Source organism: Crotalus tigris, unplaced genomic scaffold (assembly GCF_016545835.1).
Source record: "Crotalus tigris isolate CLP2741 ecotype Arizona unplaced genomic scaffold, ASM1654583v1 scf7180000024291.2576520, whole genome shotgun sequence".
In the NCBI taxonomy this organism is placed as follows: domain Eukaryota; kingdom Metazoa; phylum Chordata; class Lepidosauria; order Squamata; family Viperidae; genus Crotalus; species Crotalus tigris.
The window spans coordinates 46119-150115 of record NW_024100464.1 but is presented as its reverse complement, the minus strand read 5'-3'; the positions used below and the strand labels follow the sequence as shown (position 1 = coordinate 150115).

The following is a 103997-nucleotide window of genomic DNA, read 5'->3' as shown; positions in this document are numbered from 1 at the left end:
GAAACTGGACAGCCATTTGTCAGAAATGGTATAGGGTTTCCTGCCTGAGCAGGGGGTTGGACTAGATGACCTTCAAGGTCCCTTCCAACTTTATTATTATTATTATTAGGGGTACCCAAGCCCCTGGCCATACAAGTGCCAGGTGAATATGTGCGCGCGCAGCCACTCACATGGAACCATCCCATCTCCTCCCCTGCCACCGGTCTGCCAAGCTGGTAAAAGGTGGAGACTGCTGGAATAAATGATACAGACCAGACAGTTATAAGTATCTTTTTAAAATAAATAAATAAATAAATAAATAAACATAGCCTTTCAGATAATTATTTATATTTATTTCTTTATATTTGATTTCTATAACTGCCCATCACAACAAGTGACTCTGAGTGTTGTACATCTTTACTTATTAGCAGGGGTAGTCAACCTTGGCTCTTTTATGACTCGTGGACTTCAACTCCCAGAATTCCTGAGCCAGCTGGCTCAGGAATTCTGGGAGTTGAAGTCCACGAATCATAAAAGAGCCAAGGTTGACTACCCCTGCTTATTAGAACTCATCATTATTAGTTTCAGAAGAAAAGCCAAAGGATGGATATATCACCTAAAGGTTTTGTGTGGCATATTATTGCTTTTCATACCGCAGGATAAACACTAGTGTGTGTTTGTGTGTGTATGTGTAATGTGCGTGTCAAAAAAAAATTGAATATCATGTATTTTGTCCTGGCCCTGTAAGAAATTTGGGAGCTCTTTAACTTTAAATGGTTCTTATCAGATTAGTTTGGGTTTCATGTTATATTCAGTTAATATAAGTTTGAAAAGAACAGTAATAGTTAAAGATGTAAATGTGATGTTAAACAATATTCCTAAAATATGGATTTTTGTTTAACGTGGCTATGCAACTCAAACAAAATGACTATGGATGCTAGGTAGGAAAAGAGGAAAATTAACAAGGAATAAAGAAGGTCTTGAAAAGCCTCAATATTGTAAATCTTTACACTTTCACTGTCCTGCATAGCTTCACAAAGCAGATGGCAAAATAAGAGAATAGAAATAATCTGGATGCTCTGTTTATAAGTCTCTCTGGGGGAGGTTACATCAGCTAGGATGATTAATTTAGTAATCATTTTACATTCTGCCAGCATCAATGCCATGCAGAGGGAGGGGGGAACAGTTGATAAAACATGGTACATAACACTAAAATAGGCATTAAATGGTCCTAAACTCAAAGAAGCAAAGGAAGCCAATAAAAAACAAAACAAAAATATAATATCCATTTAGTTTCAATGTGAAATCACCATCAACCCAACCTAGGCCCCAAAAAAAATCCATTAAAAGACAACTAATAGAGTAAACCAGTGGTGGCGAACCTGTGGCACGTGTGCCAGAGGCAGCACTCAGAGCCCTCTCTGTGGGCACGCGTGCTGCCATCCCAGCCCCGCCTCCTCCCGCAGCCCCCTCCTCACCAGCAGCCCCCCCAGAGGAGAGTTGCCCCGGGTGCGGCCCATCTGGAACAGCACAGCCAAGGACATGGCAGCCAGGCAAGACTCCGCCCTCGCACCCTGTCATGCACAGATGATGCTGTAGGGCGCGGGCGGAGGACATGGCAGCCATGGTGCTGCTGGGCCGCCTGGGTGATCTCCAGTGGGCCGTGGAGGTGATGGGTGGCCCTGAGGGCAGGTGGCAGGGCGGCGGGCAGAACAGGGGCAGGATGCAGGGTGGGGGTAGGATGTGTTTTAGGCACTCAGTCTCTAAAAGGTTCGCCATCACTGGAGTAAGCTGTAACATAGTGACCAGATTAAAATATACTGCTGCTCAACCATCTGTGACTTCACTCATCCAGACCCCACACCTGGGAAAAGAGCCAGGTCTTGACTGCCTTTCTAAAGACTGCAGGTTCAAGGGCAACCATATGGGGGTGGGGGATGGGGGGTGGAGGTCCGATTGTCCCAAAAGTAAAATATCAAACACACATATGAGTTTTAGTTGTGGGCAGATGAAAAAGCACATAAGGGAAGTCCACAAATTCTTTCCATGGATGCAGAGTTGTGAATGAAATCTTGCCTACCTGTAACAGAATTTCTTCTATAAAATAATGCTTTTTTTGTAGCATGGTGCCCTCTGGGTATGTTAGACTTCAGCTCTCACAATTCTCAACTATTGTGTGTTTCTCATACCGCCTAGGTATTTTGGAAAATGAGGTCAAAGTATCTGGAGAAGAGGAGGTTGAAATAGAAACCTCTACAATAGTCTGACTTCAAGTGCCCCACCAGATTTTATTTATACTGTACATGCATCCCCATGAACTTGCAATATTCTGACCAGCTAGAATGTTCATGCTCTAAGAAACACTTCCCTTTTTAATATAAGGCTTATCTTGGTCTTTAATGGCATACTTAAGGACCCTCTTCAATTAAATGTAAATTTGACTTAACATTTAAATTGAATTAAATCAAATTTAATTAAAGTTATGTTAGTCAATGTAGTTTACATCAGAGATCCCCAACCTTTTGGGCACCAGGGACCGGTTCCATGGAGAAAGATTGTATGGTTTTGTGTGCTGCCTGCATCCCACGAATGGGGCTTTGCTTATTTGTGCGGCCCAGTTGCTGGCATGCAGGGGCCCAGTACCAGTCCACAGACTGGGGGTTTACATGATTCGTTTCTGATTGCTTAATAATTTGTTCCTGCATCAGAGTGCAGTTTTCAGCAGGTAATATACACTTTGGGTCCAAGTTTAGGAATTTAAAACCAGTAAACCTTATCCATTATGGCTCATTGACCAGTCAGCCAGATATTTAGACTGGATTTGGAATTTTGATCCATCTAACGAGTCCTTCCCAATTACCTGAAATAAGCAAATGTTGTTTGATGGTGTTCAAGATATTGTCACGGGATATAAGCTACTCCAGGTAAATCTGCCTTTTGCCATCATTAATATTTTGAATGCACTCAGAAAAATTGCAAATTTAAACAATCAAATTTTGTGTGAATACTGTCCAATGCCATATCATGACGATCATACCCTTTAAGCAACACAATAAAAATATTTCAAAGATACCATTCAAGAAGCCTTTTTTAATAAAAGGTGTATCTGGCATATAAAGTTTCACGGTATAGCCTCATGACCCAGAAAATTCCATTTGCTTAGAAGGGGATAGAGGTTTTTGATACATCTGACAACTTTTAAAGGAATTTTGCTTGCAACATTATCCGTTTCATAATAGCCATTTTTAATACCATACTAGGATGCTTATCTTTAAATCCAGGACAAGATCGTTTTATCCTCCCATATCCATATACAGACGACAATGGGACTGGCAAGTGGAGATTACTTTCACACTGACAGCAGGAAAGCAGCACCTTGCTTCCAGATAACCAATCAGCCCTGCTTTCCAATACTTCAGTGCTGGTTCATTCTCACCTCGCTTCCAGCATCTGATGCCTAAATCATTGCCTTATTTAAAAATGGGGCCTGCCCTGGAGCTTTTAAAGCAAACATCTTCTGAACCCATTCCCCACCATCCAGTCAGAGCTGAAGAAGCTTCTTGGATGAGAAGTGAAACATCTTCAAAGAAAAACAAGAAAGTCCAGTTGCCTTGTGAAAAAAGGGCATCTTTGGGATAACTATGTCCTGGATGACTTGAGAATCTCCATAAACATCTTCTGAACCACAGACTTACAAGATACCATTTGCATAATGAGATGTTCTGACTTTAACAGCTAAGCAGAGAATAAATGTGATTTATTTCTGCATAGAAGAGTTCTCATAGGGTTAGACATCATTAAGAATATTCCACAAGTAATAAATTGTACTTGCCTGTTGAGCAGGAATACTACAAAACATACCAATTCCAAGACATGTTACTATATTTTGTTATTAGCACCAATTGAGACATCCTTGACATACAGGTGCAATCAATTATACAGTGTTGAGCTGATGAATGTATATTATTAATCTACAGGATTTTCATAGACCTTTCCCTGCAGTGTTATACTTATTTTCTATCCAAAAATGAGTGTCCTTTTATTATCCAAGTACACTATACTTGGAGCACATTTGTATGCAACAAGATGTTTTCAAGTTGACCCAGTAACTTTGGGATAATTATTCACATACATCACTACTGATAATTATACAAGGCTTATTCTTTCCATTGTGAATCTTGTGAAATGTAGACCATGAAGACCTGGGTCTTCCCCCAGCTATTGAAGCCAGGATGTTAATTATGGAGCTCAGGCATTGGTCTGTGTGATTGATTATGGAAATTTAATTGGACCTTCACTTATTTTGTTTTCATTTGGTTTTAATGGAAAACCTTGGTTTTTTCCCCTTTGTTACCCAGAGTTTCTTTGGAGATGGACAGCTATATTAAATGGATTAATACATAAATAAATAATAGTTAATGAAAGGGACTGTATAAATGACACTTTCTACACATTTGCAATTTTATTGGAACAAGTTTTTCCACATGCTTTCATGTTGTGAATCAGAATTTCAGTTTTGTTATTAAAAAGTTACAAGGCCTAGAGTTTCCAACCAGAAGGATAAATAAAGTGCACCAGATAAACTCTTTTTCAAATATGGACATATATAAGAGACCAAAAGTTCCGCTGCAGAGTGACATTCAAATTAAGACTCAGATATATCAATATGATAATACTTCATTAGAATTTGAGGGAACTGAAATGGCCCTTGAGGAGGGGAAAGAATTCTTATATAAAATGTACCTATCTTGATTTTATTCCATGGAAACAGTATTTTATTCAACAGAGGAAGGGATACATATTTTCTCTGTATAGATGGTTGCATTATTTTGAATACGTATAACAAGAGCATTTGAAAAAGGTCTATGAAGCATATGGCCAAGTTTTTGTGCTCCATAAAATAATAAAGTGTTTTTAAAAAAAAAAAAAAAAAAATCTCCCAGTTCTGACAATAGGCAGCAAAACAGAAATCCCCACTGAATCCCAAATAAAAAAAAGACAATTCATTTTTTAACGAGGCTGGCTTGCAGTTCTGCCTCAAAGGCCATCTTGTCAAAGGTACGGATGTTCATCTCTTCCCGGACTTTTTCCCTCACGTGAAATGAGGCCCGAGCCACAGACCTTGCATTTTCCAAGACATTTTTTTTCTCCCTACAAATCTGTTCACTTCGCTCCAGCTTTTTCTCAATAGACATCAGGATCTCCCTCCGGCGGATATCTTCATACTCCTCGACTTTCCTCTTGTTTACTTTCTGCACCTTCTCCTTCTCCAGCCGGTTCTGCACCACCTTTCGAGCTTTCTGCTGGACAACTTCCTCGGCCACCTGAGCAGCATGTTGGAGCTTCCTCTCTGAAGCTTGAGCTAAGGCTCTTATGTGCTCCTTCTGTTCCCGGTCTTTGCGCTCTGCTGCCAGCTTGGCCCTCTGGAACTGCAGGTCTTCCCGTTTGGCTCTCTCTCTCAATTCCTGGTTCCTTTTCTCAATGAGCTGCTCATAGTTCTCTTGAGCTTTGCTTAGGCTCCCTTCCATGGCGGCCCTCAGCACTGCCCTCTCTTGGGTCTCCTGCTTAGCCAGTCCCTTGAGAATGGCCTTGTGTTTCTGCCTGTCAGCTTGATTGAGCAGCTTCTTCTCCTTCTGAATCAGCTGTTCTTTCATAAGCTTCTTCTGGGCTGCCAAGGTGAGCTTTTCTTGCAGCAGCTGCACCTCTCGCACCTGGGCTTCTTTCTTGCTTTCTTCCTGAGCTTTCAGGTTGTGCTCTTGGTGGCGTTTCCTCTTCTTGTCCTCCAGAGCAGCCTTTTCCAGCCTCTCCCTCCTCACACGCTCCTGCTTCTCCACGTGTTCCCGCCACTTCTCGTCCTCCATCAAGGTCTGTCTTTGCTTCACCTGGACAGCCTCTTCCCAAGTATGGGTCAGGTGGCCACGTCTCTTCTCCAGCCGGGATTCCCACATCCGGTGGCCCTGCAGCAGAGCCAGCTGCTTTTCCTGCTCCTCCTGCCTCCTCCTCTGCTCTGCCACCCTCCTCTGCACATCCCACTGGAGGTGGGCGCTGTACTGCTGCTCCTTCCACAGGCTCTCCTCTTGGTGCTTGGCTATCATCAGGGCAGCAATTTTTCGGTCCCTCTCAGATACCTCCTTGAAGCCCTTCTTCTGCTTCACTTCCCTGACAATCCTCTCCACTTTCTGGGTGGTTTGTGGGGAGTGGCTCAGGTCACTCAGGCTGAAACTGCGACCCACCAGGGAGGTCATGGTGGCCACGTTCTTAGTCCTAGGCAGACCCTGGGACCATTTGTCCCTGCTGCTGTCTCCGCTGTAGGAAGATGAGGCCCCTGAGTCAGAGGAGGTCTTGGTGGAGAAGCCCTCTCTCCTCTTTTGCAGGGAATCCAGGGAGTGGCTCTTCTTGGTTTTGGGGCCACTCAGGGGAGGAGGTGGGGGCCCTGCAGCCGCTTTGGGCTTGCCTGCCGAAGGGCAGCTCCCATCGGGCACAGTGCTTTTGAAGGCCGTCCTGGAAGCCGGGGAGGAAGGGAGGCTTCCGGTCAGGACAGGCGTGAAAAGCCTCCGCTTCTCCTCTCGGATTATCCTCTCCCTTTCCTCCCGGCACTGCTGCAGCTTCCTCTGCCGATCCATCTCGTAGGCCTCATAGAGGCCGGCGGCGACGCGCATAGACCTGCCGGGAGCCTCCTTGATCAGCTCGTTGAGCGGCCGGGTCAGCAGCTCCACCGGCTTGACGGCACATCGAGCGCAGGCTTCAAGGGAGCGGGGACTGGTGAGCACGTAGCGGCTGCCTTGGGCTTCCGGGCAGTCGAAGTTGTACAGATCCAGGTGCAGCATCGGCGACTCTTCGCGAGTTTTCTCCGGGTCTCTGACTGGAGGAGGCACCGCTGCCGGAAGGGGTGCGGGCGGCTGAACTGCAGCCTCGGCCGTCGCGGAGGTAGCGGCTGCCGCAGCCTCTTCTCCCCCCGCGGCACTCCCAGGATCGGGGCATGCGTCCTTGCCAGGATCCGCTACCGGATCCACCATTGTCTGGCTCCCTCCAGAATCTGCAATAAAAGTAGACAGTTACGAAGGACAGGCAAAAGAATCAAGTGGGGTTTTCGGCAAAATAAATAAATAAATCCCCGTTGTGCTCTGCCTCTCCATGCCCGCCAAAGGCGAGAGAAGCGTCGCCGCAAAGGAAATCGGGTCTGCCGGGATGGTTGCTGCAGCGGTGGCGAAAAGTGGAAGCTCTTAATAAGTCCCAAGGGGCGTCAAGCGGAGGCTGAGCAGGTTGCAAATTTCAGCCTCCCCCTCTCCCCCCCTTTGCCATTCACTGTCCTGGGCGTCATGATTGGCTGCGTCGGAAGTTCTAAGCCCTCCTCCCCATCCTGGGCACCCGAGTTGGGGGCGGGGAAAGAACCCCACCTTTCTTTTCTCTCCCCCCTCCCCTAATAATTGTTGTCGTACAGATTGAAGATTTAAGTTCTAGCAGGGCGGCTGGGCGGAAACGGCATCAGGCACCCCGAACACCTTCCCGAAAGGCAAAGAGAGATTTCGTCGTGGGGTTTCTGTTGCCATCTTTTCCCCTAATTCCGGGTCCACCCAGAGCCACTCGCTACAGCTCCCCCCCCCCCTCGGGGAGCCACAGCCTCTCCCTGGCATCGGCGATGGGGGAAATCCGTGGCCCCCAGAAACGCCCCAATCCGATGAAGGCAACCCTTGGCTGTTTCGTTTGACAGAGCTTCCCCGAGGTTTTCCTCCCCTACCCACCCCTGCGGTCCCGGGAAGCCTGCTTCAAACAGGAGTTCTCCCCGGAGTGTAGTTCGCTCACCTCTTCTGTCGCGGGGGTTTATTGCCTTCGGCCTCCCGGGGCGGGGGCCGAGAGTTGTTGGAGGAAGCCAGCAGATCGGTCAGGGAGCAGGCTGCGATTTTGGAGGGTCAGTTCAGGTCTCCTGTGGCAACAGCAGCGGTGGCCGCGGCGGCAGCGGCTTCTGCATGGCGTCCGGCAAAGCCCGCGCAGTGTCTCTCCCGCAGCCCCATCGCCGTTTGCTGGTGGCTTGGGTCCTCGGTCCCGAGCATTTCAACGAGCCCACCCCCGGGCTGAAATTGGCGGAGGTCAGCGCCGTCTCATCTCAGCCCGGGAGACCCACCTCCGTCTCGCGGCTTACCTCGCAGCTCCTCCTGCTGACAATGTGAAGACGAGCGGTTGGTCTTCCAGGGGAGGAGAAAAGGCGTGGAGGGGGGGGGGACCGAACAGCAACAGGCCCCCTGATCTGCTGCTTCCCGCAACATCGTGGGGCCAGGGAGGAGAAGGTGCGGGAGGAAGGAAGGAAAGGAGGGTGTGGATACAGAAACGCTGAGCTCGGAGAGGGTTGGTGTTTTTAGCTGAGCGGAGGGGATGGATGGCATCGCCGGCAAATGATAGGTCTTCCCAAGGTTCACCCATCCTTGGTTTTGCTGGTGCATCCCTTCCTCAAAATACAGAAATGAAAATTGGTTTCTGGCACTTTTTTCTTCTTCTTCTCCATAATCCTTAGGACAAATCAATGGCATTTCTCTGTACTGCAGATGGGAACAAATAGGCTGCCTAAGGCCCCTTCAGATGAATGGGATTTAAAGGGGGTTTTGTAGGTCATAAACTTGCCATTGTGCTTCCCTCATATTTCAAGCACAGATCAAGAGATTAAGTTCTGATTGTGTCTGCATTAGCAGATTGACTGTGGTTTACTGAATAAGCAAGAATTGAGTGGGGTTCCCACAAACTGTTAGAAATTATGAACTACAGATTACAGTGAGTGAGTGTTCATATAACACTGGTAATTCAAAATGAAGGAAACTTAGTGAGATATATAAACTTAATGGAGGAGGGGAGACTTAGCCAATCTGTGGCCAACAAGCAGATAGTACACTAGAGGCCCCCCTTCTTTGATATAAAGTGGTACTTTCCAATTCTGCTTGTGTAATCAATGCTTATATTCCAGCATGCAGCTCAGTTGTTCAGAAAAGGATGGAGGGGTAATATCCTAGAGAGACCATAGAAAGCGCTAGAAGTCATGGGAAGAAAGAACCTCCACTGTAGACTATGTATAAAATACATACATAAATACCAGTGGTGGGATTCAGCCAGTTCGCACCACTTCGGCAGAACCAGTAGCTAATTTTTTGTTGCCCAGGCCTAGAATGGACTTCCGGAAGTGGCATCCACACAGAGAACCAGTTGTTCCCATATTTGAATCCCACCACTGATACATACATACATACATACATACATACATACATACATGGTGTTGTTGTTAATTGCAAAGTCGTGTCCGACCCATCGCGACCCCATGGGCAACGTTCCTCCAGGTCTTTCTGTCCTCTACCATCTTCTGGAGTCCATTTAAGTTCACACCTACTGCTTCAGTGACTCCATCCAGCCATCTCATTCTCTGTCGTCCCCTTCTTCTATTGCCCTCAATCTTTCCCATTAGGCCCTTCTCCAGTGAGTCCTTTTCTTCTCATTAGGTGGCCAAAGTATTTGAGTTTCAACTTCAGGATCTGGCCTTCTAAAGAGCAGTCGGGGTTGATCTCTTCTAGGACTGACCAGTTTGAACGCCTTGCAGTCCAAGGGACTCGCCTGAGTCTTCTCCAGCACCATAGTTCAAAGGCCTCAATTCTTTTCCGCTCAGCCTTTCTTATGGTCCAACTTTCATAGCCATACATTGCAACTGGGAAAACCATGGCCTGGACTATACGCACTTTTGTTGGCAGGGTGATGTCTCTGCTTTTTAGTATGCTGTCTAGATTTGCCATAGCTTTCCTCCCCAGGAGCAAGCGTCTTTTAATTTCTTGGCTGCAGTCCCCATCTGAGGTGATCTTTGAGCCCAGAAAAATAAAATCTGTCACTACCTCCATTTCTTCCCCATCTATTTGCCAGGAATTGAGAGGGCCGGATGCCATGATTTTGGTTTTCTTAATGTTGAGTTTCAAGCCAACTTTTGCACTCTCCTTCTTCACCCGCATCAAGAGGCTCTTTAGTTCCTCTTCACTTTCTGCCCTTAGAGTGGTATCATCTGCATATCTTAGGTTGTTGATATTTCTCCCGGCAATCTTAATTCCAACTTTTGATTCATCTAGCCCTGCCTTTCTCATGATGTGCTCTGCATATAAGTTAAATAGGCAGGGCGACAGTATACAGCCTTGCCGGACTCCTTTTCCAATTTTGAACCAATCAGTGGTTCCGTGTCCAGTTCTCACTGTTGCTTCTTGACCCGCATATAGGTTTCTCAAGAGACAAATGAGATGGTCTGGTACTCCCATCTCTTTAAGAACTTGCCACAATTTGTTGTGATCCACACAATCAAAGGCTTTTGCATAGTCAATGAAGCAGAAGTAGATGTTTTTCTGGAACTCCCTAGCTTTCTCCATGATCCAGCGTATGTTGGCAATTTGATCTCTAGTTCCTCTGCCTCTTCGAAATCCTGCCTGTACTTCTGGTAGTTCTCGATCTACATACTGCTGGAGTCTAGCTTGTAGGATTTTAAGCATAACTTTACTAGCATGTGAAATGAGTGCAATGGTGCGATAGTTTGAACATTCTTTGGCGTTGCCTTTTTTGGAATTGGAATGTAAACTGACCTTTTCCAATCCTGTGGCCACTGTTGAGTTTTCCAAATTTGCTGGCAAATTGAGTGTAGCACTTTTACTGCATCGTCTTTTAAGATTTTGAATAGCTCAGCTGGAATACTGTCACCTCCACTAGCTTTGTTGTTGCTCAGATTTTCTAAGGCCCATTTCACTTCACATTCTAGGATGTCTGGTTCAAGGTCAGTGACCATCTCATTGTGGTTATCTGGGATGTTAAGCTCATTCTTGTATAGTTCTTCTGTGTAGTTTTGCCATCTCTTCTTAATCTCTTCTGCCTCTGTTAGGTCTCTGCCATTTTGGTCCTTTATCATGCCCATCTTTGCATGAAACGTTCCCTTCATATCTCCAATTTTCTTGAAGAGATCTCTGGTCCTCCCTATTCTGTTGTTTTCTTCTATTTCTTTGCACTGTTCATTTAAGAAGGCATTCTTATCTCTTCTAGCTACTCTCTGGAATTCTGCATTCAATTGGGTGTATCTTTTTCTTTCTCCCTTGCCTTTCGCTTCCCTTCTTTCCTCAGCTATTTGCAAAGCTTCCTCAGACAGCCATTTTGCTTTCTTGCATTTCTTTTTCTTTGGGATGGTTTTAGTTGCTACCTCTTGTACAATGTTGCGAACTTCCATCCATAGTTCTTCAGGCACTCTGTCTATCAGATCTAATTCCTTAAATCTATTTGTCACCTCTACTGTATATTCATCAGGAATATGATTTAGTTCATACCTGAGTGGCCTAGTGCTTTTCCCTACTTTTTTCAATTTAAGCCTAAATTTTGCAATGAGAAGCTCATGATCTGAGCCACAGTCAGTTCCTGGTCTTGTTTTTACTGACTGTATACAGCTTCTCCATCTTTGGCTGCAGAGCACATAGTCAATTTGATTTCTATGTTGACCGTTTGGTGATGTCCATGTATAGAGCCGTCTCTTGGGTTGTTGGAAAAGAGTGTTTGTTATGACCATCGTATTCTCTTGACAAAATTCTATTAGCCTGTGCCCTGCTTCATTTTGTACTCCAAAGCCAAACTTGCCTGTTATTCCGGTTATCTTTTGGCTTCCTACCTTAGCATTCCAATCCCCCATGATGATAAGAGCATCATTTTTTGGTGTTAATTCTATAAGGTGCTTTAGGGCTTCATAAAACTGGTCATTTTGGGTCCAGGCTCCATGCATATTTATAGCGTGACCTTCACACCACACAAGAAGTTTAAGCTGGCTCTTGAACCTCCATGAAAGGAATATGTTGATCTAGGGGAGATGATGCATCTGAAATCTGGGGTGCTCTTGAGGCCCTACTGGGATTTGTTCCTTGGCAGATGCCTAGCCATTTTAGTTCACGGGTGTGACTTTAATCAAAGAGAATACCATGTGAAAAGGAAGTTGTCCTTGCAAAACTAGAAGATCAAAAATTAACCTCCTTTTTCTGGAACGTGTATGGGAAATCAGTGGAGTGTAACTGAGAGGCTTCTGCCAGCAGATCCAGTGGTGAGGGATGCTGGGAAGTGAAAGGCAGCCGCATCAGAGGACCACGCATTGCCTGTCCCTAATCCAGAGGGTTTAAGATAAAACAAAGCTTTTAAAGAATCCTCTGGGGCTGGGCCATCCCCTACACCCTCTGAGTACACTTCTATACAGCCACTAGGCTTGCTTTTTTTCTGCAGTGGATTGACACTGCCATATTAATATCCCTATTTGCTGCCCTTTGGGGCTTGGGAGAATGAAATAAGTGGAGCACAGAAAGGTCACCCAGCTGCCTAACAAAGGAATGGGGGGGGGGGGAAATAGCTCTTTTGTAACAAGGAGGGGGGGAAAGCCCCACTGATGAGGCAGAACAGAACAGCAGTAAAGCCACATCACCTTTCCAATTGTTCCTAAAGAATGAAGGACCTCTGATAAAATACTAAGTGCCTTACCTTCAGAAAGGAGGGGGGAAATCCCTGTGGGAAGATGGAAATCTAAGAACTTTTAGCCAATGGGAACCCGCCTGTCCTTCAGCTCCATTCTTTTTATACATGAATTTTATTAAAAGCTACAATTAAAAAGATCAAAACTAATACAAATTAAAAGAATAAAAAAAAGAAAAATAGTGAAAAAAATATAGGAAGAAAAATAGAAAGAAAAATAAGAACGTAGTAAAGAAAAAAAATGCACAAATGACTTCCTGTTCCTCACAAGTATAAACTGTTTTAATATTACTTTCTTTTAAAAATACAACAAATGATCTCTTCTTTCTATATCCCAACCCTTATAGATATACAAATCCTTAAAGCCATGTCACTTCATCCTGATCAGCAAAAGTCTATTAATGGACTTTTATTAAAATAATATTATTTATATGAATAGATTCACATTCATTAATTTCACTAGTAAAACTGATCTTTATTCCCTTCAAATAATGCCCCAGACCTTGATCTTTTTTAATTACAAAATTCTTCAAACCTTTAACAATCTTCTTTTGTAAATTCAACAGAGGAGAATTATCCAAGCCACTCTCCTGGATTGTTATTTGTATCTTCCCTTTAATTATTAAGATATCAGCCAGTTTGACTTGTACTGAATTTTCCAGCTACATCTCTTTCTGTATTATTCTTATAGTCTGACACTTTTAAATCCACTTTCAGATCAGTCTCAGTCTTTTCTGGTAAAATGGTAAAAATAAAAGATGTTATTCCTCTTCTATAACATCTTTTAAACTTAGTGTATCAGTAGAAGCAGACACTCTTAAAATTTACTTCTGAGTCCATTTTTAAAAATATCCTTCAGTATGTCTAATGTTAAAATGTTTTACTTCATTCTGCGTTAAAAGTCAAATGTAAATGTTCTTTTCCTTAACTGCAATCTTTAATTCATTTTGGTTCCTCTTAATGTCCTTTAAAAAAAAAAGAATTCGAAACAAAGCATCTTCCCACAGGAAATATTCTTACAGTTAGTTTCAAGATCTTCTTTCAAATCCTTCTGGACACTTAGCCCATTTGTAACTTTTCAAAAGTAAAGTTCAAATCACCCTTTGTTGTTTATTCCAAAATATTTTTTAAAAGTTTTTAAACTTGTATTTAAAATTTCTTTCATGAAGGATTGCAGGAAATTCACCCAGAGCTATAAAGATTCCTAATAGGTGAAAAACAGTTAACTAGCAAATGTCTAGAGCACTTATGGGTGATCTCAAGTCCTCTCCTTGTCCAAATAGGAATTATGAAGAAATGGTCTACTTGCTGTCTTTTCATTCCACCACCAAAATTGGCTTAGCATGTAACAGAGTCATCCTCAGTTCACCAATTTTTCCCCAGAAATCAGCATGAACTCCTGTCCTTTCGCTTCTGACAAAATATTATAAACTTTCTTAAAGCGTTTCCTTTGGAGCAGTAGTTGAATCAAAAGTTAATGGTGAAAACAAGCATACCATCAATCCTAAGTGGGGCAATTTTTCTGTGAGAAAGATACTGGTGTGGCATGAACAGAGAAGTTTATGAAGCCTACCAGGGCTGAATGCATAGCTGCTGTTCTTAACAAAATAATAAAGAGTCAAATAAAAACATATTTTCTTTTTTAGTATGAATGGTAGATTTATTACATTTTAATTTACATCAATACAAACATAGCTATGTGGATGACACAATTCTCTTTCAGGGAAAAAAATTATACAAAGGACAGAAAAAATAAAAGCATGAATTAAAAGGGGGTAAAAAAATGAAAACTGGAATTCACTTTTCTTTTTTTGAGGATCTCATCAGGTCCTGCTAACAGTCTTCCCCATTTTCTTGATTCCCTCACTCATTCTTCATGGATCTATTTTGCAATTCAATCAGGACAGGAGTTCATGCTGAATCATTTAAAATGAAGTTTTATTATTTATGTTTATCTCTATATCAAAAAGGTACACTAAGTCTGGTCTTTTTTAAGATAATGAATATAACATACATACATTTATTGCATATTTCTAAGCTGCCATATTTCTTTTAGTGCATTTTTAATTGTTTTTAGAGAGCCCTCAGTAAAGGAGTATTTCCAAAATATTTAGGCCAATTAACAGTCCAGGCCACCATTTTGCCTGACACCTGGAAATCTCCTTTAGTTGGATCACTGTGTCTGGCCTCCATTAACTTCCTAACAAACATAATGCAGCCTTTCCTAGATCAGGTTTCAGTGAACTCAGTCACTTGGACTACTGCAATGTGCTCCACATGGGGCTACCCTTGAAGAGCATTTGGAGGTTTCAGTTTTTGGAAGTGTGGTGATGTGGCCAGTTTTTGGGGCCCCTAAAATGACCCATGTTACACTATTGTTCCACAAGCTTTAAAGCCCTCCATAGCATGGGTCCAGGTTACTTGAGAATGGGACCTCACCTCAATGGGACATGATGACCCCACCCTTGCTGGCTGTGGATCCCATCAGTCAAGGAATTCTGGTTGGGGTGGGATGGACTTCTCTGCCATAGCACCAGCCCTTTGGCCCTAGGGCAGTGTTTCCCAAACTTGACAATTTTAAGGCATGTGGACTTCAACTCCCAGAATTCCACAGCCAGCAGCTGGCTGTGGAATTCTGGGAGTTGAAGTCCACATGCCTTAAAATTGTCAAGTTTGGGAAACACTGCCCTAGGGTGAGATCTTCCCCCATCTTCCTAATCTTTTGTAAGAGCCTGTTCACACACACAGGCATACACACATATATTTATACACTCTGTGTGTGTGTGTGTGTGTGTGTGTGTGTGTGTGTGTGTGTCCATGCATGCATGCATGCATGTATGGTTTCACCATTGTCGCGCCCTGCGAGGCCTGTTCACCCAGATCGGTCGGAGACGACGCCGTTTTGCCGCTCTGCCATCCGGCAAGGCCCTTGATACCTGGCCACCGCTGTGCAGCCACCATCGCCGCCGCCAGTCTCCCATAGCTGATGACATCATCGGGAAGCATATTGCTACGCTGACATCATCAGGAAGTGCCTCACTGGGCCGACAGTCACTGATGTCATTAGGAAGTGCCTCGCCGGGCCGACAGTCGGACAGGAGCACCGCACTGCTCCTGCAAAGAAGAATGGTGTTCTTGGGTGTGCTTCTGATGGACGCAGACCGTACCCAAACTGATTGGTGACTGGGCTGCAGCATGGGGGTTGTTAGCAATCCCTGGGGAGAGGAGCTAGAGATTGGAAGGTTGGATCTCCTCTGTTCCACCTGGATGGTGTTTTATGGAACAGGGTGGGGCCAGGTGCAGGTGGGGCGTCTAAGGGTGGGGCCATCTAAGGGTGGGGCCGTCTAAGGGCAGGGCGCGCGTACAGTATGTAAGGCACTGGGAGCAAGCCACTCCCAGTGCTAACTTTATTTCCAATTTGGCAATAAAGCTGTTGGAGGTCTAAGCGTTCCTGTTTTCTGGCTTGTCTGTGGAGCTCAAATAGGACATCTTGACAGTAAGTTAGCACTCCTAAGAATCCTTTACTACTTTGTAGTCTTCATCCCTTGGTTCCTGGTGGTGGAGAGAAATGGCAGAGGGAATCCAGGGCATCCCATCGGCGGAGGAGACAAAGGAACTAACAGGTCAGCCTGCATTAACACCTGCAGCCAAGGAAGGGGAGGTCCAGCCGGTGGTGAGGCCTAAGGAAAAGGCCCAGTTACCTGTGGACATAAGGGGGGAGCCCCAGCAGCCGGTTTCTACATCCTCATCCAAGGAATGGTGGCTAAGTCCTGCTCTGCACCAACCAGAGGCTAGCAGGCAACATATTGCAGGAGCAGGCCCCCCTTTGACTGGTTGGAAGGAGAGATGCATAACCGGAGATGAGGAAGAGGAGTGGAGTTATTCCACGGCCCCAGGCCAATACACCCTGGACCTTCTCAGGGACCAGTTTGGGGAAACAGGATACCTTGCACCGCCATCCCGTTCCAGGGTTAGTCCTGGGTTAAGGGCACCAGCGGAGACCTCCAGGGTCCATTTAGCCAGCCCGAAACTCAGGCTAGACCCAGGCAGTCAACCTCCCCAAACGGGGCCTTCTGGGGGACCCGTTTCAATTGAACAGCTTCAATACCACTGTGAGAATCGTTTGGCTAGGGTTCCGGCTGCAGTCCCTTCCAGGCAGCCAGGGTCCTCAGGTTCATGGGGGTCGGGTCCTGACACCCGCCATGCTGGGGGCCCAGATGGGGGTCAGTATACAGCACAGGTGATGGCCCCCTGGCCTCCAGCCGTGATGTGGAATCCACCTCCTATAGCAGGGCCCAGCGGACACCAGACGAGCAGCCAGCCCCTCGAAGGGCTGTTGAGCGGCCAAAAGATCTCAGTTGGCAAACCCCGACTCCCAGTTCCACTTCCAGGGCTATATTTAGATGTTTTAGGTGTAATCGGCCTGGCCATCGGATAGCTGAATGTCCAATTCCAGCAACCACCAGTACTCCCACAGCTGTAGGTAACCCGGGAGTGACAACCACTTTTAATGTTATAAGTTGCCTGATGGCAAGATGGGCTGCAAACAGATTTAATTACTAAAATAAATAAGTATCGTGCCATATTATTGATATATGATGTGCATTAGCCATTCCAGAAGCCTTTTCTGGATAACCAATAGGATGAAAATGCTGCCATGAGCAGCTTTCCAGGCATGAACTGTGTTGGTGATAACTCCATTGAAAGGGACAATAGTATCACATGCAGTAAAACACCACAATGTTCACAACTCACATGGTTTATAGCTTCCTGTGTCAATCCAGCTCAGGGGAATAGCTTGGGGTGATGTATACATTAGGGCTATTGTTTGAGTAGAGCTACCAGCACTGACTGTGCTATTCAGAGTCCTCAGGCTCAACTATAGGAGGATGTATCAGCCCCTTAAACTCCTCACAAGCATCAGTCTATTTGAATAGATGCATTGTTGTTTATTCTGAGGAAGCAAAACCAGAATTTGTTTATACCACTATAAGTCCAAAAATGCTGTTTCTGAAAAGTGATTAAAAAAAAAAATACAGCATAAAGTTACTAAGGGTTTCTTTTTGAAGTTTATAAGGCTGGTTTTAATTATTTGGCATCACTAGAGGGCACTCACTGATCAGAAACCTCGATCCTATTTAAACTTGGTATTTTGTGTGTCTTTTTTTAAACATAGAATTGGAGGGAATGACATAGAAGCCTCTTCATTCTCCTCCACAACCACCACCTTGTGAGACATCTTCCTCTTAAAATAAGAGCAAGGGCAGCAAATTCCAATGAATGAAATTACACGCAAATGTATTTTAATAGCAGTGTAGGCAATTAAAAGAGAGGGCAATGAATCCATATGTGGGCTGAAACAATATAGTTCTGCTACAGTCCTTTAGGCAATGTGAATGAAATCTCTTTCTTATAAGTCCAGTTTTTTGGACTCTGGTCATTGTGGTAGTTCTCAGCAGGGTAAGCAGAACTGTTCCTGTATTGGGAGCAACACCTCTGGGAGGAAAGGGAAGAGACAAAGGTGTTCCATCAAATCCTAGCATTCCCCAAGGATCTGAGGTGATTCCACAAGAGTCTATGGGCAAAAAGGGAAGGAAACCCCTTTTTTTTAATCATTAGAACCACGATTTGATTACCATGATGTAAAAGAAATGTTGAGACTCTAGAAAGAGTACAGACAAGAGCAACAAAGATGATTAGGGGACTGGAGGCTAAAACATAAAAGGAACGGTTGTTGGAATTGGGTATGTCTAGTTTAATGAAGAGAGGAACGAGGGAGTGCATGACAGCAGTGTTCCAATATCTCAGGGGCTGCCACAAAGAAGAGGGAGTCAAGCTATTCTCCAAAGCACCTGAAGGCAGGACAAGAAGCAACGGATGGAAACTAATCAAGGAGAGAAGCAACCTAGAACTGCATTCACCGCCTCCAGAAGAGGTGAATGCTCCAACACTGGAAGTTTTTAAGAAGAGACTGGACAGCCATTTGTCCGAAATGGTATAGGGTTTTCTACCTGAGCAGGGGGTTCGACTAGATGACCTCCAAGGTCCCTTCCAACTTTTATTATTATTATTATTATTACCATCATCATCATCATCTAAAGAAAAACTTCCAGACAGTTAGAACAATTAATCAGTGGAACAATCTGCCTCCAGAAGTTGTGAATGCTCCAACACTGGAAGTTTTTAAGAAGAGACTGGACAGCCAGTTGTCTGAAATGGTATAGGGTTTCCTGCCTGAGCAGGGGGTTGGACTAGATGACCTCCAAAGTCCCTTCCAACTTTATTATGGATCATCGCACAGTCAGCCAGATGCTCAGATTGGATTTGGCATTTTGTCTACCTATCGAGCCCTTACCCAGGACCTGGGATAGGCAGATGTGGATGTTTGATGGTATTACAGATATCGTTGCAGGATGGAAACAGTTCCTAGTAAGGCCGCCTTTTGCAATTGACTAATAACAAATTTGTCAATCCCAATGGTGTTCAAGTGGTGCTCCAGTTGTTTTGGGATTGCACCCAAGGCACCTATTACTATTGGTACTACCCTTGCTTGCTTTTGCCACAGTCTTTCTATTTCTATTTGTAGGTCTTTGTATTTTGTTATCTGGATGACCTCCAAGGTCCCTTCCAACTTTATTATTATTATTATTATTATTATTATTATTATTATTATCATCATCATCATCGAACTTTCCATCTTGGTCAGAGCTTCTAGAATTTCTTTTATAAATAACCCATTCTGTAGCCTGAAAGAATTTGGAAACCTTGCACTAGGAAAATGTGCCTATGCCTTCTATGTTTTCCCTGTTGCCAGAATGTATATAAAGAGACAAGTAAGAGTTTTGGTAGATTACTGGATATCCTTGATTTTATATTTCATATTGCAGCTGGTGAAATTAATGCTGTTCAAAATAATCCTTAGCTTGAACCTGCAGTCTTTATTTTGGTCAACAGTAAATTACATTAAAACATAATTAAAAAGAAAATGCTGCAGTGTTCAGACTTGCATCTGCTGTTGTTTCATTTTCATTGTGCCAACACAATGTTTAGCTATTTTAGAGGTGACAGATAATTTCATCTCTGAGAGGAGATTCAGATAATAATTATTCTTTCTGGGCAAAGCCTGAACATGCAAATATCTAAGATTAAGGCTTGTAGCTATGGAAGACAGGCCCCTTTCCAGAGCCTTATCTAATTATCTCTTCTTAAAACCATGGTACCTGACTCCAGGAAGTCTCCCATGCTTTTTATAGCAGCATCACTATTATTTAAATCATATCATCAATAAAGCTATAATCTCCAAATCACCATTATTCTCCATTGGTTAGACATCACCTCAAGTAGTGGACATCATACTTTAAAAAAAAAAATCAGATAAATTCAAATGCGTATAGAAATGTTCAAAGAATATTACCAAAGGATAGCAATTATTATTTTTGATAAAATCCCTTCCCTTGCTGCCTTTGTGAGGGACAAAGAGCATCAGATCCAGGATTCCCCATGTTCAGTTGTTAGAGAAGAGGACTCTGTGGAAGATAGCAGCATGCATCTTTTCAAATGGTAAATACCCTTGCATTCTCCACTCACTGGCAGTTGACAAAATGTAGTGGGATGTAAGTTAGGATCTAAATGGATTTTTCATGGATTCAGCAAGGCTCAAACAGCAATAGGTATGAGTTTGGAAGAACTCCAATAGTTTAAGCATGAATTAAGGCAAAATGAAGGAGAATGTGATGAAAAGTGGCACCTGAAGGACTGTGTATGGGGGATTTGTTTATTGAATGCAACCAATCTCACTATGAAGAGTCTGTTTGGGATCTTAGAAGAGTACAGCACAGAGAGAAGTCCAAAATCATCGACTGCACATTCCAAACTGGATGGGAGGAAGGGGTTCAGGATAACCAGATCCTAGGACCTAGGTTATATCTATTAGGTTAAGAGGTTATGACAAGATTTTGTCTATTAAGTGTAAACCAATAAACAATTGTGCAGAAGAAGATACAAATAGGGAGGCTCTGTTGCCATACTTATCTTGCCCTGTGCTGGTCAGGTATGGAGATTATGACTACTTCCCCAAGTCATACTACCCAAAATGAACCAGGAAATTGTTCATAGGTAAGCTATTTTCTTTCTCTTTTTTTTTGCAATCCTAGGCATTCTGTAGCGAAACTACTATCTGCTTTTATTGGTCTACTAAAACCACTTTTCACCTTCACAGTAGCAATATTCTGAACTTCTTATCTCTGTATCTCCTCGCAGCATCTGTAGATTTTGCTTAGGTAAATTTTACTGGATTACTTTGGTTCTAGGATAAACTAGAAAAACTATGCTTCTGATCAACAGCTGAGCTCTATGGAAAGCTACATTTTCACCTGGAAAAAAAACCCAAAGCCTTTTTTGCTTCTTGAATATTTTCAGTATAAAGAACACTTCATACAGTCTTAAGAAAAATAATGTAAAATATGCTTCAGACAATAATAGTGATTTATTACAGTACATTGCAATCATAATGTGTAGTTAAAATTGTTTTTCATAGTTATGGAGTGATAAAAATGAAAAAAAGCAGTACTGCATTATAATATGAGCAACATTTTTTTTCTTCACTCCCATAGTGAAGAATGACATAGTATTGATGGCTAATTTGGAGAAGGCAGCTTCTATCTGAAGGTTAGTTGAACTGTATGGAAATTCATGTCTCATCTAAAGAACTAGGAGTTAGTCTCTTCCTCATGAATACATTTACATTTATTTCTTGTTTTGCACTGACACACTAACATATAAAGATTTATGGAGATCTTTGGCTTCCATAGGTGATACATTAACTGGGCACCCTTCATGAGTCAAGATAAAATCAAACAGTTCTTTGATCACCTATTCTCATCTATGAAGACCATTGAGATATTTGGGCAGAATCCTCCCTTTAAAAGCTCTTCAGTGCTTATTCCTTATCTGTTGGGTTATGCATGGTGGCAGCTGATAGCTGTAATAAGGGAAGAATTCTGCTAACCTTACTTTTGACCTCTTCATATTACAGTTGCATTTGCTGGATTTTCACTTACCACACAATTATTAACAGTATAGAATAAAGTGTGACGATAATTTTTCTGCTATAAAAAGAAAGCTTAATGTTGCTTTTTCCCTACACCCACCAACTGGTAGTCAAATTAACTTTCTCCCTGCAGGGATTAAATGTGTTTTTCTTACCTTCCTGTCCATAATTATGTACTGAATTGCTTTACAAATGTTTAAAGGAGTCTCTTATGTGCTAGGATAAAAACAACTAGGATGTTGATAAAATGGAAGTTCTGTGGATTCTGCATGGGCAAGAAAAGAGGCAGGGAGTAATAAGAGCATTTGTCACTTTCAAAACCATTGCACAGATGTGCTTCACAACTTTGTTGTTGTTGTTGTTGTTATTGTTGTTGTTGTTGAAGTCTAAGGATCTTTGCCTTCATTTAGTCTCCAAGCTGTATCTGAGACTGTCTTTTATGATGCCCTTATCTGCCCTGGTGTTTAAAAAATATTTCTTCTTTTATCCAGAGTTATTGGTGTAGATACAATCTGACATGCCTTTACTAGCCATTCTCTTGGCAGTGCAGACAGATATGAAAGGAAGAGGGATTAGCCCAGCAGCTTATTGACTACTTTACTTTAGTTGGGAAGCCACCCTCCCCACTGGCTCCTGTTCTTCAAGACCATCATGCAGTGGGGAGAGTATGGGTCCATCAAACTGGCCATCTTCTTGCACCCATAGACCTGGCTATGAAGAGAGATAACCCCAAATAACAGCTATCCAGTGGTGCAATAGAAACTGGCTATACAGTGAACTAGTAAATTGCTATTCTGGGCAGCTAGGATCAGGTTAAAATGTTTTAAATAAGAAAATAAGCAAACCCTAAATAAAATCTAAATAAAAACGATAGTCATCTGTACATAAATTGTATATAAGCACATAGTTTAGGTGAGGGGATCGTAGCTTGAGCAGGGGGTTGGAACAGAAGACCTCCAAGGTCCCTTCTAATTCTGACTGATTGATTGGGAAGGCCCTAATACATAGATTCTCTGAAAATCCCTGAGTTATTCTCCAAAAGCTGATTTGGACAGAACCATTCGGCCTGCTCCCAACGTAATGAGTCTTTACCCACACCCATTTCTATCAGGATTATCAATGTAAAAGCAGATAATTGTAAAGTGAAAATCATGCATGTTTTTTAATAACTAAACAAACACAGCTTAGTTTACCACATGACAAACCACAGGACTCAAAGTTATGCTCTCTCCCAATCCATTCTTGACAAAAATTAAGAACATGTAAAGATTAGTGACATCTTTTAATATACAATTGTACTGTATAAAGTATAACTGGGTTCTCAAAACAACAGTTGCTGCAATACCCAAATAAATATACTATATTATGACTTCATCAATGAACTAAAAGTCTATGGAGATTCTCAATCATCCAGGTCATAGTTATCCAAAAGATGCTTTTTCATGATGTAAGTGGAATTTCTTGTTTTCCTTTGATGATGTTTTGCTTCTCATCCAAGAAGTTTCTTCAGCTCTGACTGGATGGTGGGGAATGGAACTAGTTCACGTTTTGCTAAAAATGGGGGCATGATTAAATATGACCCTACATACTTGTAGATAAGGTGATTATACACACCAAGAATTGGGTTCAGCTTATCCACAGATGGATTTATACATCTGTATATACAATAGATGAGAGAGAAAGAACAACAATCAGGAACAACAGTATCTATAAGAGCTTTTCTTTATAAATTCAGGGCCTGAAGCCTGTGACCCCCATACTCCCTAATGACGGCACTTGTCAAAAGGTGGAAAGCAGCAGTTGGCAAAAAGTATAATTACAGAGACTATTTTGTTATCAATCTTCCAAGTCTAAAGACACATGTATAAGATTTGCTCAAAATTTGATTCACCACGATCTTGGTGAGAAAAGCTGAGTTTGAAGGATTCCAGTGCTTGAGCATGTATTCTAAACTTAGTTTTCCCACCTCTACCAAATGGTACTATTTTCAAAAGCAACAGTCCTTCCCCAGCTGAGAAGAGCACCCTTCCCCCACTTACTAGCTGGAAATTATAGGAGTTGGCATCCATCTGGAAAACATTGATTTGGTTGACAAAATTAAGAGGATAGGAACTAGGTCTTGGAAGATATTGTCTATTAGAATATACAAGCTCCCATAGGCTGGAAGGATCTCTTTTTCACAGGATTTCCTTGGATCTCTTCAGCTCTGTGAAACATTTCACCAGTATTTTCTCTTGCAAAGAGCTCCGGGCAATGCAAGAGTGCCATGTACATATGCACATCCTTTGGTTTCTGTTGGCTTAGGAAACAGGATTAAGAGTTATTTGTGTTCTGAAACTTAGTCTTTCCCTAAAGTATCCACTCTTGTATGTAGACGACTTCTTTTGCTCTCCCTCTCCCACTGGATCAACCTGGGAACGATGTTTGCTGCAGAAAGAAGATAAAAAGGATCAAAATCCTATGTGGCTCTTTTGTTGTATTTAAACTGTTACTTTCCTGTCCTGATGCATATTGTCTAGCTGATAATACAGCTGTTTCCTGCCTCTGTACAGAATCTGTTTATATAGGGACCATTTTCAATAGGTAACACTTAGGCATATTTAGAATGAAGTCACATCCTTGTGTTAAATGCATCAAGTTTCTTCCATTATTCTATTTATTGATCATCTCCATTCTGCCTTCTGCTAAGTTTGGACATGTAAGACAAAATGTGTCATTTTGTGTATCATGTATATTTATAGAGCATTCAAGAAAAGCAAGCTAACTTAGTTTTCCCTTTAGTTTTAACAAACTGAATTTCAGCAAGTTTCCCCACAATGGTGCTTACTTGCTGGAAGCAGTCTGTAGAAGATCAGTTATTTTGATGTTAAAGATGCAAACTCTGCTAGGAAAATGGTAGCAATTCCAGATTCATAACACTCCATGTGCCCATCTGCCCTGCAGCTGTCAATTGAGCTACAAATTTGTTTGCAGGTGCTGTTTGTGGAACCCAGAAAGCAGCGGGTGTATAAAAGATTGCCAAATACATATGAAGTGCAATTTATTATAATCAAGAGCCTAGAAAACCACCTGCCAGTATTAAAAGTAGGAAAAATCCTCTTTCTTGTAACAGATTTGCCCTTATTTAGACCCAGTGTTCTGAAATTGTAGATATTCAACAACAAAATTGCTAGAGTATATCTTCCTAACTCAAACTGGTGCCTGCGGGCCAGTTTCATCATACCAAAGCCGCGCCCACCCTATTGCCGGCAATGCAAAGAGTCTCTATATGTCATGTTTGACACCTGTATCCTAATTAGAACTACATTTTCTGGACCAGCTAAGGAGATTGGGAGTGGATTCTTCTCTTTTGTTCCAGCTGGGGTTGGTGGGTGGGGAGAGACAAGCTCAGGGTCCTTTCTTTGTGGGGCTTCTACCCTCTCCTTGCTTCAAACATCTATATCACGGGTGTCAAACTCGTCACGTAACGTGATGTGTCATGACGTATCATAACTTTTTTTGCATTGCCAGAGCTGGGGTGGGTGCGGCCTCTGTATGATGCAACCGGCCTGCAGGCTGGCAGTTTGACCCCCCTGATCTATATGAAGTCGCTGGGGGAGATCACCCATCGACAGGAACAGGATATTATCAGTATGTTGATGATACCTAATTACATATTTCTATCTATGCCATTGCAATTCTCTCCCAGTGCCTGGAGGCTCTTGAGGTGTGGATGCGGAAGAACACTGGGTAATTGTTCCCTTGTCCTATGCTAAATCCAACTTCTTGTTAGGCCACCTAGTCTTTTGAGCCAATGCTTCATTATAATTCTTCTATTACTGCTGGAATGAAGAATGCCCATTATATATGCATTATGTGTATATTTACCGTTATAAAAAAAAGTAAATTAGAGAATTAAACAAAATACAGATTGAAACACAAAAAAACCTTTTATGTTCTCAATTGCAGTCAGAAGATGAATACAAAAGTGCATTCTACATAACACTCTATGGCTCTGTTGAGAAAGGTGATAGAGCTTTGCATATAAAATGTCCAAATAATATTTTTAATTACATCCAATAGGAATGTATTAGGGATGGCCACTGCCAATTCTTGGATTAGATAAGATAGATAAGGGATATGTGCCATTTCTTTCTCTCCAAGGCCTTGCTTGGCTTTGGAATAGCATGCTATGGGCTGTATCTCAAACAATAAGTGGAGTCACAAGACAAAGAGGAAGGTTGAATGAGGACAAAAATATTTTATTTCATTTATTTTAATTTACAGAGATTAAATATTAATTTCAATCATTTTCCGTGTATTTTGTATTTTTCCTTCTCCCACATTATTACTAATTTGAGATAGTCTGGGGAATGAAAGAAAAGCTTCTGTAGACACTTACTCCTGCATCCCTGATAAGGATTGAAATATCAACAAACACTATACAAGTAGTCCTCAACTTACAGCCATTCATTTAGTGACTGTTCAAAAGTACAACAGCACTGAAAAAAGTGACTTATGACCATATTGCACACTTCCAACGTTTGCAGCATCCCCATGGTCACATGATCAAAATCTGGATGCTTGGCAACTTGCCTGTATTTATGACAGTTGCAGTGTCCTATGTTCATGTGATCACTTTTTGTGACTTTCTGACAAGCAAAGTCAATGGGGAAGCCAGATTCACTTAATAACTGTGTTACTGCGACAATTCACTTAACAACTGTAACAAGAAAGGTCATAAAATGGGGCAAAATTCATTTAACCATTGTCTTGCTTAACAATGGAAATTTTGGGTTCAATTGTGGTTGTAAGTCGAGGACTACCTGATTAATACAGCAAGTTCTCAACATAATTTGCTCTGGGTACCAATTTTCTTAAGAGTGTTTAGTGTCTCTTTCCCCAAGATCAGAAGTATCAATTTATATACCTAAGCAATTCTTAAGGAGATATGATTGCAAACAGTCACTGAATTGGCTGGATCATTATTTTTTTTTTTGCTCCTGAATAAATATACATGTCTCACAGTCCCGTCTATTTCGCTTACTCTTTGGTCAAAGGAATGGAGTATTGAAAGGAAGCTGTAGCTACCACAGTTCTGTATTAATATATAATCCCCCTTTTAGAAACGTTTTTTGACCTTGAAAGTTATAATTGGCTTGTAATGCCACACGTCTCATTTGTACTGTTCTAACAATACTTCCCCATTTCTTCAGAACTGTGTTTTGTGCTGGATTTCTGGCTCATAATAACTATAATTGAGGAAAGAGAGAAAAACCAAGCATCAAAAATGTTGAAAAACAAATCTGCCATATTATCATTCAGATGTGGCTTTCTTAATGAATGCCCTTGTTTTCTTGGTAGGACACTCCCTTAATTTAAGCAATTAAAGTCATTTAAAGATACTATCTTAAGCAAATATACATAGGTAAGAAATATTTGCATCTTTTCACCACACTGCTAAAAATAAACGTGTTTGGTGGCTGTGGTTGCAGAAAGAACTTGATTACCAACCGATTCTTTCATACAGTAGGTTTTCACTCAATTTTTGACAAAACAAAAATTGTATAATAAAGCAGAGATCCCCAACCTTTTGGGCACCAGGAAGTGCATGGTTTTGTGTGCTGCCTGCATCCCACGGATGGGGCTTCGCTTGTTTGTGCGGACCGGTTGCTGGCATGCCGTGGCCCGGTACCGGTCCACAGACCAGGGATTGGGGACCCTTGTAATAAAGGATACAGTATGGTCATAGCTTCTCTCAATGATGGTTAGTTTAGTTTTCAATTTTTTTAAAATGACCTACAAAAACAAAACTTTATCAGAATATCTGGTAGTTCTGCATTCTAATTTCTAGCACATCTTATAATGCAATTGTCCTTTTTTGAGGAGGCTGAAATCACACCTAATATTTGCATGATTTACTATTTTGTAATCATCACATGCCGAAAGGCTCTGCTCACTGATATTTTGAAGTTTCAGATTTATTCAGGATCTGCAAGCTGAAAAACTTAAGAAGGGGAAGGAATGAGATGAAAGTTGAGATAGGACATCACAACAATTGGTAAAATTCCCATATATGTTGGTGGAACATTCTGTCAATTGAGAGAAGCAACAACAGGGTGCAACTGGGGGCAGAACATGATAGGCCCATGGAGGAACACATTTCAGGCAGTATTTTATATCTCTCTAATCAAAGATCATGCTCTTATGGTAGCATAACTAGAGTCCACGTGACACCAGAAATTGTCTTCCCATTGAGGTCAATGAAAGGAAGCTCATCCTAACTCAAAGAACATAGACACATTTTATGATGACAGAATATAGGACAGGATACAGTGGGGAGCAGAGTCTATCTCTTCAGGAAAAATGCAGGGTAGCCAAAGCAATCAGGCTTGTGGCCAGTATCAGGCAATAGAAGAGTCTTATTGTGATCCTGTGAGCTAGATAGGATAGCATGGCTGGCTATACTAACAAACCAGAAAATGACCTAGGACAGTGGTGGCGAACCTATGGCACACGTGCCAGAGGTGGCACTCAGAGACCTCTCTGTGGGCATGTGCATCACCACTGCTGCCAGCAGCTTGCACAGGTCAGGTGAGAAAGGGGAACAGGCTCCATGCTTGGGCCAAGGGCAAGATCTGTGAGGGGGAGGAGATGACCAGCAGCAACCTGCTCTCCAACCGCAAGCAAAAACAGATGGGACAGGTAAGCGCATCCAGCGGTTTTCATCACATGCCTCCTGCCTCCCTTACTCCGCCTGCTGCTGGAGGGCTGGCCCGATATTGGAAGCGGGCTGCAGAGCCCCAGAGTGTGCTGGTCAACGGGCCAGCAGGCTGTGGCTGCTGATGGACACTGTCGGCCCCTATGCACTCGCTGGCCTCTGTGTGCGGGGGCCAATGGTGTCAGGAAGCAGCCGCCCTGGCCCCTGCCTTGCCTTGCCCTGCGGCAATGGCACCCCCGCCCTCCCCCATGCCTCCCCCTACAGGACGAGCCTCCTGCCCACCACCCCATTCGCCAGACACCCTTTAGATCTCCCCCAACCCTGCCTGGCCCCCACAGGCATCCCCCTCACGAACAGTGGGCCATGCTCCCCGCCTCCCCTGAGGGCACCACAATGTTGATATGATCCTAGCACTTTGCAATACATAAGTGGGTTCTGGGTTGCAGTTTGGGCACTTGGTCTCTACAGATTTCGCCATCACTGGCCTAGAACGTAGGTCATCACCAAAACATTTTTTTTTTCCAATTTAGAGAAGAATTTGGAAAATGTTTCATGACCATCTTCATTGTCTGGAAAAGTGAATAGTAAACAAAACAGGTAATTATTTCTATTGATTTTAAAGAATAGGCTTCCCTCCTCTTCTCATCCATCTGGCTGTTTCTTGGCAGATAAAGACAAGAGGAGGGCTTATGGGCCTCTATTGAGGCAGGAAGGCGGGCAATATGAGGAAATGTGCATATCATCTTGCAATGCAACAACTTACATACCATATATATTTGCATCTCTATCATGACATCATTACACACCACCTGGTTTTCCTAATTACTTGCATTGGATGCCACTGGGAGGGGCTCTAACACTATTTTGATCAGGCAAAATCTGAAACAGGCTGTACTTCTGCCAATCTGAAATAGAAATGGAACTTCTTGCAATGGTTTTGTTCCAGGTTTGGAGCAAAACACGAATTTCTGTTTTATACTCACTTCTATTTGAAAACAATTCAACGTGAGATAGGCTGAATGACAAATAAGTAGATTTCTGGCAGATGAAAGACTAACAAACTAAAGTGCCCCAATCCAATTTTACTGCTCTAGAAAGTCCTGTACCCCAAAGAAAGTTGTCTATCTCGCAAAAGGGATTTTTCCTCGAGGAATGGAAGTGATAGCAAAAAACAGGGCTCGGATTAAAAGGATAGGAGAAACCCTCAGGAAGACTTCGAAATAAAGTTTCGACTGTCAAGAGTTTGTTCTTACGTACCACGCTTTTTTGCACTGAAAAGCGCCTCTTCTGAGTCGATGCAGACCCACGTTGAGGGCATCTTCAAGTTTTGCTTAAGTTGAACAAGAAGAGGGAGGGGGAATGTTTTGTGAGAACATTCCAAAGTAAAAGGAATGCAAAACGGGGCATATCGCACCGAGTAGAAATCGCCGCTTTGTTTGGTTTATCTCGACACCGCCGTCCTCGATACTCGTGAAGGAAACCTGCGGTCTCCCCCGCCTACCTCGGCCGCGGGGAGGGGGGGGCGCGAGAAGGGGCAGCGTGCAGCAACGCTGGCAGTCCACGTGCAGCTAGGCGCGGCTGCTTAGCCGGCGAGGTCCCGCCTCCTCCCCTTTCCAGCTCCTCTCACTCCGGCCTTGGCTCGCCATTCAACCGGCCCTTTAAACCCGCGCGCTTAAGGGCCGCCTCCTTCCCCCCCCCCTCGGCAGGCCCGGCGCGTGAGGCCCGCTCGCGCTTACAGAGTGGGTGGAGCCAGCTCGGAGCGGCTGTTGCTTCTGGCAGCGGCGAAGCCGGAGAAGCAAAGTTGAAGGGAGTAGGAGGGCGAAGCGGGCGGCGGCGACAGCAGCAGCGCAGACGACCGGCGTAGGAAGCGGCGCCTTCTCGCGCGCGGGGCTTCGGAAGAACACGGGACGTTCCCTGCCCGGCCTCTTCCCGTTGCGCGCGGGACTCTGCTCGCCGTGAATGTGGTTTGCAGCGGCCGCGAGCCCTGCGGCAGGAGGAGACGGCTCCGTTCCCCTCCCCCGCCGTTCCCAGCGCCAGGCAACCAAGGGCACGCAGGCCTTGCAATAACCCGAGCTCCCGGTTCCGTGGAGCGGAATTGGGGAAGTAGCTGCCCAGTTCTGAACCAGCCCGAATTGCCCGGGCCGCTGGGTGAGTAGCTTGGTGGCGACCAGCTTAGAAGGAGGAGTGTCTCGGCGGCGGGGGTGGAAGGGTCTGAAAGCGCCTCCCTCTCTCCCCCCCCCCTTCGGTTCCTGGCTCTTTGTTACCCAAACGGGTAAAGACAGTGCGGAAGACGGCTGTTCGGGCGCCTCCGCCAGCAGGGCTCGGTCAGAGTTGCTCGGCTATTGCCTTGCCAGGCGCTCGCACCTGCTTTCCAGAGCCTGGGAAGGGCGAGACTGCTGGAGGCTTCCCCCTTTCAGCGGATGCAACGGAGGATGGCTTGCAAAGGTCAAGGGTGGATTTGAGAGTCGAGGTGAAGGTCAGCATCTGTGAATCTCTGCGTGCTTTGGCGGGAGGGGGAGGGAGGGGTTGGCCGCCGTGGAAACGGGCCGCAGTTCCCTTTCCCTTTTCTTAAAGGGAGGCCGAGGTGGTGGACATCCCCTTGCCTGGGAAACTTGAAAACTTGTCTGGACGAAGCTCCAGTGTGGAAAAGCCAGATTTGGAGCACTTCCTGGAGGACGGTCTACGTCAGACATGGATTCTGAAACAGAGATGAATTAACGCTCTTGTAGCTTCTTCTGGGCTATGTAAGGCTAAAGCGAAACCTTAGGCTGGCTGACTTAACAAAACAAGTATTATATGAAATATACTCGTAGAGGGTGGAGTGGGAAATGGAATGCTTTTCGGTTTCTTTGTGTCTCAATCTGCAGCTTGCTAAGGAGATACTTTAGTAAATGTGGGCTTTCTGAAAGAAAGCTGGGCTTTCTGTGGCTTCATTTGTTATTTTTAAAAGAGACAATTTCTGGATAAAATCGTTGTTTTACTAGGCTGCAAAAATATTTGGGCTTTTAAAAATGAAATTCTAAATGTAATTCATATACAGTTTTAGTTTTGTAATAAGCCGGGAAAGGTAAAAGAAGGTGTAAGTGGAAAAAAGTAAGTCTGTTATTGGGTTAAAAACCTAGGAAGAAATCAGTTTCCATAACAGCTTTTTCTGAGAAGCTTTCTGTAAGAGTTGCCGATTGTATCAGATAGTTGGTTACTGGAATAGAAACAGTAGATATGATACTGATGTCAACCTGTAGAGATAGAATTTACTCTAATTTGCTTAAATTGCAATTCTGAGTCAAGATGCAGTGGGACTTTATGTACTGCTTATTCAGACTTCACATTGAAAAGCCCATTTTTAATATTTTCAAAACACGTAAGTGAAAACCTGATGCTATCAAATGGTGATATCTCTTGAATACTTTTGAACATTTAATTGTAAACTATTATACTTTTTGTTCTAAACAGTACTATTATCATTTATAGTGTTATATTGATCATTAATCTTACAGTATTACTCTACATCTCATTGCTTTAATTTATTCCTTGTAGTTATTTGACTTTAATACATGGGAAAGAAGTAAGATTAAGGCCTAGAATTTGATGTTTATTTCCCAACGGTCTTATAATAGTTGTAGTATGTTGATGGTTTCTTTCATAGTGGTTTACATTCTCACTTGATTTTTTAAAAATATATTTCTATATTGTGTTCTATCAAGTCACTTCTAAAAATAGTTTTGGTATTTGTAGGTAAATGTATATGGTATTGCTATAGTATAAATTTAATATATAAAAATATGGATATATTCGTGCTAATTTTTATATTGAATTTGCAATATCTTGTTAAAGTTTCTACATGATTTAGATATTTAACCAAATCAGTTTATGTCAAAGACTAAATGATTGCCTGGGATTTTCTGTATTTGCATGTCTCTGAGGATTTACTTGATTTGAAAGATTAGCTAGCATGTGTGCATCATGTCCTGTTAGCAAGAACATTCAGTTACTTCTTACCTCTTCAGTACAGAAATTAGTGATGAATTTGAAGTTTAAAAAAGGCAATAAATGAATTTGGAACTTGGTCTGTGATTCTTTCAAAATGGTTATTCAATATAGGTTTAGTGCAAATGGGTTTTAAACGTGATTACTGCAGATTTAGGGCATCTAAATTTTAAACTTGATTGTTGAGCAGAGACGGCAAAATGTCTGGATACTGATTTATATTGTATGTTCATAACTAATAGTTATGAAGAACTTATACTGTCAGTTTACCTATTGGTCTTTGCCACATTCTTAATGGTGAAGATGGAAACAAACTGGGGATCTTTCCTCTTATTATGCTCCATGTGCAGCACAACTATATCTCACTGTCAATTCCAGAGTTGAGAGAAAAGTTTTAACTGATCATATGGAATTTAGGAGTGGGAGATCTTCTGCAGAAAGGTTCTTTAATAGGCTTTAAATTTCCTTTTTTTTTGGAAATGTTTATTTGGAGCTTTCTGAATAACATATAATATTGCATCAAGTTGTTTCCTTGTGCTTCTTTATCTTCTGGTAAATCTGCAAATTGTGTAATAAGGCTATGCTTGGCAGGATCCTTTCTATCATTTTAGTTCAAAAATTTAAATTCTTTTAGAGACTGAAGTTTTATAGCACCATTATAAGTTTACAGCATTCCATCATGAAGGGATTTCTCACTAGAGTTCACTGGAGGAATTGAGCAGTGATATTATCTCAATCTATTTCATCTTTCTCTGACTATCCTGTTTGACTCTCATACTAAAGTGTCCCACAGTTTCTTGGGACTGATCCTCAGAAGTAATTGAAGGGGAAATCAACAAAAATTGCCTTTCCCCTCTTCTGTGATGGTTACTTGGATTGGATACTCCAACCCTGTATTTTTAACTAAAGAGGGTCTACTTTTAAAAAAAAAAAAATACAGGTTTTCAGTCTGTACAGTTTAATTATACATGGACAAGATTATTAATGCTGACTTGAGGGTAGTAGCCACATTTTGCTGCTTTAATTTGAAGCAGTGTAGTAATGATACTTTATGTCTACTAATTAAATATACTTGGCTGCACCAGAACTAGAGCAAGAAATAAATGAAAATATGTGTTAAGGCCCAATGAAATATTCAACTAAGCTTCTGAAAAGTTAAAATTCTAATGTTTTTATTAGTTGCCTATTCCTGGTGGATGTATGAGATACATGTTTAATAAAATAGCAATAAGTCATAATATCTGTCTTTGTTTTGTTCTGGCAAAAGCAATTGTTTTTTTCACTTCCTGAACCTTGAAACTCATAAATGGTGAAGTATGTGGAGGGTGTGAATGATTTGAGTCAGGTAATATAGACTAATCAAACATTGTTTAGAGTCTGTTTTCCTTCTGGACTTCCTTTTCCAACTTGAACAAAGGGTAGCTCTCAGATTTCATATTCAGGTGTTAATCTTTGGAACTAATTCCTTGTTATTTTATTCACTACAGTAAACTGGAGCAAAGTATCATAGTTGCTGAGTTATTAGTTCTGTCTTTTAAAAAAGCATAAAAACTGTAATTTAACTATGGGGTATGAGTTATGATTTTTTGATTTAAAAAAACAAGCATAAAGAATTGTAGGCTACTAGTCTTAAGTTAAATGGTTGTGGAGAAAATTGGTATATCAGTTTTGATGGTTTGGACAAAGTCAGATTGGTTTTTAGCTTTGAGTGAATAATAGTTTATATTTATAAGGCAGTACAGAGTTAAGAATTGAAAAGGCAAAAAAAGGGATTTAGGGCACATGTGTTTGACATATGTAGGAATACTTTAAACACATGTTTTTTTCCTTGGGACTGGACATAATTTTTTAAAGTAACAGTTGATGTTGTATTGTAGTTAAATTGCTGAATTATAACTTGGAAGACCCAGGTTCAAGTTCACCCTCTCAGTGAAGCCTTTCCAATAAGGTGGTTGTTGTATGGGCAAAATTGAGGGAAATTTCCGTGTAGTCTCCCTTTGTGAAAGAGATGAGCAGTTTCAAAATTAGATAAATAAAATAAATCTGTCTGTGGAAAAAACAATATATATTTAACAAAATGAATAAAATAGCTTGAACTGCATTTGTATTGTGAGTATAAGCTGGGTCCATGCATTTTAAAAAGGACTTCTTTTAAAATATTTGAAATGACCATGTATTTATCTCTATTTATTAGTATTCTTATTGAGATATTGCTAATATAGAAACAGAATATATGAGACTTCCTTATTGTAATGGAAATCTTGACAGTGCCTCCAATGCACAAAGTGCATCTTTCAAGGTTATCATACTGACTAATATGTTCCTGAGGTTAAAGGCAAAACTATATAGCTCTTCCTGTTTTTTAACATTTCTGTTAAACATTTTAACATTTCAAAAACAGTTTTGACGGTCAGGCACTTAATACATTGAAAATAATTTAGAGTATTCATATTTGTTCTTTTGCTTCTGCTACCCATACATGTTAGATTTGAAATAATTGCGATGAGTTTTTATTGTGTTTTGATTCAGGCTTCCTTGAACACATAATGTATTATAATTGGATAGCGATCTCAAAGACTTTTTACAAAATATTCTTTTGTCAATATTTTTGGAGTTTGGAAAAAATTCCATTTGCCCAACTGTTAAGTAATAGCTTTAATATACTTTAAGTTTTTTGCATCTTTGGTTACTGCTTTTATGTTGAAAAAAGTACAGGGCATTTGAAAATAAACTCTTTGTATACTAATAAGGGAAGGACAGACATTTAAAATAGGTTGTACAAAAAAACCCAGTCATTGCTGCTTCTATAGCTGACTTAGTGTTTAGGAATAATTACTATTCATTACAATTAAATCTGTTGTGTTTGATTTTTTTTTTAAAAAAATAGATTTGATAAAGTTGCCATATGATTGTGCATCATTAGCTAATGTTAATTCTCTCTGGTTCTGTTCTTTTGTGTATAAGGGGAAAAGAGGCATTATTTGCTATTAGGAGTTTTTATTGCCATGAAAAATTTATGCTTTAAACATACATTATATATATCTAATATTGAGTCTAATTTTTACAAAATCACATAGACAAGCATAAGTACAGCTTTTAATGGCACAATGTTGTTTTGTAGGACAGAGAATGAATGAAAACAGGAAACAGTTATGAGTATTTGTTCCATATTCTCAATTTCGCAAACAGGATACTTCTACTGGATTAAAATAGCTCAATGTTGATGGTTACCTCCTTTCATTTAATGTTTTCCTGATACACAAAAACATTGGAAGCACTTTAATATGTTATAAACTGTACTTCTTCATGTGCTTATTTTCTTTCATATTGTATATTCCATGAATGCCATGGGAAGTACGATTAGTATGAGAAAATATGCATCCTGTACCATATGATTGCTATTTACAAGCTTTTGCTGGTTTTGCCATTGAATTTGCTTGTTAGAAGTTGGAAGTAAAGATTGCAAATGGCAATCATGTGACCATGGGACACTGCAACCATCCCAGTTGTGAGATTCTTGTCTCTCATGGTTGATCAAGGTTGCTAGGAAAGGAATGTATGGTTGGAGCCATATGGTGGTAAACGCTTCTCTGAGAGAGGAGGCAGTCCCTCTTACTCTGAAAGAGATGGTGGTGTGCCCTCTTCTCAAGATTCTCCTTGGATAATGTTCATAAAGTCTCCAACCTTCTCATTTTAGAGAAGGTTGAGAAGGTGGTTGGGCTTCAGCTTCAGAGGGCCCAAAAGGAAAAGAACGGGCCCAACTCCAGAAGTACTAGCTCTATCTTTATTGTAAGATTATATTAACAGAATATTGCAAGTCTGAAAGTATGTCCCCCACCCCCTTGGCAGTTCAAGAAATTAAGAAGGGTCCCTTTTGAAATGTTTCCCACGCCCCCATTCCTTATGTGGGCTCATCTGCCTCTTATCTGACCATTTTCTAATCTGTAGCTTTTCTTCCTACCTCTCAGGGTCATTCCTTCATACCATTACAAATACTATTAACTGTGGTATTGTTTTAGATTGCCTATAACAGTGGTTCTCAACCTTTCTAATGCCGTGACCCCATAATACAGTTCCCCAGGTTGTGGTGACCCCCAAGTGGGTGTGGCCACCAATAAGAGGGAGTAGGACAGCTAGGGAAAAGGGAAAAAATGGCGGACAGCGTGGTTTGGCAACCCCCGTGAAATGGTCGTTCGACCCCAAATGGGGTCCCGACCCACAGGTTGAGAACCACTGGCTTATAAGCTTTGGGAGTAGAGGGCATACTTTTGCAATGGTTCCTCTCTTACTTAAGTGTATAATTCCAGCCAGGTGTTAGTGAAGAAAGAGCTTTACTCCATGGAAGTTCCAATAAGGAGTCATACAGGGCTCTTCGTTTTCCCCCATGCTGTTTACTAACTTCATGAAATCAGAAGAGAGAAATTTATTTGCTTAAGAGCAAGCCATTGTAAATATATTGTTAATATTTGATGCTTTACTGTTATGCACTAAACTGAAGATGCTGAACCAGCATCTAGAAGGTTTGGGCATCTGGATAAGGCAAAATACATTCAGGTCCTATCAAGACAGAACAGTTGTAGTAACTATCAATAACATGAATCCTAGTATTATTCTGGATGGAGATGCATTCCCCTGAAGAAGATGACTTAAAAATTTGTTTGCACTTTCATTTTATCCTCAAATAGCAGTTGGAAACCATGGCAGTGTGACTTTCATTGGTTAGTGCTTCAGTAATAATGAAATTGAGCCACAATGTTCTGACCTCAGGAACTCAAAAACTGATCAACATCCAATTAGCTAGCATGTCGTATATGAGGCTGTCTTTGGAGATTACTTGGAAGCTACAGCTGATACATCAATTTCAAAGGGCTGGTGATTATCTTAAAACTGTATATAGCTCTATATCAGAATTTTATCAGGCAACATATTCCCAAGATTGAATTTGCCCACCTGATGCAATCACTGAAAGAGGGCCTTTTGACAATCATTTGCTTTATGAGATATGGACTAGATCAGGGGTTCCCAACCAGGGGTGCGAGACAATATTCCAGGGGGTGCAAAAACTTGGGTTTTCAAAATTATAGTGTATGTGCATAATTCGTTGCCGTTATTTTGAACTTTTGTAAAGGGTGCGAGAATAAATCAGAAGTGTTCTAAGGGTGCAGGGTATAGAAAATATTGGGAGCCGCTGGACTAGATAACAGGCATTCTCTGTGGCAGCCCTCCCCTCATGCAGTGGTATGTGGGAATTACCTTGGTAAACGGGAAAGAGCCAAAGCCAGGACAACATTCGGATAAGAGACAGCTGAGCTCCTACCAGGAATGTGGGCCTAACAATCAGAAAGAACCTCCCTAGTTTCTTGGGCTATAAACGTGACAGAGAGAAAAGTACTTTCAGATTTGCAAGAATTCTTTTAATATATCCTTATAAGAAAGGAGACTTAGTTCATCTGGCTGTGCTTATAAAATGGCAGGGGTTGGACTAAGTGACCTCCAAGTCCCTTCCAGCCCTATGATTCTATGAAAACTCTTCCTGGAGAGGCACATGCAGTCCTACTTATTACTGTTCTATAAGCAATCCAAGACTGTATTTTTTTCCAGCAAGAAGCCCTATATTGTCCAGCATGATGAGTATAGAATCCACTGGATAGGTAATTTCAGCCTTCCTGCTCAGAAAAGACTAGGTTAGAACTTTGGCCACGCCTCCCTCTGGGTGTGTCTTCCCAGTTTTGACTTAGTCTCATGCTCAGCAAGGCACAAAAATTTTGGCTCCTCAACTAGGCTAAGTTAAGATTGTCACACTGCCATGGTTTCTAACTGCTATTTGAGGATAAAATGAAAGTGCAAACAAATTTTTAAGTCATCTTCTTCAGGGGAATGCATCTCCATCCAGAATAATACTAGGATTCATGTTATTGATAGTTACTACAACTGTTCTGTCTTGATAGGATCTGAATGTATTTTGCCTTATCCAGATGCCCAAACCTTATAGATGCTGGTTCAGCATCTTCAGTTTAGTGCATAACAGTAAGGTATACACAAACAGATTTCCTGTCCACGGGTTTTCCGTACTACAGTGGAGAAACAGTGGTCATCCCTGGCCACTCTGCCTTCTCCTAATAGTACAGAGAAGAAACTATTCAATGTGTCTTCTTCATTTGCTTCCCTCTTGGAGGTACCTTCAGTTGATACTCCTCTGACTTCTTGTTTTCCACATCTGCTATTCCAGGGGATATGGCTGAAGCCCTGAAAGTAGAGCAAAAGAAGTTTGAGCTCTCTCTCCGCCGAGCGCACCAGGCTTCGGCATGGGCAATAAAGGCCGCGACTTCATCCTCTTTCTTCGTCAGGGCATCGATCATGTGGCTTCGCGAACTTCAGCCACTGGTTCCACCGGATCAGGTTCGAACACATCAGACACTAGGGAAATTAGTACGTGGCAGACGCTTCTCTTCATTCGACCAGGTACTCTGCCAGATCCATTGCAGCTACGGTTGCCTCTCGTAGGCTACTATGGCTGAAACAGTGGAGAACGGATTTGAAGTCAAAGTGGCGCTTGTCCACGTCCAAATAAAGCAGTACCCAGTTGTTCAGGCCATTCCTTGAACCGCACATTATTGAGGGCAAGGATAAACGTAAGATTCTGGCACACCCCTCCAAACGGTCTGATAGGCGGCCCCAACAGGAGTTCCGTAGGCAGACCTTCTGTCCCAGTGGTTCCTGGGAGTGGAGACAGCCCTTTCGGGCAGGGCAGTCCTGGGATTGGTCAAGAGGCTCACGATCCTTCCCCCCAGACAGGATCGCCCGCAGGACCACCAGAACATGGGAGCCAAGGGCCAATTTCAATCTAAACGCCCCTTCCGGGGATCAAACGGTCGCCTGTATAGGCGGTCCAAGAGACGCCAAGGAGGACTCTCCCATCGGGGGTCATCTGGCGCTGTTCAGCGACATTTGGGAGGCACCACCACAGACTCTTGGGTCAGGGAAACCGTCAAGTACGGTCTCACCCTAGAGTTCTAATCTCCTCCAGACCGCTTCATTCAGTGTCCGGTGTCAAGAAACGCAACCAAAGTAAAATTGGTAGCCACGGCCATCTCCCATCTGTTAGAAATCAAGGCCATAGAACCTGTACCATGGGATCAGGAAGGAAAGGGGTTTTACTCCATTCTGTTTGTGGTCCCCAAAGCCTCAGGAGGATGGAGGGCGATACTGGACTTAAAGGGTCTGAATTACTTCTTAACCTACAGGAGGTTCAAGATGCAGACCCTAAAGTCCGTTCTTGCCAGTATCAGGAAAGGGGATTTCCTCTCATCCATAGATCTAACAGAGGCATACTTACACATCCCGATACTCACAGAACACCGCAGGTTCCTCCGGTTTTGTTACGCACACCGGCATTACCAATACAGAGCTCTTCCCTTTGGTCTATCTTCAGCTCCATGGGTTTTCACAAAAATCTTGGCAGTCTTGGCAGCTCACCTCAGGCTGAGGCCGGTGCGTATGCAGTGCTATCTAGACGACATTCTAGTTCAGTCCAGTTCCTTCCAGTCGGCCCAGTCAGACCTGGAAGTCATGATACATACTCTTCAGGCTCATGGGTTCTCAGTGAACTTCAAGAAGAGCCACATGATCCCCACAAAGCGCCTCCTACATCTTGGGGCGGTCATAGATTCGGACCTTTGCAAGGTCTATCTTTCACAGGAACGTCGGGTCAGCATCTGCAAGCTAGTACATCAAGTTCGGAGGGACAAAGCAGTGCCCCTGGTACAGCTGTCTCAACTCTTGGGAAAGATGGTTTCTTGCATGGGGATTGTTCCGTGGGCCAGGCTTCACTCAAGAAGCCTTCAATGGTTCCTCCTTCCATTTCAGAAACAGAACCTCAGTTTCTCCAACAGAAGGGTCAGGGTTCCCCACCACACTTTGTTATCCCTTCTATGGTGGGCGTCACCCGCAGTGACCAAGGGGACCATCTTCAAGGAGCCCCTCAGGCTCACCTTGACCACAGACGCCAGTCTGTTCGGTTGGGGTGCCCATCTTCAAACTCATCTGGCCCAGGGACAGTGGTCCCGGGCAGACCTAACTCACAATATAAATTGGCTCGAACTCAGGGCCATACACTTGGCACTCCAACAGTTTTCCTCCTTAGTGACGGGACAGCATGTCCTGATTTTGATGGACAACGTGGCTGCCGAGGCTCACATCAATAAGCAGGGAGGGACCCGGTCATGGTCGCTCATGCAGGAGGCCTTGGATCTAGGACTATGGGCAGAGTCCAACCTGGGGTCCATCAGAGTGGAACACATTTTGGGGGAGGCAAATCGACAAGCAGACTCCCTGAGCAGGATCACAGTGGACCACTCGGAGTGGCAGCTGGACCCAGCACTGTTCAGGGACATCTCGATAAGGTTCGGTCATCCACTTCTGGATTTCTTTGCCTCCCTGTCGAACACTCAACTTCCTAGGCCCTTCTCCATGGGGAGCGGAGGGAACGGTCGCCCACCGCTGCCAGTGACTGGGGGGTCTACTTTATGCCTTTCCTCCCCTTCCGTTGTTACAGGCAACCATCCGCAAGCTGATTCAGGAAAGAATGGAGGTAATCTTGATTGTTCCACATTGGCCAAGGTGTCCATGGTTTGCCGACCTTGTGGATCTATCGCTCTCGCCACCGTGGAGGATTCCCCCGGACTGAGTGGCTCTCAGCCAAGGGAACCTTCAACATCCAGATCCACAGTGGCTCCAGTTGGCCGCCTGGCACTTGAGCAGGAAAGTTTAGCTAGGCAATCCTATTCATCCGAAGTGATCTTGATGATTCAAGCCTTCAGGTGCCCCTTGACTAATAGGATCTATGATGCCACATGGAGAAACCTCTGCATGTGGTGCACTAAACAAAATCTCAGACCGCTCGTGGTTACAATTCCAAATATTTTGGACTATCTGATGGAAGGTATGAACAAGGGTTTATTACCCAGTACCATCCGCAGGCAGGTCACGGCTCTGTCAACGGTCCTTACCTGTGACAACTTGCTTCCTTTGTCGCAACATCCAGCAATTAGTGCCTTCCTAAAAGGGGCAGTTAACACTAGACCGCCCGTGGTACATCGCTATCCATCTTGGGACCTACCTAAGGTGTTGCAGGCTCCGTTTGAACCTCTCAGTTCTTGTTCTCTTCATTTTCTGTCTTTGAAAGTGGCATTCCTAGTAGCCATAACATTGGCTAGAAGGATATCGGAATTGGCCACGCTTTCAGTAAGGAGTGATTTGTGTACATTCTTAGAGGACAGGGTAGTCCTCAGATTGGACCCTTCTTTCATTCCGAAGGTTAATACCTTATTTCACAGGTCCCAAGACTTAGTTCTTCCAAATTTCTGTCCGAATCCTTCACACAGTCTAGAACGACATTGGCATAAATTGGACATACGCAGGGCTCTGTGTCACTAAGTCAAGCGAACCTTGGCCTTTCGCAAGTCGCAGGCCTTGTTCGTGTCCTTTCAACCCTCCGCCATGGGTCAGAAGATTTCATCTTCGACCATAGATAGGTGGATAAGGGCATGCATTGCTCAGGCCTATCTTTCTCACTTTCTTCCAGTTCCTGCACACATTACAGCTCACTCGACGCGCAGTGGAGCTGTGTCTGCTGCTTGGTCCACACAGGCTTCGGTCGAGGAGATTTGTAGGGCAGCGACGTGGTCCTCCCCTTCAGCATTTGTCAGGCATTATAGGATAGATAGGTTTGCAGTGGCGGACGCCGCGTTTGGTAGGCAGGTCCTACAACAGGTTGTTTCTTCTCAGGGGACACATGCCTAGACTTTTCCACCTGTAGGGACATGAGCGACTTTGGTATGTCCCATCCGGTGGATTCTACACTCATCATGCTGGAGAAGGGGCGTTGTCTTACTTGAACGCCTTTTCTCAGCATGATGATGTAGAATCCACACCCTCCCGTTAGGGCAGTCTAGGCAGGTGTCACGATGATTGGAGCCATTGCACTGGACTTCATCAGGGATGCTTCGCCTCATCAAAACTGGGAAGACACACCCAGAGGGAGGCATGGCCAAAGTTCTGACCTAGTCTCATCTGAGCAGGAAGGCTGAAATTACCCATCCAGTGGATTCTACATCATCATGCTGAGAAAAGGCGTTCAGGTAAGACAATGCCCCTTACCTTTTGGGGTTTTATGATTATGAATTTTTATTTTGGGCTGAGCATTTCCACTCTGTGCTGAACAGCCCATCCACCATCAATAATGAGGCGATTGACAGGATACCCCAGGTAGATATGAACTATAGCCTGGATGCCCTACCATCAGAGGCTGAAACCTCACAGGCCATCAATCAATGTTCCAGTGGTAAGGCGGCAGGATCTGATGCAATCCCAGCGGAAGTCTATAAGGCTGGTGGTGATGTGCTTGTTGAAAAACTTACGCAGTTGTTTCGATCTTTCTGGAAACAAGGTTCCATTCCTCAGGAACTGAAAGATGCGTCCATTGTGCACCTCTACAAGAGGAAAGGAAATCGACAAGTCTGCAATAATTATAGAGGAATATCACTTCTCTCTGTTGCAGGCAAGATCTTTGCACGAGTGTTGCTAAATCGCCTGATTGACCATCTGGAACAGGGTATACTACCTGAGACACAGTGTGGTTTCCGCAAAGAGCGTGGCACAGTAGACATGATATTTGCAACTCGACAGCTCCAGGAGATATGTCAGGAGCAGAATCGTGAACTATATACCACCTTCGTGGATCTCACTAAGGCTTTTGACACAGTTAGTCGGGAAGGACTATGGCGCATTATGTCGAAGTTTGGGTGCTCTGACAGGTTTATTCTGATGGTATGACAGTTCCATGATGGCATGGCGGCTCATGTTCTGAGTAACGGTGGAGCCTCAGAGGCCTTCCCTGTTACTAATGGCGTTAAGCAAGGCTGCGTGCTGGCACCAACCCTGTTCAGCATGATGTTCTCAGCCATGCTGTCAGACGTCTTTCAGAACAGCTCAGTGGGAGTTAATTTGAGGTACAGAACCGATGAGAAACTGTTCAACCTGCGAAGACTTCAGGCTGTCACCAAGGTAAAGGAGACTGTGCTACGAGATCTCCTCTTTGCTGATGACTGTGCCCTTAATGCAGGATCGGAGCAGGAAATGCAAGCCAGCATGGACAAATTCGCAGCCGCTTGTGACAACTTTGGCCTCTTCATCAACATGAAGAAAACTGAAGTGATGTACCAGCCAGCTCCAAAAGCCCAATATCAAGAGCCTACCATCACAGTAAAGGGACAAAAACTGCAAGCAGTGGACCAATTTACATATCTTGGTAGTACCCTCTCCCATGCAGTGACAATTGACATCAAGGCAAGTTCTGCATTTGGCAGATTGCGGACTAACGTGTGGGACCGCCGTGGAATAAGTCTTGCTACCAAGCTTAAAGTTTACCAGGCAGCAGTGCTAACTACCCTATTGTATGCTAGTGAGACCTGGACAGTGTACAGGAGGCATGTTAGGCAACTGAACTACTTCCACATGACTTGCCTTCGTAGAATTCTGAGGATCCGGTGGCAGGATAAGATACCAGACACAGATGTCCTCTCCAGAGCAGGTCTATCATCAGTTTACACTCTGTTGATGAAAGCCCAGCTGCGCTGGGTGGGCCATGTTGTAAGGATGCCAGATCATCGCATCCCTAAACAGCTCTTCTATGGTGAGCTGTCTCAAGGAAAGCGATCACACGGGGGACAAAATAAGCGATACAAAGAAACGTTAAAAGCTTCTCTTAAGTCCCTGGATATTAACACCATCTCTTGGGAACTTCTGGTGCATGATCGACCGACATGGCGCACCTTGGTATACCAGGGTTGCCAGACATATGAACACAGAAGGACAATCTTGGCACAAGAAAAGCGAGCACTCCGCAACGCCAGAGTTGCAAATGCTGAATTAACAGTGTCTACATTTCTTTGTTCAGTATGTGGCAGAACATTCCGTGCTAACATCAGTCTTATTAGCCACCTACGGACACATCGTTGATGGCCCATAACCCACAAGATGTCAAGGTCTTCATCGAAATCGATGGACGAACAACAAACAATTTTTATTTTGTATATTACTGAACTGTATACCTCTGGGATTGGTTGCATTGTAAATTGACAAATAATTCCATTTCTTTTATATCTTAACAATTTATTAGGTTTTTCCAATTTTAAATTTTTGTATTGCCTAGAAAGTCATTATTGCTTCTGTCCTTGCAGTTTAATTTGACAGATTGCAATGTTGTTACATCAACACGTCTTAATATTTCAGAGTGTAATATATGTGCTTTTAAAGTAAATTAAATCCTAAATTGTAAATTCATTTAACTTTGCAATTTGCCCAAGAATATCTAGTGAGTTTTGTGGCTTACTGGGAATTTTAAACGTCACTTTTTTTCTACATCAGGCATTATACTTTTTTCTCAGGATGCATGAAATAGAGTTACACCAAAATCCTTACAAGAGAGAAGACTAACTACAGAATTCTGAAATTCTAGTGCATGTTGGCTGATATAGCATGTAAATTTGGATAGTTGATGCAGGGTAATACTGCAAAGCAATAATTTCACTTTTCTCTGTAAGTCTGTCATGTGGCAATTCAGATTTTAATTTTTGGATCTTTCAACAAGTTGCTTCTTTTTGTATATACATATTCTACGCAGAGAAGATTCAAAGGAACAGACTGAATATTTTTCTAATGAAAATATAGGTACACTTTTATTGGGAAAGTGTTAATTATAAACTTGATACGGTAGTTCCTTGAAACAAATTACCTTGGATATTTGTTTCAAGGAATAACTGGACAAATAACTGTATAGATATACATAGTAGAATTTTAAAAAAATAACTTGAATTTGAAATTTCACAAGATTATGAAAATACTTTAGTTTTTCACTGTGGCATTTTTTTAACAGCATGGAATATTAAAAGAGCTGCAATGCTCGTGTTATCAGTATTTGTGTAGACTACATCATTTGAAGAATGAGAAAAGTAGCTATATTTTTATTTGTAAATACATACAAGATTGTTCAGATTCTGTATTTGGGTTCTTATTCTGGAATAATCTGGTGGATCTGTTGTTTCTGTGATGAGTTGGTAAATAAGTTTTGTTCACTACGGAAAGACTTCCTAATATGGTTCTGTCAGCAAAGTTAGCTTATGGTGAGGAGGTGGGAATTCAGGAGCAATGCTAAAAAGAGCATACTAGCTCACTTTTATTTTCAACTTGGCCTCAGATGACACCTGACTGGTTTCTGTTTGTTGGCTTGGTGCTGCTTATGGAAGACATTACATTTAATTTTGATTAAATGATAGTGTATATATTGCAGCTTTCATATCAGATTACCAGTTTGGGCAGTAAATTAAAAAGTGTTGAAGAAATTACTTGAGTTGGTATAAGCATTGTTGTTGATTGCAAGAAATGTGAACATTCTAAGGCAGTGGTGGCGAACCTATGGCATGCGTGCCAGAGGTGGCACTCAAAGCCCTCTCTGTGGGCACACGCACCATGCCCCAGAGATGGCAACCGTCTTTCTTCAACCAGCTGCCCACTAACTCGCCGAGATCCCAATGCCCAGATGCATCCCAGCATGGTTGGTTTCCCTCCCCCGTCCCATACCTCTTGGCCGCGCAAGCTCTCCTTTTCCTGGATACGACCCACTGCATCGCCTCAGCTGTTGGCTGGCCTTCCAGCTCAGAAGTGGCTTCTCTGAACTACTGGCGGTGGGCTGCGGAGCCCCAGTGTGGGGCTGTGGCTGCTGACAGACACTGTCGGCCCCCATACACTCACTGGCCTCTGTGTGTGGGGGCCAATGGTGTCAGGCAGCAGCCATCCCGGCCCCTGCCTCACCTTGCCCTCCGACAATGGCACCCCCACCCTACCTCACCTTGCCTCGTCTTGCCCCGCAGGACAAACCTCCTGCCCACCACCCCACCTGCTAGAGACCCCCTGGATCTCCCCCAACCCTGCCCCCACAGGCGTTCCTCCCTACAAGCAACATCGAGGTGACCACGTCCACCTTGGCCACACCCAGTCTGCCATGACCACAGCTACGCCCACCCAGTGGGCCACGCCCACCTGGCACCCAGAGATAAAATAAGTGGGTTTTGGGCACTTGGTCTCTAAAAGGTTTGCCATCATTGTTCTAAGGTGAAAGGATAAATTACTATCCCTTCACTTGCCAGCTGAAGTGAGTGAGTTGCTGTTTCCAGTGAATTAATGTCCCACAGCCCAGGTATGCAAATGTAAGCGCTTTAATGTTACCTTGCATCTTTATAATTGAAAACTATTCTTTCCCTGCTTAGATTTTTTTGTAGCTAATTATGAGGAATGCTGAAATAAGAAACTGAATAGCTAAGATAATGTGGGAAGTATGATTACCTGCTGTAATTCTCCTTAGTGGGACATTGAGATTAGAAGTACATATGTTATTTCTCAAATGAACCTATTCAGTTTTGAAGACCATGAGGCAGGAGGGAGGTGGTATGTATAGGGAGGCAGTTATAATCAAATATAAAAATAGCATGTGTGTGCATAGTCACATTTGGTGCTTTTCTGTATATGTAATCCCAGATAATTGTATCTTAGAACAGTGTTTCCCAAACTTGACAATTTTAAGGCATGAGGACTTCAACTCCCAGAATTCCACAGCCAGAGTTGAAGTCCTCATGCCTTAAAATTGTCAAGTTTGGGAAACACTGTCTTAGAATATATATTTCATTTTACTCATATCCCGTTATATTGTATAAATACCTAAAGCTTCTGTCTTTTATTTTTAGCTCATATATATTTGAAGATCTATGGAAGTTTAATCAGAAAATGTTTCATTAATCTTTACTTTTGATTGTTTCATGTTCCTTTGATCACATCCATTAAATATTTTAAGTCTGTACTTCAAATTTGGCTCAAACCTACTATGACATATGGAGTATACCTCATCAACCAAATGATTAACAGATTTCCATGCCTAATGATTTAGAGCAGGGGTGTCAAACTGGTGGCCCACGGGCCAGATGCGTCACATGTAGGCCACGCCCACTTGAGCTCCGCAAAGGCAAAAAAGTCATACATCACGATATGTCACATGACATGACCGAGTTTGACACCCGTGATTTAGAGGACCATTATTTTGTTAAAGCTGTAAAGATACTGATGACAAATTGATTTTTCTGATCTGGATGATCATTTGAGATCTACTCAAATGAAATTGTGAGTACCTGCAGTTTCTTTTTGGAAATCTAAATTGGAATACAGATTTGGAATACAGAACTAATGATCCAGTGTCACCAGGATCGTACCTAGCAGGGGAGATATTATTGAAAGGATGGATGTTGCCGCTCCAGTATTCGTTCTTCACACAGTTTGTAAATCTGCTGTGGTAGACTGGGAAGCATGTTGTAATTTAAATCTGATTATTTTAAAGGAAACAGATTATTTTAAAGGAAACTCACCTTAGCCTGAAGACAAGCTCTTTAAGCCATAGTTTTCTTGATTATAGATGAATCAGCTACTTTAAATGAGAACAATGGCTATGTAGCCCAGCACCCTGCTGTCCTTGTTTGAGTTCAGCCAACTAAGCGGGGCTGGGCTGGGTAGTTTTTGGATGGAAGACTACAAAGAAATACTAGGTCTGTAAGCTAAATTGAGAAGTTAAAAAATGTTCTGGAAAGAGGCAGTGGCCAAGCAAGTCTATGTTCTGTTAAGAAAATTTTATGGTTTTATATATAAAATAGAGCATAACTTAAAGATTTTAATTTACAGCAAACCCACCAATCAATCAATTTTTATTTGGTCATAGACCATTACAGCAATCCAACATAGCTAATTTTGTCTTCTTTTCTGGTGTAGATAAACTTGAATTATTGTTCTGAACTCTTATGCTGAAAGTATATGTTTAGATATGCAAAGAAGAGGCTAAAAACAAAGAATTATACAAGATGATTTTTTTCTTAAATAATTTGTAGCATTTAAATACACAAAAGCTTGAATGGAGAGTACGGTAAAACTATAGGTAGACCTCAACTTACAATGGTTCATTTAGTGACCGTTCAGAGTTACAATAGGACTGAAAAATGTGACTTATGACCATTTTTCACATTTCACATGCAGCATCTCTTTGGTCACATGATCAAAATTTGGTTGCTTGGCAACTGGTTCATATTTATGACAGTTGAGGAACCAGGGGTCATGTGACCAGCTTTTGTGATCTCTGACAAGCAAAGTCAATGGGGAAGCCAGATTCACTTAATAACAATATTAACAACTTCAATGATTCACTTAACAGCTATGGCAAAAAAGGTCAAAAAATGGGGCAAAGCTCACTTAACAAATGTTTCACTTAACAACACAAATTTTGGGCTCAATTGTGGTTGTAACTCGAGGACTACCTGTAAAGTTATTCTTGATAAATATAAGATATTATTTAGCATCTTAGTATGTTTCTTTGATTCTAGAGATTATATATTTTCTAGATTAGTGTAAATATCTTATATCTTATTCAGAATCATAACCAGATTTTCAGCTTTCAATCTAGAATGAATACATATTGGAGGCATTATGGAATTGATGGGGAAAGCGTGTGTCCATTTTTGCTGACTTGCTAGTTCTGAGAAAGGTAGAATATGTTTCTGACTCTGACATAGTCTGATAGGGTGGTATCAATCAAAGTTACCTAACTCGGGATTGTGCATTTCTTCCTAATATGTAATACCTAAATATCTTTGGATATATATCAGGGCACAAAGCTTATTTGCCAATTTCCTTGTTCAGCTTAAGGAACAAAAGTTCATATTATCCCACTGTTCCTACATTATCAAAGACAGTTAACTGACTATTGATCCCAGGCATCAGGCTGGCCTTAAAAGCACCAGTACCTGTTATCCTAATAGATGCTTGATCTCTTAAAAGTCTGGTTATTGGGCAGACATATGACTATAATGGAATGAATGAATGAATGAGTGAATGCCTTTTTTGTCATCCAGGAAATAGAAACTAATATTAGTAATGGTTTAAAAATCAATTCCACAAAGCCTTGCAAACATGGAACCAAGAGAAGTTGGGGTTTTAAGAGAGAAATACTGTTGGATGTTGATTTGTTTCTGGTTGGTCTATTTTGAGATGCTGTGATATCACATGGCAGGAGTAGGTGGATGAGGTATCTAAACTGTTCATTTTCTGTCTAAATGATGGGGCAGGATCTCATCTAAACGTCAATTGTCATTGTGTATTTAGTGCAAATCATATAGTATTTTTAGTAAAACCAGCAGATGTTTTTCTTGCTCTGTGCTGATTCCTCTGCTGCTGCCTCCTGGTCCCACATGTCCTGCCAGTATGAGTCTGTGAGTGGCAATGTGGGCAGAAATTGCTAATATGTCTCAAATTATTAATGTGTATTTAAGAATACCAAAATTGTGAACAGAGGAGCTGCTTGCAATGTATTTTGCATTTTCCAAGAGTTCAGTGATTATTAGATCCTGACTTCTAACATATTATTTTTAATTGAAAATCTTCCCTTTTGCATGCTGTCTACCTGCTATTGTACAAAGCCAACTAATTCCTTAGCGGGAAGCTAAATTTCCACTCATTGTTATTTTACAACATTATTGCAGTGGATGTTAAGCTACTGCTGCAGTCATTAAGTGAATACCATAGTTCAGTGGTGGCAAACCTAGGGCACGGGTGCCAGAAGCGGCACTCAGAGCCCTCTCTGTGGTCATGCGTGCCGTCGCCCCAGTTCTAGGCCTTCAGCTGGGTCTTATAAAACCTTTTTGTTTTAGGCCTCCGCTGCTATGTACAAAAAAAAAGGTTCGATCAGTCAATTTCAACTTCTTGTGGAAAAAAAAAGATCTTGCTAAGTTGGAATTGATTGATTTAACTTTTTAGTCCCACCCAGTCTGCTGTTACCACCGCAGCCCTGCCCACCCAATGGGCCACACCCACCCGACACCCGACGATGCATAAGTGGGTTTTGGGTTGCAGTTTGGGCACTCGGTCTCTAAAAGGTTCGCCATCACTGCCATAGTTGTTAAGCAAATGCCATGGATATTAAGCAAAGCAACAAGTGGTTTTCACTGTAAACTGGAAATAAATACTGGTTTCTGGCAAAAAAAGGTAAATTGAGGTGACATGACCAGAGGAAGCTGCAAATGGTCATAAATGTGGGCTTGTTGCCAAGTGCCCAAAATGCAGTCGTATGACGGGGCAGCCATCAGAAATTTGAATGTTTGAATCTGGGTCACAAGTATCTTTTAGGAGTCTGCAATTACTTTGAATACTCACTAAGCAACTAGTTGTAAGTTGAGGAGCACCGGTACTGTAAAATCCACACTGTAATTTAAAATATTGCAAACAAAATGGCTTCTAAAAAATTTGTAGATGTGTGCAACTTTGACTTGCACTTGAAAATATGCACAACCCAAATGCCTGGGAGGGATTCTTTTATTATTATTTTTGAGTTCAGCATGTCTATTTTACATTATAGTTTTTTATTGCTTTTCCTCTTTAAAATGAAGCCTGGAGATAGTAGGTTGCCTTCCTCAGTCTAAAGCAATTGAATACAGCCCATCATATGATTTATGATCCAACCCAGCCTTTGAAATCAGCCAGGTAAAATTTGTCTATGAGCAGCCACTTTAATTTAGGTAGAGGATTACTAAAATGTTTGTTGATCAAATTCCTCCTAGAGGAATTTTTGAATTCTAGATCTTTTCTGACTCCAGCAACATTTTTTGCCCCAAAATAAAATTGTGGGATTTGTATTAATTGAAATACTTTTTATTTCCCCCTTCAAAATGTCAAACATTACCTACACTGACAAACATTCCATAAAGTTCATAATATAGTTTAGTAAATATTTCCTGTACTTTGTTAAATTCATTTTTCCAAAATTATTTGCTATCAAGAAACCACAGTGCATTCTTGAGTACTGAGTAACAGAGAAAGCTGGTGAACTGTACCTTCTTTCTATGACTTTGCCTGTAGAAAGCATTAATGTTTCTAAACAAAAAAGTTTGCTTTTCTCTTGCTACTTAAAAGAAATCCCTGGGATCACTTGGAAGAAGACAACGTTTTCAAAGGGACTCTTACTGGCTGTTATAGCCGTGACTGTGATTTTTGTACTTTGGAACAATAGGAGGCAAATGTTAAAGTGACCCACTGTACTTGGCCATAGGAACTCATGATCTTAAAAGCCTATTTAAGCCCTGTTGCTTGACTTCTATCATTTATTGTGTTGGCCAAGGTCAACATTTTTGATCAGTGCCTACTTTTTATTGCTTGGTTCAGAAAGTATGTCACATTTTCTTCCAAATGAGGAGGGGGGGGGGGGAGTCCTTTTCATCTTAAGGCAGTTGCAGTTGTACTAACCTATGGATGACTAGGTCAGCCTTGCCCAGCCTCATGCCAAACAAATATTTTGAAGTAATAGTCCCAGTATCCTTGTCTGGACTGTATGGCAGATAGTCCAAAATATGTGGATGACATCAAGCTACCAGTTCTGAGCGTAGGATAAGTAATAATGTAAAGCAGGCTTCTTCAACACAACAAACATATTGCCTGACTTGATTCAGCTCATTCATAAGGTCATAATGCCGGGTAGTGAAAACTGCCTTAAAAGTACTTAATTGCAGATTGGAGAAATACTGTTTTCTATTTGAAAAATATCAAGTATCTGATCAGATCTTACCACCTTTGAAACTTAATGCTGATACCTAAACAGTCTATAGTTGTTCTCCACAAATATCAAGTGATATAGGTAGTCCTCGACTTAACAACAGTTAATTTAGTGACCGCTAGAAGTTAGAACAGCACTGAAAAAAACGACTTATGACCATTTTTCACATTTATGACCGTTGCAGCACACCCATGGTCACATGATCAAAATTTGGATGCTTAGCAATTGACTCACATTTATGATAGTTCAGAGGTCCCCAACTTGTGGGCCGCGGTCTGGTACCATCTGTGGTCTGTTGGCCATCAGACTGCAGGAATGGCTGGGGAGTGTGCGCACGTGTGGATGCACCCTCCACATTTATGTTAGTGCCGCCACATGGGTGCTAGCAGGCTTGTTTGCGCATGTGCAGGGGTGCTAGCGGCCAGTTTGCACATGCGTGCGGACACCAGCATAGATTTCCCTGCTCCTTCCTTTCCCTCTGGAATTGCCAACCCGGAAAGGTTGGGGAGCTCTGTGATAGTTGCAGTGTCCCAGGGTCATGTGATCACCTTTTATGACCTTCTGACAAGCAAAGTCAATGGAGAAACCAGATTCATTTAACAATTGTGTTATTAATTTAACAACTGCAGTGGTTCACTTACCAACTGTGGCAAGAAAAGTCGTAAAATGGGGCAAAACTCACTTTAAAAAATTCTCACTTAGCAACATAAATTTTGGGCTCAATTGTGGTCATAAGTTGAGTACTACCTATACTATTTTATATGCCTAACTGCTGACTCAAGCCTAGCCTCCCTATCATCTATTCACCTTTCCCAGCAAGATTTCAAAAAGCTTTTGTACTTAGGTTCTTCCAGTGTAGCAAGTTTCATTTCACCTTCTTCACTAATAGCATCAAGTGAAGTAACACTCATAATTGTGGAACATACTCTCTACTCAGTTATGACTGGTTTTGATTCATGTAAGTTTGGGATGACCTCCAAAGACTCTTTTATTTGGTTCTATTATTTTATTGTGTTTTATATCTAGCTCTGGGTTACTTCTAACAGTGAAAAATGATTGGTACATTTAATAAATAAATTTAACTTTTTAGATGCAGGCTTTCTTTCCCTTTTATTGCTTATTTCTTCTATTACTCTTCCCAAACTAGACATTCTTTGTTGAGGCTTACAAAAGAAGTGCAAGATAAGTCGCCTCAGATTTTATAAAAGATATAAACACATAGAAGTATATCGTACAGGAATAATTAACAGCAGAAGTTCTACATTCCCATTTTTAGGAAACTTTATTTCAGTTGATCAAACTGCTAAAACAAACAACTAGAAAGCAGTCTGGTTTAAACAAGTCTTTCTTTCATTAGCCTACTTCAAGGTTTTTGCCTCTTGAATATGCTAAAATGACTGTAGTTATAATCTTATTTTGTACAAGCAGTTGTTGTGAAGTTTCAGTGCATTTTTGTTAAATATACTTGACATAATTAGTATAATCCAGAATTCTGAACAAACTTGTATTAGAATCTGATTTTTCTCCTATACAAAGAGTTGGTTGATCCATTGATCAGTTGCCTTAGGTCACATTTTACCACCTGATTACCCTCCTCATATGTTATACTACTGTTTATATTATTTATATATTACCAAATTATCTATGATATATATATATATATATATATATATATATATATATATATATATAGAGAGAGAGAGAGAGAGAGAGAGAGAGAGAGAGAGAGAGAGAGAATATATTTTACCTTGAGTGTTTTTTGATGCACCCTGTCGGCCCAAATATGGGAGAAAGAAATCTTCTTTCTTTTTATCTATCTATCTATCTATCTATCTATCTATCTATCTATCTATCTATCTATCTATCTATCTATCTATCTATCTATCTCAGTATAATCAAGGTTATTTTACAGCTTGAACCATCACACTTTCTGCCAGAGTTCAGCAGCAAACTGCAGCTCTTCAGACATTATTCAGTACTTGGCAGAAGATTCTCAGACACAATTTGACTGGATTAAAGAATGAAATTTTAACCCAACACATTTGTTTGTATGTGTGGAGGGGAGAACAAGGGGAGAGAGGCTTTTTCTTCCTGAGATCCAAGTTGACATTTGGCTAGTTTCTTGATAGCTGACATATGTTTATATAGGCTGTAGCCTATGAATCACTGGTTTCCTCTCACTTGTCACAGCTTTTATATGCATGCTAACTTCAAGCTTCAGATAGTTAGTATTTAAATAAATATAATTTATTGAAGGTATACAGTTTGATCTTTTATTATTAAAGATTATAAAACAGAACCTATGAAATAGCTCCATTTTTTTCTTTCTCCTCTTTTAGGTATATTTTCATGTAGAAACATGAAATTTTATGAAGTTCTATTCATCCAAGTTAGGAAACTTGGTTTTAGTGTAATTAGCAAGTTGAAAAGGATCACAAGTCTAATTCAGACTTCTGCAGTGTGCAGACAAAACCAGGATAAGACTATTACTTTGATTTAAGTGACATTAAGAAAGAATAAAAACAGTTGGGAACTTTGGCATAATACAGCCAATAACACTGTACTCATGTTTAGGGGAATGGAACAAAGAAGATTGTGACTATGACCTTGCCTCCAGGACAATATTTTATGAGGTCAGGGATGGATGTCTGAACTCAATTATAGACTCATATTCTTGTATGAATCAGTACAATACGTCTACTTTTTTGGTAACTGTTCATTGATGAAGGGAGTTTAGTAGTTATGATAAACTGGTCACCTTGGCAAATCAAATATCCTTCCTAAAAATCTAGCTGTCAAATATTCTGGTAGGACTTTTGTAGCACATGATTCTATATGCAACTTGATAAGTAGCAAGATGTGATTTTGAAATGGTGCTCTTAATGTTTAACATTTTGTTTCTTCATTTAATCTCTTCTTGGAATGAAGAACAAAATACCACAACCCTGTGAGGTTTGTTATCTAAGACTCCATGATTTGTTTGTAGAGGTTGATTTAGTATGCTTGACGTCAGATTCCAACTGAACAGACTTTTCTGATAAATAACACAAAATGTTCCTCCACAGTAAAAAGTACTCTTGTGAATCCAAAAAGACATATAATTCTCATCATAATTTCTTGACATAAGATTACTTTTATTAACACTTCTGGTAGCGTAATTATATTCAACTTTTCTTCTATGACCTAAACCTTTTTTTATTTTTTTAAAAGTTAGAAATCTAAAATAATGAATAAGGACATTGAACTTCACCAATATTACCGTGTTTCCCTGAAAGTAAGACTCAGCCAAAAAGTAAGCCCTAGCTTGATTTTTGGGGGTTGGCCTAATATAAGTGGTACTCCAAAAATAAGCCCTAGTTTTGGCGCAAGGCGCATGCCTAAAAATCAAGCTAGGGCAGGGTAGGGGGGTGAACCTGCCCCACACGCCCCACACCCACTTATCTTACCGGTAGGACCCTCACAGCCAGGCCTTCCACTCCTCGACACTTGTCAAGCCATGTGGCTCGCAGGAGGTTGCATAGCGCTTCGGGCCATTGCTGCTACTCTCAGCAGGACGCTGCATGGTGCTTTGTGCCATTTCCACTCCTCCCGGCAGGACGCTTTGTGGCTCTTTGGGTCATTTCTACTGCTTGCAGCAAGAAGCTGCATAGTGCTTTGGCCCATGTCTGCTGCTCACGGCAGGATGCCGCATGGCTTTTTGGGCCGTTTCTGCCGGCCAAGTCTTAATTTCGGGAAGCATGGTAGTACTGTATTACTGAACTTCACTTCTATAGCTGTACAAAAAAGAAAATCACTATATATTAGATGCCCGATTGGAAATCACCATCTTACAACGTTACTATCAATGATTTTGATAAATAGCTAGATGCTCATTGTGTGTTTGCTGCTCACTTTGCTAGTTAAGTCAAGATAAAACAAGAGGTGCTTTGATACGGTAATGCTACTGCTTCTTTATCCAGGCACCATGGTAAATTCTGGTTGCAATCTGGTTTTGCATAGGCACACCCAAAGCCCTGTCAGAACATGCTCTGCATATCTATGCAGGATATAAGAAAATTCTGGTAGCAATTCCAAATAAATTTATAACCTTTCTCAAGTTTGCTTGTGATCCCCAATTTATCAACATACTACTTCATATTATTTGTTGTTTAGAACAGTACATGATAATATTTACTTATTTCTGAAAAAGTAGATATGTATACTGTGGCATAAAAATTCTCAAATCAGATTCACATACTCAGAACATAAAAAGAATTCTGTTGAGAAGGATGTGAAACACATAGTTGTGAAACACCCATGAAAACCTTTTTTTTAGAATTGAAACAAACATAATATTACATGGAAAGACTTTCAAAAGTTTTGTTATTATCTATAGTTCCTTTTTTGCTTCTACGTAATTGGTGTTGGGGATTATAAAAAATTTGCTTCTTTTTTTGAAACTGGCCAGCCAAACCCAAAGCATGAAGACAGAGTTCCTCCCCCACTGTGGTTCCCATGGAATTCAGTCTATGAAAATATGTGCCAAATCATGATTTATTAGTATATGTGAAAGGGGAAAACCATACTGAGCAAATTCTGAAATATTGTGCCTTTTTAAAAGAGCTATTTAATTCTTGACCAACATTCACAGTGGAGATGAGAAATCCCATCAGGCAAGAGGCTCTAGGTTTGCTGTAGATTCTTAGCTTTCTTCCTTTTATTGTGGAAAAAAAATCAACTCCCTAAATTCCTATCCTTTTCCCTGTTTTCTTTCCACAGAGACAGAAATTATCTGCCTGTCAATTATATCAGAATTATAATGATTTTTTTGAGGAAAAATATCCCCATTGCCTGGTTTGAATGGATCATTAGCTTTAACTTGTCTTTGATTTTATATTCCTCATTCTTAAAAAAAAGAAAAAATGAATCTAAATTTAATGTTCCACAAGCAAAATAAAATGTCTTTTCTTTTCCTGTTGCCTAGTCTCCCTTGAGTTTAATGTCATCAGTCAAGTCTGACTAGCAGTTGGCATCTCTTGCTCTTACGCTCCAGCAGGTCCTCTCCTCAGAGATTGTCTTTTTACAATATAGCATTTGAAAGAATACCAATATGCATATATAATAATTAAGAAAGTTAATTTCTAATTTGACATACCAATTTTGATTGTCAAAAGATGTGAAGTCATCATAGAATTACTTATGTTGTATGAAATACATGATTGACTACCAGAGGTTCTTTACTCTAGGACAGGGTTTCTCAACTTTTGCAACTTTAAGATAAGTGCACTTCAACTCCCAGAAGTCCTCAGCCAGAAAGTTCCCCAAGTTAAGAAATACTGCTCTAGGACTTTGTTGAATATAGAAGGTGACATATACCTTTGGCTTGTATCTAATTATCATTAGACAAGAAGAAATGATGTCACTTCCTGGAGTTTAAATAGTTTTAGCCTTTTGCAATTCATGTTTGTGATGTTTTGATATTTAAGCTTGATTATTATTCTGGCTAGATTTTGTATATAGTCATTTCAACTGTGTGGCGTATATATGCACATTTCTTTCTCTTGAGTGCTTTGCCATCAGTCTTTTGTCTTTTTTCTAGGTAGTTTATTAAGGATTTTAATGTTTTAATCCTAATTATCTAGTTGAACCTTTTTTAAAAAAAGACGGAAACAAAATTGGTTCAGGAAAGACGAGACAAGGCAGGTTTGTTACAATTATTTGCTTCTTTAAAACAAAAACAGTCTTCCAAGTTCCATTTTGAAAGTGTTTATGTACAATCTATCTGAGTGCTAATACATTCAGACAAGATAGTTATTCTTTTTGTGTGTGTGAATTTCTAGTTGTTTTGTGTTTCTTTGAAATATTACTTATGTCTTGTTGAAGGAATATATCCACTGTCATAGGTTCAAAATACTCAGTTCTTTTTCTTTTCTGTACTATGGATGTTTTATCTAAGCTTTATTTTTCTCTTTTTGTTGAAGGTAAAAATTGGACTCACCATCTGACTTTAAACATTAAAAACTTTTGGTATCTAAAAGATGTGCCATGGAATGGTAGGAGCAAAGAGCACCACAACATCGTTGCTTGCCTTGATCAGTCATGGGATACTTTTTCCATTCTTTATCTTCAGTTCCTGTATGGTGGAAGGATTGGATTCATGTAAGTAAAATTCTTCCTATCTGTTTCATGTATATTTCTACCCTTCTCTGCTATAATTCAGGGCAACTAACAACATCCCTTGAAAAATGGGTTCTTGTAGAAAATTTTTATAAACCAAGCTAAGCTATCATTTAAAGCAGATATATAGTTTTAAGGAGGGTGGTGCAGTTAAGACGCTGGGTTTGTTGGCTAGAAAGTCAGCAGTCCAGATTCAAGATCTGAACTCTACATGATGGGGCAAGCTCCCATTGGTATCCCAGCTCCTGCCAACCTAGCAGTTTGAAAGCATACAAATGCAAATAGATAAATAGGCATCTATTTGGTGGAAAGATAACTGCTTTGTGAAGTCATGTTGGCTACTTGAACCATGGTAATATCTTCAAACAACACTGGCTCAATGGTCTTGAAATGGAGATGAGCACCGTCCCCTATAGTTGGCTACGATTAGCGGAGTAAAATCCGCAGGGACTCCTTTACCTTTTAAAAAATACTTTTAAGGAATGTGTGCAGTCATTTACTTGGTGTGGGGGTGTCCCACTGGATTGCATTCTTGTACCTGAAATGGAGATCTGATTTCTGCTGGTGACAAGGCTAACTACTTTAAGTAGGGGTATGGATATAAGACTGTTGCAATGAATATATGAGGAAGACATATTTTCAAATTCTATAATGTATTTAAACGACATAGAATAATAATTTTATTGTCACTTTGAATGTATACTAATTGGCATACATTAAAATGAAATTTCATTTATATATTTAATTTATATTATATATATAATTTATAATTATATAATTTATAATTTTATATTATATATACCGGGTATATATATTTAAAGGTGGGCTTGTTATTTGTTACATGTGATCAAAATAATCAGCTGTGTAAGTAATACCAATCCATATCATTAAGTTAATCTGTGATCAAGGTGAAAACATTTCCATGCACATCGTCCAAAGGCTAGAGCCAGTAGGCCTGCATGGGGCAAATCCTTCCATACCGTTTCCAAGGTTATTTCTTTATCTTATCCCATATAAATTCATTTACTTCAGAAAAACAATAAAAAAAATGGCAAGTCATTTAAAAAATATTGTAAAAAAAACCCCTGCAGGAATATGTCTATGCAGTCCTCAGGAATTGGATATGATTGAACAGAAGATAGATAGATAGATAGATAGATAGATAGATAGATAGATAGATAGATAGATAGATAGATAGATAGATAGATAGATAGATGTGTGTGTGTGTTTTCTGAGGTTTTTGCGGGTGTTTGTATGTAGGTCTTCGGTTATTCGGGTTTTCTCCTGCGTAAAATTGGAAGTGTCTTGGTGACGTTTCGACGAAGTCCCATTCGTCATCTTCAGGCTGGTGTTTTCGGCTTCGTGCTTCGAGCAGCAATGTGTGGTCTTAGCTGTTTCTTCCTTTTAACTGCTAGTGGGGGTATGAACTGATTGGGTGGGAGCTTGGCTGTGTTCTGATTGGGTGGAGGTGTGTTCTGATTGGTTAGGGGCTTGGCTGTGCTCAGTCAAAAAAGAGGAACCAACAGCTTCCCTGGTCCAACACCTTAAAGCCACAGGACATGAAATTGACTTTAAAAATACCAGAACCATTGCCAAAAGTGAACATTTTAATAACAGAATAATCAGAGAAGCCATCGAGATAGAAAAACGCCCACACAGCATGAACAAGCGAGATGATACCTCCCGCCTGCCAGCCATTTGGAAACTCGCCCTTATTGACAAACGACTCCCTAACACAAAAAATGACACCAGACCCACACTCACAAAAATCATACAGGATGTCACCACCACACATCCACGCAAAAAGCAAACCCAAAGCCACACCGATGATGAGGCATGACTACAAACCAGAAGCCAGACCACAGCTGCATCATTAGCCACTTTAAACCCCTCCAATCCATACATGAAGCAAACTGACACCCACCATGAAGATGAGGCACGACCACGAACATAAAGCCAAAAAATAGCAAGGCAGCCCACCATCTTAAATCCCCCTGCAACTCAGACTAACCTGAGCACAACAAAGCCCCCACCCAAACAGAACACTCCCTCAGCCAATCAGAGCACAGCCAACCCCCCAGCCAATCAGAGCACAGCCAACCCCCCAGCCAATCAGAGCACAACCAAGCCCCTAACCAATCAGAACACACCTCCACCCAATCAGAACACAGCCAAGCTCCCACCCAATCAGTTCATACCCCCACTGGCAGTTAAAAGGAAGAAACAGCTAAGACCACACATTGCTCCTCGAAGCTCGAAGCTGAAAACACCAGCCTGAAGATGACAAATGGGACTTCATTGAAATGTCACCAAGACACTTCCAATTTTATGCGGGAGAAAACCCGAATAACCAAAGACCTACGTGTGTGTGTGTGTATGTATATGTTTACCACATGTAAAATATATTTATAATGGAAATGAAATTTGGATTTTGAAGAAACAGGGTAAAGTATTTTCAACTCTGGTGTTGAAGAAGATTCCTTAGACCAACATAGATAACCAAGAAATAAAGTAAATGGATTATTGAACAAATCAATCTAGAGTTCTCATTTAATATTTTGGACACATAATATGAAGTTCCTGTCTCCTTGGAGAAGTCCATAATGGGAAAGTTGAAAAGAGGACAACCAACAGCAGGGTAGATGGACTTGATTAGAGCATAGGTACAGCACTGGAAGATCTGAACAGTCTCATTGGTGAAAGATCGCCCTGGGAAAATCAGTCTCTGTGGCCAATTAAAATTGTCACAAACTAGTTAGCACATAATGATGTGTTTGAAATACTCCATATTAGTTGCAATATCTACAATCAAGATTATCCCTTCAAAATAGTATTGATAATCACTCCACCTGAGTATAGCTGACTCATTCAAAAGCTCATCAACATAGTTTTCATATTATCCTGTACATAACATAACATAAGAAATGTGAGGATTTTGGCTTACCTCTCCTTGATTTGTGCAAAGTTCCAGCTTTGCACAACATGAACCCTCCCCAACATGAACATTTCAACAGTAGAAGCAGGATGGAAATAATGCTTGGCAAGAGTGTTCTCTCACTAGTTTAACGAAGAGAAGGATGAGGGGGGTTATGATAGCAGTGTTCCAATATCTGAGGGGCTGCCACAAAGAAGAGGGAGTCAAGCTATTCTCCAAGGCGCCTGAAGGCAGGACAAGAAGCAACGGATGGAAACTGATCAAGGAGAGAAGCAACCTAGAACTAAGGAGAAACTTCCTGACAGTTAGAACAATTAACCAATGGAATAACCTGCCTCCAGAAGCAGTAAATGCTCCAACACTGGACGTTTTTAAGAAGAGACTGAACAACCATTTGTCCGAAATGGTGTAGGGTTCCTGCCTGAGCAGGGGTTGGACTCGATGACCTCCAAGGTCCCTTCCAACTACTACTACTACTACTACTACTACTACTACTACTACTTATTATTATTATTACTACTACTACTACTACTACTACTACTACTACTACTACTACTACTATTACTTACATTTATGTAATGGGATATCTGTCCTACTTCCATTCATATAAGCCTATTTATCCATATATTGATGCCCACATACAGTAAAGTAAAATACATTCCTTACATATATTTGTGGTTCCTGAAGTAGTCACTATTGCATGCACAGCATCACAAAGTTTGTACCAGTTATTTCTGTTTCAGTGGCCATGGAAAATAGTTCTTGGCCATCTTCCCTTTATGTACTCCCACCTGACAATCATGTCTTCTCTCAGTTGTCTTTTCTTCAAACTGAACATTCTGCTTTCCTTCAGCAGACTGTATGGGCAGAAGAAATAATCTTGACAGACAGTAGGAAGTGCTGCAACCAAGATAACAGTCAGATAAAAGAAATCTGAGTCTAGGGTAGAAATGTATTTTGAGAAAACCTTATAACAAAACTAACATTAGGATTATAACTTTGATTTCCCAGTTGGGTCTGCCTTGAAGGGCTGACACCGATTCATCTATACCTGCATCTACAACTCTCTTGTCAGAAACTTCTATTTAAGGTTCATGTAGTTTTTCAAAGGCTGCTTAGATATTCTTCAGACAGTGAGTACAAACAAGAACCGTGCCTAGGAACATGTGCTTTAGAGGTCTACTTCCAGCCAAAAAGTCACCAAAAGTTGTAAAAGATTCTGACAGAGTCTGCATAGTCCCATCATCCATATGTTTAATATAAAGATAGTTGCTCAAGTTACAAGCATGTAATGTGTTTTCTGTATGAAGTCAAATAAGACATTAATTATAGAAGTGATATGTAAACAAAACTAATTGGCTGATTGCTTTCTGCATTTTTACCTAACTATTTGGATGTTGCTCAGTTTTCTAACTATTGCAGTTTGTTTGATGGTAACAACAATTCTGTCAAGTCAGCTTAGAAGATATTTTTTATATTCATCTTCCCTGTACTGCTGTGACTTTTGGTAAAATGATCTTTTCTCAGACTTCTTTTCATTGTAGCTAGAATATAGCTGTGGAATGGAAATAACTTTTCAACACTGAAACATCCGTCTACTGAATGCAGTAGCTTAATCCAGCAATTTATCCTGCCAATTAATGTGTTTTTCCACCTGTTCAAATGTTAGCTATTTTCCACTCAAATGAAGGCTCTGTATGTTCTATGTGTGTGGTCTGCACAGAGCTCCTAAAAATTAGAGGTGGGGAAAAGGAGTGTTTAAAAGAAGACAAACATTTCAAGCCTTAATGAGATCATCTTTAATATACAACATTTGGAAATACGAACATTGCATTGACGTTCTATCCATGGAAATGTTGGTTGGAGTGGGGGGGGGTTAGAAAAAGTTCTATACATTGCTATGAAAGGATATAAAGGTACCAATGAAGAAACATGCTTCCTGGTTTTATTGTTTACATGTTTGCTTGATTGATATGTCACTTTTCTTCCAAGAGTTCCTTGCACAGTGGTGGCGAACCTATGGCACGCATGTCAGAGGTGGCACTCAGAGCCCTCTCTGGGGGCACGCCCTGGAGATGGCAACTCTCCCTCTTCAACCAGCCACCTGCTAACTTGCCAAGGTCCCACATGACCGGATGCATCCCGGCACAGCTGGTTTCCCTCCCCCCCATCCCGTCCCTTCTGGCGTCACATGCTCTTTTTTCCCAGGCACGACCCACTGCATTGCCTCCTCAGCTGTTGGCCAGCCATCCAGCTCAGAGGCAACTTCTTTGAACTGCGGGCTGCGGAGCCCCAGAGTTCACCGATCGAGGGGCCAGCTGGCTGTGATTGCTGACGGACACCGCCGGCCCCCATGCTCTCGCTGGTCTCTGTGTGCGGGGGCTGATGGTGTCAGGCAGCAGCTGCCCGGCCCTTGCCTTGCCCCATGGCAATGGCACCCCCGCCCTGCCTCTCCTCACCCCGCAGGACGAGCCTCCTGCCTACCGTCTCACCTGCCAGAGACACCCTGGATCTCCCTCAACCCTGCCCACCCCCACAGGTGTCCCTCCCCAAGAGCAACATTGAGGTGACCACACCCAGCCAATCTGCCATGACCACCACAGCCACACCCACCCAGTGGGCCATGCCCAACTGGCACCTGGCGATAAATAAGTGGGTTTTGGGTTGCAGTTTGGGCACTCAGTCTCTAAAAGGTTCGCCATCACTGACCTAGCAGCTTAGATGAGGATCTCCATTTTATTCCAATAATAATCATCTCTATTCGATAAGTTGGGGCCCAAGTCACCAATTAGGTTCCCATGGATGAGACTGGCCTAGAACCTTTGTCTCTCTATTCCAACATCCTTAATCGTAACACCACACTGTTTTAAAAAAAAGTTTTAAAAAATGTGATAGCTATTGTAACTGGAAAAACATTTAAGATATGGATAAAGTTTGTTTATGAAGTGACCCAGCAATTGTTAGGTGAAACATCCCATGATTACACCACTTAGTGATGGCAGTTCTGGTAGTCCAGATTGCGGTCTCTAGGTGAGAACCACACCATTGTTAGTCAAGGATCTTATACTTCTGCTCTGCAGTTCTTACCTCCACTTCTGCTTCCCCCACCACCTATTCCCCCCCCCGCCAGCTCTGCATTCTGAATAAGCAAATAAATTAAATAATCCCATTTAAAGATGACCTAAACTATCTTTAACAAGAGAACTGCATTTAGATCAATTCATTGTTTGAATGAGAGACTTTTGGATCACTATATAATTAATAGGGAATTACTAATAGTTACATCTTGGAACAACTGAAATCATACAAGAGCAGCTCTGAATGGACTCCTCACAATGCAGTGCATTGACCAAAATCTTAAGACTATCACATGAAGTTATACTCTGGACTGCTAGGGGGGAAAAAAATCACATTCAGAGCAGCCATTTAATGTTTTAAGAAACTTTCTGCAAAATTTTATGCGTCTTTACACAGCCATAAAAATTAGAACCCGTTCTTTCATTAAATAAAATCTCATATTCTTAGGATTACACAATGTCTATCTGAAGTTCATGCTTATACTTTAGGAGGGCCTCACACTTTTCAAATGGGTCAGTCTACAATTCTTGACTCTGTAATCAGTTATATTGTCTGGGAATTGTAAGAGCTATAGGATGAGTCATCTAGGGTGGAAACTTAAGAAATGCCAAAGATTATGAACCACAAATTGTTGTAGCTGATGTCTGTGTCCTACAACAACTGCTTTATCCCAATCTAGGCAGGCATTAGGGAGGTGTTGTACAACCTCACCAAGAGCCAGCAGCTGCCTTGCTGGACACGCCTCTTCAGCAGCTGAAGAAGATGGCAAAAATAAATTGAGGGAAGCAGTGGGCAGTAGGGGCAGTGGAGTGCAGGCAGTGGACTACATAGTTTGGAGAGCCAGTTTGATCTGGTTATTAAAGACCCAGGCTAGAAAGCAAGAGACCGTGAGGTCAGGTCCTGCCTTAGCCATGAAAGCCAGTTGGATGACCTTGTGCCAGTCACACACATTCAGTGCAACTCAACAACTCACTCAAAGAGGAGGAAGGTATATTGGATATGTTCACAACCTTCAGTTATTTGTAAAAATAATAAAGGAGGGAGGGGAATCGTTGCAAATTCGGTTTCTGTTGCTTGCCATATTTCTGTAGATATTCCAACAATTCCTGTAGTTTTCCAACTTGGTAATTAGGATGGTGATCTAACTTCATGTTCAAGAACTAGAGATTCTTGTGAATAGGGATATTGTATATAGAATATCACAATACTCCTGATATCTTTGTTTAATCTCTTTTGAATCAGTTACTCCTATCAATTACTGTCGTTTAGCATACTAATTGGAGTATGGAACTTCTTTCTGAGTTCAGAGATCTTTTGGAAGACTTTTCTCTGTTTCTGTTCACATGTTGATGCTTTTACTGATTTGATTGTTAATACTACATTTTGTCTCCTCTAATAGGTATCTGAAATTCTTTGTTAAATTCCTTCTGGTGATCTTTGTCTTTCTTCACTTTGGCTTCTCTTCTTTGTGGTGTCTGCCATCAGTTCTGACATCCAGTTTATTTTCTTCTGATGCTTGGTCTTTGGCAGTCTTTTTTCATATTCATTCTAAACAACTTCTTTGATTTCATTCCTCAGTTCCTGTTAATGAGGTCCAAGACTTTAAAATGATTCCTGATGTTCTCCTTCAAAATATATGTACATGCTGAAAATCATATCATGAAAACTGATTGGTTTTGTTCTACTTGAGCTTAAATTGGAATTTCCACATGAACAATTTTTGATTTGTTCCACAGTCAGCTCCAGGCACATTTTTGCTCTTTTGTAACAGTTATGTGTTGCAATAATATATAACCAATTCGATTTCTGTGTACTCAAACTGATGTCCACGTATATAAATGCCATTTTAGTTGTTTGGAGATTGTGTTACCAATGAATTGTTAGGAAGTGATAAGTCATTGTTTTTCATTTCTGTATCCTAACTATGTTTTCCACTTATTTTAACTAGGTATCCTTATTAATTATTAGGTTGTAAATCAAAAGTCTGGCAATATCAAATGTTGAGTTTACAGTTAAAGATGTTATGAAGCCATGACAGCAAAATCCATGAATCTATGATAATTTTTACCACTTTTGTTTTTAGTAAAGGTTAATGTTGAGCTCTGCCAATGTTATCTGAGGATTACTAAGGGAACAAAAGAATGAAGGAGGGTTCAGCTCTTAAGTGCAGGTGTGCTTTGGAAATTTAAGTTGAAAGAATCTTTCAGATGTTCATCTACCTCCTTCAGAACTATTCCATATCTTTTGGGGCTTGGTCTCTTTAATCCTGCTCTTCCAGTTCTCTTCACTGAAACACCCATTTTTTTCAAATCCTTACCTTTCCAGTGCCAGTTTCTCCTTCTGTTACTTTGACTTCAGAAACTATATGTCTCTCAGCTCTTAGTTCGTTATACATCTCCAACTTGTTCCCACTGCTGCAGCAGTGTAAATATTCTGTAGACCAGGGGTTCTCAACCTTGGCAACTTTAAGACTTGTGGACTTCAACTCCCAGAATTCCTCAGCCAGACTTTTCCACAAGTCTTAAAGTTGCCAAGGTTGAGAACCCCTGCTGTAGACCATCTATGTCATAACAAGGATTCAATAGAACAACAGAAAATAATCGGTATATTTCAGGCAAACAGTTTGCTGAGAAAAACTCAAAGCCTTCATAAAGATCTCTCTCTTTTCTTGAGTTCACTCATTCTGCTTTGAAATCTTTTCAGTAACATACCAGTAATGATAATCACATCACCTTCTGTAATAGCAGGAGAGGTTTCAATAAATATAATCAATGAATATTTTCTCCATCTTTAATTACATATAACATTATTTCTTCAACCACTCTCATCCTAATGGGAACAGTGGTTAGCATTGCCAGCATTATTCTTCTCTAGTAGCGTTTTATAGAACATGTTATAAGAATGAATTAAATTAAAAGCACTGTAGCTGTTTTCTGCTCATATTACATCAAAATAATTAATTTTTTAAGTTAGTACAGGCATGTACTAGAAGAGCTTATTCACCTACCCGTTTTATTCTGCTACAAATTAAACCAGTTTTTAAAACTGAAATTAGACTATGTATTGTGTTACATGGAAGGATTTACATTAAGTAGAATGCATTCTGTGTTGCAAATAATTACTAAAGAGACAAAATATACACCACTCCTACATTTGCCTATGAGACTCATTTTTGCTGTTCCCTCTTCTTTAGCTTTAAAAGCCTGTTGGCAATTAATGGAAATAAGACTGCTTCATTGTCAGTGAGATCGGGTACAAATAATATTTGGGAGAGGAGGCAGTTATTTTTAAAGGCCTATCTATAATGATCGATTGCTTGCATTTGAGATGAATATTGTGCATTTTTTTTGTCTGAAGGTGGCTTTCTAGCATTGACTTTCTGGGTCTGATCCTACAATTATTGCCAAGTTACTTATCTGAAAGTATTGTTATTGTTGTTACATTCCACAATCATATTAAGATATGAAATGGATATCTTTTCCATTTTGGAAAGGATAGCTCTATTGCTTTTTTAAGATATAGATTTTACTGAGATGGGAGAGCTCTATTGCTGAAACTACAGTATAGTCTTAGCTTGGCAAGGCAGACATGTTACAGAAAAACATTTTAATAGATAGTTCTGTGCATGGCATAATTTTCTCCATGGTTTCTTAGTGGCAGAGGTTTAATGACCACGTGGTAATCCTAGTGTTGCATGTTAATTAAAGTAATTCAACTCTCTGCTTTTTGTGAATCTCCAGCTGATGATTGCATTGATGCAAGACTATAATTAGTCTTTATTTCCCTTTTGATGTCTTTTGTTTAAAAAAGTTTTGAAGAAGCTTGAAATGATTAGGCACATTTTATCCTGTGTATGTAACAGAATCTAATTACCTAAATGTATAGCTTTGATTACATAGACAAACCCTTTTCCTTCAATATGATCTCATTTATTCATTTTAGTATATTAAAAGAGACTTCTTCATAATGCATTCTTGATAGAGAAACAGTAATTTTTCAATCAGCACTGAATATGAAGAAGACCTACAGTGGAGCAAGTAATATTTGGTTCTTTACTGTTAATTCAGTGTTCAGAATAAAGCTACATACACTCAGTAAGGAGGAAACTATTAAAATTTAATATTAATATTAATAGATTAATATTAAAGGCAAATAAAGATATTTGTCTCTAATATTACTCTGTTAAAAACAAATATATATTAAATGGCAAATGGGATTTTTCAAGAATAAAAACACTCCTGTGCTTTCTTACAACTGTGAATACCCTTTTTGACCAGAAGGAGCGGTATCTGATCTGCCAAGTGATGGATTTTATTCATTGTTCAGGATAAAGTTCCTATCTGAAATAGGACGCACTGGATTTTGTCTGTTAAGTTGAGGGCTTACTATCAGCAGAAACTTAATAATAATAACAAAAGAAGAGGAGAAGGAGGAGGAGGAGGAGGAGGAGGAGGAGGAGGAGGAGGAGGAGGAGGAGAAGAAGAAGAAGAAGAAGAAGAAGAAGAAGAAGAAGAAGAAGAAGAAGAAGAAGAAGAAGAAGAAGAAGAAGAAGAAGAAGAAGAAGAAGAAGAAGAAGAAGATGATGATGATGTTGGAAGGGACCTTGGAGGTCATCTAGTCCAACCCCCTGCTCAGGCAGGAAACCCTATACCATTTCAGACAAATGGCTGTCCAGTCTCTTCTTAAAAACTTCCAGTGTTGGAGCATTCACAGCTTCTGGAGGCAGGTTGTTCCACTGATTAATTGTTCTAACTGTCAGAAAATTTCTCCTTAGTTCTAGGTTGCTTCTCTCTTTGGTTAGCTTCCATCTGTTGCTTCTTGTCCTGCCTTCAGGTGCTTTGGAGAATAGCTTGACTCCCTCTTCTCTGTGGCAACCCCTGAGATATTGGAACACTGCTATCATGTCCCCCTCATCCTTCTCTTCATTAAACTAGACATACCCAATTCCAGCAACCGTTCCTTATATGTTTTAGCCTCCAGTCCCCAATCATCTTTGTTGATGATCTTAATGCATTCGAGTATCTCTATTTATATTTATAACAATATTGATGGGTGATAGCTATATATACCTGGTTGTTTATTCCCATTTCTTCAAGGAGGAAATAGCTTGGTTTAGTATGAGACAATTATGGTTTCAGTTTCATCGGTGGGATACGTGTATAGTCAGATTATTTATAGAATGTGATAGCTTAAGAAAGGCTAAAACAAGTATTTTTATAATTAGTGGTCAGTCATCAATGGTAAAATAAGCTAAATATTTCTGTAGAAATAGACCTGCTACTTCCCAACACATGGTTAAATTTTATGTTCCGCTGTGATTTTTTGCTATGTTTCCTGGGATGGGATGGGATGGGATGGTCTAGACTGGGTAGAGTAGGGCAGATTAGACCAACTAATAGGGATAGCTATAATTACATATGTTTTTATCTCTTTATTAATACAATAATTTCCTACTGGACTTTAAATAAGCTTGTGAATAGATATAATCCACTTTGAGCTGCTGCTCTTAAAATAACTTTTTGTGGATTGTCTTCTGAAGAACAAACTGCATTTAATAAATTCCTATTATTGGTTATTGTTTGTTTATTCTGATGAGAAATATCAGTGGAAAAGAGTGGATGAATGGATTTCAGTCTTTTTTATCCACCTATCTTTTCTGTTCAAAATTGCTGCCATGCCAACTGTGTTTTGGCTTGTGGTGATCAGGATAAGTATAATGTTTTAAGCCACATAAAGCGACAAGTTCAAGTTCTTATTTAACTTGGTCTTGGCTAAATCATTGTTTGAGGCTCACCGACTTCATAATCTCACTGACCTTGTTTCCTGAGGGAAGACATGGATAAGCATAATAATGTCCAAAATCTATTGAATGCTCATTCATGGTTCTCAAAAGAGAACATTTGTGTTCTCTTCACTAATTATGTTCCTAGCAATCAGTAGTTGCCTACAAGTTGCAGAATATAAAATAGGCCATCAATGTATGCCCACATTAGTGTATGGAAAGTCAATGTATTACCTTGTCATGTTCTGTTTTTATTCTTTACTCTGTCTTCCTATTCCTACTATCTCTTGAGCATTTCTGGACTTACGACTTTGAATGGACGTATTGAAATTGCAACAAACCTCTGGAATGAGTTGAGATAGTTGTGATGGTCACCAGAAGCATTAGTTGCAAACTAAATCTCAGCAACAACAATCATTTTAGGAAAGATTTCTGGCTTTTCAATTATCAGTCTAAAAAGAAGATACATTTTTTAAAAAAGAACCTGCTACAGGGTATATTAAATGACCATTTTCATAGATGAAGATGGAGATTTGGGCCCACCGTTCATCATTATCTCCTTCAGAGTAGCAAGACAAGAATGCACATTCTTTTTTTTCTTTTTAAACTATTTTTGAAGTACTTTATTTTTCCATTTTTTAAAACAATATTTTATTAGGTTTTACATTCTTGTTACATTTCAGTGTTTGTTGAAATGCAATGGTGCTGCGGTCTTGGGTTACTACATATTTTAATAGGATTTATTGCTTAAAACTGGGGTCACAGTTTCTGTTTTCCTTTGCAGTCTGTCCACAGCCATCCAAACCTGAGAATGGAGGTTACAAATGTCATCCAACGCCTTGCAAAGACCCACTGACATCTGACAGTGTCATAGAGTATTTCTGTGACAAAGGTTATGTTTTGAAAGGAGATTACAAATATTTGACTTGCAAGAATGGCAAGTGGAATCCAGAATTGGAGGTTACCTGTAGACTTAGTCAAGGTCAGTATATCTGAGTGAATTTGCTCACTTTTGCTTTCTGTGCTGTTTATTTTTGTCCATTGTTTTCAGATACTGACATAAAATCCTAGTTACACCTTAGGAAAGTATTGGCAAGGATTCTCTCTAAAAATAAATTTAGCTACCATATTTTTTACTTAGAAATTTTATATAGCCACCTGTTCGCTCACAGCAATTCTAATCTAAGTGGCTTATAAGCAATAAAAATACAGTAAAACAAACAAAAACACCCACCCACCCTGGCAACAACACACAGTGAAATGAGCCATTTGATGGGCTCCACCGTGCAGTATATTCCCCATGTAATTCAGAAAACTATGAAGCTATGGAGACTTGACTCTTCCCCTAAACCCTGGGTTAGTGTGTGGTGACCCCCTTTTGGGAATTTGGGTGAATGAGAGTTATATTTCTACTGCTGTCTTGGGATCTCGTCTGGAGTAGGTGGTGATATTAAACTGAATAAATTAAACTTGTATCTCTTTTTGGTAGGTTATGCTAGGTTTATTATTTTAATATATGCCGTTCATTCTGGAGTTGGATGGCTTCAGACTTCTCAAATTTGACAGATAAATGAAGCAAGTGCATAGCAATTAAATTGTGGAAGTGTTTTAGAGGAAGGGATTTTCGAACCAACTTGATCGTTGCTTGCTGCAAGACATTGTTCTTTGCCCCATCTTGACTCTCTTGAAAAGAATGTTCTCAAAAGCAGCTTGACTATTGTGTCTTGCAAAATTTTCCATCAGTAAGATAAGAATTCCTTTCCCATGATATGAAGCAAAAAAAGGAAGAAAATATTTATCATGTTGCTTTAATTGACCGGGGGCACTGCAGCAGCAGTAGGAGAGGAGTAGATGTCTTTTAATAGAAATTTATGGGGAAAAACAAAATCCCTGAAGGCCAGATGAATGCTGAAGCTGAAATGTTCATGTTCAGTGGAAAAACTAAGCTTGGGACTTTTTTCATCTTCAAAAATAAAACTCTTGACATTATAGGAATAATACCAATCTCCTTATTGTCAAGCTTTGACTTGATAATGGAATGTTCCCACGACATTCTGCCTATAATCATGCAGTCATAGTCAGAATTACCATTCAGCTGCTTATTTTTTCCCCTTAGAATTAAATAAATTTCAAAAATATAAATCTTGAATATATCCATTATAGTTTTGACTTGTATCCAAATGATTTTAATTTCAGTTAACCTAAAACAGGAAGCTTGGGAGTTATCGGACAGCTAAGACAGCCTGAGAGTTCAGTTGAAAGGAACATGACTTGACAGCTAGGTACAATCTAATCTCTCTGAGGATGTCTCTCTCTGAATGTATTTGCAGCAGATTTCACCCCAAACCAGGCTTCTCTGAGAAGAATACTGCCTATGCAAACAGCTTGCTATCAGGACTGAGTTTATTCAGGAATCCTGTCTTACTTATAGGAAACAGCTGCTTCCTAAAGAGAAACCATTGACTGTTTTTGTTTGATTTTGTAGATAAAGGTTCTCCTCCAAGTGTAGGAGTACCCACTTTATCCATAGTGGCTACTACAGCAAGTTCAGTCGCTCTCATCCTTCTCTTAGTTGTATTGTTTGTCTTGCTACAACCAAAACTGAAGTCATTTCATCATAGCAGGTGAGTTTTTCGGAATTTGTGGGGGTCTGTTCAGTTAGAGAGGTGTGGGGGGGTGGAGGTTGTGTTTGATGCTAAATAGACGAGGCTATTATGACTAGTTGGGTATCAAGTGAAGGCTAGCTGCTGGGGTTGATGCTGCTGCTCACTTTAGTAAACTGCTAGGATTAGAGTGGTGTGTATACCAACTCAATGTCCAGAGTAGCCTAAACCATGCAAATTAGTGGCCAAGGTTCTCACACTATATGCTACAGTTGACTTAACTGCAGAATAGCCTGAGAGATAGCACATGAGTTATGCCAACTGTACTGCAAACTGCTAAAAAATTAGAATAGATCCTAATGTTGATCATAGAAGCTACTTGAGAAGATGACATAATCATCAGCTGCTTTTGATGGGCAGATGTTTATGCATGTAAATTGGATGGGGAACCTGTTCCGATGCTGCTAGGTCTTGGCATCTTCTGCTACACCAGTCAAAGATGAAGAATTCTAGAAGTTGTTTGGTAATGTCTACAAAGTTTCAGAATCCCCACTGTTCATATAAATACTTATAAGTGCAGTATGGTGACAAGTGTCTCATTATTTTATTGACCCAAAGCCATGCATTTTTTTCCTGATTGTACCTTACTATTTTCTTTCAAGTTTTTCCTCCAGTCACTTTTTTCTACTTCAAGAACTCATTCTGTTAGGCAAAGAATCCATTTATTTCCTTGGGAAAACTATTTCCATTTTGATCTTGAAGATAGTAATCATGAATTCTATTGTAAAAGAATAACTGGACTTTGTGGTGTAATACATACCTGGACTTTTTTTTTATTTCCATAATGGATAGATTTTTTTCAAAGTACATTGCTCTCAATAGATTCTAATTATCAAGGTCTCTTCTAGTAGAAACTTTACCTAAGGCTTATTGGAGGGATTCAAAATATCCAAACATTGTGTTTTCCAGGCTGCCCATATGATCAGGACAGGCACCATTATCAGTCACCTCCGTTACTCAAAAACCAGAAGAACCCCTAGCCTTCCTTCCATTCTTGGAACTTGAAAAAGATCTGTGCATTGTTTGCTCCCTGCCTGCTTCAAAGTTCCAAGCTGGGAGGAAGCTTGGAATTCCTTGAGCTCACAGACTGTTGTCAGTATGTTTACTCTGGCAAGCACAATGTGGAAACTGCACTTCAGAGGAAGAGGGAGTTTTGTAAACAGGCTTAATTATTTAAAATGAACAGTTATCATCACTGCTAATAGATACTTTTGTAGTCCAGACTATTTGTATATTATTCTCTGAGATAAAGGAAAGAATTATCAAACAGTAGACACATACCTTAGTAGTTTTCCCTCTATTCTTATAATTGAAGCTGAAAAAAATGTGATTCAGGATAGAAATATCTCTTAATGATGAAGATAATGCAACTTCAAGATTGCATGCCCATCATATCCTAACAAAAATTATTCAATGAATAAATTGATCAAAACTTTGTGTTGTTTTCTTTGAGTGGGTGGGTAAGACTATAGTAAGAGCGCTACTTTGTTTCTTCATGGCTAATTCCCTTGGAAGGTATGCCCCATTTGTTCTGCCTTGTATGCTTTCTTAAGATTGTAATCAGAAGAGTAATATTTATGTTTAATCCAGGTAGTCTTTTCTCTCTTCCAGTCTCTTACAATCTTACATAAGAAGCTATGAAATTTAGACTGTTCCAAGATTTTGTGATCCAGTGGAATTGTTCATCCGTAACTGCTTTAAATTCTGATAAGCTCACGCTTGCAATATTAGTGATAGTCTCTAGCCAGCCTGCCTTATTCTGGCCTCTTTTATTTTCAAGTATTTTTTTCAATCAGGATCTTTTCCAACAACTCTTACTTAACATGTTATATGGCAAAAATATTTATTTAGTCCTTCAAGTGTGCTGACTGATTCTGCTTCCATAATGTTGAATAATTTATTTTTCTTGCTGTCCAATGTTAGAGAACCCTGCACCTGTAGGAAAAAATGCTAGGGTGATGATAGTGATCCTCTTGCTGTTTAATGTCCTCTATTTTTCTAGCTCTGCAGTTCAGTGACATTGGTTTTTTCTTCAGCCTTTTTGATCCTCCAGCTTTTTGATCCTCCAGCTGGTTTGACAGCAATTTTGTTGGCAGTGTGTTGTCTCTATACTTTAAAAGTTTGTCTAGATTTGTCATAGCCTACTAGAAGCTGGTGCTCCTTTAATTATGATTACAGTAACCAATCCTGTGGATTTTTGATCCAGGAAGGTAGTATTTGTTTCTGCTGCTTCACCTGATTGCATTAGGTGATCTTGTACACTTGACATATTTTGGTATTTGTATCAGACTGGCTTTTTCATTCTGTTTCTAAAATTTTAGCAAGGAATTCGTTAAGCCTTCCTCACTTCTAATCACCTGGTTGTTTTACTTTGGTCTATTTCTTCCAGCAAATTTAATTCCAACTTATGTTTTCCAATCCAGTGCTTTTCATCTTATGTTCTTCATATTAAATAGGGTGATAGTATACATTCTTAATACACTCATCTGCCAATTTTAAACCCAATGTGGTGTTCTATATTTCATTTTAACTGATGCTTCCTAGATGTCATAAAAATTCTCAAAATATTCAGTTAGACTGGTCCAGCCCTTGTATTTAATGGCTATCTGCAATTTGCTGTAGTTCACATAAAAAATATTAGTATAATCAATAAAACAAAAATCAGTGGCTTTTAGGGGACTGTCTTGTCTTTTCAATTATACATGGAATATGTGTAACACATGCAATTGTTTGGTAGTTGGAACATCTTTTGACACTGTAATTTTTTGTTGTTTTAAATACAGATTCCTATTTACCATTCTCTGGCCATAGCTATGTTTTCCATATGAACTGTCAGCAGTATTTTAACAATATCCTTGCAAGATATGAAACAATTCTACAGGTATTTCATAAATTCCTGCAGCTCTGTTGATAGCAGCATTTTCTAGGGTCCATTTAGCTTTATTTTCAGAAAAACGCCTGACTCTACCCACATTACTTTGTCATAAATCAAATGGCCTTGTCTGAAATAGACTTCTCTAAACTGTATGTACTTTTCAGGTCTTGCCCAGTTTTGTGAAATGTGTTTGGTTATAGGAAATTCAGATCAGTGTCTGGAGATGTTTAGAGTTCTTTTTTTCAGTACAGTTTGGCAAGAAATATAGGCTGCATATAGAAGTAGTGTTGCTAGTCAGCCTAGGTAGGTAGCTGCTTGGTGCATAGAGCTTAGCATAGAGCTAAGTATTTCTAATCATGAAGTCTCTGTAAGCAGAATTAGATCTGTGACTCACAGTTTACCTGGCAGACAATGTCTGTCAAGTTAGCCCATAGTTCCGACTCCAGCAGAGATGGCTAATTTATAGAAATCGAACAGTTTATAAGGATATAAAATAATAGATGCTTCCTTAGTTGACTGTGGGCCCAGGATAGCATGAGGAAATTGATTATCAATAAAGCCATTCTGTTTCTCTTTATTTAATACTAACATAATTTGCCATTGAAATGATATGCCATATCATATCTAGCCTCTCTTCCTTAACTCATATTTTCATCTGCATCCAGTATCTTAGCCATAGTGCAATTATTATGAACTATGAGATAGAAGTCTTGTAATTCTGCCCCAGCTCATTTATGAATTTACTAGTGGTGATAAATACATTTTTACAGGGTCTCTTATTTCCTCTTATTCCTATCTTACATTGTTGGGTTAAACATTACTAAGAAAATAAGAGGTGGTTTTAGGATGAAATGTATTACACATTATATTGTTACATTTCCTCTTTTCTCAAAAAAAGAGAAGCAAGGTGTTCATCTGCCCATTATAAATCTGAAATATCCTAAGAGATTTTTGGCTCCCAGATTGGCCTGGCATTGCTATGGCACTGTAGTTAGTTTGACAAGATGGCAGATTTCCTACAAAATCTAAAGCTGATATGGGACAAATCTCACTATTTGTTGTTGTTAATTGCGAAGTCGTGTCCGACCCATCGCGACCCCATGGACAACGTTCCTCCAGGTCTTCCTGTCCTCTACCATCTTCTGGAGTCCATTTAAGTTCACACCTACTGCTTCAGTGACTCCATCCAGCCATCTCATTCTCTGTCGTCCCATTCTTCTATTGCCCTCAATCTTTCCCAGCATTAGGCCCTTTTCCAGTGAGTCCTTACTTCTCATTAGGTGGCCAAAGTATTTGAGTTTCAACTTCAGGATCTGGCCTTCTAAAGAGCAGTCGGGGTTGATCTCTTCTAGGACTGACTGGTTTGAACGCCTTGCAGTCCAAGGGACTCGCAGGAGTCTTCTCCAGCACCATAGTTCAAAGGCCTCAATTCTTTGGCGCTCAGTCTTTCTTATGGTCCAACTTTCACAGCCATACATTGCAACTGGGAAAACCATGGCCTGGACTATACGCACTTTTGTTGGCAGGGTGATGTCTCTGCTTTTTAGTATGCTGTTTAGATTTGCCATAGCTTTCCTCCCCAGGAGAAAGCGTCTTTTAATTTCTTGGCTGCAGTCCCCATCTGAGGTGATCTTTGAGTCCAGAAAAATAAAATCTGTCACTACCTCCATTTCTTCCCCATCTATTTGCCAGGAATTGAGAGGGCCGGATGCCATGATTTTGGTTTTCTTAATGTTGAGTTTCAAGCCAACTTTTGCACTCTCCTTCTTCACCCGCATCAAGAGGCTCTTTAGTTCCTCTTCACTTTCTGCCATTAGAGTGGTATCATCTGCATATCTTAGGTTGTTGATATTTCTCCCGGCAATCTTAATTCCAACTTTTGATTCATCTAGCCCTGTCTTTCTCATGATGTGCTCTGCATATAAGTTAAATAGGCAGGGCGACAGTATACAGCCTTGCCGGACTCCTTTTCCAATTTTGAACCAATCAGTGGTTTCGTGTCCAGTTCTCACTGTTGCTTCTTGACCCGCATATAGGTTTCTCAAGAGACAAATGAGATGGTCTGGTACTCTCATCTCTTTAAGAACTTGCCACAATTTGTTATGATCCACACAATCAAAGGCTTTTGCATAGTCAATGAAGCAGAAGTAGATGTTTTTCTGGAACTTCCTAGCTTTCTCCATGATCCAGCGTATGTTGGCAATTTGATCTCTAGTTCCTCTGCCTCTTCGAAATCCTGCATGTACTTCTGGTAGTTCTCGATCCACATACTGCTGGAGTCTAGCTTGTAGGATTTTAAGCATAACTTTACTAGCATGTGAAATGAATGCAATGGTGCGATAGTTTGAACATTCTTTGGCATTGCCTTTCTTTGGAATTGGAATGTAAACTGACCTTTTCCAATCCTGTGGCCACTGTTGAGTTTTCCAAATTTGCTGGCAAATTGAGTGTAGCACTTTTACTGCATCATCTTTTAAGATTTTGAATAGCTCAGCTGGAATACTGTCATCTCCACTAGCTTTGTTGTTGCTCAGATTTTTTAAGGCCCATTTCACTTCACATTCTAGGATGTCTGGTTTGAGCTCCATGACCATCTCATTGTGGTTATCTGGGATATTAAGCTCATTCTTGTATAGTTCTTCTGTGTAGTTTTGTCATCTCTTCTTAATCTCTTCTGCCTCTGTTAGGTCCCTGCCATTTTGGTCCTTTATCATGCCCATCTTTGCATGAAACGTTCCCTTAATTGCCTACTGTATGGAAAGCATTTTAATACCTAATACTGTCTGTGAGGGAAAAATTATAATGAAACAATGGAAAGTTCTGAAGTAACACATTCAACGAATTTAACATAATGTTAAATAGAGGGCACATGGAAGCATATATTAGGGATATATCAGTCTTAATTGGAATGAAGAGCCTAGCCCTTCAGTTTTTAACAAGAAGGGTTCATCTCAGCATAATTTTTGTTCAGGAATTTTAATTCCAGTTAACAGCAATTTCATAAGCACTTCCATGTTAAGAGGGACAGTTTGTGTTGCTCATTAAAGAATTGGCTTACCTCATTGAAAATAATCCCAAGATCAACCATATCTTGGTCTAGCTTAGGCTTATTAAAGTGTTCTTCCATTTAATGTCCTATAGATACATTGGGGGTTTTGTGTATGTGTGCTTCAAGTCAGTGCTGACTTTGGTGGCTACCTGGATAAGTGCCTGCAGTTTTCTTGGTGAGGTTTCAGGCATTTGCCTTTCTTTCTTCCTAGGACTAAGAGAGAGTGATTGGCATAAAGTCATCCAGTTTGTGCCTTCATGTGGGACTAGAACTCACCATCTCCCAGTTTCTAGCCTGGTGCCTTAACCACTACAGCAAACTGGCTCTGACATTACAGGTCACTAAATATCTGATGGCTATGCTAATTTGCAGTGAGAATTCTAAAAAATTTCAATCCTAAGACATTTGGAGAAAACCAGAGCGCAGAGATAGTTTATTACTAGTACCTTTAACTCTGAAACAATAGTGAAACAAATAGGATTGCTAATCCTGTACATTTTATTGTTCCATAAAATGCTGTTTATGTCATTGTACCTAAATATTTCTTTGAATTCCAAACACAGGCGTGATCAAGGTGTTTCTGGGGACCAGGTTTCTATTATGGTGGATGGAGTTCAGGTAGCTTTGCCATCTTATGAAGAAGCTGTCTATGGCAGTGCTGGAAACTGCATACCATCCTCAGATACACGAATACAGATCGTCCTTTCAGAAGGAGCTGGACAGAGTGAGGCAAGGGAAATGCAACAGCCGCCACCAGACCAAGTGGGTCCCAGTGGTTTTATTAGGGAGGATGAAACCCCTGGACACTCTGGATTGTGTGAAGCTGGAAGTTCTCACCACTCAGAAACTGTTCTAGTGCATCAGGCGACCACGTCTTCCTGGGTGGCTGGCACATCTAGTAGTAAATCTGGGCACAAAGAGACTTTGGACTCAGAAAATAGTGATGTGCAAAGCCTCTTATCGCTTGCGTCCTCAGAGGAGTACATGGATGGTAAGTAATGTGAAATAAGTATTGAATCTGGATTTCTATAACTGTAATAAAAATGTCTGTAACTCCTACAAGGTCCATTTTAATCAACAAATTGCAAAAAGTAGCATAGTCTTCAGAAAAAAAATAACTGTTCCAGAACCTTTTTGTTATCCATCACCTATCTTTCCAATTTATATAATCACCCATCTCAATACATGACAAACATTTAAAAAGAATATAAAAACACCAAAACAACATAGTAAGTTAAAACAATATATAAACATGTATAAACCATACAAGAAATTTCATACCTGAAGTAGTCACATCTGACCATAACTGCCAATGAAACCATGGCACAGGCTCTACCACAGTCCCAGGTCCTCATGCCCATTGGCAGAACCTTTCAGAACCTTGTGAAAAGCTAGCAGAAGCCATGCAGGTTGTGTTTGGAGTAGTGCAACCCTAGTCAGGACAAGAGGTGGAAAGTCCCCAGAGCCAGGAGGACCTAAGACCCTGGCCCCAAGACCCCAGACCACTCAATTTTGCTTGGATTGAGCTGAAGCCTGTTGTTCCCCATCCAAACCCCCAGAGCTTCCAGACATTGAGACAGGACCCCCCCCCCATATCATTGGATAATCTCATCCATTGGCTTCATGTAGATGTTAAACAGCAGTGGAGAAAGTACCAGGTCCTGTGGTAACCCACACAGCACTCTCCTTTTCTTACATACTTTCCCTAAGAACTCCACAGGATTGCCCATTAATAGATTAAATTGCAATTTTCTGTGCATTTCGCAAAAGTACACAAACCAAACAAAAAAATTCCTAGTCTTGCCTTTAGGATTTACTAATACAGGGTTCCAAAGTTGCATAATTTGTTTCAGCCGTAGTCTTTATTTATTCTGGTATAGAAGTTTGGATTTCATGCATTTTAAACTCATGAATACTTTATTACCTATTGAAAAAGGCAGCTTAGGCCTTCCTCCCTTACTTTCTGCAGCGCTTCTACATTACTGGGTGTCTCCTGACCACTGAGCTGTTTATGCTTGAGCTGGACAGTTTCTCTTCAAGCTGGCCACAAAAACCTGTGGTCACCTGTCACCTCTGTTGTGCCCTTTTTCTTCCCTGGTGCATTTTTTTTTTAAATGAGGAGGGAAACAGGGTTTTTTTTTAAAAAAAAAATCAGCCAGCTGCTACAGTAGGAGAGTGGCAAAGCCACCCCATAGAATGACTGGAGATGTGTGGATGATGGTGGCATTATACTATACCTCCAGGACAGAAGGTATGAGAAGGCATCCCAGGAGGTGACAGAAGGGGGAAGTTCTTCCAGTGGAAATTTGCCTGCTCTACAGTGCCAGATGACATAGTGCATAATTAGTTTACAGTATTTTCTCTAGACCAGGAGTTCAAGTGACACAGGGCAAAGTCAGTCCCTGACTGGTACAGTTCTCACTATTAGAAGGAGCCTTAGTCTGATCCCACGATTAGGAAGAATAAATAAGGTTTGTTCTCTTGTCTGAGTCAATCCAAAGAAGCTCTTATTATTAGACTCTAAGGCCTTTGTAAAGAAAAGGCCTTGCAAAAACACAGCCAGTGAAAGTTTTAAAGAATGCCAAGCTTTTATAGAAACTTGGCTGGTTAAATAAGAACTTTTGTAAATCAAATGGATTTCTTAAGACTCTATCAGAGCTGCGCCCAGTTGGCTTTGAAAGCTGGAACCTAATAGAAAGGTTATCTAACATTCTTTCCTCTCCCCCTCCCCTTTCCAGATATTCCATTGTTGAAAGAAGCATGAGGATTACAACATTCATCAAGTCTACACTCTCTAGTTTTCGGAATGATGAGCACTTCATGCTGGCTTTCCCTTCCCTGAAGTGCTGCACCCTGCATATTTCCAGAAAATATCCCTTAATTGAAGATCCAAAGGATGCCACCAGGACACCACCTTCGGTGAATCAGTGGGGTGCACCAGTGCCAGCTATCTTCTCCATCTCATTCTATAAGCATTAAAGGAGGGCTTTAGAGACTCAAGTTCCTCCAGCCTCTCCTCTTTCCCAGATAGATGATTTTGAGTACAATCTCTGAAGAGTTGCCATTTACTTGTGCCTTGCTCCTTGTCACACTGGCTCGCTGCAATTTCTCATAGGCCTTGCTAGCTTCTGGACATTTCAAAAAGCAGGGTCAAACCACAGCTTGCTTTGTTTGGTGCAGATGGTTTTGTGCTATTTATTAACTACATTGTGAAGGCAAGAAGAATGCCTGGAGATGGCCTGAGTGGGAGGGAGTTTATAAAAGTCACACATACTGGTTATAGATCTCAGGTGTTGAAAACTGTATACTCCATAATGTAACTGCACATCAACATATTAACAAGCAGTGCTGGCTGTGTTAAAGGGAATCGCTACTGGCCACTTTAGAAAAAATAGCTTAGGCTGCTACTTGTGCTTTGTTTTCCTCAAGGGTGAAATAACTCTCATATGTTTGCATTCATTCTTTTCTTTTTTCATTCCACCACACCCACTAGGACATTCTTATCTCTTTGAACACGCTGTGGCATACATTGAGGGCTGCAGAAAGCTTTGGGAAAGTCCCTTATATGTAGCCAGATTTAAGAGCACTTGCATGGCTAAGCCCATGTCCTCATCCTATCAGCAATACTGTGGCCGTATTACAGCTGATCCAAAGCCTTCCATCTTTGAGTAAATGATTGGTTTAGTCTCTTTCAGATATCAATTGAATGTCAGTTTGTTGTGTTTGAGTAGCATTATCACCTGTCACGTGCATTTCTGTGTCACCTCGCCACAGAGTAATTTTGGCATTGTTACTTTATTTTGTTGCTGTGGTTGATTTCTGTCCTTGTGGAGGTATTGCCAGGGCCTGCATTTTGTTCAGCTAGCAACTGTTAATTTAAAGTATTGATCATGGTTAGCAAGTATTTAGCTTTTGAAATTGGTATGTCCAATTGCCTTGAATGAATTAGTGATAGTCTGCCTTAAAAAAGAGCCATGCTGCTGTTTGTCCAGATGCAAGATCCTCCCTTCCTCAACATGCTTTATTTTTTGTGTTGCCTTCTGCATGCTACTTCCACTTGGAAATTTCTTACTATGCAGGGAACATGCTTGTTTACCTCACGTCCTCTCGCACAAGTCTGCTTTTGCTCTTGTTTTTCTAGCTGTCTGTGAACAATGTTTCTTGACATTATGGAAGTATTGATTCCATAGCTTTTCTTCAAGTGAACCTCCCAAATCAAGACTTTTTGTGTGATTTCCCAAAGATTTGTACAACAGAAGTAAGCAGCTTAAGTACCAGTTCTCCATCTTGTCCCAGCCCTGAGGACATGCCAACTATAGGCATAAAGAACTTGGAATGAGAAACAGCTTTTGCCTCTTTGGATGGCTGCCCATAATCCCTGACTTTAGGTGGCCTGCACAAGCTCAGAATTATGAGTATTCCTGTGAATATTCAGTAAAATTTAGTATTGAAACCAAATATTCAGAAAACCACAGCTTGCATTTTATCAAATAATAAAGGCAAAATCTCTGACCTTTGTGAATATATTCCTGCAAATTTGTAGGGTAATGTATATGGCAATCTTAAGGTGTATAATAGAATTTGCTGTGGCAATGTGACACAACTTTAGAACTCTGCATGGTTTTTTTATCCTTCAGGATGTGCAGAATTACTGAGTAAACCAATAATTTGCTTGCTTTTGATAATATGACAGAGGCAAACAATTCTGGATTTTCTTGGGGCCTGATACTGGTATCGTTATATATTGCCTTGGCTTTGATTCTGCTCTCTTGTAAGTGAATGGATACATATCAAATATATATACATCTCATTACATTGAAGATGTTTCAATAACAGTTAGTAAGCAAATGTGCAGGAAGATCTAATAAGGCTGTGCAAATCCATTGAAAGAGATGCTTCCAGATACAAGGCTGTGTATAAAACACCTCTTCTTCAATCAAACAACAATCTTTTTTCAAGTTTGTGCTGCTCCAGTTATCTCTACCTGGTTTTCTCCTATAGCTACTTTAGTGAAAAGAGGAGCTTTGATTGAGATCCCACAAAGCTAGAAGCACCTCTTTCGAAGGAGTTTTACCATCCTAATGATTAGAGACATATAATTTCCTGAACCAAATAACCACAATAATGTTCATCATGCTCTATAGACCTAGCTATTGTGGTTTATAAATGTTGGTGAATGATTTATCATGGTCTGTGAACACAGCCAATTAGCTTATTTGGTAAGATTAAGTAACTGTGACTTAGTGCAGTGGCAAATATTTTGGTTGAGATAGAGATGTCTCAAAGCATAGAGGGACATTTATCTAATACTGGTTTATTTCTGGACTCATATGACTGGATTAGTCTTGAATATGAGCTTCTTTCTCACTCAGCTGTGCAGTTTTTAAACCATTGCATTTTATGTAAGAACTTTGAAATAACATACTTTCATTCCATCAAGCAAAATTTATAATCTTGTGTTTCCATTCAAAAGAAGGGTTTTGGTGGAGCAGATCTTATTGTCAACTTGGATGCCAATGGGAACCATGCAAGCAAGACATGAATGCATAGGCATCCTCCCTTTTTAATATGTAGCCAGCATGTTCTGTGTACTGCATCCGTATGTCTCTGGAAACCTTTAGTATAGATAATCTTTATAAGGGATTTGGGTCTTAATATTTTATCTGAATAATTTATAGCTGGATCTTGTGATTTTTTTTTCAGGGCAAGAAATAGCTTTCCTTTGTAGAAAACTGAATTTTGAAGATCAACAATAAAAATGCCATCTTCAAAATTATAAGTTACTTTTCCCTTTATAAAATCTAATATTCTCAGGTTTTTGATTTGATTGGCAAATTCATATAAAGTAGAGATACCAATAGTTGTTAAAGTATATGCTGCGGTATCTCTTAAGATGTAAATGAATAGAATATTTTTTTAATTGACATTAAAGTTCTGACGCATCAAAGAGCATTAACGTAGGTTGGAAGGGCTGCTTCTCCAATACTGTGTAGTTCTTAGGTGCCTAGTTATTCATTTAACTTTTTGCAGCCTTTTATAGGGAGAGGTAGATGCTGCAAGAGCACACTTTGTGCCTTGCAGGAATAAAATGTTCTGGTTTTTAAAATGTAAGTCTTTTCTGAAACTTGAGTCTCCTGGTTAATCTTGTTCTTCTGATGAATGAATGCTTGCCATTTCATCCCCCATTTTATTACAAATCCTGGTTAATAGAAGAACCCATGAAACTGCCTTAAAGTGACTTAAATTGGCCTGTCTAGTTCAATAGATTTTGTTGTTGTTGTTATTGTTATGAAGGTTGTTTTTTCATTCCAGTAGTTATAATTGGGATGAGACGGTGAACATATGGATCTTATATCAACTGTAGAAATTAACCATAGGACATTTTTTTTCTTCCACTGAGAAAAGTTATTTCCTTATTCTTCCACCTACTACGTGCTAAAAACAAGACATTTAAATTAAAATGCAGTGCTGCTTTTCTGCGGTAAATATGTATCAAGTGGATTGATGCGCACTATAGAAAGCTGCCATTTAACAAGGATGTGAGGCCTGAGAATCCCATTTTTCTCCTGTATTAATGATTAGTATAATATCAGTATCAAAACAGCTACCGCTCTTACTACTACTGCAAGACTAGATCTGGAGAGGACAAATCTTTCTTTTTTTTTGAAGGAAAAGCTGAAGCTTGAGAATCTATGCCTGTTAAAATAAACAGAACTATCAAGTTGCTTGTTTATTTTCTTACCCTTGCTTTTGAAGTATCATAGAAAATAAGAAGTGGGGGAAGAAATTTGATTGAGAATGAATCTGCTTTTGTGTTTTAATATTTTAAAAACTGCACATTTAAGCCATGAATGCAGTAAGACAAAAAACATACAGGTAATCCTTGAATTATGAATCTAATAGAGCCTGCCAATTACATTCATAACCCGAGGATTCATTAATTATATCATGTTAAATGAATGAGCCCTCTTCCTTCTTTCTCCAATGCATTTGTTAAATGAATGTGCAGATCATTAAGTGCACGTGAGGTATCTCAGGGTGGGAAAGACCATTGGGGGGGGGCTAGTGCTGGAACAGGCCACCTGCTTTCATCCATCCAAGGCCTCCCTGTGAGATATCTTATGCTCTGTTTACAACCCCTTGGGGTCCCTATAGTTCCTTGGGCCTTTTCCGCATCAACCCCGCATCACCAATCACTCCCTTTTAGACGATCTCCAGAGTTCCAGAACAGGCTGACTCACGTGACAGAAAAGCAGCCATCTTTTTCTCAGATGCTGGCGAAGCTGTTTTCCTTAGACCTTGCATTCTTACAGACATGTTTTTGCACAGAGGATGGAATCATTTGTAAGAATGCAAGATCTAAGGAAAACAGCTTCGCCAGGGTCTGAGTAAAAGATGACCACTTTTCTGCCATGAGATCAGTGTCGCTGTAAGCCTCATTTGGTCCTGGCCTGGGCGGCACTGCAGGCACCTTCCGCGTGCTGCTGGGTGGCTGGTTTGAATGAGCGGCTTCAGGGATTGTGCAAAAGCAGCGGCAGCCAATCAACAGGCATTTTTCGCGCTGTGTTTTGGCTGGACGAGGAGGTGAGACCAACGGGCCATTGGGCAGCTGGCTAGGGCAGCAGCGAGATAGCTGAGATGAAGTCAGGGACACTCCAGCCCCTCATAGCAAACCACTCATTGCAGTTGCCGGATGCCATGTCTGAGAGTCCTGCACCACCCGTGCTTGCTCACCTGTGGTGAACCCACACGGACTCACCACCATGGTGAGATGGAAAGCTTGATACCCAGGTCACTCTGCTCATGCTGGGTGCACCCCTGAAGAGATCGGATGAGCAGGGAGGCATCTGCCACTGCCAGGTCAGTGCACCTGCTGGCTGCATCTAGGAGTCCTGCGCTGCCCATGCTGTGCCTTGGGTGCTGGAGCCTGAGGCCCACTCCCTGGCAGCAGCAGACAGGCGTACCAAGCTGTCCATTTCTCCATCTCCACAGCAGCAAATGGCGAGGTCCACATGGGGTGGGGAGGAACAAGTGGAATCTGGTGGACTAGCAAAGCAGGCCTGTGGAGACCCGGCAGGGCAGCATGGGTGGGGAGAAATAAGCAGGAGGCATGTTGCAGCCTGTGCAGTTGGTCATAAGGGCGAACAACTGCTATGATGTTGCAACATACATAACTTTGGGACCAAGTCGTAAGTGTGGTTTTGGGGGGGGACATAACTTTGAACAGTCACTAAGTGAACTGTCATAACTCGAGGAATACCTGTATAGAGGAAAGTATAGAAAACAAATTCTAGATGCTTAAGGGCAGGCTACACCTTTTAAGCATTCTTCTGAGTCTTCTTCCCAGAAAACTTTTTAAAACAACACTGGAGCACTTTTAAATGATTCATTTTTTACCTACTTTAAGAAAATGAATTATAATCACTTCCTGCTATTTGTGGCAAATGTGAGGGGTCTGCAAATCTGTTTCCTGATTAAAATGTTACATCAGTGTCAGCAGCCCTCATGCACTGAATGCATGGGCAGCTAGATCTGCAGCTTGAAAAATCTTGCACAATCAATTGTTTCCACTTCCTTGCTTTTTTTAGTCTCCAGGAATGTCAGTACTATTTCAGTTTTCCTCTTTTTTTTTGCTATCTGTAATGTTTACTCATTTCAAGTATATTAACACAAGGATAACCATGATACTAATTAAAATATTTACAAGGGGTATGTGTATGGAAAGTGGTTCCAGAACCAAAGATGTTTTTGTTAATTGTGCTAGGTTGAGTAAATAATGCATACACAATTGTGGTATGTAATCCTATATCCTCATTATTGTGAGATGAGAGTGTCTACAGTGCAAAAAATTAGTACTACTGTGTCCTTGTATTGTTTTCAAATATAATGTACCCATACAATCTTCAGCCATTGCTTAGAAGTGTAGAAACAGGCCATGTGTCACATCTAACTCATACTTTACATGACAGAACATAACTGGATTTGCAATAATTATTGCATTGTATGCCAGTAAATACACAGACACAAACTAATCATCTCTGGTCAACCTCAGGTCCCAGGGCTTGTGTTCTGCAAATCCCTGAGAAGTACATGGCATTTTCTTAACATTTTAATGTTAACTACTGTATACAGCAGATGCAATTGCAATGCTGTGAATCAGGTTTCAGTTTCCATTATTACTCTCGTATGTGTATCACACACACTCCCGAAAGGAGTGACATGTGCTTTTAAGAGGGGCAAGTTGGAAACCATTAATTGGCACACCATGCTACATTTAGTGGTATTTTATGGATTTCAAAACCATGGCTGGTTTGTTTCCTAGATGCTTTTAATTGTTTTGGAACTTGATCACCTCTGTCATGTTATTAAGATTCCAATTTTTACATCAGAGGAAATGCCGTTGGATAATGGAAAACCTCTGTGTTGATGTAAATCTTTTTCCAGCTGGTGAGCTGAGGAGCATAGCAGTCAATTTCTGCTGGAAATTTGACTGTTATGCTTCATTTTTCATGGAAGCTCAGAGAGTTCAGACCAAACATCCTGTTAGAACAAACATTCAGGCACACATTTACACTGTAATGCAGATGACAGGCTGTAGGTAGCTGGATATACAAAAGAGGAAAACCTGGTTGCCTTCAGTGCTTCTTATTTGTAATCTGAACTGCATCACTAAGGAATTTATTGGAATTTATTTACAGAATGGTACTCGTATATATCTATATATATATATATATATGGGATTTCAAAGATTCTATAATTAATGCTGTGCAGGATGGATCTATATAAGCATGTGTGTGTGCGCGCGCGTATGTATGTGTGTGTGTATATATATATATATATATAGATCCATCCTGTACATTGCAGTGGGTGTGATGATAGTATTTTAATATTTGTACAAAATTTAATTTAATTTCAATTCTATGTATATAACTGCATTTCTAAATTAAAATACGTTTTGAAGTGAATTACCCATGTTGTGTGCCTTTTTTCTATTCATATGCAAGCAGTATTTTGAATAGATAACTTTGAAGTGATTTCTTGAAAGAATACCTGGATAATGAACATTTTACTGAGATTCGTAGCCAGAAAACCTATTGCTCCAACAGACACCTGGCATTTTATTTAAGGCCATCATTTAGGTTCAGTGCAACAACTTTTTTTTTATTGATTTGATTTGGAGGCTACCCTATTCCAGAATGATTTTGTATAGTTTACAATAGAAGGAAGAGGAGAAAAAGAACCACAAATGCTTCCGGACATGTCAATAATTTTAACACCTTTTGTGAACTCGGCAATTTGAAATTGCCAATACTCACAAAATCTAAAACCATTTTTGCCGCTTGCAGCCTTTTTTTATTATCATACTTCTCTTAATTCAGACAAGAGTTCCTTTAAATATTCTCTTCTTGGCATTTATTTAGATTGTAGAAAAAGTAAGAGAAAATGTGAGAAAAAATTCAATATCTTTCCTTAGATTTCCCCAATGTTTTAAGCAGTAATTTAGAATTTTCCTTTAATTTGTTCCTGGCAGATTTAGTAGATAAAATTGCTTGGTGATGAATCAGATACCTTGCTTTGGCATTTTAAAAATGTCCTGAAATAATTTTCCTTTACTTTTACATGTTTCTTCTGTCTCTATGGATGTTTTAATCCAAAGATAATGGAATTGGGAAGTTTGATAAAGACACATCAAAAAAGCTGATATTTTGTTATGCCTGTTCTGAAAATTGGAGCTTGAGAAGAAAATGTAGATAAGGCAAGGCTGGAAAAAAAATGAATGGCGTGTAGCATTATTAAATAAAATTATGCAAAGGATAAATGTAAGCATTCAGAAGAGCATTGTCTCTATACATCAAAGTAGAAACTTCAAAAGAAGGAATGACAATACAAAGTCCTAAACAAACAGTATTGCACCTTTCATTTGACTAAAATCCTGTTAACAATTTTCAAACAGAATAAAATCAGAGTTGCACCCATATGAGAAGGTATTAAATAACAAAAATGATTTCTGTTATTCTGAAGAAGACTGTCTAGATGTGTGTTCAGGGTGTAGTGGTTAAAACAATGGACTAACTAGGAAGAGCCAGATTTAAGTGCACCTCAGTCATGAATTACTCAGAACCCAATCTTCTTGGATTTGTGGGCCAAAACTGGAGGAATGCTATGTATATCACCTTGAGTTATTGGCCAAATGACAGTATATAAATTAGTATTTTTAGAAATCTTGAATTGCTTTAGAACAGGAGTGAGCTAATGTTTTTCTACAAATATCTTTCAGAATTCGTGGATGGGGCTGAAACAAGAGGACACCCCTTCCCCATGCCAAAACTCTCTTTGATGCCTTATTTTTTGTCTTTGAAGAGGCAAGTGCTTATCAGAGTTTTAAATGGTCAGATGAAATCCTGGATATGAATCTAAATGGTGTCCAGGACTTACAACAAGTTGTGAACAGTATTAGTTGGTTGGAAATATATCCACAATATAGTCAAATTAATTTATATGTGAGCAGAAAAATTGCCAGAGAAATCCAACAAAATTACATTAGGCTCCAGGTAAGGAGATTTCTTTTTGTAAAGAAAAACAAAACAAAAACTTCATCGAAGAATAAGAAGACAACCCATATTAGAATATTTTGGTTTAATGGAACTGCAACTATCTCTTTCAAAATTGTTAATGAACAAAATTAATTCAAGCAGGGAAACCTAAAAAGGACATAAAAGTTCCTTGTAAACAAAATGCAAGACAAAGAATGGGATAGCCATAACAAAGAATGACCCCAACCCTGCTGGCCTTTTATAATGCCGTGAAGATTTTGTTGTGTGCTCCACCTAGGGCCCTAAGTGTGTTAAGGATTTTGTTTCTTGGTTGCATTAACACGGTGCCATACACGGTGCTATATATATATATAAAATAAAAATGTGAAAGTTCAGATCTATAAAGTTAAAAAAACCTTGGAAAATGGGCAAAACAAAACACTTCTATGTTATGCCAAGAAAACTAATGGCTGATAATATGTTACTCATCAGAAATTGACTTCAGCTTAAAGCTGATTTCACAATAAACAGAATCTGACAAAGTCTTATATCATTCAAACTTCAATATAGAACGGTGTCGCACAGATAAAACCAGGAAGGGGAAAAACAGCACTTGTTCAGCCGTAGCAGGCAAAAATTCTCTGAAGGATCTGGATTCAGAGATGCTGACCCAGCCTTTAAGTTGTCTGTATACAAGCTTTTCCTCTACATTCACCTCTAAACCTTCCACGTGTGTGCTTACCCTACCAACCCACTGATTTCAGCCATGCTGAGCATTCCTTGCGATGCAATGTCTACCCTTAGAGGAGCAAATTAAAAGAGAAATTTGAATGCTTTGTGTGTTTTATAAATACCAGATTGACAGGGTACAATGTCAACATGGTGGTCTAACTTTTGTGAGAATCTAAACATGAGGAAGAATAAATGGCATGCTATATTTGTACAGAACATTACTGGAGGAAGGAGAAATAGGTACTTCAAGAGGTGTCTTCCAGTTCAACTCATTTTTCTGTTGCTGTGCCTCTGCTGTGATTATAGCTGCTATTTGCCCAATGTCAGTGGGGACAAATCATCTTGATTTTGAAAAGATGACTCAGGCATTTCAGTGATGAAATGCTAATGTACCTTTATAAAGCCCAATACTTTATTGGCTAGCATCAGATATTTAGAAAAACCACTGCAAAATAATGATGATTGGGTTCATATTATGTTAACTGCAATATTCAAGGTGCCCTGTTTTTACAACTTAAAGTAAGCTAAACCACCTACCCAAGCAGGTCCTAAAACAGGTGCAACTTGAAAGACAAGACAATAGAACACGAAATCTGGGTAGTTAAGCTTTCACCTTTCCCTCCCCACCTCCCAATCTTCACTTTATATGGCTGGCTCAGGAATTCTGGGAGTTGAAGTCCAGGAGTCATAAAAGAGCCAAGGTTGCCTACCCCTGGTCTAGAGATGAATAGTGGAAGAGCTTTGTCTATTAAAGCAATTCCTTTAAAGAAATGGCGATGGCTGCCACTTTAGTTTTCAATCAGGTTTTCAAGAACTGGGGATGTCCAGGCCCAGTTTTCCTGAAAGAAAAAGAGGCTGGAACAAAATGGCTCACCAGGCCCTCGTCTATGATACTAAAGTTCTAAAGTTTGGGGAAATCAAATTTCTTCCTACCTCAGGGAAGATTAAGAAGAGCCAAAGTCTCTGGGGAGAGCAATGCAGAGCCAGGCAGTTCCAATGGAGAAGACTTATTGCTACATCCTCCCTGATTCAGAAAATAACGTTTGATAGCACAAATCAGCCTTTCCTAACATGGTGTCTTCCAAGTGTACCTCACGTAGCTCATATCATCAAGAGCCAGAATAGGAATTTTGCTCAGTATAACTGGAAGGTCATGCTGGATAAAGCTGATTTATTTATAAAGCTGCTAAGTCATAGTTTAATATGGTAAACAAAATGCCAAAGTTGCTTTGTCAGTTGTATACAGAGTGCAGAACTCAATCTTAGTTATCTTTATTGTTCTTTTGTTGGGTCTCTTCCCTGAAACATCTTAAGGTCCTGTGACATCATTTCTGCAGTTAAGTCTGAAAATCTTACAAATAAAGCCAGAGACTTTTAAGATCCTGTTTTCTGTGTAGGTGAGCTTCATGCAATGTGTGTGTGGGGGGGCAGTTGTGTGTGGGTGGCAACTGCAACTTCAATTGCTCTGCTTTTTTTTTTCAATTGTCCTTTGTCACATGTGCAAGGTCAGATTCTCCTGTATCAACTGCTGATTTTTCCCCTCCAGCATTTTATCTATAAAACCTTGTATTGCAAAGTGACTGTCACTTTAGTTTTCATGCCTGAAGAAGGCATTAAAATGCAGTTTGAATTAGCTTGCAGGCAGAAAGTATCAGCATTTCAAGTAAAGCAATTATTACACTTTGGAAATCAGAGTGGACTGGTTTGGCTTAAGGTAGCTAAGTCTGGACTGGGCCACTAGCATGGTCTCCAGTCTTGTTCTTGGAAGAAAGGAGGTAAAAGCTAGGTCAGTCTCTCCCTTCCACCCCCCAGCAGTTTGCCAAGCAGCCCAGTATGCCACAGAAGTGACCTGTTGTGAAAGGCAGGCTTCAAGCTGATCAGTCTAAGTGACAGATGGAGAGCAGGGAAGTTTCAATCCACATTGACTCTGAGGTGACGTGGATTTTGTTTATACACACAGCATGAAACCCCAGCTCTCCTCTCCTTAATCGGAAGAGGCTTTGTTCTTTGGGACACAGCAGGCAGATCTCTAGGGGAATGGAGAGAATGTGTGTGATGGGGAAGAGGGGGGAAAAAAACCCTCCAAGGCCTATTCTCCAAGGCCTGTTGTTAGAAACATTTCCAGGAAGGAGAGATTTCCTGGTAACCCACTGGAACAAAAAATAGTGTCTGTTTCCAGCATCACTAATTTTAATACAAGTGGTTTCCAGCATCACTAATTTTAATACAAGTGAGGGAAAGTTTTAACGTAGAACTTTGTTTATTGAGTTGTTTTTCCTAGTGCTGCTCCCTGGATTAAATTGGGAAAGGATGCTTAATGCCAGATCTTTTTATCTATGCATAAATATAATAATTTGCCTTTATTAAACTGGGGCAGCTCCCATTTTATAAAGCCAGCAACAGCAGGTCAGTGCCACCCTGTGGCTTCCCAGAACTTTTTACTTTATTTACTTAGATATATTCTGTAGGATTCATCCTCTCTTCCCCATTCATCTGTAGTTACTGGATCTGCAATTTATCCTTTCCAATTTATCTCAATTTTTTGTACTTAAAAGTCCAAAATGATATTTACAAATTTAATAAAAAAAAGGAAAAAGAAAAATAATTGATGCAGCAATATACCAATGAGTGGACAAAGAACTTGCTGAGATTACAAAGTTGGAGCTCGGTAAATCATTGAGGGAAAATTAACCATAAAAACAATGACTAGGAAGTTAGTTTTGTGGGAAAAAAAGAGTTTAAAAACATTTTGAATCCCTGAGTAAATATCAAAGTTTCCACTATTTTATTTGGGGTAGAAAGAAGAAAACCCACTAAAAAAAAAAAAATCACTGCTAATAAGTATTTAGTTTCTAATCTCCCCTTCGTTACACTCCAACTGATATATGAAATTTATATTTTTTTTAAATTATCATGTATTTCACATTTCATCTCTTCAGTTAAATTCTTTTTTTCCTTAAAAACCATATTCTAGGTGCCTGAATTTGCCTTGCTGTATAATATGTAATATACAATGGAACAACTTCCGTTGTGAATATATATGCTCTCCAAATATGGTACAATGTTGCCAGAGAAAAATACTGCAGTGAAAAAGTAATACAGAGCCTGGCAGTCTTATTGCTCCCATCCAACAAGGTTTAAGCCAGGATGCCAAAAATGCTCCCTAGAAGATACAATGGGTAGCGCCAAGTGGGTAGCACCAAACAGGTAGCTACAATGAGTAGCGTCATATCAAGCTATGACTTCAAGAAGCAGGAGGCAGGGGGAGATCAGAAGGCTTCTGGGAGAAGAGATTTAAGACTTTCACTCTTCTACTCCTTGGATTCAGCACTGCCATAGCAAAATCATTGTAGCGTTCAGAGTATATATTCATTTTATCTGTCTGTCTGTCTTTTTAGCTAGCTATCTGATTCTTATCCCACCTTTATTACTTTATAAGTAACTTAAAGCAGCAATCATGCATAACACTCCTTCTGTCTCCTATTTATACATTGTTTAATTACAACTCATTGTGGATGATCAGCAGTAGCTTTATGCTTTCCTCTTCAGACTGCTAAACCCTTAAATGCCCTTAAATATTCTCTAATGAGAATATTCTAAAAGAGCAAAGTGCGAAATAGCAAACATCCCATACTGGAAAGGTAGCAACTGCCTTGGCAGATCTCTATTATGAAGGGCACATGACATGGATTTTGGAATTTGTTAAGTGAAGACAGTTATTTTGTATTTTAGTTTGACTTATTTTATCTCTTAAAATAATGTTCAGGTTCATTATGGATTGGAATGTAGGAAAACTTTTATCCTATGGATGTATGGCTTGATAACTTCTAATATTCCTAAACTGAAAAGATAAATTACAGAAGGATGGCTGGATACTATCTCCTGATAAGAAGAAATGTCTTAGTGTCAATGGGCATCTGGTTATCTAACTTCAAATAAGTTTTGCAGTTGATTTCCTGTGCAAGGAAGGGTTACTCTTATCTTGTCCAATCAACTTTCCTCTTTCATTTTTTGTTAACCATAAAAAGGAATGTAAGATGGGTCTTGAGGTTCTCCTTTTCATAGGGAGATCCCACTTTATCAGGTACCTTAATAAACTGCTTTTAAATCAGTGTTTCTCAACCTTGACAATTTTAAGGCATGTGGACTTCAACTCCCAGAATTCCACAGCCAGCATTGCTGGCTGTGGAATTCTGGGAGTTGAAGTCCACATGCCTTAAAATTGTCAAGGTTGAGAAACACTGTTTTAAATGATCTTCCAACTCAGTTGCTTATTGGGAAGGTAAGCTCAGGCAGAACCTAGGGCCAGATTTGACTATCAGTACAACTAGGACTTGGGCTCCAATGTTCAGAAGGGATGTAAGTTTGGCAACTCTTCTGCTTGTTCTTATAGATAATTTTCAACTTGTAGATTTTTAGGATATGGACATGGTATGTAGAGAAATGAGGGCTACAATGTACTTGCTTGTCCTCTGCTCTTCCTGGATGAAAAAGCTACTTCTTGTTCTGGCACATCTATAGGCAGTCTCCTGGGTCAGGTGATTGGGAAAGTAGTTGCCAGATTTATTTTACCTGGTATGTGGTCATAAATGGAGGTTTCATCAGGTATATAGTCAGCTTGGTAGATAACCTATGCCAGAAACTAGATGAGTGAAGTACAACGCCATTAGTTCTCCTAGACCTCTTGGCTACTTTCACTTTGAACTTCTATGGTTACAGAAAACAATTTGGGTGTTTCTGGACACTGGAAATCTAATAAAGCAGTTGCTAGTAAAGCAACTGTAACTGCATTTTGTAACTGCAACATAAAAGTTTTTACAGGAAATACATTGGGGGTGGGTGAATAGACAAAACCTAGTAATTTGCCTACACACACCTTATCAGGCAGACAGCAAGTGTTTTGTAAAGCAAAGATAGGAAGGAAGCACTCACCCTACAGAAAAAGAATATAGACTAGAGTAAAGGAAGAACTAATGGGAAATTCCTAACTTCCTATTTCTAACCCTTTTGTGGGCAGTAGCTTGTGAGGTGGTGAGAGTTATTGCAACTAAAGTCACACTTCCAACATTCTTCTGGGCTATTTAGTGGGGTGGGACTCAGATATTTCTCTGCAGTGATTTTAGTCCTTTCTTCTGGACATGTTCAAAAGGTGGTGATGGGAGCCTTATTGTTTGAATCTAGATCATTCATCTATGGCAGTGGTTCTCAACCTGTGGGTCGGGACCCCATTTGGGGTCGAACGACCATTTCACGGGGGTCGCCAAACAACGCAGTCCGCCATTTTTTTTCCCCTTTTCCTTAGCTGTGCTACTCCCTTTTATTCTATTGGCTTTTGAAAGCCAATAGAAAATTGTCCAGGCTGTCTCTGCCCTGCTGAGCCCGCCAAATTCCCATTCAGCAAATGGTGCTGCACCAGTTGAGTAGTCCTCGACTTACGACCGGTTGAGTAGTCCTCGACTTATGACCGGTTGGGGGGTTGCGGCATTAAAAAGGTTGAGAACCACTGATCTATGGCATCTCATAGGGCTCTTATCCTCCCCTATGCTATATAAAATCTTTATGGAAACTTCCAGGGAGGTATTTGAAACAGGCTATCAACATGATATTGTAGTGATGGCGAATCTATGATAGGCATGTCAAAGGTGACACAACATAATGTTTTGGGTGACAGGCGTAGGGTTCACCAATACCTATTCTCAAAAGCAATCCCATGTGATTTTTGAAGGTGGCAGAAACCGCACAAGAATAGGATTGGCTTTCGGGCAACTTCTGGAAGTTGCATGAAAGAGTCATGCTCTTATGTGGCCTTCAGAACATATGAAAATCACATGAGAAGGGGTGTGTGCTTTCACACAGTTGTTGGAGGCTGAAGAGGCCTTGGTAGAGCATCTCTGAACCTCTCCAGGATCGAAGGCCTTGTGCGACCCAGAGCAGCCTCATGCAGGCTGCCGAGGTCTGTCAACAGAAAGAGAACACCAGCTAAAGGTAAACAGTGTGTGGCAGATCCTGAGGAATGCTGGACCCCAGGGATAATCATGTCATTCCGCAAGGCTTGCCCGGGCCTCTACTTCAGATCCAGCTTCTGTGCTGCTATTGAGGGCCACTGTTCAGGATGGCCCAAATGTGAGGGAGATAAAGAACTCGGTTTTTTGTTTTTGTTTGGGGGGATCTGATACAGAAGCAGATCATGTTAAGCATTTTCTGAATCCAAAAGTTTCACAATCACTGTGTCAGTAACACTCATCTGCTTCTTCCTACTGTTAACCTTGAATTTTGCCTACACTTAATAATGGCCTAGAGAAGGGAGAATAATATAAAATTAAATTCAGACATAGCAGTTTTATGTTGGTAAAGAGAAAATTGGTCTTGGAGATTGAGTAGAGATGGGATTGTATTCCCCCGATAACTAGTTTCATAGTTTAGGAATGCATCTTGACCACCACCTAAATTTGCAGCTATGAAGGGAAGCATATTTGTAGAACTATGGCTAGTTTGCCTCCAGTGACCCTTTCTGAGCTGGTCCAACTTGGTGAGGTTATCCATGTTTGGTTACAACCTTTCTTGTCTACTGCAATGTATTCTATGTGGGAGCATACTTGAAGGGCCAGAAATGTTAGAAACTTTCCATGAAGTGAATAGGAATTGAACCATGAGATTACATTGTTAGTTTTCCTCCATTATTTTTTTATCCACTGATGACAGTGGCCAAGTAGACAGGCATGTGTGAGGAAACTCCAAACCCAAACTTTGGAAAATATATTCTAGAGGATTAGAATATTGAATTAAAAGCATTGAACTATCCATCTATTAAAATATTGAATTGCCTCTGGGAAGCATAGAGAGAGCCCCTCCATGCTTGGATCCTAGAGCAATTGTGCCCATATATAAAAATACCTGTATCAGTCTCAAAAACTAAAAACAACAACAAAGAAACAGATCAGGAAGTAGGCTGTTAATAAGATATTAATGCTCAACACGAAAGCACATTGCTGTTTTTTCTCTTGTTTGTATCCCCTGTGTCAGTCACTGAGGAGCAAGTCCTTTTGCCAGGCGTTTCCTCCAAAAGGGTTCTTGTAGTTTGATAGAATTAATTATTCCAGCCATTCAGATGGCATGAAAAATATAACAGTCTGTTAAGAATAAAATAGAAAAACTACGGTGGAAAGACTGTGTTTATCAGTAGAGAACAGAGTTTCAGTTTAGTCACTAATATACCAGTTATGGCTGTTGATTACATGCATCAAAATAATGAACACTCTTAACTTTGTTATGCTGTGTTATGCTTTTTTTTTTTTTTGCTACACCATGCAATGTTCTGTGTTAGGCAGTCATAGCATTGCTCTTTAACCTTGCTTTTATTTTGCAATTACATTTCTTTACCACATTGCATTAAATAGTGATATTTAAATGCCCATAGGAAGAAAGCAGACAAATTGACTGCCGCTCTAAAAAAGCTTGCAAGGAACTGTGAAGAAATGTAGGATTTCATCCTGACCCTGTAACCAAGCAACCAACAGCAGTGTCATAAAGGACACATGTAACCTTACCACTACCGCCACTGTTAAATACAAATATGAAAAGGAGCAGCGATGAGAAGCTTTCACTTTTTTTCTATTACTTTTCTGCCTGAAATCTTCAGTCCCATCTAATATCTAATTTCTGAACTCAGTCTTGAATTTTCATCATGATTTAAGATAGGCAAAAAATTATTATTATTTATATAATTATTTCCAAAAATATTATAGTAAAAGTCCTAATAATCCAAAATTGTCTGGTCCTTTGTTTATAACTTTCTTGGCTCAGGGTCTTATTTATCTTTTTTTTACTGTTTATCTCCAGTTCTTTAAATTCTTAACCTTTTATTGAAGAATGAAGGTAGTCTCACCAAATGGCTTTTCAAACTTATCATTTGAAAGATCTCTAATAGCTTTAAGGTAGTTAAATAGGTAATTTCTGAAAATGACTGGAAAGTAAGTTTAATAAACCCAGTGTTCTTTAAAAAGCTCCACTACAGATGGCCTTCCTTCATCTCCTGGTGTCCTGCTGTCCTGAGATCTCCTCTCAAAGGGTAGCTGTCTGGAGTACATGTGGGAAATCTTCTATCCTCTCCTTATCTGAAGATGTTCCACAGAATTGGCCTATTTGCTGTTTCTCTAGTCTTTGTCAAGATTGCTTGTTCAGAGATGTGCTAGTTCAGCATACTTCCTCCGGAAGTAAACATTCTTAAATTTTAAGTGTATATCTTTAGCATCAGGCTTCAGTTGGATGAATCTCCATGTTTCATATTGTATTTTTTTAAAGTCCTGTGTCATATATATTACATTTTAATATAATCTTTTAAATTTGTTTCATAATGTCTGCAGTCAGCCTACTAAAAGGGCATCTTCTCTTGATTTAAGTCTTTTGTCTTTGAACACTCATTGAAACTTTGTTCATTAACTTCTAACTTTTTGATCACGCGGGGGTCCCATTTAGAAGCATCTCAGTTATATATCAAAATTGATGTCTGTTTTTGAAAAGATCTGATAGTCAGAGTTTCCACCAAGGAAACTTGAGGTTTATAGTTTTCTGAAATTAGAGGAAGCAGAGGCCCAGCATCAGGTCTCAGGCATATTCTAGCCCACGAAACTGATGCTGTTCGTTGTTAACATCCTATTTTTATTTTTTAAAACACATTTTATAGTCAGGGTACAGTTGACTGAACATGCACAAAGTAAATTATGTACACTTTATACTGAGATAAGATTATACTTAAAGTTATTACTCTTCTCTACTGCTATTGCTATCCAAGCAGAGCTACACTCTTCCCAGTCAGCACATTAGAAAGGCCTTAATCACACACAACCTCCCCCTCCACCCCACTCCCAGAAAAGCAGGCCATGCTATTTCAAAACGCATCACAACATTTTTAAGAATATAGTCCCCCTAATATAAATTAGAATTGTAATGGTTTCCTAAAGCTCTCCTTTATGCTGATTCAATTCTTCCATCAGCTCATTTATAATATTCAGAGGGTATGGTTCATAAAAATATTAAAATAATAAATGGAAGTGAAAATATTATTTAAGCAGTGCTCTCTGCAGTCTTTTAAATATCCAGCCCAGCCATCTTCAAATTGATGGCTTGATGATGTCTCTTAACTATACTACAACTTCCAAAGTTTCCTAGCCAGTTAAGAACATTCCTGGATGACAGTTAAATAACTTCACGAAGTACAGTAAAGGTTGCACTTTTACTATAGAGAATCCTATATCAGCAGTAAAGAGAATACTTGTTCCTTAAGTATTAACAAAATGTCCCTCAATGATTACTGCATGTGTTGCTACGGTAATGTGATAGGCCAGAGAGCCTATCAGTAAATGAGAGTTTATCAGTAAATGATAGTAAATTTTATCCACTTAAGGAAAAGTAAAATAAATGTAGGGTAAATTATTGCATCATCAGTGTTGATTACTGGGTTTTACCATACAATATGGTTTTAGGAAATGTGGCAGATTAAATCCAGTTGGGAAAAAGAAGGAGTGGACTGCTGATTAAGCATAGACTGATATCTTTTAATTGCTGTTTGATTTGCATTGTGCTTGGGAGATGAATGGGGTTTGCCAGATTTCTTTTGTGGCCAACAGAGCCTTCTTCATATAGACTAAGCCAACAGTTTGGGCACCATTTGCATTTTGATGAGTTTAAGGGATACTGTCAGGCCTAGAGCAATATGTGGAGTTAGTTCCCTTTATAGTGCTTCCGCTATAGACAGAATCAGACTGCATTCCACCACAGATTGAAGTTGCTAAAAACATGCATTTCTCCCCTTCAGCATCCTGCAACTAACTCCCCAAAGGGACCTACTTTTGGAGTTTGCCCCTCAACGTGCCACACAAACTGTAATGCAGTCCTAGCATCAAAAGGAACTGTGTACCTCCGATTTAGAAAGTGGGTCTATTTTTCCAAAAACAAAAAGCAAATTGATGGATGAGAATGAGAGAAAATAGTTATTTAATTCTGCTACATGAGGAAACCTATGATTATTACTCCAATCAATCCATTTCTGATTTCCTGACAGGAAAAGTGGTATGTTGTGGCCATGGTAGTGATGCTGAAAACTAAGTGATAAATTTGCAGCAAACAGATGGGCACTGAGAAACCTGAGTGAAAGATGATGAACCAAGAAATGGATCTCAGGAGAAAAGAATCAGAATGAAGTCAAGGTTCAGCTAAGAGCATATAGTAACCAGTGTTTTAAAGGAAAAATACTGATGATGGAGTTATAGATACCAGATAGATATAGATATAGATAATCTTCATATTCAGCAACTGAAGAACAAAGAGGCATGATTTCATAGGGTAGGGTGTTTTAGAAATTAGATAAAGGGCAGTAATGAGTTTGTTGTAAAGTTTTCTTTCATGCATACAATTATACAACCAAGATTATGAAAATGCTTTTTAGGTATGAAGGAGCCAGCTAGTTTTCCCGGTTCTTCAGGTATGCAGTTGCCAAGTGAGAATTGCAACCGCTCCATCTACAAAGGTCAGGCATTCCATTGGAGAAGATAATATTCAGCTGATACTGTTTTATTGCAGCACTGAAGAACATCATGGGAAAATACTAGAAATGGATTTTTGTTACATTAGTTCAAAAGACAGACCCCCCGACTGGATGATTTTTTTCTTTTTTTATTGCTATTTTGTTCATTACTTTTCTAGCATTTTTTGGAAAAAGGAATTACTCATTTTCATGGTCAAGACTACAGTGATACACAGTACTAGCAATAAAGCATCTTATCCCAATTCTCTTTGTTACTTGAAGTAAATAACTTTCTTTTCCTTTGAAATTACTATTGTTTCATCTCTATATTCTTCATATATTTAAACGTTTCAGGCTTTAATCTGTTCACATTCTGATTTGTATTTTACTAGTAAGTTACAGGTTGTGCCTAACAAATGTTTGGCATTATGTGCTATAAGATTTTCAAATTCAAACTTTCTAATGTTCTCCCTTGTTGTTGCAATTTTTAAAATAATTGTGCATCTTTATACTACAACCAATGTCTCGAACAGCACTGTGTAGCAGGTTCAAAATATCCTTGTTTTAGTCTGTTAACATTCCAAGCAACTTCTTGTCTCTCCAGTGAGCAAAAACTCAATCTGAATCCAGATTTTTCAAACTTTTCAAATTATCATGTAAACTATTGACTCAGAATTGGAATAGTTCTTCTATTACAGTTTTGCGATTTCCACTGAGAACTTGGTACAGTATATAATTTCATTTTCTCTTTTATTTTGAACCTATCTGAAGAAGCTTTTTTCTTCTTGGTTTCCTTTACTAATGTCATCTTGTGCCGAGATTCAGCTTTCCTGACATCTTTACACATCCAGACCACCTGGGAAAAGAGCAGACAACTTTTCCTTGGTGACTTATGCCTCCTTTCTTCTCCCACATCCCTGGTCAAACAAAAAAATAGAAACCTAACAGAACAGAAGGTGACATGATATAGAGTACAAATTTGAATGACATTTTTCTGCACGTGTGCATATTTACTTTTGTAAGATTGGCAATGCTGCCTAATGCCAAATTAACAGAATAATAGAGTGGGAAGGGGCTTTGTAGAGCTCAACCTCTAGTCCTGTACAAGCAGGAGGCCTTATACCATGTCAGACAAATTGGTTTTCCAGACTTTTTTTTTTTTTTTTGATGGAGCATCCACAACTTCTGGAGGTAAGCTATTCCATTTATTGATTGCTCTCACTGTTAGGAATTTTCTCCTTAGTTCTTAGAGAGATTGCTTCTCTCCTTGGTTAGTTTCTATCCATTGTTTCTTGTCTTGCCTTTTGGTGCTTCAGAAAATAGTTTGACCTCTTCATCTCTGGAGAAGCCCCTCATCATCAACATTTCTCTGATGATTTCCCAACTAAGTAGTAGGTTGTGGTCTACTTTATCAAATGCCTTATTGAAGTCCAAGTAAATTATATCCACAGCATTTTGCTGATCCACTAATTTTGTCATGTCAAAGAAGGCAATAAGATTTATCTGGGATGATCTGTTTTTGATAAACCCATGTTGGCTTCTGGTTATACCTTAGTCTCTATACTTACTGTATAGCTGTTTACAGATTCAAAATTAGAAAATGTTAACAATGGCAAATGCAGACATTTGGAAGTTCTTTCAGTCACCTCTCCTCTAATAGCCGCCAAACATTTCTTAGCCAGCTAAGTCTTTCTACTTTTGCTTTCGTTTTTTTCCCTTACTCCAGAACACTTCCCTACGTATGTTGTATATCAGACATTTTTAATAATATTTAAACTTGGGACCTGTGATGTCTATTTAAAATCTATCTTTTTTTCCTTAGTACAGTGGTTCTCAACCTGTGGGTCGGGACCCCATTTGGCGTCGAACGACCATTTCACGGGGGTCGCCAAACAATGCAGTACGCCATTTTTTCCCCCTTTTCCTTAGCTGTGCTACTCCCTTTTATTCTATTGGCTTTTGAAAGCCAATAGAATAGACTCTCTTGAATAGAGTCTAATTCTATTGGCTTTCAAAAGCCAATAGGAATTGTCCAGGCTGTCTCTGCCCTGCTGAGCCTGCCAAAAGTCCCATTCTGCAAACGGTGCTGCACCAGTTGAGTAGTCCTCGACTTACGACCGGTTGAGTAGTCCTCGACTTACGACCAGTTGGGGGTCGAGGCATTAAAAAGGTTGAGAACCACTGCCTTAGTACTTTGTAATTAATTTGGAGGTATAGTTGGATCATTTCTTCCTGAAATACCCAATATTTTTTCAACACAGCACTGGCATATCTCTATGAGGGCATGGAAAAACAAATCCAACTAATTAACCTTACCTTAGAAGCCAACTTCACAGACAGTGAAGAGTGTGAATGGGTACTTGACTAAAAGAAATTTGAGAAAGGAAAAAAAAGATATAAAAATTTTCTACAAATGCCTAAGAATAGAAAGATGAATGAACTCTCTGCAGTTTAGAACTGCAATATTTGTAGTACTGCGATTCTTAGAGACTTCTTTGATCTCTGATACCAAAGCACTGCTGGTTTTTCCTATTTACTTGCAACTAATCTCATCTAATTGCTTTCCTTTAGTCTTGGTTCAAAATTAACTTATTCACAATGCTTAATTGCATAACTACAGCTTGAAATATGCACATCACTTTATTGTTTGTTCTTCTCATTTCTGGAAGTAAGTGGTGTGATACCAATAGTGATTTATTATACATAGCAGTCCCTAGTAACTGTTCATCTTCTCCAGGAGTAATTACAACAGTCTTGTTATAAGTTTT

General features: G+C 40.1%; 2 protein-coding genes across 4 annotated transcripts; one reads left to right on the top strand and one right to left on the bottom strand.

Annotated features, from left to right (window-relative positions):
• Positions 1–3196: 3196 nt before the first annotated feature.
• Positions 3197–8151, bottom strand: CCDC177 (coiled-coil domain containing 177). The gene is made up of 2 exons (XM_039324025.1): positions 7783–8151; positions 3197–7015 (listed from the first exon to the last, which is right to left on the bottom strand). Exon 2 carries the CDS (start codon positions 6993–6995, stop codon positions 4983–4985), a length of 2013 nt encoding a protein of 670 aa, XP_039179959.1. The 5' UTR covers positions 6996–7015; positions 7783–8151; the 3' UTR covers positions 3197–4982.
• Positions 8152–29965: 21814 nt separating this feature from the next.
• On the top strand, positions 29966–88406 carry SUSD6 (sushi domain containing 6). 3 transcript variants are annotated; one of them, XM_039324028.1, is made up of 6 exons: positions 29966–30374; positions 57864–58041; positions 70639–70836; positions 72340–72478; positions 79005–79432; positions 81180–88406. In XM_039324028.1, exons 2-6 carry the CDS (start codon positions 57921–57923, stop codon positions 81203–81205), a joined length of 912 nt encoding a protein of 303 aa, XP_039179962.1. In that variant the 5' UTR covers positions 29966–30374; positions 57864–57920; the 3' UTR covers positions 81206–88406. The 3 variants fall into 3 exon arrangements, with proteins under 3 accessions (XP_039179962.1, XP_039179964.1, XP_039179965.1); XM_039324030.1 differs by lacking the exon at positions 29966–30374 and adding an exon at positions 30473–30702; XM_039324031.1 differs by lacking the exon at positions 29966–30374 and adding an exon at positions 30814–30970.
• The last annotated feature ends 15591 nt before the right edge of the window (positions 88407–103997 follow it).

What these genes read in the sequence shown, in the direction of transcription:
- CCDC177 (XM_039324025.1), bottom strand. Translation starts at nt 6,995, where the DNA reads ATGGTGGATCCGGTAGCGGATCCTGGCAAGGACGCATGCCCCGATCCT.
- SUSD6 (XM_039324028.1), top strand. Translation starts at nt 57,921, where the DNA reads ATGTGCCATGGAATGGTAGGAGCAAAGAGCACCACAACATCGTTGCTT. An exon ending in GGTGGAAGGATTGGATTCAT is followed by an intron (nt 58,042 to 70,638) that starts GTAAGTAAAATT and finishes TTTCCTTTGCAG; the next exon opens with TCTGTCCACAGCCATCCAAA. An exon ending in TACCTGTAGACTTAGTCAAG is followed by an intron (nt 70,837 to 72,339) that starts GTCAGTATATCT and finishes TTGATTTTGTAG; the next exon opens with ATAAAGGTTCTCCTCCAAGT.